General features: G+C 48.8%; 7 protein-coding genes across 23 annotated transcripts; 2 read left to right on the plus strand and 5 right to left on the minus strand.

Annotated features, from left to right (window-relative positions):
• The first annotated feature begins 831 nt into the window (after nt 1-831).
• LOC308488206 (protein AF-17) lies at nt 832-26,555 on the plus strand. Of its 7 annotated transcripts, XM_081027715.1 has the most exons (22): nt 832-1,081; nt 2,269-2,348; nt 2,835-2,889; nt 3,117-3,226; nt 4,128-4,231; nt 4,486-4,579; nt 6,803-6,973; nt 7,657-7,755; nt 10,226-10,439; nt 10,848-11,462; nt 11,935-12,116; nt 12,320-12,428; nt 13,527-13,593; nt 13,779-13,924; nt 14,430-14,627; nt 14,734-14,822; nt 15,934-16,283; nt 16,713-16,803; nt 17,844-18,200; nt 23,635-23,670; nt 24,587-24,706; nt 26,150-26,555. In XM_081027715.1, exons 1-22 carry the CDS (start codon nt 973-975, stop codon nt 26,327-26,329), a joined length of 3,576 nt encoding a protein of 1,191 aa, XP_080883841.1. In that variant the 5' UTR covers nt 832-972; the 3' UTR covers nt 26,330-26,555. The 7 variants fall into 7 exon arrangements, with proteins under 7 accessions (XP_080883841.1, XP_080883835.1, XP_080883837.1 ...); XM_081027709.1 differs by lacking the exons at nt 23,635-23,670; nt 24,587-24,706; nt 26,150-26,555 and adding an exon at nt 18,790-22,605 and having other exon boundaries at nt 17,754-18,200; XM_081027711.1 differs by lacking the exons at nt 23,635-23,670; nt 24,587-24,706; nt 26,150-26,555 and adding an exon at nt 18,790-22,605.
• Nucleotides 26,556-26,769: 214 nt separating this feature from the next.
• Nucleotides 26,770-42,318, minus strand: PCGF2 (polycomb group ring finger 2). 9 transcript variants are annotated; one of them, XM_081027723.1, is made up of 12 exons: nt 41,647-41,872; nt 38,817-38,992; nt 38,130-38,239; nt 31,935-32,086; nt 31,250-31,346; nt 30,936-30,991; nt 30,799-30,849; nt 30,467-30,575; nt 30,251-30,305; nt 30,065-30,160; nt 28,981-29,061; nt 26,770-28,419 (listed from the first exon to the last, which is right to left on the minus strand). In XM_081027723.1, exons 4-12 carry the CDS (start codon nt 32,044-32,046, stop codon nt 28,042-28,044), a joined length of 1,035 nt encoding a protein of 344 aa, XP_080883849.1. In that variant the 5' UTR covers nt 32,047-32,086; nt 38,130-38,239; nt 38,817-38,992; nt 41,647-41,872; the 3' UTR covers nt 26,770-28,041. The 9 variants fall into 9 exon arrangements, with proteins under 9 accessions (XP_080883849.1, XP_080883851.1, XP_080883844.1 ...); XM_081027725.1 differs by lacking the exon at nt 41,647-41,872 and having other exon boundaries at nt 30,065-30,163; nt 38,817-39,027; XM_081027718.1 differs by lacking the exons at nt 38,130-38,239; nt 38,817-38,992 and having other exon boundaries at nt 41,647-42,318.
• Nucleotides 42,319-42,475: 157 nt separating this feature from the next.
• On the plus strand, nt 42,476-50,339 carry PSMB3 (proteasome 20S subunit beta 3). Its single transcript, XM_081027727.1, has 6 exons — nt 42,476-42,604; nt 42,923-43,107; nt 45,255-45,362; nt 47,612-47,789; nt 49,267-49,361; nt 50,241-50,339. Exons 1-6 carry the CDS (start codon nt 42,602-42,604, stop codon nt 50,287-50,289), a joined length of 618 nt encoding a protein of 205 aa, XP_080883853.1. The 5' UTR covers nt 42,476-42,601; the 3' UTR covers nt 50,290-50,339.
• Nucleotides 50,340-51,924: 1,585 nt separating this feature from the next.
• On the minus strand, nt 51,925-77,933 carry PIP4K2B (phosphatidylinositol-5-phosphate 4-kinase type 2 beta). 3 transcript variants are annotated; one of them, XR_013991878.1, is made up of 11 exons: nt 77,584-77,933; nt 67,974-68,071; nt 64,634-64,730; nt 62,018-62,170; nt 60,999-61,145; nt 59,916-59,954; nt 59,291-59,404; nt 57,209-57,467; nt 56,638-56,741; nt 54,482-56,010; nt 51,925-54,397 (listed from the first exon to the last, which is right to left on the minus strand). XR_013991878.1 is itself a non-coding variant. In XM_081027716.1 (10 exons), the coding sequence occupies exons 1-10, from the start codon at nt 77,740-77,742 to the stop codon at nt 55,930-55,932; spliced, it is 1,251 nt and encodes a 416-aa protein (XP_080883842.1). In that variant the 5' UTR covers nt 77,743-77,933; the 3' UTR covers nt 51,925-55,929. The 3 variants fall into 3 exon arrangements, 2 of the variants coding, with proteins under 2 accessions (XP_080883842.1, XP_080883843.1); XM_081027716.1 differs by having other exon boundaries at nt 51,925-56,010; XM_081027717.1 differs by lacking the exon at nt 67,974-68,071 and having other exon boundaries at nt 51,925-56,010; nt 77,584-77,873.
• A 1,528-nt stretch (nt 77,934-79,461) lies between these two features.
• On the minus strand, nt 79,462-98,893 carry CWC25 (CWC25 spliceosome associated protein homolog). The gene is made up of 10 exons (XM_081029975.1): nt 98,694-98,893; nt 96,354-96,526; nt 90,314-90,550; nt 87,795-87,864; nt 86,956-87,083; nt 86,284-86,347; nt 85,444-85,655; nt 84,964-85,062; nt 80,734-80,895; nt 79,462-80,242 (listed from the first exon to the last, which is right to left on the minus strand). The coding sequence occupies exons 1-10, from the start codon at nt 98,709-98,711 to the stop codon at nt 80,128-80,130; spliced, it is 1,278 nt and encodes a 425-aa protein (XP_080886101.1). The 5' UTR covers nt 98,712-98,893; the 3' UTR covers nt 79,462-80,127.
• A 5,003-nt stretch (nt 98,894-103,896) lies between these two features.
• SPMAP1 (sperm microtubule associated protein 1) lies at nt 103,897-108,580 on the minus strand (the record flags this gene model as incomplete). Its single annotated transcript, XM_081029351.1, has 3 exons — nt 106,343-108,580; nt 104,904-105,003; nt 103,897-104,054 (listed from the first exon to the last, which is right to left on the minus strand). The coding sequence occupies exons 1-3, from the start codon at nt 106,547-106,549 to the stop codon at nt 103,897-103,899; spliced, it is 465 nt and encodes a 154-aa protein (XP_080885477.1). The 5' UTR covers nt 106,550-108,580.
• Nucleotides 108,581-108,725: 145 nt separating this feature from the next.
• Nucleotides 108,726-112,803, minus strand: RPL23 (ribosomal protein L23). Its single transcript, XM_081029352.1, has 5 exons — nt 112,732-112,803; nt 112,064-112,147; nt 111,657-111,785; nt 108,981-109,094; nt 108,726-108,867 (listed from the first exon to the last, which is right to left on the minus strand). The coding sequence occupies exons 1-5, from the start codon at nt 112,742-112,744 to the stop codon at nt 108,785-108,787; spliced, it is 423 nt and encodes a 140-aa protein (XP_080885478.1). The 5' UTR covers nt 112,745-112,803; the 3' UTR covers nt 108,726-108,784.
• Nucleotides 112,804-122,271: the final 9,468 nt, after the last annotated feature.

A 122,271-nucleotide genomic window follows, 5' to 3' on the forward strand; every position in this document is an offset into this window, starting at 1 on the left:
CGTCTGTGAGCTGGACCGGAAACTCCCCGAGGGCAGGAATACCTGTTTTGTTCACTGTTGTATCCAGAGGCTGCACATAGTGAGGTCAATAAATACTTGTTGAATGAGCAAACCTCTGCGTGTGAGTGTCCACCCTCCAGAAGGGCCTCCAAGGAAAGAGCCCCTGAGCGACCATCTAAAGAGCCCCCAGACACGGAGGGGCGAGCGGGTCCTCCTGCTCCCGTGCCCCTTTCCCTGCTCTCCACTCCCAAGTTTCCTTGGGGTTGAAAAACAGCCTCAGAGAGGAAGACTTGGCCGGAGGGGGCTGGAGAATCGGAGACCGGGGGCCGAGACAGAAGGGCAAGGCACAAGGAGGGCTCAGGAGCGCCAACCGAGAACCACCGAAAGAAAAAGAAAGGAAAAATTAGCGCGGAGTAAGCGAGCGAAAAGCTCCCTACCAAGCCAGGCTTTGTTCCCTGAACCTAAGACTTTACCCAGCCGCGGGCGGCGGGCGGGCCGGGAGCGAGCGAGCGGAGGCGCGCGGCCATGGCTGCCGCGGCCGGGCAGGGGGGCCAGGGGGGCGGCGCGTGAGCGGGTGGCGCGGGGCGGGCGCCCGCGATGTGCCACTCGGCGCCTCCCCCGCCGGGCCCCGGCTGCGTGGAAGCCGGGCGGCCCTGGTAACTGGGCACGAGGCGCGGAGGGGGCGAGCCCGGCGCGCGGGTCTCATTGTTGGGGGGGGCCCGTCGGGGCATGAGGGCGAGAGCACGGCGGGGGGGGCGGCCAGACAGAGCGTGCGAGGAGGAGGAGGAGGAGGAGGAGGAGGACGCCGAGGAGGAGGAAGGAGGAGGCAAAGAAAAGAAGCGGCGGCGGCGGCGGCGGAGGAGGAGGAGGGAGCGAGGAGGCGCGCGGCCCCCCGCTCCCTCCCTCCCCCCCTGACCCCCGACCCCCGCCGGCCGGCCCCCCGCCCCAGCCCCGGAGGGAGCTCATGGGAGTATGAAGGAGATGGTAGGAGGCTGCTGCGTATGTTCGGACGAGAGGGGCTGGGCCGAAAACCCGCTGGTCTACTGTGATGGGCACGCGTGCAGCGTGGCTGTCCACCAAGGTACGGGGTGGCCCGCGGGGGGCGGCGGGACCGCGGGGGCGGTGTGCGCGGGGCGCCCCGGGCCGCGCCCTCCGGAGACCTCCCGAGGTTTGGGCGCCCCTCCCCCACCCCACCTGAAGGGAAGGGAGGCGTCGGGGGGGCTCCCCCCGCCTGGTCCTGGAGGACCCGGTCAGGCATTGTTTTCTTGCCTATTGTTCCAGTCCCGCGCCCCCCACCCCAAGTTGAGGGAGTTTGGGGACAGTCTAGGGGGCAGTGAGTGCACTCTCCGCGCTCTACACCGCCAATGTCGGGGCCGCTGGCAGAATGTTTACCTTCGAGGTGTCCCCTCCTGCCCGGTTATTTTGGTCCAGGCTCCCAGAGGAGAGGTCAAGGGGGAGTCATCCCCCCTCCCTCTTCCGGATACTGGGAGGAGCGGAATTGAGAAGGGAGGAGAAGGGTCCCAGGGGAGAGGGGACTCCTAAAATCCTCCGGGGAAGAGCTGTAGATGGGAGAGAGGTTGTGCCGGGGGCCGGAATGGAGAAGAGGGAGGTTTGGAGTTTCCCCCAGCAGCACATGGTTCGGGAGTTAACTCCTTGAGGAATCTTGCCGAGGGCGCAGGCTGGTGTCTCCCGCCTGTCGGGCACAGCCAGCTGCCTTCCCCCTTCCCGGGACTGCCCGAATGCTGTCGCTGTAGGCTCTTCCTGCCATTCTGCTATAGGTTACCTGCACTGCACCTGCCCTCAGTTTTGACTTTTGACCTGTTCTTGTTATAGTTAGAGGTAGAAGATGAGGTTCTTGGACCCCCAACTTCCCGTCTCTTCCCTGACTGGCCCTTTAAGAAATGACACCCTCCCCCCCATAACAACAAAACCTGGGTTTCACTATTGTAAATGTTGCCCCTCTGGTTTTCTCTATTCCGGGTGATCTCGGGTAGAGGCTGGGTCCAGAAAGGGCGCAGGGGGAGGGTCTAGAGTTTAAGGTCAAGGACTCAGGCTTCCTGCCCCTGCTTGGGTGCTTGGTTGTGTGGTTGAAGGCTGGCCTTCTGCTGTTGGGCATTGTTTGTGGTCCTGCTGGCTAGCTAGTGGGAGCAGCATCTGCCCCCCACACTGGAACTGTCTTTAGTTAGTCCTTTAGAGTGACCTCCCAATTACTCTGGGAAAAGCCACTGCTGACACATTTGCTCCATGACTCCCCTTCCCCACCCCTAGCTTGCTATGGCATCGTCCAGGTGCCAACAGGACCCTGGTTCTGCCGGAAATGTGAATCTCAGGAGCGGGCAGCCAGGGTGGTAAGTTTGAGACTCCCCTCCCCCCTCCAACCCATATACCTGAGCATCTCCCCGGGTTAAGCTAGGGTACTCTGAGGCTGAGGCTGAGGCTGGGGTGGGACTGTCACACAGGACTTCCTGTTTCCTGCACACCTATCACCAACCCCATCTCTCCCTCAGCTCATCCCTCCTTCTACCCTACCTCTGGCTCAGGACCTTTTATTCTTGTTTGCTTGTTTGTTTGAACTTTTTATTATGGAAAATTTCCAACCTGTACCAAAGGAGAGGGAATACTATGACTAATCTCATGTACCCATCATCCATCTTCAACAATTACCAACTCGTGGCCAATCCTGTTTCCTCTATACCCCTACCCATTCCCGCATAGACAGCTTATCATTTCCTCCTGGGGCCCTTTTAATGTGTTCAGGGGGGTCCAGCTCAGCAGATCACCCACCCTCTTTTGGAAAGGCTCCCCTCAATTCCTATGCCCCTTTGCATTGGCAGAGGTGTGAGCTGTGCCCACACAAAGACGGGGCATTGAAGAGGACTGACAATGGAGGTGAGGGGGGACCTGAGCTCCAGGGCTCATCTGTTGAGGTCAGCGAGGCACCCTGAGCAGGGTCCGGGAAGGCGGGGTGGAGGGGGGTGGGGGGACTCAGCTTCCTGTTTGGCACTGGACTCTGATGGGAAAGCCATGGATGAGGGGACTGTCTCCAGTGTGAGGCTCGGAGTGGTCAGGTTCTCGGGCTTGCCATGGCAGCTGAGGCCAGCCCCGCATTGTCCCAGGTTGGGCCCACGTGGTGTGTGCCCTCTACATCCCTGAGGTGCAGTTTGCCAACGTGCTCACCATGGAGCCCATCGTGCTGCAGTATGTGCCTCATGATCGCTTCAACAAGGTCAGCAGCCCCTATGGTGCCCCCCCCCCCCAATCCCCTCCCTAGCTGGGTGCCTCCACCTTTCTCTTCATCCAGTGTAATTTGATTCTCTCCAGCCGACACTTTCAGGGAACTCGGGAGGTGGGTAGGCACCTTCCATTGACAGACACGCTCATGCTCTGGAGTTAAGTGCTGCCACAGGGTAGACCTTAGCAAGCAGTCCATTCATTCATGCACGAACACATTTACTGAGTGACGACTATGTGCCAAACCTGGGGCAAGGGACCACTAGGTGCAGTTTTCAGTGTTGTTCAAGAGAGATGTGCTCCCTGTCCCATGGAACTCACACTCTTATGTGGGAAGACTAAATATTAATAAAGAAGTGAATAAAGTACATGCAGTTTGTGGTAAGTGCTGTGAAGTAAACAAGGTACCGAAATAAAGAACACCTCGGGGGTGGGGGCTCCCTTTAAATAAAGTGATCAAGGAAAGAGCTATTTAGGCTGAGACCTGGGAGATGAGAAGGAGCCAGCCTTGAGGAGGGTGGGGTTCCGGGTTCCAGGCAGAAGGAACTGAGGGTGGGAATCAGCTCATCAGTGAGCAAGGCAGACACTGCCCCTGGCCTTACAGGGCTCACCATGCAAGGACTGCTTTATCCATTACGGTAGCCACCAGCCACATTGGCCATGTAAGTTAATTAAAATTAAACACTATTCAAAATTCAGTTCCTAAGCTACATTTAAAGTGCTCGGTAGCCAATGTGGTTCATAGTTACTGTATTGGACAGTGCAATATAGAACGTTTCTATCGTCACAGAAGGTTCTGTTGGATAGCACTGACTTAGGATCATGGGGAGAGGACGGAATTGAGGGGTCCCTCAGGTAGAAGGGAAGAGCAGACAGTTACTCTGTGTGTTCTGTAGACGTGTTACATCTGCGAGGAACAGGGCCGGGAGAGCAAGGCAGCCTCAGGAGCCTGTATGACCTGTAACCGCCACGGATGTCGACAAGCTTTCCATGTCACCTGGTGAGACCCCTGCCTGCCCCCACGCCTCCCCTTCCAGGGTTCTCTGGGATCCCAGGCCAGCTGTCCCCACCCCTTCCCATGTTTGCCATGGATTCCCGCCAAATGGGCTCGTCCCAGCTGCTGTCTCTGGTGATCATGGCAGTGCTTTCCCTGGATGATCCTCGCTTTGCCCCAGCTGGGGTCCAAGAGCAGAGAAGGGAGGAGGCCGGTCTGGTTTGTGGCCACACCTTTCTCAATCTGACCTTTCTGGTTAGCGCGCAAATGGCAGGCCTGCTGTGTGAAGAAGAAGTGCTGGAGGTCGACAATGTCAAGTACTGCGGCTACTGCAAATACCACTTCAGCAAGATGGTGAGTTGCCTCTGCCAGGCGTCAGTGGGTCCGTCAGCCATGGTGTGGAGGGCATGGGCTCGGCGCCAGGCTGGAGCCCGGTGCTGGGAGGACAGAGGAAAGGAGCCTCGTCCCTGCCCTTGAGGATCTCTTCTTTGGGTGAAGAAGAAATTGAAGTACAGGCTGAGGGGTGTGAATCAGCTGAACCAAGCGGCCCCTCCCGGAAGACAGAGCTCAGACTCTGCCCGTCAGAGTCTGGGCGGCTTCAAAACAGAGTTCGCATAAAAGCTGGTGGAGGTGGGAACCAGAAGAGCCAACATGCGGGTGGGGGGATCACTGTGCCCTGGCCACTGGACTAAGCTCTCTACGTGTGTTACTTTGTGTCATCCTCCCAACAACCCTAAAAACTAGGTGTACTGTATTTTCCCAGCTTACAGGTGAGTCAGCTAAGAGCCAACGAGGTTATGTCACTTCGCCTTGTACATGGGATTTAGAACAGGCAGTCTGATTTGCAAGCTCCTCAGGAGCTTGCCAGGCAAAGAGAGGAGCGCCAGGCAGAGGGACTGGCAGGGGCCTCGTTCTGAAAGGAGGAGCATTGTGTGAGCAGCAGAACAGGGTGTTGGGTGGGGACAAGGCAGGAGATGAGGTGGAAAAGCTCAGGCAGGGCCACAGCTGGGCTTGCTTCTGTCCCAGGCTTCAGGGACCCAAGGAGAGACTTGAGTAGGGGTCCTGTCTCATATTCGTGGAAAGACCTACGTGTTGTAGAAGCTGTGGGGTGTCCTGGAGAGGTAGGCTGTAGTCTGACTGGGAGCTCAGCTTGGACCTCACCCCCAGGCCACAGGCTTGTAAGGCTGCTTGTAAGTGGGAGGGTAACATGATCAGATTTGTTTTTTAGGAAGATTACCCTGGCAGGCGCTGTGAAGCTGGATCCAAAGGGCCGGAGCTGGCGGCTGGGAGACCGCTGCGAGAAGGGGGGGATGGAGGGATGAGGCTGGACTCAGAACCGTTTCTAGGTAGATTTGCCTACCTGTCGGGACGGCTGAGGAGGAGTTGAGGGTGGCATATAGGAGCCAGGCTCTCCATGCTAGGTGCGTGGGGCGTGAGCCCCTGGGGATGCTGTGACTAGGACGCGACAGGCTGCTGTAGGATTCACATCTGGCCTGGTCTCCCCCGACAGTCCCAGTTTGTGTCTTTTGTCCTCGTGGAATAATTCATAGTTACCCCTTTCATTTTATATTGTGTCCTGGTTTGGATCGTAAGCCATATGGTCACTTTGGTGTCAAGGTTTGATGATGACTCAGGACAAGGTAGGGAACTGTGTGCTTTGTAAGACACGCCATGGGGGAATGTGTAGGTTTGGTGGGTGTCAGGTCTCCAGACAGGGTGGTAGTGCCAGCCCCAGCTGCCCACCAGGGTAGGGTGTGAAGGGCACCATGAAGCGGAGAGTTTAAGGGCTTGGCAGGATAGGAGCGGTGTCCATCGCGTGGAGGGCGATTGGGTCAGACGAGGTCTGAAATGAGTCCTTGGGTTTGGCAATTGGGAGGTAGTGGGTGACCTTAGAGGGAGCAGCTGCAAGTCGGGGACAGGGGAAGCCATCAGACTGGGCAGTGTATTAGCAGTGAAGGGAAGGCGGGGGCAGGCCCTGGCTGGGAGGAGGGGCAGCACAGAGGTCATTGGGTTTTCGTTGTGGATGTTTCCTCCCCTTTTCTTAAGGACAGCAGGTCCTTTGGGACAGAAGGAACTGTGTTTGGTGGAGTCAGAGGGCCAGGAACAAGGGAGCAGGGCTGATAGCTGGAGCAAAGTGTCTGGAGGGGAGGATGGAGTGTGGAGTGCAGGGGTGCAGGGGCTCCCACAAGGGTCCCTCACATCTTCTATCCCTGGGAAAGAGGTGGAGGTGCGTGGGCCATGGCTCAGGCTGCCTGAAATAGGCCAAGAGGGCACCATAGAAAGAGGTAGGTGGAGAGTAAGGACCTGGGCCCCACTCCTACCTCCAGCATGCCTTGCTGCATAAAACACCCCTGGCTCTTCTGGGCCTCAGTTGCCAAAACTGCACTGAACAGGCCAGCTGGGGAAGCTCTAGAGAATGCCCTTCTGTTGAGCAGAATATCGTTGAGGATGCAGGTTCTTCTTAGTGCCAGACAGGGCAGGGGGACTGGCCCCCAGGATCATTTGAGCTTCAGGAACCTTTCCCTAAACTAACAACAGGAGAGGTTGGCAGCTCCTCTCTCTCAATTCTCTCCCCAGAAGACTTCTCGGCACACCAGCGGGGGAGGTGGGGGAGCAGGAGCAGGAGCAGGAGGAGGCAGTACCGGGGGAGGTAGCAGTGGCTTCATCACCGGCCGGAGAAGCCGGTCATCCTCGCCACCCACCCAGCAGGAGAAGCACCCTTCCCACCACGAGAGGGGCCAGAAGAAGGTAAAAGTCTTCTCCCTCTACTGGTCCTGCCCTCACTCATAAACATGCACCTCCTTCAAGAAGCCACCACGAAGTGCCCCCAGGGCCTTGGGACCTGCACCCTTTCTTCCACTGAGGCCCCTGAGAGCTGGGAAGGGACTGAGGAAGGAACATGTGAGGTTTGTAGAGTGAGGCGAGTTCCTGGCTTCCCTGAGGCGCTCTGTGTTTGTGTGGTTCCTCCAGTGTGCTCCCCGTAGCATGACAGTGTCCCCAAAGCTCCTAACACATGGCCCTGCGCGTTCGCACACATCACGACAGTCCACCCTTGTAAATGTACATGCCTGCTTCCCCTCATGCCATACATCCCCGTGTGCCCAGCTCCCGTTACTCTGCACAGCTCCATGTCCTGAGTGGACACCCTTGCAGGTGCGTGCTCACGTGTGTGGTGCTCTGTGTCACTGGTGTGATAATGGGACAGGCTATTTTTAGCAGGCAGGGAGGAGGAGGGGGAGGGCCTTGGGCTCTCAGAGGAACCTGCCTGAGCCACTTCTGTCCAGCCAAAGTCCCCCTGTTTCTCCATAGGGAGAGATGACGGCCACAAAACCCATCTCTGAGAAGAGTCCACTCCCCACATGAACATGTCATGTTTATATTCACCCCCAAATGTCCCCAACACCAATATCTGGTCACCTCTCCTTCCCCAGAGTCGAAAGGACAAGGAACGCCTTAAACAGAAGCACAAGAAGCGGCCTGAGTCACCCCCCAGCATCCTCACCCCTCCCATGGTCCCCAATGCTGACAAGGTACGCTGCTCACACCCAGGAGGGATGGCCATGGTGGGGGCAGGTGGGCCAGGGACCTGGACACTCCTCACAGCTACAGGTTAATGTGCCTCTGTACCCCACCTCGACCCCCGCTACTCTCCTGTTCCAGCCTAGGAGGGGCCTGTGTTCCTCAGCCCCTGGATCCCTGACCAACCAGGAGGGCGGGGGCAGGGTAGGGTACCGCCCTGTCTGCTGGCTGCCAGATGTTCACATCTGCTTCTGTCCAGACACGGCCTCAGCACTGGGCTCTTGTCTGCGGGTACAGTACTCAGGCCAGTTCTCCAAGCTTCTAGGGCCCGTACCCCAGAGTTAGGTAGAGAGGACCCTTCCCCCTCACCCCTCCCCAACATCAGAAAGACCCCCAGAGCCTGTTCCATAACCAAAAGCCCACTCCATGCAGGTTGGAGGGGCTGAAAGTGTGGGACAGACTTTGGGGGACACACCTCTAACAACTGAACTCCCCACTCATTCCACCTTCCCAGTAGGGGCAAGGTATGTGTCAGGCCTGTCTCCAGAAATGGGCAGCAACTGGCATGCCCTACGTGAGGCCAGGGTCACTAATCCAAGCCAGAGCAGCCTTCTCTGCCCCTCCTTCCAGCCAGCCCTCCCCAGGGAAGGAGAACAAGGGCCTGGAGAAACTGCTTCCTTCTGTCACCATTATTGCCCCATTCACCCCCACTGCCTCAGGAGCTTGGCAGAGCTCTGGGCATCTTAGCAGGAGGCTCAGGTATCATGTTTCCAGGGTGATGTTGCTGTGACAACTGTCCCAGTAACCCTCTCCCTGCCTTGCTTCCCAGGACTCACCTGGGAAAGCTTGTCATCTCTGCCCTCTGACCTTTCCCAGGGACCTGCAGGCACATGGAAAGAGGACCAGAGATCTGGGAGTTGCCCCATGGCTGGGTGTCCCCTTGGACGTGTTGGAGCATTCTGCCCTTCCTTCTCCGTCCACCCCAGTATTTCAGCTACCCCTCCCCCGAGTCCCTCTCCTCCCTTGCTCTCAGAACCACATCTGGCTCCCTTCAGAACTCCAGCTGTTGAAAAGAACAAAAAAGGAAGAGGAGACAAGGGCTCCGCCCAGGAGGGCAAAGCAGGGTGGCTCTCATTCTCTCGTCCATCCTCCCTCTGGCATTTGTTGGTTTAGCAAATGTTTGCTAAATACCTGGTCTCTACTAGAAGGAAAAGCGCCATCCCTGGCAGTTAATATGAAGCCCTAACTCACTCACCATATGCCAGCCTTTCTTCTAGAACACGGGATGGAAGGAGAGCGTAGGGATTAGCTCATTTAATCCCCCAAATAGTCCAATGAAGTAGGTATTTCATTAATCCCATTCAATCAGTGAAGAAACTGAGGCACAGAAAAGTTATTTGCCTAAAAGTACACAGCTAGCAAATGGTGGAGTCAAGATTTGAACCCACGCTGTCTGGCTTGAAGGCCTCTACTTAACCACCACAGACACCGTCTCTGCAGTGTATTAATAGCAGCCACAGCCATCAGAATCATCATTAATGACCACACACTATGTATCTGGCATTATGCTCCTCGGAACTCTCAATAGGCATAATTAGCCCTGTAAGGACACTGAAGCTCAGTGAGGTTGAGAGACCATGTAATATAAACACGGCAGTAAATGGCAGAGCCCGCCAGGCTCACAGCCTGTTCTGCCTGACCCCGAGCCCATGCTTCACCAACCCCTGCCGTACCACCCTCAGAGAGGTTACTGGAGGCCTCAGACATGGGGACAATGATTCAGTACAGTGTGGCAGCTATTGACATGGCTGCTGTGGGTACCTGGTGCCCTGGAAATAAGAGGACAGAGTGACTTGTACCACTCGTGGTATCCAGAGTAGCTTCATGAAGAGGGGACTTCCGAGCTGGATTTTGAAGGATGAGACATTTTCCAGGAAGAGTAAGGACAGGCTATGCTGGCAGAGGACTTGGCAGTGCAAGCTTAACATTGTCTAGGAGGGCACGGAGTGGCCAGGGAATGTGGGGTGTTAGTCCCAGGTGGCTGCAGCTTTGGGTGAGCAGAGAGGGAGTGGTGATGACTGGAGGGCCCAAGGTGGGGCCCTTTGCTGCCCACACCACTTCCCAGCACAAGTCCATCCCTCTGGGATCCCTCTAAGTATTTCCTGAACGAATGAACGGATGAGTACATCCGTACAGACTCGGGGACCATTTTCATCTCTCCCCTGCCTGACGTGAAGGATAGATAGCTGCTTGGGTTCAGAGCGCTCCCCTCTCCTCACACCCAGATGTTCCACAGCTGCCTCCCCATCGCCCTGGTCTGTGGGCTCTCACCACCATCTCTCTGCCCCAAAGTCCTTCCTGAAGCTCATTCCGGACTCCCAGTAGAGCCCCAAGTCTTGTGTGCTCCTGCTCCACTCGCAAGTCCAGCTGAGCCTAGGCCCAGGCAGCTGGCGTCAGCCTTCCCCTCTCCTCCTTCCTCAGGTCTCCTCAGCTGCTTCCTCTTCCCACCATGAGGCCGCCACTCAGGAGGCCTCTGAGAGCAGCAGGGACTCGAAGGGGAAAAAGTCTTCCAGCCATAGCCTGAGTCACAAGGGGAAGAAGCTGAGCAGTGGGAAAGGTGTGAGCAGTTTCACCTCCGCCTCCTCCTCCTCCTCCTCTTCCTCCTCCTCCTCTGGGGGGCCCTTCCAGCCTGCAGGTGAGTGTGGGCAGGTGAGCCTCCTGGAGGCAGCCGGGAGTGGGACAGCCTTTGGCCCAGCATTTTTCTAGCCAGGGCCTTTGCATACTGGTTTGCATCTCATTTGCTTCTTAAATTGGTTCGTGTTAAAGATGGGGTATCCCCACCAAGTTACACGTCTCCAAACGCTCCGCTCAACCTTTTCCTCTTGAGCTGGAACTCTCTCCTCCCACTTTGTCATAAGTGGGGAAGCTGGGGGGCAGTGGTAGGGGTCACTCATCCCAGGACACAGAAACAGTGGCACAGCTGGGACAGGAAACCAGGCTTCCCCATCCCCTGACTGGAGCTCTTTCCTACTGTTGCATGTTGGGAGTGGGAGGGAGCGAAGGATTTGGGGTCCAGCTATAATTCCATTTTCCCTCTGTGCAGTTTCATCCCTGCAGAGCTCCCCTGACTTCTCTGCCTTCCCCAAGTTGGAGCAGCCAGAGGAGGACAAGTACTCCAAGCCCACAGCTCCCACCCCTTCAGCACCCCCGTCTCCCTCAGCCCCCGAGCCCCCCAAGGCTGACCTCTTTGAGCAGAAAGTGGTCTTCTCTGGTTTTGGGCCCATCATGCGCTTCTCCACAACCACCTCCAGCTCGGGCCGGGCCCGGGCCCCATCCCCTGGGGACTATAAGTCTCCCCACGTCTCGGGGTCCGGGGCCTCCGCAGGCACCCACAAGCGGATGCCCACACTGAGCGCTGCCCCTGTGCCTGCTGAGGAGACCCTTGAGACAGGACTGAAGGAGAAGAAGCACAAAGCCAGCAAGAGAAGCCGACATGGGCCAGGCCGTCCCAAGGGCAGCCGGAATAAAGAGGGCACTGGGGGCCCAGCTGTTCCTGCCCTGCCTGGTGCCCAGCTGGCTGGCTTCACCGCCACTGCTGCCTCACCCTTCTCCGGAGGTTCCCTGGTTAGCTCCGGCCTGGGGGGTCTGGCCTCCCGCACCTTTGGGCCTTCTGGGAACCTGCCCAGCCTGAGCCTGGAGTCCCCCCTGCTAGGGGCAGGTTAGTGACCCTTGGGGATGGAGGGCATCTCAGGGCCCAGCCAGTTTAGTGATGAGACAGAACATAAACATGCAGTTAGAAGGAACTGTGATAGAAACTGCTCCAAAGGATAGATAAAGGATGGAGGTGACAGTTACCTCCAAGACACTCCCTGTACCTACCTTCTGCATGTTGTGGTGGGAGACATTGGGTTAGATTGTCAGTAGAACTTAGGAAGTTTTGGTTGGTGTATTAGAAAAGCTGGGAATTCCCTAGGCCTGGGAAGGGCAATGTAATCAGCAGTCCTGTCTAGCAAATGTCACGCAGGCAAGAAGTGACATCTCTGCAGCAAGAGGGTTAGACTGGTGTGTATGTGGCCAGATCCAGGGGATTTGTTCTCCTTGGGGAGGGGCTGCCCCAGCCACCTGACTGAGGAGGGATTTGGGAGACTGGTGATAATACGCTTCCCTCTGTGTCCTCCTCGTGCCTTTAGGCATCTACACCAGTAATAAGGACCCCATCTCCCACGGTGGCGGAATGCTGCGGGCTGTCTGCAGCACCCCCCTCTCCTCCAGCCTGCTGGGGCCCCCAGGGACCTCAGCCTTGCCCCGGCTCAGCCGCTCCCCATTCACCAGCACCCTCCCCTCGTCCTCTGCTTCTATTTCCACCACTCAGGTGAGGCCTTATTCCTGGGCTCCTCCATCCCTGGGCAGGTGGGGGACAGGCTGCCAAGGACCCCAGCGCTCCATGGGAACTTGAGAGATTGGGCTTGATCACCACCAGAACTTCTCCCTCTCTCTGATCCTCTCCTCCCCAACACCCCTGTGCCCTAGATCCAAGAATAACCACTAGGCCGGACTCTGCCTCCTTTCCCTCAGGTGTTTTCTCTGGCTGGCTCTACCTTTAGCCTCCCTTCTACCCACATCTTTGGAACCCCCATGGGTGTTGTTAACCCCCTCCTCACCCAAGCAGAGAGCAGCCACACAGGTATGTGAGTCTCTGACCCCATGCCCATATCCTCCCAAAGGCCTGAGGGGCACCCATCACCTGCATGTCACCCCAAAAAGGATGGGAGGGCTTTCGGGCTGCCCCCTCCCTCTGGCCATTGCCCACCCTACCAAAAAAAAAACCCACAAGAAACCAGGGTACAGGGAAGAATTACTACACCGTCTCACAGGAGAAAGGTAGAGCCAGAGCTCAAATTCTGGTCCCCTGACTCCAAGCCCAGTTCTCTTAATGCCACAGCATAGCTCCCTGCTGCCTCTTAGTGAGTCCTTGGGATCAGCGGTTAGGAGATTCAGGAGCTGGGCAACCTGCTCTACAGGTATTTAGATGTTAAAGGGGCGGGTCACAAGCGCCCCACCCTCTCCTGGAGAGTCAACGCCACCAATCCCAGAGAGCAGATTGGTGCAGAGACACCACCTGGCCGTCTAGGGGGCAGAGTCTACCTTCCGTCAACCAATTCAAGTAGGCCTTAAAGGGGCCCGAATCGGATTCCAGAATTAAAGACCTGAGAGAGAGTAGGGTGACTTTTTCCACTGAAACCCAAATCGGAATTCTGTGGTCCAGCCAAAGGTTTTGCCGTCCAACTTGTGAGTTAATGAATGTAAAGTCATACAAAACGCTGTAATAACTATAATAAGGGCTTGTTGCATGCAGGTTAACACTTCACATGTATTACCTTTAATCCACAAAACAGTCACTTCAAAAGTTAGTTTCAAGACGAAGTTCACAGAGCAAGGATCAGGTCTAAGTTCAACCCAGGACTATCCCCAAATTTCTATAACTCTGAAGCTTCCAGGAAAGAATTGGGAGGTGGATCTGAAAGTTGCTAGGCAGCGGGCGTCTTTCTGCCTAGAGAAAGGGATGGAGACCAGATCTATGGCTTTACCTTCCAAGGGACCGGGTTTCCAAACCGGGACTCCCAGCGCCTTCCGGCATATGTAACTGCTAGACGGGGGTTGGGGGATCCTGGGGAAAGGGATCTGTGGCAAGGCCCCAGATCCTGCACCCACTTATAGGCGGGGACACTGAGGCCAACCGCACCCTTTCCCCACTGATCCCTGCCCCCCTTCTCCTTCCAAGAGCCAGACCTGGAGGACTGCAGCTTCCGATGTCGGGGGACCTCCCCCCAGGAGAGTCTGTCTTCCATGTGAGGGAGGGGGCGGCGGCTTGGGGGAGGGGCTGGGAGCGGGGCTGGAGGGACAATGGGAGGAAGGGACGGAAGGGTGGGGTCCAGAAGGGGATGACTGGAGCCCCGGAGGGGGGAGGAGGAAGAGAGGGAGACGAGTGAGGGCGTGAAGAAAGCCTGAGCTCTGTGTTCCCTTCTGGCCCCAGGTCCCCCATCAGCAGCCTTCCTGCACTTTTCGACCAGACAGCGTCCGCACCCTGCGGGGGCGGCCAGTTAGACCCAGCAGCCCCCGGGACGACTAACATGGAGCAGCTGCTGGAGAAGCAGGGCGATGGCGAGGCCGGCGTCAACAGTGAGAAGGGGTGGCGCAGGGCTGGGAGACCTGCTCTGGGACCCCCAAACTTGGTCTCCCTTCTCCCCGAAGTCCCTAAACGTCTTTAAGGTTCCGCCCCTTGGCCCTGCCCCAGCTTTAACTCTTGCCAACCTCAGCCTTACCTTTAATCATTGCTAGGCCCTGCTCCTGGTCCCTACCTCTCTGTCCCCCGCCTTTGGTCCTCGCGGCCTGCTGGTCCCTACCTTACTAAGCACGAATTTCCCCCACCTCTTCCCTGCCAATCAGAAGGCCTCGAAACCGTGCCTCAGGTCCTGCTCCTGGTCCTCGCTCCTCTGGCTCCCCAGGTCCTGCCTCCCCAGCTCACCTGAGTCCTTCGCTTAGCCCGCGCCTTGTCTTGCAGAGGTTTTTAGATATTCTCCGCTAGGCCCCGCCCCTCCAGGCCCCGCCTCCGGTCATCTGGCCCCGCCCTCGCCCCGCCTCCCCAGGCCCGTGGGGCTCAGTAGCTCTCGCCCTTGCTCTGCAGTAGTGGAGATGCTGAAGGCGCTGCACGCTCTGCAGAAGGAAAACCAGCGGCTTCAAGAGCAGATCCTGAGCCTGACGGCCAAGAAGGAGCGGCTGCAGATTCTCAACGTGCAGCTTTCTGTGCCCTTCCCCGCTCTACCTGCCGTCCTGCCTGCCGCCAACGGCCCTGTCCCTGGGCCCTATGGCCTGCCTCCCCAAGGTAGGTGTGATCCTACCCAGCCCCTGAGTGGGGGCCTCTGCCGGAGGTTAGGAAGTAGCCCTGACTTTAGCCCCTGATCTCTTTCTCTGATCCCCCCCCCCCTCAGCCGGCAGCAGCGATTCGTTGAGCACCAGCAAGAGCCCCCCGGGAAAGAACAGTCTTGGCCTGGACAACTCGCTATCCACGTCTTCCGAGGTGGGCACCACAGGGAGGGACACTGGGAACGAGCAGGAGATGGGAGTCACAAGGTTCTCCTGATCCCACCTCACCCTGTATTGGAGCCAATCCCAATGAAGTGATTGGCTGTGCAATGGGTTGACTGATCCATTCATTCATTTTTTAGATAAGTAGTAATTATGAGGTGTTTACTTAGTGCCAGGCACTGGCCAAGCAATCAGTGAGCAAAACGGCCAGAGTCCTGCTCCTGAAGATAGGTTAAATCTCAGAATACAATCAATAATTAGAAACCCGGAAAAGTGCTGAGATGGAAATAATTTGAAGGCTGTGAAGAAAGGCTGGGGGTTCAGGATTCTTCTGTACATATCAGGTGGTTAGTCAAGGCCTCTGTGAGAAGTATTTGTGAAGGGTTTGTTACAGTGCCTCACACAAAAGAATTCCTGTGCAATTGGTGATGGTTGGGGTAGCAGTTGCTATTGTTATGTTGTAGTTATTATTTCTTGTTCACTCTGCCACTTACTGTGACTTGGGCAATAATAACTAACATTAATTACACTCTTGCCCTTTGTCATGTCCTGTGCTGAGATGTTTAAAAGTATTGGTTTGTTCTCCTAGTCTTCACTATGGAATAGGTATTTATGGACTAGGTACTACTGTTACCCCCATGTTTTGAGTGAGTAAACTGAGGCAGAGAAGCCTTCCAGGCCATTGAATTATGGACATAGGATGTGAACCTGAGCCTTTTACTCCAGCTGTCTGCAGAGTGACTTAGCCTCAGAATCAAGGGCTTCACCTATAAAACGGGAATAATAAGACAGTGCAGGTTAGGCACTGAACCCCGGGTCTGGTTTACTAGATGCTCACTATCATCATCGATGTTCAGTATCAAACAAGGATGATGAGGGGTGCTGCGCCCCCAGGAAGTGGCCTGTAGTCATGACTTGTGAAGACAGTCTGGATTCTTAGCCTTAAGCCCTGGGCCTTGCTTCTTCCTCCTGGGTGGCTCTGCCTGGGGGTGAGATGTGGGTGGCTGTGCTCTGTGAATGCTGACGGGTGCTGGGCCGGGGGGCCAGAAAGGTCATGCTGGCCCCCTGCCCCTCTGACCCCTCCCTTCCCCCTCCCTCCCCAGGACCCACACTCAGGCTGCCCCAGCCGCAGCAGCTCGTCGCTGTCCTTCCACAGCACGCCCCCACCGCTGCCCCTGCTCCAGCAGAGCCCTGCTACTCTGCCCCTGGCCCTGCCGGGGGCCCCTGCCCCGCTCCCGCCCCAGCCACAGAACGGGCTGGGCCGGGCACCCGGGGCAGCAGGGCTGGGGGCTATGCCCATGGCTGAGGGGCTGTTGGGGGGGCTGGCGGGCAGCGGGGCCCTGCCCCTCAATGGGCTCCTGGGGGGGTTGAATGGGGCTGCCGCCCCCAACCCTGCGGGCTTGAGCCAGGCTGGCGGGGCCCCCACGCTGCAGCTGCCAGGTTGTCTCAACAGGTGAGGGAGAGCTCAGCCTGGGAAAGGGAACGGGGAGGAGGCTGGCTCTGGGAGGGACTCCCCCTAAACACCCATAGTCCCCCAAAGGAAAAATGTCCTCCAGTCTTACAGGATATAGAATCTAGTCACCACTTGGCCCCAGGTACTCCCAGGTGTAAGTGCCCTATGGATGGCAACTCTGCAGGGACAAAATCGTCTGATTATCTCTTATACCCCAACATAGGTTTTCCTTTTGGGAAAATTCTTCCATCTAACTTGTCTCCTTCCCACTATATTCTCTGAGCTCAGTCTGTTTCTCTTAGGTCACTAAAATCGCACATCCCTGCCTCTCTCCACCTGGGTCTGCGGGAGTATGGGAACTTGTGGGGGGCTAGGGAGGAGTGTTTCCCTGTCCCTTCCCATGGTCTGTATTTTGTCCCTCTACCTCAGCCTAACGGAGCAGCAGAGACACCTCCTGCAGCAGCAAGAGCAGCAGCTCCAACAGCTCCAGCAGCTCCTTGCCTCCCCCCAGCTGACCCCGGTAATACCCTCCCTGCACAGGCCACCTACCTCCCAGAAGGGCCTGTCTCGGGGGCTAGGCCAGCCTGGGGAGGGAGGGCAGCCCCAGGCTGGGCTGAGATTACACCTGTGAGACGGGCTGGGCACCTACGGAGCATTGGCCTCTGGGGCGTCCCTTATGGGACAGCAGGGAGAAGGGTTGCTCTCGGTCCTGGGCATTGGGGAAGGGATGCTGTAGTGGCCCCAGTCACATCCTATTGAGAGCAGGTGTGGAGGGCGGTGAGTCCTCAGTTACTGAGCATTTCCAATCTGCCCCAGGGAGCTTCAGGGGGGTCTAAGCCTTCAGAATCTGTGTGGAGAGGTGGCTGAGCAGGTGACACCCCCTCAATCAGAGCAGTCCCTTTTGGGTCTGTCTTATGTGTTGGGTTCTGCTAAGATTTCCTTTGGAGAAAGGACTTGTGACTTTCAAAAAGGAGGAGTTGAAAAAATAATCATTTTTATATAAAGAAAAATTAGAAAGAGACAGAAAAAAACCAATTCAGCTGGTTGTCTATAGGGGCCAGTTGGGAACAGGGGTAGAAGCCAGATTTTCTAAGATAAACCTTGACATACGGTTTTGGTTTTTGGAACACTGAAAATGCTTTGCCTACTCAAAGCAAAAATAAAAGAATCTTAAATGAAAAGAAACAAACAGGGGCAGCTGAACACTATTGACCTAGTTTAGTGTTTCTCAACTTGAGTTAGTCATACCACCCCTGGGGGCATTTGTGGTCGTAGTCACGGAGGCTGAGGAGCTGCTTTAGTAATGGGGGTGGGGCCAGGGGTGTAAACACCCTGTGCTTGGCCTGTAGTGCCCCAGCTGACATGCTGGCGGTTTGCAACCACGTTCTTGCCCGGATGGGGAGACTGACGCCCAGAGTGGGGAGTTAGAAACAAGAGAACCTTGACTATGTCCCAGGTCTCCCACCTCAGGGTTCCACTGTGACGGGGTGGGACCCCGGCCACGCAGGGCAAGCTGGCCGCGGGGACCACTGGCTGCTGACCCGTCGGGCCCACTTGCAGGAACAGCAGACCGTTGTCTACCAGGTGATCCAGCAGACCCAGCAGAAGCGGGATCTGCAGCGGCTGCACATGGCCGGGGGCCCCCAGCTGCCCGTGGCCAGCCTGCTGGCGGGAAGCCCCGCCCCGCTGCTGGCCGCCGGCACGCCCGGCCTGCTGCCCACAGCATCTGCCCCTCCCCTGCTGCCTGCCGGAGCCCTGGTGGCTCCCTCCCTCGGCAACAGCACAAGTCTCATGGCCGCAGCAGCTGCAGCCGCAGCAGTAGCAGCAGCAGGCGGCCCTCCAGTCCTGACTGCCCAGACCAACCCCTTCCTCAGCCTGTCGGGGGCAGACGGCAGTGGCAGTGGCCCCAAAGGAGGGGTGAGTAAGGGGTCCTGGGCCATTCTGTCCTCCTCCTCCAGGATGGGCAGAGGTGGAACATCAGAAGGTACACCATCAGGAGGAAGGAAGTGACCCCTAGGTCAGCAAAGCACCCTTTCCAGATGCCAGGGCCTCTGCTAGCACGTGGGTGCCCTCCTGTAGATGCAAGAAAGATACACTCTGAACATGGACTAATAGTAAAAGGACCAATTAGAAAACAGCATTCCTCTGGGTACAATTTGAAAAGGCCATTTCCTCTCTGAGTGGACCGATTAGAAAAAGCTGATGCTCTGGGTGGGCCATTCCCCGAAAGGCCCTCCCTCCTTCCTCTGAGGGCAGACTGCAAGAGCTTGGGGTGCTGGCTGGCGTGGGCTGGCACAAGCCTGCTTAGCCAGGCACCCCTGTGCAGGGCAACTTCTCCCTCAACAAGTTGACCCTGGTGTGGACCCACCAGAGCCCAGTCCAAGAGCTTCAGCGGGGCTCCCTTACGGTACCCTACAACAGCTTTCTTAACCCAGGGAGCTATTTTCAACTGGGTTTTGGGACCAAATACCTACCAAACCCCCAGCTTCCCTTTCTCTCTTTCCAGACCGCTGACAAAGGAGCCTCAGCTAACCAGGAAAAAGGCTAAATCCACCCATAGCCCTCCTGACCCCCCCTAAAGTGGAGGGGGCAGTCCTGGCCTCAGGGCCTAACCTGGAGCAGGCACCTGCGCCCAGACACTGGAGAGCCTGGGCCTAGAGCACGTGCTGAGACCTGGGGAGTGTTTGACATGCTGGCTGGCCGCTCAGGACTGAGATGAGAGGGAGGAGCTCCTTCCATCTGGCCCCTCCCCCGTCTGCACTAACCTTTTGTGAGGGGCTCAGAGGGAGGACAGGCTCTCAGTCCTCCTAGGAGCCCCTACTCTCAGCAAATGTTTTGAGGTCCCCCAGAGAGCAAAGCGGGCCACAGCATAAGTGGGGGGTTGGATGGACCTGCCACATAAAATGGATCAGCACTTGAGTGGGGAGAGTGGGGGGACAGGCCCTGGGCCTGCCCCTTCACAGAAATCTTAGAAGAAGGGGTGGTCCTACTGTACCTGCAGTTTCTTCCCAACTTGGGCAGATGGCAGGAGGGATCCCTTGGACTGTTTCTCACCAGTCCCCTTCCGCTGCCCCCCAAAAAGGGTCACAAGCTGAGCTTGTAAAAGCCCATAGACTAGGGGGCTGAGGAAGGGGCCGGATGGCCTCAAACTCTGTCCAAGCCCCCCCCACTCGGTGGGGGTGGGCAGTGATGGGATGGTGGGGGACAGGGAGGAGCTCCAGCGCCCTGGGTGCCCTGCCCCTTGTTTGCACTATTGGATTTAGGAGTGCCGAGGGTGGGGAGATGGAGCTGCCTGACTCAGAGAGCGTGTGTGCGTTTGCGTGTGTGTCTGTCTGTCTATCTCCCCCTGGACCTGGAGCAGCTGAGGCCAGGGGTGGAGTAGTGCTCAAGGCGGGGGAGGCTCCCAGCTCTTGTTTGTACCCTCCCCACCTCACCAACTTTGGTCCCTTTCCGGGGCATGAATGGTTAACAAAAACCAGAACAGTACTCCAATATTGGAGAGTAACTGGGGGCTGAGGGCTTTGAATCAGGGTAATATCCTGCCTTCCCTCCCCCAGACCCCACACGGTCTCAGTGCCCTTTCAGAGCTCCCCTTCGCCCACTGGTAGTTGGTCATGCCTCCTGGCACAGGGGAGCTCCAGGGTTTGGGGGACAGGGCAGGGGTGGGTAAAGTGCCACTTTCTTTAGTGAAGACCTCCCTCCCAGAATTAGCCAGCCTGTTTCCTGCACCCTACCCCCACCCCCACCAACCAGGGGAGACTTAAGCTTAAGCTGACCTAACTGTCCTTTCACCCACCAGCTATTTCCCCCTGCGTATAGTAGGCAACACTTAAATTTTCACCTTGAAGAGTCCACCTGCCCGCAGCCTTTGGTGACAAAGGCCCAAGGGCCGGTGGGACAGCCAGGAGAGGGGCAAGGTTGAAGCCTGTGTCTGTGTTTCAGTTGCACTGGGGTTGGAGCCAGGAGAAGGCATTTCCAGCTTTCCCTGATGCTCATGTCTTGTCAGTTTCTTTGCATGTGTGGATTTTTTGTGTGTGTGTTTCTGTTTGGGTTTTTGTTGTTGTTGGGTTGTTTTTTTTTTAAATAAAGCAAAGAAGATGTGTATATTTTTGGCAATGACAGAAATGTAGTGCAGATATATTTTTGCCTGTGCTGCTCAACTGGTTTTTTTCTGATACTGAAAATAATATTAATATTCCTGTTGATAAGACTTTGTAAGATGTTAGGGAGCTGATAATGGAGGGGGGGTGGGACTCCTTCAGAGGCAATTTCTTAGGCACTTGCAAGGGCTTGTGGGAGGGGAGATGCAGTTGTGATGACCTCAGAAATACTCACTTTTTATTAATGCTAAATATCAGTTAGAAAGAAATTATAGAATTCAGCATTTTATTCATCTTCATCTATTAAGCTCTCTAACTCCCTGCCCCCAAACCACTGAAAAAAAATAATAACCTGAGATTCTTAAAAGAATTATTCCTTCACACCCACGCCCTTGCCCAAGGCCCGCCCACTTAGAGCTGAAGTCAACTTTTCTGCTGGATGGTGATGAAGTAAATCCGCCCAAGATTGCTGTGGTGGAGAGAGAGAGGTCTAAACGATTTAGTGCACTGGAAACAAGGCCCTCCCTCCCAGCCCCCACGAGTCTGGGGTTCTCATCTCCAAGAGTCTGTTTTCTAGCTTTCCCCAGGCTGGGGTGCAGCAGCTGATTGTCAGGTTAGATTTACTGACAGGACCTAGGCTGCATATGGATTGGTGCTGTCCCTCTCCCTCGATTTGGGTTTGGGGGGGGCGGTGTAGGAGAATGGTGGTATCTTTCCACCTTTTAGGGAGCTTTATATTACTAGGAAAGGTCTGGAGATCTTCACGAGGGATCAGGTTCCCAATATGGGGGGGATGGCTATACTCACCTCACCCTCCTCTCCCAGTCTGGTCCCTTTTTCCAGGATGAATTTGGATGCGGAGTGGGAAGGGATGCAGATTTATAGATCTCTGTCTACGGGAGCGGAAGGATGTGGTTTGTGGGGCAGAAGTGGAGTTTGAAAATGCATGAGAGTGGAGCTTCGTGTGTCATCACCCTCAGCTCGGAGGTATGAGTGGGTATGCATGCAGAGCTGCTGTCTGGTCTTGAGGTCACAACTGGTGCATGAGTGTCAGAGCTGGAAGGGACCTGTCTTTAAAGGTTTGAGCCAGCTCCTCACTTCACAGGTGATACCTCCAAGCCTCAAAGGGGTAGGGGACCAGCCCTCAGGACCCTGGCCTCTTGGTCCTCCACTCTCCCTTCCCACTGCACTGCCTCCATGGGCTGTCTGTCTGTCGCTGTGTGTGTGACGTGTGAGTGCAGGGCTGTGCCCAGGGTGGGAGGGTATCTATGTAGCACTGTCTTAGCTCAGAGCTGATGGATCCTCTTCATAGACAATGACACTTTAAAGATTGCTTTTGAAAAGTTTTTCCTGTGTGTGAGTTTTTTTCCCTCAGGCTCCTGGGTCTGCTACTGCCTCCAGGTGCTCTTACCTTGAGGCTGATGAGCACACACCTGCCATCTTTTACTGAGTTCTAGGGAAGTACTCCTAGGAAGGGCCCAGACCAGTGAGGGGAGCCAGAGCCAGGGGCCAGGAAGGGTACCCTCCTTCCTGAGGAAGGGTAATCGCCACACTTCCCTTTCCCAAACTGGAAATGCAGACAAGTTTTCAAAGGCTGTCTCCCCCTGCTAGTTTCCAGCATCTTCCTTGGTGTGTGGTGGGCCTGAGTTAGGGGTAGGCAGCTTGCTCCCAATTCTCCTTTATCTCAACTTATTTTCCTGGGGAGAGGTGCCTGGAGGGATTCAAGTCACTTCCATTGGGAATTTGGAAGAAGGTGGGGCCCAATATGGGGCAGCCTCCAGCCACATCAATCCCATTAAGTGTGTCCAGCTCCCTACCACTTTGACTTGATCTACTGAAAAGTTGGGGACTGTGGGGTGCCTTCCATTGCCCTTTGTTTGTTTCCTCCAGCCCAACTTGGGACTTAGGTGGGGAGACTGGAGAACCAAACCCTGACTCCTACCTCCCCATCCCAGCCTGTCTCAATGTAGCAGACCCTTCCTAGGGGAGCAGGGAGGGAAAGCCACAGTTTGCAAACCCAGGGCTCCTTTTTCATTCTTTCTAAAACCTCCTTTATATCCTCAACCCAAAAGGCAATGCCCCCCCCCCTGCCACCTCCAAGCCTGGAATTGTGCATAACCCGGATCTTGTATCTTTGTATAACGGATGTTATTTGTACGAAGGGCAGTTCGTATACAGCACTTGTTCTTTTAATAAAAGAATGTTTTACAAAAAACAAAAAAGGAAGAGACCCTGCTTTGTCTGGCTTTATTAAAGGGAAAGGGAGGTGGCCTGCCAACTGTAGGAGCCTTGGGAGGGAATGGGGGACAATCTTACATTTCTTCAAGCACTCAGAATAATAGGTCACCAGAATGAACAAAATACCCAGGCTGCATTTTGAGCGCTCGGATACCTGTGCCCCTCCCACAAGGATGTGATGTACAGGCCCGGGCCGACAGGAATCGGTTCAAAAACAAGCTCCCCAGGTGATGAGATGTACTCGCACAGCACTTGTACAAACGCTGCCATAGACTCTGCAGGAGCAAACGGCTCCCAGGGGGGTCCTCACTCACAAGGGTGGTGGGAGGGTGTGTGTGGCCTGAGAGGTGCAGGCAAGGAAACGCGAAGCGATGCTCTGCGGGCGGGTCGTTCCGCAGACACGCCTGTACGAGAGGGGGCTCCCGGAGAGCCCCAGCCACACCCCCAGGGGACCCGAGGAGGCTGCGGGGCTGGCATTTGGTTTAGCTTCCGGCGGCTGGGGCTGGACCGGACAGCGCAGGCCCTCAACCCCCTCCCGAGCGGAACCCCGCGGAGTCTTCCGGGCCGGGGCGGGGCCCGGTTGGCCCGGAGGCGGGGGAAACGTTAAGGTGACCCCGGCGCAGGGCGGAGCCGGCGCGGCGTGGCGGCGGGGACCAGTATGGGCGACGTGGGCGCGCTCCTGCGACGGGTGGCCTGGGTGAGCATCCCCCGCCCCCCTCCTTGCCCAATGCCCCCTCCCATGCCCCGCCCCCCTGCCCTCCGCTGAGCGTCCCCAAGTCCCGCATCGCCTAGTGCTTTGCAGCCGTCCCTGAGCATTTGCTGCGTGCCAGCACCTCCCCAGCGACTCTCCTTCCCCTCTTGTGACCCATTTTCTCACCCTCTCATTTCTCCTACGGCCCTACGTTGTCTATTCCCTCCCAGATGACTTCCCTCTGGAAGTTCTCCGCTTCTTTCTATTGACTTAATTTTTCTGCTTCCAAACCACCGTCTGGTGATGACTGTGTGTCTTGCAGAATCTGAACCAGAGGCGTGATATCTCCTCCTGGCTGGTAAGTACCCCGCCCCCACCCCGTTTCCCCTCCCCCGCGCCGTCCCGGTCCCCGTTAACCAGGCTGAGATCCCAAAGGTAGAGACCAGGGAATGGAACCAGAAAGGGTCAGCCCTGCTTCCGGGACTCTCGCCTGAGAATGCCTTGCCAGTAGCCACCTCCAGATGGCTCAGGGCAGGTAGGCTGGACCAGAGGGCACAGGGCAGGGAGCTACTCTTCTGCGCTGGGAACAGTGGTGCCTGATAAACCAAGCCCCAGGTGCAGTTGGTCTGTTTGGGCTGTCATGCAGGGTGTCAGGCTCCCACACCCCACATAAGAACGCAGAATATGGTGAGGCCAAAAAGAAACACCCACGGAGCCATAGATAGGGGAGTTATACCACTATACTCCATGCCTCCCTGCAATCCACGCTTGCTAGCTCAGCCACCATCTTGTTAGCACCCATTCTCTGCTAGTGTAGCCACGGCAGTTATATTAGTGGCCGATGGCTCACTAGTTACAGCTGACGGCCAACTAGCCACAGCTGATGGCCATCCAATCACAGTTGATGGCCATTTACTACCCGAGTGAGCACCTTTCCACGTGAGGGTGAGAGCCTGGAAACTGCACTCCTACCTCTGTCCCCACAAGCTGTCAGGAGCCTGGCCCTCCCCTCTCTAGCATCCAGGTGGAGCCAGGGTTTGAAGGGAAGGCAACTGGACCCCAAAACCTGAATTCCTTGAAATCCCTTCCCTATCTTGAGCTCAGTGCTCTTATGGTGTCTTGGGAGGAATATCCTTGCTGCGTGGCATCAGATCAGCCTCCGCAGAAGTCATCTGCCACAAGCCAGGGCCAGTGGGAAACTGGACAAGGCCGTAGGCAGGAAAGCACTTCCAGGGTCTGGGCTGACTCCAGGCCCTTCATCTTTCCCGCCACAGGCCAAGTGGTTCCCCAAAACCCCAGCCAAGTCCGTGGTGGCCCTGAAAACACCTATCAAGTTGGAGCTGGTAGCAGGGAAAACCTACAGGTGGTGTGTGTGTGGCCGTAGCAAGAAGCAGGTGAGACCACTACCCCCCCTTCCCACTGACATATAACACCCCTGGTTGGGACAGCAGGCTGTCTCCTGGGAGCTTCCGCTCAAGATGGGTCCTCTTTTCCCCACACATACCTAAAGGGATAAGGGAGGTTGGAGGTAGAAGAATACTTTTAGGCCGGCACCATCCACAGCCTTGAGCTTTGAGATGAGCCTAGAGACAGAAACTCAGTCACACAGCTAAATGGGTGAAGCTCAGGATTCTGGACTTTGTTCTGGTGCTCCCTCCTCCTCAGAGGAACCTTCCAGGCTTCTACTCCAAGCACTGAGAGGCTCACCTCTCTCCCTCCTTGCTCCTTCCGGGAAGCATCTGCGCCAAAGATTCCCAGGCCTAGGACCCCCACATTGGGAACGCTGCCCAGCTCCGCTGCCCCTTCCTGGTTATGTGACTTGCCTGCTTGCTTGCCACAGCCTGTTGTCTTCTCAGCCAGGCTGCCTGCTCCCAGCTGGTTCTCCCTTCTGCCTTAGGAGCCTCTCATCCTGTGGGAACCTGCTACATATTCTTAGCCTCCAGGACGCCTTTCCTTCCTGAGCTGAGCTCTTAACTGTTTTCCTCCAAGAAGTGTGGCATGGTGTCAGCAGCCCTACTTTGCCACTGATTGGACTTTGAGCAAGCCCTCATGAGGATGGAGCAGCTAAGGGAATGCCAGCTGTAGTGTGGCCTCACCTCTCTGCCTCCTGCCCTCTGGGAACTGGTGGCTGATGTTTATTTGCATATATCCCCTCATCTCTCCTGTCCCACCCTGACCCGAAGGTCAAGAAGCCCACTAATAGCAAGAGACTGCACTTCTCTGGGCCTTGGTTTCCATTACCCAGTCTCTGCTTGAACACCTCCCTGCATGGTCGGGGAGTATATGCTGGCACCAGGCAGCCAGTTCACAATCGGATATCCCTGTCTTCTTTAACATCCACTCCCTATAATATGCTCCGTTGTTTCCTGGAGCCAAAAAAATTGATACTCCAGTTTTAAAGTCCTGTGATGCACGCAGGTTCTCCCTATCCAGAGTTTTACCTCAGACTATGGGGATGGAAATGAGTTTCATGAACCAATGGAGACTGAAAGCCATTGGAAAAAAACAAAAAACAACCTATCAGTGTAACATTGCTGATACCCAAGGTCTCATTTCACCTTGAAAATTCTGTCCTTGTGTCCTGGAGACTAATACTGTAATGACTCAGTTACTGAACACTTACTACGTGCAAAGTGCATAATAACCATTATTCATTTCCTTGGGACAACTCGACTCTTATTACCCTCACATTACATACGAGTATGAGAGGTAAACTAATGAACCCTGGCATTGTCACTCGGTAGCCTGAGCCTTGACCGTGGTGTGTAGCTCTTCCCGGACCTGCCCAGCACCAGCAGGTGGGGTTGGGTTTCTAACTTCTTTCTTTCCCTCACCAGCCCTTCTGTGATGGCTCCCACTTCTTCCAACGCACTGGCCTCTCCCCACTCAAGTTCAAGGCCCAGGAGACCCGCATGGTGGCCTTATGTACCTGCAAGGCCACTCAGAAGCCCCCATACTGTGATGGCACGCACAGGAGTGAGCGGGTACAGCAGGCAGAAGTGGGCTCCCCACTCTGAGTGGGTAGCTGCTGCCTAGCCCCAGGCATCTGACAGACACCTCCTTTGTGGGAAAGGAAAGTAAGTGCCAAGCCCAAGAAAGGACCATCCAGGGACCCCAGTACCCACAGTTGGCTTGTAAAAGACTCGCTCCCCATAACCTGAGATTTCCAGTCGGGGGCAGCCAGGAACAGGCCCCTGGTTCAGCACCTACTGGTGGAGATGTCATTAAACATGTCTGGCTGGAGGGGTATTCTTGTGGTCACTGGTGTGAGGCAGAGCCTACTCCTGCTCTGGACCCTAACCTAGGCTGGGGGCACCACAGGGCGGGGGCAGCTCAGGTTCATTCCATATGGGGTCCCCCAAGGCAGGCTGAGCCGAGACAAGAAGCATGCGATGGACGCCAGGGGACCCACCAACCCTTTCCCTGTCCCCTTTACCCCAAAGAACTAGAGGCTCTGGAGAGTATGCAGCATTTATTACAAAGCAGGATACAAATGTCCCAGGATGGGAGGAGGGTACAGCCACAGCACCTCAGACACAGGACAAGGTGCAAACACAAACAAACCTGTTGGCAGGGTCCAACCCCAAACACCTAGCTTATGCCAGAAGCTTGCCTCCTCCCCTCCTCCCCAACTTGATCTATGTACATTGGAAGAAAACAGGTGGGCAGCGATCTATTGGGAGTCGGCCCCTCACGGGGTGGTCCACTGACCTCTTGGGATGGAGTTGAGGACAGAGCTTACAGGTGTCGGTCTTGTGCTTTTAGATGCCCGTGGCTCTTTCCTGACTTGGCCTCAGCTGGGGGTTGAGAGGGGACTAGAGGGGCTGTTTGCCTTTGGCAAAATCTGGGTCTGTGCTTGTCTGAGGTTAACCCGACTCCACCTCTCTACTCCAGGCCCCCAAGTGCGACTTTATCATCAGCCTTGCTAGGGAGTGTTCCTGGGTGGGGGCAGGGGTGCAAGGGGGTGAAACGGTTCACAATACTAGAGCCACAGTGGGATTTCAAGGGCTGAGGCCTCCCAGGGCCTTAATCTTCTCTTCCACAAAGGAAGCGAAGGCCACACATACAGGGAAAAAAAGGCAAAACTATATTCTCTGCACAAAGTTTCCACTGCAAGAGGAGGTAAAGGAGATGCCATCTCCGCCGCCCACTCACTCCTCAGAACCAGGGGATAAACTGCATTTGTAAAAGGCACTGTCTTAGCAATTCTCTGGACATTCAACAATGGGGGAGGGGGAATTGGGGCAGGACAGCAGACAAGATGGGGAGAGAAAGGGTAGACCCCATACACAGCCAGTCAGAGTTGTACCTAAAGCTTTGGGAGCTGGTGGGCCCCTCAACAACCCATCTGCCTTGGGAAACATACAGAGGATGGGGCAGAGCTTTACTGAGCCTCAAGTGGCCCCTCCAGTACACCTCCAGGCACCCCCAAAAAGAGTAGAGCAAATTACACAAGACTCCCTAAAAATGAACACCCCACCCCCCACACATACACACACACATAAAGTTTGTTTCCTGTGGCATTTAAATTAATCTGGTTGGTCCATAGAAAATAAGTATGTATATTTGGTTTTTCCTATGTACATATATATATAGATTTATTTATAAAACCCACCCCCCCACTCCTAAGGTGGGAATAGCTGGAGAAAGTAGAAGTGGAAAATGGGGTCCAGAAAAAATGGAGGGGTGGAGAGGCATGTCTGGAAAAGGAGGGAGAAGGTCCCTTTCCTCAAGTTAAGGGGGGCACAGGAGCGCCATTGACAGTCATCTTGCGCCCCCTGCTGGTGGAAGATGGTGTCTGCAGGCAGTTCGAGGTGCCCCCGTTGGTAGCTGTGGTGACCCCACTTGCTGCTGAAGGGGGAGTGGGGGAGGTAGGGTGGGTGGCCGGGGGCCCATGGGAACTGGGAGAGCCATGAGAAGGGGTGGCTGGGCTGGGCAGGGAGGAGGAGGTGGCTGGAAGGGTGGCAGGGCTGGGAGCCTTGTCGCTGACTGACTCACACTCGGAGGCCCCACTGGTGTTGGTGCCCTCAGATGGGGTGGGCGCTGTGGGCAACGTAAGCCTCTTGCAGGCTGGCTGGACCCGATACTTGAGGGGGAGAGGACCATTCTGCAAGGAGAGCAAGGGGGAGAGAGGCAGGGAAGGGCTGGGTGTCAGGAGAAAGGCCTACCAGGCGGCCAGCCACCTTCACCCCACAGTGCCCAAACAGCAAGGCAAGGTCGGGGCATGGGAGAGAAAGACGCGGCAGAGTAGGAGGATCTAGGCAAAGCATGAGCCAGCAAGGCCGGAGCTACAGGGTCACACAAGACCCAGAGAGAGGCAGAGAGAATGTGTAAGACTAGAGACTGGAGAGAAAAAGAAAGGGAGGCCAAAGAGCAGAAAGCAATATTTAGGCCCCTACAGCCACCTGACCCTCTTTTCTAGCGCCAAATCGGAGCACATAATCTGCCCAAGGATCTTTTCCTCCTTCAAAGTGTGGGAGATCATCAGTGAGAGAGGACTCCAAGGCTAACCTGGTATGGCCAGCTCATGGGATAACAGATGAACTGTCTGTGATTAGAGCAGGGTGGCCCATGTGGTCACTGTGGCCACAGACCAATGCCAGACCTGCAAGGGGCCCCTCCCAGCCCTGCCCCGTCCATCCTGCAGCCCCCGCCCCACCCTGCTCACCCGCCTCCAGGGGTAGATGTAGGCAATATCCATGAGGGTATAGTATTCCTTCAGAGGCTCGTCCTCGTACAGAACCTCCACCTGCAGGAGAGGGAGAACACCGTGACCCAGGCCAGGATTAAGGCTCTGGCCATTTGGCAAAGAGGCTCCAACCTAGGAGTCTTGGGGGTAGGAGGCGCAAAGTGAACTTGCAGGTGGCCCCTCATTACTCTGGGGTTTCATGGTAAATTCGACACCCATATCAGGGTTGTCCCAACATAACTCTTGACTACCAGGTGGGAAGGGATCCAGAGAAGATACCTGTAACACAACCCCTACCCCCAGCCATCCGCACAGCCTTCTGGGTCTCCTGGTATCCCTGCCAGGTCCCCCAGAGAAGCTAATTGGCAAAGAAAAGGCCCAGGTGAGAAGGATCTCGTGGAGCACTGGCTCTCACCCAGAATGCACAGTGGCATCACCCAGGGAACTTTAAAAATACCAATGCTTGGGTCTCATCCCCAGAGTGTTGATTTCGTTGGTATGACTTGAGTGGAGTTTTAAAGCCCCCCATGTGATTCTGACATGCAGCCAGGTTTGGGTTTCACTGTCCTAGACCTTGGATACTCAAAGTGTGCTCTGTGGACCAGCAGCATGGGCAGCACCTGAGAGCTTGCTAGAAATGCAGAATCTACTGAATCTGAATCTGCATTTTTAACAAGATCTCTAGGGGATGACAGACACATCCAAGTTTAAGAAGCAATGTCCTAGAGCTCCGTTGGAATTTCAGACTAGCCTTTCTTCAGCCAGCTGGCCCCAGGTGAGACCCTGTATTTTTGCACATATACCTCTATTGTTCTGAATGGGCAAGCATGCGCGTGCACGCGCACACACACACCCCACCTTGTTCTCATGTACCTCTCTGCACACTGGTTTCAACAAAGACTGCCCCACCTTAACCTTGGTTTCAATTACCCTTTACTTGGGCTCAATTACACAATCAGGTAGGCCCTTGGTGACACCAGCCAGCCCTGAAAAATGGCCAGGATGCAGATTGTCAGACACACCCACCTACAGACACACTTTTCGAAAGGGCCCAGGGAGTCACCTTGTACTTGCTGGGCACATCCATCTTGTTTCGGAGAAACTTGGCCAGATGCATGACGGTCATAGCGGCTGGACATCGCAGGAAGCGCACCCCTGTCTGCTGGGGGAGAGGCACCCAAGGGCTGGGGTTCACCCAGGCAGTCTCTCCCAACCCACATCCCACTCTGCGGCAGGCCCCAGCACTTACCTTCTCTTTATCCCCATCGCCATTCTCCAGCGGGCCCTTCTTCTCCTCCCGGTCCCTGGGGGACGAGAAAGAAGGAATCTAGGAAAACCCTGGTTCAGGCAGGATGCTCTAGTGCACATATCCAGAAGGCCCTCCCTCCTAGAGTCATGGGGCCAGGGCGGAAGAAGGGGGTGACACACCTGGACCCCAAAAGGACCAGATGCGGTTCAGACTTGCCTGACAGTTTCATAGAATTCGATGGAGAGGCTGACAATCTCGTCGTCGCTCAGGGCCCCCTTCTCTTGCTCCAGGACCTCGCCACGGTCTTCATTGGAGCCATTGGGGACTGCAAACGGAGAGAACTCTGAGGGGTTAGCCTCGGATGGGGGAAAGAGCCCCAAGGAGCCAGGACCTTGGGGCTCAGCGGGGTGAGCCCAGTCATCCTCTGGGCCAGGGAGGTGGCATGGTCGTGCGTGGAGGATGGACAGCCCAGAGCATCCAGCCCTCATGCAAGCGGCAGTGCCACTCTCACATGCTCCCAGGCCTGGGAGCACACACACAGAACTCACCTTCTGTCAGGGGGTATGCTGCATAGAAATCCCGTCGCCTTTTCATCTCATCTAGAAGAAGGAAGGAAGCAGGGTAGAGAGGGAGCAACAGACTGGGAAGTGAAGGGCGGCAGGCAAGAGGAAGGGTGTGTGGATACCTTTGAAAAGCCCAGGGACCAATTTGTAAACGATATCTTGGAGGGTTTTGTCAGATCTGGAAAAAAAACCATACGGGGCCTGTCAGCAACCACCTTACCCTGATCTCCCCAGACAGGGACCCCACTTCTCACCTCCTATCCTTAGATTCAGGGCCCGGCACTGGGGTCTTTGTAGACTAGTCTTTACCCACCCATTATTTCTCAGCTGGATATAAGCCAGAGGGAACGGGCCTAGTGCTCTTCCCCCACCTGCCACTTGGGCTACAGGAATAAGGAGGGCTGAGGGACAGAGGGGAGCTGACCCAGAGACCCACCTGATGCTCAGCAGCGGCCGGGTTTTATGAACCTGCACATCACACATGGGGCAGTACTTGTTGGTCTCCAGGTAGCGCACGATGCAGGTTTTGCAGACTTGGGGGTGTGGAGAGAGGGAGGAGAGTGAGAGCTCCCTTTGTAACCAGGCCCAGCCCCCACGCCTCTGCTCAGGTGCAGGTATCCCTGCGTCTTCGCCTTGTCCCTGCAGTTCAGGGCTGTTCGGAGGCCCAACGTGACCCTGTTTTGCACAGATGACAACTGCCCCATATCCATCCTTGGGGGAGGGCAGGTGTGTGTGTGTGGCCAATGTCATCTGCCATGTATAAGATGAGCTCCAAGTCCCAAACTCCTCTTATGGAGCACAAAACAGCCAGCCTGTTAGACATTTCCCGGGGTCCCTGATCCCCTGCCCCCCAGCCCAGAGTGTACACCTGAGACACCTGCCTCTTCATGGGTGACATTTCAGCCACAGAGATTTCAGATCAAGTCCCTGAAATGAACTTCTGGGTTAAAGCCTCTGGTCTCCCCTCCAGACAGCCTCTCTCTGACCCAGGGACCCCCACCAGATACACAGACATGTTCACCCTTCAGGGCGGGGCCTGTGCTCTGCCTCCCCCAGGCAGTGCCCCTCCAACCTGGGCAGAGGCCACCCACCCTGAGAAGTAGCCCCTCCACCCAACTCACAGGAATGCAAGCACTCCACGATGGTAGTGGCATCAATGAAGTACCCCCCACAGAGGGCACACATGAGGTGAGGGTTTAGCTCCGTGATTTTGATCCTTGTGGTCCGATGCATGATGCCAGGGAGGGGGTTGGGGGGGTTGGGGAGCGTCACCCTGGGAAATGAAAGTGGAATTAGAAATCCAGAGATCCAACGTCTCTCCCTGGGCCCAACCGAGGCCCTTCCTCTGTGCCTTCAAGGCCAGTTTAGGTACACGCATGGGCTGGTTCTTTCTGGCCCCCCGTGAGTGTTCAATGGGTGCTGGGGGCTCTGGAAATTCACACAACCTTGAGCAACAAGGTCAGGCTCCACCTCAGGAACAGCAGGAAAGACTGAGGTTAGACCACAGGAAGGACTACCCAATTCTCCAAAGGATGTGGGGAGGCAGGAAAATGGAAGAGAACAGACTTTTAAGAAATCTCCCTAATCCCGACTCATTCACTCAAGTGAGTGCTAGGAGCTCTGTGGAAACTCAGACAAATAAGCCAGTGCCCCGAACCTCAAGAAAATACAAGGGAAAGAATATTGTCCCTGCCCCCCCTCACCACTTCTATATAAGTGTAAGGTCCCTGACTTGGTCTTTCTATTCCATCCTACTCTCCTTTCAACCCATCCACTCTTCCTCCAGGAAGACTTCCCTGGAAACACTGTGGGCACGGGCTGCCCTAAGTTGGAAGGGGCACCTTATCACTTGTCCTCTAGCTCTCCAATCAGTCCTGGGCCCAAAGCTGCAACCTGGAAATCCACTGTATGCTGACCATGCGAGTTCCAGGCCTGGTGCTCAGGCAGGAAATACCGAGGACGGTCCTTACATGCCTGAAGTTGGGACCACGCAGCTCCACTTGTGCCCATGAGCACACCTCCAGGAACCACCCTCCCATGCACACACAGGAATTTCCCCCACATGGGCACTGCCACCTACCCACTGTCTCCCACCTGCTGACACCTTCTCTGCAACCTGTCCACAGGCTGTCCAGCAACAGACCACAGGCTCTCGGAGATGCTGAGCAGAAAGTTTCCTGTCCCCAGCCCACCCAAGCACCCAGCCAAGCCCTGGCAGAGTCCGGGGAGGTCAGGCAAAGCCCAGCTCTGGATTGGTTGATGGGCTTTCTTCTTGGTATAAAAATCAAAGCTGGGGGTAGCCGGGTAGCTCAGTTGGTTAGAGCATGGTGCTGATAACACCCAAGTTGCCGGTTCAGTCCCACATGGGCCACTGTGAGCTGTGCCCTCCTTAAAAAAAAAAAAGAGCTAAAAGAAAAACAGTCAACCCAGAATTCTCTATCAGATGATGAGATCCTTCACAAAAAAAAAAAAAAAAGTGAAATAAAGACATTAAAAAGAAAAACAAAAATCAAAGCTGCACCTAGAAGGGACGGCCCCTCCCTTCTTCCTCTTTCCCAGAGTGAAAGCCCAAGGGGTGGGGCTTGGGATAGTGGCCAAACCCCAACGGCTCCTTTACAACACACACCCGACTATCCTTTCCAGAAACATTTCTAAAGCCACCACATTGGGTTTTCTAGGACCAGAAATTCACAGCCAGGATCAGCAGTTTCTATAGAGACCCCAGGATGAGTTTGGCCAGGACCCAAAGAGCCAACAGAGGCTGGCCAGAGACCGAAAGAGATGGAGAGACACCAAGTTGCAGGGTAAACAGAGGGGAACAAGCAAGTAAGCCCAGAGAGCCAGTGGAGACGCAATGGCCAAGACCTGCAGACCAGGCCGGAGGAAAAGGGTTCAGACCCCACACAGGGTGGCCTCGTTCTGCCTTCCCTACACGGGTCCCCCTTCACAATTATGTAGCAGGCTTGTTGGCCACTCCACTGCTTGGTCGTTTCCATAGTAACCCGGTCCCTGGCAGGATGCCCAAATATTATTACAACCATCCAGAGGAGAGAACAAACTGCAAGTGGACGTCTCATTGAGTGTGTATAATATCCATCGGATGTGTGTACGTGCCGTCTGGGCCCCTAAAGGTACTTCATGTGACTGCTTGTCCCGTGTGTCTGTGTCCAAATGAATCTATATGAGTGTACAGCCAGAAAACAAAACATTTTGGGGTCTGCTAATACTTGGGGGTCCAGGTTGCTATTGGTGAATCTCATACCCCCTTCTCTTTCTCTTCCTCACACATGCACACATGTACGTACACACAAACACGTAGCACTCCACACTGCCTTAACCACCTCATTCGCACACTTGCTGTGTTTTCAAACACTTGCTCTTAAGAACTCCGATCTAGGTCTTATGGCGTCAACACCTAGGAGCTCCTGGGCACACGGCTGTGACCCTTCACCCTCTCTCTCACTTCCTTGAGCATTTGTGAGGATTCAGATCCAGACTATCCCTCAAGCTCCTTTCTAGACGCACTGGCGAAGGAACGAGCTGTGGTGCTTGTTGAAGGAATGAAATGTTCCTCGTCCCCTTTAAGAAATGAGCCCCCATGACACTCCCTGTTCCCCAACCCCATCCCCAGAGCCTCAGACTATTACCTCTGGGGTTGGGGGTGGGGAAAAGTCTTGATTGGTTGGTTCCTCAACTGATTGCCATGGTTACCTGCAGGGCCCTGCCAGCAGGTGCCAAGAACTATAAACAGGAGTTCTATTCCCCCAAGCACCCCTCCCCACCTTTCTCCACCAGGAAGCCTTAGAGCCCTATACCTGATACCCAGTTCCTACCCAGTTGCAGGTCGCTGGTATGTTGTGGGAAGGAGAGGGAAGGGTGATGGGTGGCTGGACTGCCAGCATCATCGCTTTAGGGAAGAGGCTGGGGAGGGAGACAGAGAGGGAAAGACAAATCCAAGAAGCAGAAAGGGGAAACCAAGGGCCTTTTGGAAGTGGCCTCTGAGGAGCTCTGGGAGCTCTAACAGGTCAGTCCCAACCGTATTCCCACAGTGGACCTGAACACCATCTCCCACCCCCAATGCCTTCCGCTAACCAGGGTCCAGTCCTTCAGTATCTTTTGTCCCCAAATGATGGTCCTTTGCAAGGGCACCATAGTTGGGCTGCCCACGCTCCTGGCCCCTGGGGTCCTTGGTCTCAGCTATAGTGACAGGAAAGGAACTTGATCAGCACCCAATTCCAGCTCCTCCTTGCCATTTAAACCTGGCATCTGTCTTTCCCCATCTTCAAAGTCCCTTACTAATAGAGACCACCCCCATCTCTCGTTTTAACCAAGCTCTTTCTGGAAGCTTCCCCAAGATTTAGTCCTCTCTCGCTGTCAGGTTTTATGTGTTTGTTGTTTTTTTTTTTTTCATTTTCCCCTGCAGAAGTAGCCAGTCTCTGATAACCCAGAGGTCCCTCTCCTCCTCTGGACGCCCAGCTACAGTATTCTTTGCTCTACCTTTCCTCCAAATGAAATTAGCCCAACTTCCTCACTAGAATACCACCAGGTCTTGGGAAAAGTCACTCAAGGTCACATCTAGAATTGCAGAGGTAGAAGGAATCTTAGAAAGCATCTTGTCCAATCTTTTCATTTTCCATAAGAAGAAACTAAGAAAGAAGTGACTTGTCTAAGGTCACGCAGCAATGCAGTGGCAGTCCAAGCATTAGAAACTGCCTGACTCCCAGTTCAGTGCTCTTTACACATTGGCACCCGTGCCAGGGTCCCCACTCATCTAAAGAACCATAGGGACTCCAGGTTCCCTAGAAAACCACTCACTGAGGGTTCTGGGAGGGGTCAAAGTCGGGACAAAACATGACCATCAGCACACATTCTGACCTTGAAGTAGGAAGAGGGAGCAGAGGCTAATCACCTCATCCCAATTCCATGGTACAGACAGATAAACTGAGGCTGCCCAGAAGCACACTGAGCCTGGGTGTACTATCAAGACTCAGACCCTGGGTTCCAAGAGTCCATTCCTCTGCCAACTGTGTGGGTGCAAATATGCAGGCCCCGGGCACTTGTGTGTGGGGGAGAAAGGGGCTATGGAGGTCTACTTGGGAGCACTGTCAACCTCTCAATCTCCCCTGAACTTTGACCCTGGGACAAGGATCGGCTCTTCCACCGGCAGCACTGAGAAAGGCTGGGATCACTCTACCTTCCCTCCCTTTCCCACCTCTCAGCTTCCTAAGATCAAACAGATCAAAGAAAGACAAAAACGAAAAACATACAGAGCTACAGTTGCCACACGCACACACACCCAAGGCCAGACACACCCCCTCCATCTCGCTCACACAACACACAAGGCCAGACACCACACACACAGCCAGACAGATACTTGGCCAGACACACACACACAGACACACCCCATCGCACATACAGCCAGACCAGAACCAGGCCCACATTTGCCAGATGCAAAGCCACTCCCACCCACCCCATCCAGAAGCACAGAGTCTGACATCCCTGCCTGAAACCAGAGCTGCAAACACACACTAACCTTTTGTGCAGCCCTGGTCCACCCAGCGTAAATTATAACAGAAGTCTTCTGGCAACAAAGGCAGTACGGCTCCCAACCTCCATTCTGGGGGCCAGAGGCTGGAGGAATGGGGTGGGCATCTGACCTGCACAACCATGTAACCTCTTCCTGTTCAGGCTCTCTATTCCCATGGCAACAGATCCATCCTCCAAGATCTCTCAGGCAAGGAAGGCCAGCGGCAGCAGAAAGCCCCCTTCCTGCCCACCCCCCAAGACTTCAACTTGAACCCCACCCAGCTACACAGTGTCTGGATCTGGAATCCCAGGTCTCACCTGGGGTGTTTCCTGCCTCCTTTCAAAGACAGTTCTAAGACTGAAACCTCCAACTCCAAACCAGGGAACCCCTGGGAAAACCTCCCCACCAAAAACTGCAACAGAGCTGGCTTTATGCTCCTTTTCCAAGTACTAACACCTTGGAACAGAGTGGAAGGGGGAGGAAGAAGAGAAATTAGAGTTTCAGGAACAAATACAAACTACAAGAGGCCCATAGAAGGAGGCATGAGAACGGAGTGGGAGACTACCAAGAGACCTCCCCACCCCCAGAGACAGGAAGTCCTGGAGAGACTGAGGCAGGATGGGGTGGGGGTGGGGGTAACTGCGAGACAAAGACCAGGGGCAAGCGCCGAATAATACTTTCACAACATTTACAGGCAAATTCACCACCCCAGGCCTCCTCCAGCCATCCGGAGCAATTCTGGGCAGATGGGGACCTTGGGGGAGGGGGAGAGGCATGCCTGGGCCCACCGTGGAGACAGGAGGGGCAGGGGTGTCGCATGCCGAGGGGTCCCACCCCCTCAGAACTAGCAGCTGGAGGACCTAGAGAGGGAGGGGGCAGCCCGGCTCCTCCGAGTTAAAGGGGCCCGTCAATCAGACCCCTCCTGCCTCCGCTGGCGTGGGGAAATATCGCGATAAATCTTCCCCATCTCCATTATACCCCCTCCACCCTGGCTCACCCCGGAGCTCGGGTCAGAGGATCGGGGACCCGTTACCGGGTGGCCGCTCCTACCTTCCCTACAGCCAAACTTTCGGCGGGGCCCAAGGAGGGGTGTTCCGGAGGAGGCTCTGCTGAGGTGGTTGGGGAGGGGGCGGGGCGCCCAGTCCTGGGATGGGGGGGGAAAGGACCGGCTGGGGGAGGTGCCCGAGAGGACCCGGACCCCCGCAGGGAAGAGCGCCCTCCCCCGGCCCCGCAGCAATCAAAAATGCCTGTCCCCTTCCTCCGGGCCTCAAGTCCTTGCGCGTCCACGACGCCCGGGTGTTCACGGAAGGAAGGAGCAGAGAGCGACCCCTCCCCAGACCGAGGGGCGCAGGGGGGTAGAGCCAGGGCCGCTCTGGCTCGTGGGGAGGGATAGGGGGACAGAGATCCACCGCACCACGTAGCCCCAAAGCTCTTGTGGCTGCCTCAGACCCTCCCCTTCGCTACCTCGGGAGCAGACCTAGGAGGGGGCTGCGGCACAAAGAGGTGGTGGTCGAGAAGGACGCCAAATCGTTAAAAGGGGGACTCCACATCGGCCATCTTGGAAGGGAAAGAAAGGAAAAGGGAAGAGAAAAAAGGGAGAAAGCAAGGCGGACCGGGAGAGCTAGATAGGGGCTGGCGGAGGTGGGGCGCAGACGCGAGCAGCAGGCCCGGCTCCGAGCCTCCCCCTCCCACAGGGGTGTGTAAAGAGGATGCACGGGTCCCCCATCCCAATCCCCAGATAGTTACGGGGTAGGAGGAGAAAAGGAAAGGGCAGTCTGCGTCCGCTTACCTGGGTTCGGGATCCGGTGGGTCTCGGGGAGGGGGGATGGGAGGGAGGGAGGGAAGGGGGGAGGGGGGCCGCAGCCCTGTCGTTCGCTCCGACAGCTGGAGGGGAGAAACCTACGGTAAGAAAGGAGTTTGTGGAAGCGGTTTGGGGTGGGTGGGAGAGAGGGGAGGGGAGGGGACGGGGGGAGGGGAGGGACCAGGGCCGGGGGGGGACAAAATGGCTTTTTTCCTTCAGACTAGAGTAGGTCCCGCCCACTACTCACCCACGTGACCTCATTCCTTCAGGGTGTTTGCCGAGAGGGGCAGAGGCGGAGGGGGAGAGGCTAACGGGGCTGCCCCCCCACCGGGTATTGGGCCCCCCAAACTAGGACAAGACCTCACCCTTCCCAAACAGCCCGACTCCGGAGGATGAATCCTCTTTTCTGTTACCCTCCGCAACTCACCCCCCTCAATAAAAATACGTGTGCGCCCCCCACCCCCTGACCCTGCGATCTCTACCCCTAGCTGGGGCGCCTAGAAAATGGTGAAATGACGACTGCAGTCCTCCAGCCTCGGCCTCAGCCCAAAGGCTCTAGGCTCCAGCGGGGGACGCGACGCCTCGGCCACGCGTCCGAGTTATTTTCATTCACTCTAAGTGACACTCCCTTAAAATTAATAACTGCATTTGTAAGAGAGAGCGTATCCTCCCCACCCTTCTCGGCGGCGGTATCACCGGCTCAAAAATGCAGCACCCTGGGACCCAGCCCGGCGCCTCGGGGTAGCAACCAGAGTTCGAGGCGGTGGGGGAGATGTCTCGTGGCGGGGTCTCCGTCGCTGTGGTGCAGGCTGGCGCCCCCGGCGCGGAGAAAAATGGAACACAACCTGGACCTGGAGATGAAGACCGGGACTCAGGCCCCGGGCCCAGGACACAATAACCCGCCAGAATGCAAGAGGCCCAAATAAACTAGAAAACCAGGTGCGGGGGCTGGAAAGTGGGCCCGCGCTTTTTTCCCTGCCTCGCGCTGCTGCCCGCATTTTTCGCCCGGGTGCCGATTCGCGCTCTGCGTTCCGCGTGGTTGGTGCGCCTGCCTCGCAGCGACGGCGGGAGGAGCCCGACCCCGGCAGTCGGTCCTGCGCGCAGCGGCTCCCGCCCGGGGCAGAGGAACCAAGGGGAGGCTTGTACGAGCCCAGAAGAGCGGCTGAGGCCGGCGCCGGGGGAGCTAATCAATACTACGTTCAGACGGCCTCCGTGGGCCTGCCTCATTAGGACGGTCGATTCGCTTATTCGTTACTCAAGATTTATTAGGGATGGTCACTGTGTCCGTCTCTCCAAATAGCTCGAGCATCCGGCCAGAAGCGCCATTAGCGCACTGGCGGTGGCTGGCTCGAGTTAGGAAATTAGGAGACGAATCTTCGGCAAGCTTCTGAGCGCCTGCCTCCTCCTCCTCCTTCCCTCCTCGCTCGCAGCCCAGGCTGACCCGAAGCTGGGGCCGGCAGACTGCATGCTTTCACCCTCTGGCCGGCAACCAGGAGATCTTCGGACACTGGCCGCCGAGTGACCCCAGCTTCAGCCTTCAGCCCACACCGGCCGAATGGGGGCGGGGAGGAAGAGGAGGGAGTAGAGAGATTTCCGCGCAGAGGGGGTGGTCCGAGAACCTGAAGGAGAAGAGCTGGGGGAGGATCCGGTCACCTGCTCCCCTGTCTTTGCACGCGGAGACCAGGAGATCGCTGCCCTTCAGGGAAAGGGGGCTCTAGGCGTGGACACGCCCACTGTCCCTAAGGCAAGTGTGTCGCCTGAGTCTCGGGCTCTGCCAAGAAAGAACCGTGCATCTTCCTCTGTCCCACAATCGCCTTACAGAGAAGAAAGCACAACACAAACTTCTGCCACTCCTTTACGTTCTGCCACTCCTTTCAGGCTAGAAGATCCTGGGCAAGAGAAATCTATAGATTTGCAAAGATCTCCATCCCACCAACGACCCATATGGGCATCCTTGGGTGTGTGTGTGGGGGGGGGGCGGGTATCTGCTGCTAGGAAGAGGGCTGACATCCCTCTGAGTCCCCACTGTGCCCTTTAATCCTGGAGTTCTGCACCGGGGTGCCACCGTGCTCACAGGGGGTCCATTCACTTGTTCCTCAGTTATTAAGCACCAGTCACAAGCAAACCGCAAGACAGAAGGGACATGCTGAAGACCTGCTACCCAATAGAACTTTAATCATTTCTGTCCTGGGCGACAGGTCCCCACATCCTTGGTTTAGCAGGGGAGCCTTCTAACCCAACCCTTCCCACATCTAAACTCTGGTTTCCCGACAAAGCAGCACGTGTATGTATCAATGTTAAATACTGCATCAGGCACAGGGCACATAAAGCTGATGAGCTGGGCGTTTCCCTACAGGCTGCTCGCAGGTCGGTGGGGGCAAACTAGAGGGTCACATAGCCTGTTCCGATAGCTCTCATGGCACTGTGTACCCTCCGGTTTGCCGCCACCTGGCAGGTAAGTCCTGGGGAGGGCTTTCAGAAGAGGCCTCCTTTGAGCCCAATCTTAAGAAGAGCAGATATGGAAGACAACTGCTTGAGTGCAAGATCTTTGCTTAGCTCCTTCATAAAAGTGAAGACTCCGACCATGCCCTCAGATGCACCCCTGGCAGACGTTAGTTGCCAATGCTTCCCCTCAGTTCTGTTAGTTGTAGTATCTCACATGGTCCTCTACCTGACAACTATTCAGCAGAAGAGTCAATGTAACTGTGACAGACTTGAAGTTTCTAGAGAGCAGGAACCCGGGAAACCTGGGTAATTATTTCCAGCGCATACCAAGAGCTACTGCTAGGACAAGATCACACTGAAAATGACAATGGTAAGGAGAGGGAGTCTCCTGTCCTTTACTCCTGTCGTCCAAATAATGTCCTTTGTCAGTTTCTGCTTCTATTTCCCCATCCTCACTTATGTGTATTTCTAGAAAAAAATTTGTTTTGTTGTTGCTTTCCTTTCTCTGATGCTTCTCATATTAACTGCTTCTTTTTTCCTTCTCTCCATTTCTCCGTTTTCCACTCTCCGCGCCTCTTTCCTCTGTCATGCCCCCCCTTTCTGTCTCTCTGTATATCACAGCTATGTTCTCCCCTTCTCACCTTTCTCTTCATCCCTCAGTTTGTCATTGCCTTTGTCTATCGCACTTTTTCCCCTTCCAAATGTATTTCGAGAATGTAACATCGGTGAGGACAACAATGGAATACTGTCCAACCTGCGCTGCAAATTCATTCTTAATCCTACGAAAAATGCAACCTGAAACGTATTTTGCACAAACACCTCTGTCTTCCTCTTTCCTGCAATCCAGTTTGAGGGCGGAGGGGTAGGGAGGCGGTGGAGGAAATGCCGGACAAATTACCCCATTAACTGAACAACAAATGTTCAATCACAATTGCTCTCTGATTTGCTATAGAAAAAAATGTTGTGTCTGCCATTTCCACACCAAATTTGGCTTTTCAGCGGTTGGGATAATGCTTGGGGTGGGGGGAAGAGCGTCCCTGGGTGGGGTTGAACCACCAACCTTTCGGTTAACAGCCGACGCGCTAACCGACTGCTCCACAGAGACCACAATAACTGCTCCATCCGTGGCGAGCCGAGTCGATCATAGAGAGCCTGCGACGGCGCAGGAATCGGAACAGAAACCCGGCAATGGGGCGAAAGAAGTCGGATCCCGGGGAGAAAAAGAAGGGTTCCCGATCCGGGGAGGGAAGGAGGCAGGACGCGCACGCCTCTCCTCCACTGGCTCCGGAGAGGTTGGCGCCGGCTTCCTCCGGATATTAGATAAGGCAAGCTTGGAAGGTCCCTTTTTAGGGTGACCCGAGACTTGGGGATATGTGAAGTCGACCTACTGAGATCCCCCAAAGCAGAACAACCTTCGCCCTCAAACCTCCCCTTTGCAGATGAATCCCTGCAGCCGCAGAATACCCGCGACGCCCTCCTTCTACCGGTCCTCTTCGTATTATTAAATATGCGCTGCATGGGCGCCTCCTAAATATCAGGCACCGTTCTAGGCCAGTTAATGTCAGAGCCTAGCATAGTGCCAAGCACACAATAGATGTGAGGATTTCTGGAATAATAAATGAAAGAAGTTAACATGAGTAATAAGGTTGACCCATACAGCGTGTTGATAAAGCAACACTGTAGCCCTTCAGCAGCCCACGTGCAAGCAGGTCCGGTCCCTAGTCCCCTGAGTATTGAGACTGGCTCCTCCACAATCCCAGCCTGCATTGCGACGCCAGATTCTTCCGCACTCACAGTGACTTTTCATTTTCCTCTTTCCGCTTTTCGTTTTGACTTCTCAACGAAACATCCCGTGTTAGTGACTGGCAGGGTGAAGAGCCAATAAGAAAGCCAAAGTATCCCGGAAAGGTCGTCTTTCAGCCAATAGAGAGAAAGTAGCGAGAGTGATTGCGCTGTGAGAGCCCGGGCTGGTTTGCTGGAGTAGTGGCGATTGGAGGTCCTCATACACTGCAATCATGGTGAGATGGGGAGCAAGGAGAAGGGACACGGGGGAGGGCTTGAGAAACGGGGAGGGGGTCATGGGAGGTTTGGGAAGCGGAGGGGTCTGTGATCGACTGAAGGACGCGGCTCCAGTTTCAAGGGGAGCGCACTGCAGTGAGGACCAAGGGGGCTCCTCGCAGCCCCATGCGGCCAATCTCAGAGCTGGAGTTCGGGACGTTCAGGCGCCTCCAGAGTGGAGGACAGTGTGTACAGGAGCCTCCGGATCAGGGGCTGGGCCAGGGGCCACGGCCGCGTTTGGCCCCTCGCGCTGAGCCCCTCCGCTCTGTCTGCCCCAGTCTATTATGTCCTATAACGGAGGGGCCGTCATGGCCATGAAGGGGAAGGACTGTGTGGCCATCGCTGCCGACAGGCGCTTCGGGATCCAGGCCCAGATGGTGACCACGGACTTCCAGAAGATCTTTCCCATGGGCGACCGGCTGTACATCGGCCTGGCCGGACTAGCCACGGACGTCCAGACCGTGTAAGTGTCGGGGTACCCAGCCCACACCCAGGCCTCTTCTTGGACCAGCCTTGCCAGGTGTCGTGAGTGGCCTGGGTGTCAGTCACGTACCAAACAGCACCAGTGAGTCTGAGTCTTTGCCGGTCACCGTAAGTATCCCAACCAATTTATACCAGTATTTACTCTGTGCCAGACTGTGGAACGGACCTTACCTGCATGGACTTATTTAATCCTTTTAACGACATTACCATGGTGCTGCCCTATTTTGCAGATGAGGAAACCGAGGGTCTCAGTGTCTTGACTAAGATGCAAGCTAATGAAATGTCAGCTAAGATCCCATGCAGGCCTCTATGAAGCCAAAGCCTGCGCTCAGTCCCGGAAGAACTTCAGGTCTAGTTGGGAGACAAGACAGACATACAGAAAGATAACTGACCCATGATGAGCTGGTGCATAGTAACTGCTAGATTCGACATCTAATTGGCAACGGTTCTGTGATTTGAGAGGAGGGAGGGTTTGGGAGATTAAATAGGTAGCTATTGAGCTGGTCCAGGTGTGAGGGTTATGGTCCTAACAGGGCGTGGTGATAGGAAAAGAAAGGAAGATACTTCTGAGAGTTGTTGCTGACCAGCCTTAGTGGCTACTTGGATACTCTGAAGCTAAGGTACCATTCATTGAGGTCAGGGTCATGTCTTACCTCTTACTAGTGTCTAGACTAGTTACCTGACATGTAGGCAACCCAGAAATGTTTTAAAGGTAGTTTCTATTTTGAGTATGTTGACTAATATAGGAATTGGGAGGACTAGTTTTAGAGGAAGATGACCTTGATTTTGACACCAATTTTGAGAGGACAAGGCAAGCCAAGTAGAAACGTCTTGCGAGCAGTTGAGGTATGAAATTTTATCTCAAGAGCCAGAGAGGCATTGGTAAGCTGTTAAATCTATGGAAACAGATTCTGCAGAGACACAGTAAAGGGAATGAATAAGTTGCAGTTCAAGAGCTGAATGTGTAATTAACAGTGGGGAATAGAAGAGAAGCCAGAGAAAAAGAGAAAAGAATCAAGACAGGGTTTCAAGAGGGAAGATGCGATCACAGGTGGCAGGGCCTGCAGGAAGCTGGTAGCCTAAGAAGCAGCAGTTCCTGGACTAAGTTCCTACAAGATTGAGAGACCAGTTCACTAATGTGGGCGAAAGCTTGATAGAAAAATTTCTCATTTCCCTTAAAGCTCTGTTTCAAGAACATACAATTTGGAAATTATTCCTGAGATCTAACCCAACCAGCCATTTTTTCCCGGTCCTGGTACCATCAGAGAATCCCATCAGGGTGAAGGCCCCCATCAGCCTTCCTCTGTGCAGTCACTGCTGCTCTCCTCAAGCCATTTCCTTTTCTTCAGGAGGCTTTTCTCACCAAGTGTGCTTGCTTGTGGGCATAATTGCTAATTTTGCGAGGCCACAGTTTCCTCACTTGTAAGATGAAGCTAAGGTCATGTCTGAGGCTTTTTGTTCTGGTGGACTGTGACTCTGCCTCCAGCAGGTATGACATTAGTCTGCTCCCTGCAGGGGCATATTCCTGAGCTCTCAGATGGCACTGGAGTTGTGGCCTTTTTCTTAGGCAACTTCCAGTCCTTGAGTGCCACAGCTGCTGCTTAAAACACATAAGACTTTGTAGTTTTCCAAGGCCCTTGTCATATACCCATACATTATTTCACCACCAGGTGGTTATTTTGTCCTCATCTTATAGATGGAAAAATTAAGTTGGAGGATGAAGGTGTAGCCCAGGTCAGCTCTCGCAGTCCTCTTTTCTGCTGTGAGCGGCCATGACTGTCTGCAGCCGGCGCCTGCCAAGAGTGTAGAGGAGCTGTTCATTTTACTGTATATAAATTATTCCTCAGAAAAAGGGGGAAAATCTACTTCTTTACTCCCCTCTTCTCTCAAAAGAAGTATGGGGAAAAAGGTTAGTAGAGTGGTGTGTTTGCAGGTGTTAAGTGTTAGACGAGTTCTGAAACATGGACGTGAGGGTGGATTCTGGTGAGGGAATCACTGGGAGGGGAAGAGGCGAGTCTTGGCGAGGGCTAAAACTGTGTGTCGTCCAATGCACCTCCTGGCCTTCACAGGGGGGACTCTAGGGGACATTCAGCAGTGACTTACTAACTCACTTTTCTTCTTTGATAGTGCCCAGCGCCTCAAGTTCCGACTGAACCTGTATGAACTGAAGGAAGGTCGGCAGATCAAGCCTTACACCCTCATGAGCATGGTGGCCAATCTCTTGTATGAGAAACGGTGAGTGGAAATAGAGCAGGTCCTCAAATAACATTTTGTTCAACATCGTTTTGTTACAATGTTGATGAGATGCCATAGGAACTTCAGTCTTGTTTATATCAATTAGCCAGTGATACAGTTGGTTTTGTTACACATCGTTTCGCTTAAAGTCACAGAACCTATGGTTAAGTGAGGACTTGCTGTGTCGCCTGGGACTCGGGGAATGCAGAACCTTTGACTGGCCAAGTGGGCATGTAGTATGGAGGGGTGCCCAGGAAGGGGATCCCCTTTTGTGCTCCCATTTCTTATTTGCAGGACAATACCTTTATTTTATGGGTCTTCTTTCATAAAATACCTTTATTTTACGGTTTTCTATGAGACTGACAACCAAATAGAAAAGAAAAGGCTCCTTCAGAAGGCAGGGAATAGAGCAGCCCTTACTCTACAATGAATTCTGTGACATAGATTCTCTGGAATAGCAGGGAATCTAAGCAGTGGGTATGTTGATTTTTGTAAGTTCTCTTTGAGGACTTTATGATGAGAAAAGAAGGGGGCCAACCTGTAGAATTCGGTGCAGAAGCTGGCATGGAATTGCAGGGAGAAGCCCAGAGGTACTTTCCCCACCTACCTCTGGGCAAAACTGTCAAGAAGACATGTTGAGCTCTTTTTTATTTTTTTTTAACTTTTTATTTTGGGGTAATTTTAGACTTTTTAGAAAAGTTGTGTAAGTACTGTTTAGCTTTCAAAACTAAGTCTTTGCTCTTTCCCTTCCTGGAGCAATATTATTGCTTTTTTAATATTAAAAAGTTAAAAACAAAAAAAGGGTTACTTTTTTCTTTTTAAATAGAAGTTAATATCCTCAGCTGTGAATTGTGTGTAGTAACCATGTTTATCAAAAGCCAAAACTGAGAAAGGCTTAACAAAAGATTTTTTAAATTGATTTATATGGGGGTGAGGGGGGGGTCCTCTAAAGTTGTAAAAATTAACTCACATTAAGGTATATATTCAATGGCTCATGTTTATTGAAAACAATAAAAATATAGGGCATTGACGCTCACCTGGAAAATTCTGGATTCTAACCTGCTATAGCCAGGAGCTTTCTCTACAAGCCCAACTAAAATTGATTTTCCAGTAGGATAGGCTAATACAGTGACTTGCAAAGTTGAACAGACCCTTTTTAAAGGAACAGCTTCTCGTGGAACCCAGAGAATCCATCCAGGCACCTCTGTTTGTGAAAGACTGCAGGAAAAGTTAAACACTGACCTTTGGGTGATACCTTGGCAGCCACATAATTGGAAGTACAAATGCAGGCCCTGAACTGGGTTATTGTATTTAGTTTTAAGACTGTTACCCAGATAATCCAGGATATTCCTATATGAACTTTATTTTCAGTTTATTGAGAGGAAATACAAAAATTCCAATTTCTTATAGAAATTGATACCCAGGGATCTGTTTGAAAAACACCAGATCATAATACCTTACCCCACCCCATTCCTTTACCTTCAACTTATTTGTTTAGAATTCTCTTTTACAGAGCTGTAACTTAAGGTCATGCCCTCAGAAAACTGATGGCCAATATAAGACATAAATAAGACATAAATATAAGACATGTACCTCTTTATGTACAGTTTCTAGTGAGAATAGTGGCCAATAGTTTTCAAGTATTTCTATATTAAGATCCCTAAGATTGATTGTCCTCAAAGCTCAGGGTCTAGAACAAGTTTCTGATGAGCTGCTACTTTGTGTTGGCAGACGATGAGAATGAGCCAGCCCGCTGAACATCCCTCTTTGCCTTGCCTTCTAAGAGGCTGACATCAAAACTTTGTGTTTAGTCTGAGTGTCTTGTATTCTGTCTTAGTGGTTTTACTTCATTTTTCAGTGTTTTTCTTATAAATTGCCTCAAATCCATTTTTGAAAGGAATAAAGGTATAGATGTATAAATAGAGGAATTGAATGATGCTAGGACCTGGATTAAAATAGGGAAGATTAGAAGAAAGCAGAATTCCCAAAGAAAGGAGGAGGAAGGGAGGGTCAGAGGTGAGAAGGATATGAAGGTAAATGCCAGAGAAAAGAAGAAAAATCTTAAAGCATTGCCAGATGCCAGGAGAGGGGGAAAGAGTTCATCAAAGCTGGCTACGGGGAAAGGGGATCCTTCCAAGCAGGCCCTCCGTTTTCCTCCCAGGGCCTGGGCCAGGGGCCTTGTCTGAACAGGCCTGAACAGGAAAGTGAGTGTTAAGTTCTGGTTTCTCTCTCTGCTCCTGGCCCCCCAGGTTTGGCCCCTACTACACCGAGCCAGTCATTGCTGGGTTGGACCCGAAGACCTTTAAGCCCTTCATTTGCTCTCTAGACCTCATCGGCTGCCCCATGGTGACTGATGACTTTGTGGTCAGTGGCACCTGCGCGGAGCAGATGTACGGGATGTGCGAGTCCCTCTGGGAGCCCAATATGGTGAGTTCGTGGTGTGGAGTGGGGCTGGGCTCTGAGAGGTACACCCCTCCTTGGCCATCAGGGAAAAATGTGTTTACCTGGCAGGTAGTGGGGAGAAGGGTGCAGGTCGGAGAGAAAGCCACAGTTGCTGAGCCAGACACTCCATCCGTCAGGGCCTTGGTGTGAGCTGGCTGGCTGCGGGGGAGAGTACCTTCTGTTAGGACACTCTAGTCATGTATTAGCTAGAACAACAAATAATTCCTCACAGTGGGTTTTCAAGATTCTCACATTCATTCACTGAACAAACATTTAACAAAGTGCCGGGTTAGAGGCAGCTCAACAGAATGGGCTCTGGAGCCAAGTTGTCTGGGTTGGAAAACGAGCTGCACCCACCACTTCATTAGTTGTGTTCTTGGGTAAGTCAGTTTACTTCTCTGCCTCCATTTTATCGGCTGTAAAATGGGGGTGATAATAGAACCTACCTTATGAATGGAAGTGTGAGGAAAACACATGAAAAGATTGGAACAATGCCTGACAGTGGGTTGTCTGCTGTGCCGGATCTGTCAGGCTCTGGGGAAACCAGATAGTCTGTCTGCAAGGGCTTACTGCCGCCTAACGAAGCAAGGCAGACACTCAAATACCTGGTAAAATGTCATCTGCGAGGAAGAGGAGGAAAGGGCCTGATTGGCAGAAGGAACAGCCTGTGCCCAGGTCCAGGTGGGGCCCAGTGTGTTCAGAGACTGGGGAGAGCTCTCTGTGGCGGCTGGAATGTGGGCAGGAAGTGGGGTGAGATGACGACGGAAAGTGAGGTTGGGATGAGATTTCAAAGTGCCCTGAATGCCGTGCCAAGGAGTTTGAATTTCTTTTGGCCTAGTGTCAAAGGCAATTAGGAACCCAAGGAACCAGAGGCCTGTAGGTAGATGGGAGAGCTATTGTAGTCCCCAGCAGGCGGGAGGCACTGAGGTCCTGAGCAGAGACAGTGGCGGTGGCAGGGGGCAGCCAGAGTATAGAGGAGTTGGTCACTTAAAACAGAAGTGAGGGAAGTGGAGATACGAAAACCCCTGAGTTTTCTAGCTATGCCAAGCTAGAGCATGTAGGAGAAGGAACAGGTTTAGGGGGAAATGTGCTGTCATGCCTACAGATTGACTATTGAGGTACCTATGGGACAACCATAGGGAGAGTCCATCAGACATCTGACAGAGCACATGGGAGCCAGATAGGGAATCTTCTTTCCATTTTACAGAAGAGGAATCGAGGCTCAGTGATGGGACATGTGACTTGCCCAAGGTCACATTTCCGGTTAGTGGAGGAAATTCTGGGCTTGAACTTTACCTTGCATAACTCTGCTTCCTTCTGAGGGGGAGCTGAGGGGGGCTTCTCACTTCAGGCACAGGAGGGGCCACAGCTGGGGACCTTGAGCCTAGAGAAAAAGAGTTTAGGAGCCAGGCCAAGTTAGGGTCCAAGGCTCTGGGGATTGAAAGGCTTCTGCTATTGTCAGGATCCAGAACACCTGTTTGAAACCATCTCACAAGCCATGTTAAATGCTGTGGACCGGGATGCGGTGTCAGGCATGGGCGTCGTCGTCCATATCATGTGAGTATGAGTTGAAAGTCTAGAAACTTCGCAGACACTTCCCTCTCCCTCCCCCACAAACACCCCATTTTCCCAGCCCCCTGGTCAGGTGTGAGATAAGAAAGGCATTTGTGACAGACATGCAGGATACCAGAAACCTATGCTTCCCTAAGTGTGGCAGCTACCTAGATTCTCCTGCCCTATAGCAGGTGAAGCTCCATGACCCTGAGTCTCCCTCTTTGCTCACAATAGATATTTCTTTCCTTCCTTACATGCCCCCAGAGTCTCAGGGACCTATGTGGTGATGAGCCACAGAAGAACTGCAGATTGATTAAAATTCTAGCAGCTCCCCTCCTTTCTCTCAATTCCCACCAGTCGTAGAAACAACTGTGTGAAGCACTGAACTCGGGGAACTATCTCCAATCTCCAGCCCGCTCCCTAATTGCTATCCCCTTTTCGTCTTAACTGTTTGGGGCTGTCACCAGGAACCTGATGGGATGAAGTAGGAGGTACCTTCCCAGCTGCTTTCCTTGGGTGCATCGCAGAATAAGCATTTGGACTCTTGTTAGGGGATAGCCTGCTTAAGGACCATGAAACACAGATTGGTTCTTTTATGTTCTTGAGGTGAAAGCCAGCATACTTCCTTCCTAAATTGTTCTCTAGGCCTGGAGGAGTTCCTTCCCTTCTTTGGAGGGCTTCCAGCTCTGAATCTCCTCAACTCTTGATGGTTGAAGTCTTCACCAATCTTCCCATCTCTCCATTCTCCTGTTCCTCACCACAGGCTGAGGAGACAAGCTATTATTAATGTAACATGAGCAAAACAGTTAAACCTAGTTAGGATAGCCTTTTGTTCTGCAGTCTAGATGGGTGTTGATGTTTTATGACTTTCTCCCTCCGCAGTGAGAAGGACAAAATCACCACCAGGACACTGAAGGCCCGAATGGACTAACCTTGTTCCCAGAGCCCACTTTTTTTTTTAAAATAAAAGTTTTTCTTTCACTCCTGCTTCTTTGTATTTGAGTCTTTCACCACAGATCTCTGTCCCCTGCTGGGCAGTTACAAATAGCTACTCAGGGTATTGCTCAGCGCTCACGTGTGTGGGGACAGTATCCCCACACCACTTCAGTGCCTGCTCTGTTAGGCCCTGCACAAAGTGCTGTGCACATTCTGGAATGTAATCATCATCACGACTTAAGGTCGCTGATGTTATCCTTAAACATAGTTAAATAATTTGCTCAGGGCCACTTTACTGAGTGGTTCCATTTAACCTCAAAGCCTAGAATCCTTTTCACTCAACTACTGGAAGACCCTTAAATCTTTCAGTTTCAGGTAGACATTTGGCTGAGTACTCACAAGTAATACCCCTGTAGATCAGTGTTTCTTAACCTTGGCTGCACATTAGCCACTTGGGGAGGTATTTTGATCCCATTCCTCAAGATTCCGATTTAATTGGCCTTTTCTTTTTTTAAAGATTTTTTATTGGGGAAGGGGAACAGGACTTTATTGGGGAACAGTGTGTACTTCCAGGACATTTTTTTTTTTTCCAAGTCAAGTTGTCCTTTCAATCTTAGTTGTGGAGGGTGCCATTCAGCTTCAAATTGTTGTCCTTTCAGTCTTAGTTGTGGAGGGCGCAGCTCAGCTCCAGGTCCAGTTGCCGTTGCTAGTTGCAGGGGGCGGGGGAGGGGGGGGCACAGCCCACCATCCCTTCCGGGAGTCGAACCAGCAACCTTGTGGTTGAGAGGACACGCTCCAACCAACTGAGCCATCCGGGAGCTCAGAGGCAGCTCAGCTCCAGGTACAGTGTTCAATCTTAGTTGCAGGGGGTGCTGCCCACCGTCCCTTGCGGGGAGGGATTGAACTGGCAACCTTGTGGTTGAGAGCCCACTGGCCCATGTGGGAATCGAACCGGCAGCCTTCGGAGTTAGGAGCATGGAGCTCTAACCGCCTGAGCCACCAGGCCGGCCCCTTATTGGCCTTTTAAAGGGGCCCAGACCACCTGTCTTTTCTAAAAGTTCCCCAAGTGATTCCACTTGGCAACCTGTAGTAGATTCCCTACTAAGCAAGCGGGAAGTTTGTATAGCACAGTGGTTCCCAAATTTTAGCCTCTATGAGAATCACTTGGAGGGCTTGTTAGAACGTTTGATTCAGACCAGAGGGACCCGAGAATTTATGTTTGATTCACAGGTGCTGCTGACACTGCTGGTCTGGGACCCCACTTCGAGAACCACTAGATTTTAAGCTCAGAAGTCTAGATGGAGAACCTGAAGTGTGGAGATGACATGGTCAAAGTCAGCCACTGTTAGGAGAGCGGTTGTGGCAGGTGTGGTCCCTGGTCAGTGTTGGTTCTCCACAGCTGGAGAAGTGAGGGCTGGGTGGTTTGTCCATATCTCAGCGTGCATGGTAATGACAGCTGACACACCGGCTCCAGTGCCTTGCTCTTAACCACTGCTTATTAACATCTGAAAGTGGGTGACCAGTCATTGTCTTTCTCCAAACTCAAGCCATACACTGATTTAGCAGCCTCTAAAACTTGGACCAAAACTTTTTAGTTCTGAAAAAAATAAAAGGCTCATTTCCAAAGGACTCAATGTGTACACAAAGCTTTTTAAGTTTTATTTTCCTTGGGTTGGAGATTCATCTTAACACGCATGCATTTTAAAACAGTAACAGGGTCTCGAATTGTTCGGAGCAGACATTAGACAAGCACGGGGGGCTGAAAATTCCTATTTAAAAAATGGAAACTGCAGTGGGAAATGGAGAAGTCACACACATATGGTGGGGTGGTAGTTTATCCTGCTCCCCCCAAGAATTGAATCTAAACTTAATTCACATTTTTTTATTACAATGATCTGACCTGATGCTTGGGTGCGCTGAGCAGCATCGGGCCTTCTCTCAAAGGTTGTTGGTTCCCACTTCCTTACAAAATGGCTCTGAGCAAGGGGAAGGGGGTCCTCTGGAAGATTCTTCTCCAGCCTCCAAAGGATCTCAGCACAACCTGCTGGGAGAGCTGACTCTCCTCTTCCCTTGGAGGCACTCTCGTAAGTGGCACCTTTCAGAGGAAGGCTAGGGCCATGTCAATGACCCCTGCAGATGGCTGGTAAATTTGGGGGCAGTTAGTTGTTTTCCCTTTGATTCCTGTGCTCAGAGTGGACCCCTGTCTCCATTTTTACAAGAGGTGAGGTTCTAGACTTGGAGGAGCCACAGGTCTAAGGCCAGAGCTCTAAGGGTTTGTTTCAACACTCCGTTCGGCCCCTAACACTTGAGTAGCTCAAATGCTGGGGAGTGCTGAAGTTTCTTCTCTCTCCCAACTTGAACTGGTAAAAAGACAATTGGGGGATGGCATTGGCTACTGAGAAAAGTCCTGGGTCTTTGGTCCATCTCCCCAGGGTAGGCCCCGGCAGACCGTGAAGAGGAGCTCACTAGGGCAGGAGTCTGTAATCCCAAGCCCTGAGTACTACCAGCGGCCTGTTTGAGACCTAAAGCACAGGCAAGAGAAACAAGTGAAGTAGGAAGAGGGAGGCGAGGAAGAGCTGCCTGTGGTGGGAATTTAGGGAGCGCCACTGAGAACAGCCACAGGGGCGACTCGCGGTAACCCCTGAGCTAGGTAAGGGGAGAGAACACGGCTTCAGCCTGTGCTCCTGGAACTGCTGGCTTCCCAGCCCTGTTCCCTAGCCCCTCCTGGGGGGAAGGGAAGGAGCTTGCACTGGGGGGACGAGACTCAGTGATTCAGTAACAGGAGCAAGGGCCAGAGGCCTTATCTAGTGGTCTAAGTGGGGTTTTCAGATAGCCCTGCACTTTGGCTAGGAGACCTGGGAGCCTATAGCTTCTTAGGTGTAGACTTTCAGAAGAGGGGGGAATGGGAGAAGCCATGACTGGTTAGGGGGTAGATGGAGGGAATGGGAGAGGAATCCTGCCCTCATTCACCTCCAGACCTCACCCATCAGCCATGTCCTATTATACCTTTGTTCTTAGGAGACCCAAAATTATTCGGGGATATTGGAAGGCTGTTGACCTTCCTGGCTCCAAAGATTTTAGATTGAGGGCAGTTACTTCCCCTTAGATACTTTCCACTGCCCAGAAAGGAAATGATGGGATTTGGGGGGAAAAAGTCGGGGCAGACAGAAGTTTGGGGATCAATTCACTTTCTCTACATTCAGACTGCACACCAAATATAGTATCTTCATCATTATAAAAAGAGGAGAAAGAAAACTTGTATAAACCAAGATAAATAGCTTTTAAACACTTGAATGCTAAAAAGAATTTGAGGGTAAAACCCAAGGCTTTGAAGATAGCACAGAGAATGACCTTTTAAAAAAAATCTAAAATCCACCAAACCACAGCTCGAATGTTCAGACCCAATCAACAATACTGTCAGAAACACAAAAAGAGCATTTGAAACAGGTTCTACCTCTCAAAATGTAAACAATATACAAAAAAGAAAAAAGAAAAAGAAAACTCCACAAAAACTCAATGTTAAAGAAGTTAGATACCTGATAGCTCATCTTTAACTGGTAGGATTGTGTTACATGGTGCATACACATTATGGCAACATGATCAGACCAAATGCAGGAAGCCGGTAGGAGCCTGAGGCTGTGGAGCTGCCGGAGGGCTGCCCGCCAAGCTCTGGAGTTGCTGGGCCTAACCAGGAGCAGATCCAAATTTTCATTCTTGATTAGGAGGTGGGGAAATAAACTCCAAACATTATTCCTATATAATCCCTTCCTAAGTCAAAATTGTTTTCCTCCATGAGCCATTTGGTTCCAAATTCTTCCCCAAGTCACTTCATGGTCTTACTGCTGCTGTTCAGAGCAACCTATGGCCCCTTGCTGGGGCCAGGGCAGTTGTTTAACCCCTGTCTGCCTCTTGCAGAAGGGTCCTGGCAGCCCCAGAGAAGTTCAAGAATGCTGTCTCCATTCCTTCTTGACGTAAATGCTGCAGATAGGGCACAGAGACGGTGCTGATTCCTACTCCAGAAGCCCAGCTTGGTCAGGTTTGGAGGGAGCCACAGGAAACCAATCCATCCATATTCAAGACGCTTCCACAAACTTTCTTCGCATCTGTGGGGTTATCTACATGTTTTACCAGCTCTCATTCCGAATCCCCAGTTCCTGGGGAGGGGGTAAGAAGATATAGGAACGTACCTCCCCCAGCGCAGGGCTGTTTTCTTTCCTAGCCAGATAAGATTGCACTGATGTCATCACAGAAGAACACACAGCTCCATTCTGAGGCCTGGATAGCAAGGCTCAGAAGGTGGGTGGAGATTCTGAAGGAAGCTGCAGGGTGCCACTCCTGAGGAAGCCTGTGGGTGGCAGATCTGCTAAGTCTAGAGAGGGGTATCAAGGAAAAACAGCTCCAAGGCGGGGGCTAGGTCCAACCCCACATCAAGCCTCCAAATTGGATTTCCTGGGTCACATCCTCAAGTGACAAACTCAGGCTTACGAGCCACTCTCCAAGGTGAGGGTCATCAATCACTCCCTGCTGGCCATAACATCCAGGTGACAAATCATAGGCACAGGGAGTCCGATTACCTACATGGTAACCCTGGGGCTAGAAGAGGAATCTCTGTAAGGAGCACCCAGGTGCCTGGGATCTACCCCCAATTAAAGGCTCACCTACAAGTGATGGTACCTGGGAGAAAGTCAGAAGGAAGTAAATGGATGGAGGTCACAAACCGTCATTTGATACTCATCAGCCTCTGGGGTTTCTTTAAGAGGGAAATAACCATTTAAGCACAGGGTCCCTTCTGGTTTCTCTTGACACAGGACATCTGATCTTCAGGGGCCGAGGGAGCCCAGGGCCTTGAGTGATGACTGGAGGGTTCTCTGAGAACCAGCTGTCCGAGAGCCCATCAGCAACCCCGACCCCTTACCATCCCATGAGGACGAATGTACTCCCTCTAAGATCTTTGTTTTTGATGCAAGATGACTGATGTTGGTCTGGAGTGTTCCTTCAGGAGGACAGCATTCAGATGGTAGAATCATTGGGATCCAAGGAGGAAAGGTGAAGGAAGTTGTGCACAGTACTTCATAACATTAAACAGTTAATCCAGACAAGGTCAAACGCAGCAGGGCTGAGGCGTCTGACCTCCTCTCCTCTGGCACCAGAGCACCTGGCTCTAGATGGCTCTGGCTGGGTCTATGGGGTGCCTCTTTCATTGAAGGGAACTCAGGGCAGGGATGTGGAAGGTGGACAGGGTGATGATATACATCGTTATAAATAACAAACCTGGAGCAATGAAATTTCAGAAAACAAAACCCAAATAAACCCACAATCACCTCTAGCCCCAAGGTATCTTAAAAGGTTAAAAGGTAACACAGGAAACCCCCTTTTAACCTGGGTTAAATGGGGGATAAAAATCAAGGATAAACAGGAGGTGAGGCTACATCCTGTGAACACGTACACACACAGCACATCCCTTCCTCCCCCGCGAGTCCCTTTCAGTGTCACAGGCTGCAGTCTCACTGCTGAAGCCCTCCCCGACCCCCAACTCCGCTCCCACCCCTCCCATCTAGCCCAAATACACCCTCTCCCCCTTCCGATCCCCGACCCCACATCTTGCTCTCTGGCTCCGGCTGAAGGTAGAAGGTCACTACGTCAGGATGTTGGACATGAATTCGTTGAAACGTTTAGAGTACTGCTCAGGGTTCACAGTCGAGATCTCAGCCCCCGCCTATAATACAACATAGAGGCCAATTCAGGTCCAGCTCCTCGGCCCTCATCAGGAGGCTGCACCTGCGAGGGGCCTGGATATTCAGGAGCCTCTGGATCTACACTAGATCTGGGTATGACCCCCGAGACTGGGAAGGCCACCTCAAGAAGTGGTGGCCATGCCTCAGAATTGCCCTGGCCCTCTCCTCTGACTCACAACCCCAGGGCTGCACCCGCTAACGTAGGGACAAGCTGTGGGGAGTAGCCACGAGACTCCTATCTGTGGGGACCGCTGTATGGAGAACAGCAGCTTTAAGCCCATGGGGACATGGGCCTCTGGGGAGCAGTGTGAGCATGTAAGCAAAGCTATTACTGGAGGTCAACAAGATGCACACCATGCCCAGCAGGCTCGGAGTCCTGAGGGCCAGAGAACAAAGGGAAAAACAAGTTGGGCGTTATTACCCGGGGGTGGGGTGTAGATGGCAGAGAGAGAACACCAAGCAAAGAGGCAAACAGGCTGCTCTTCCCATTCCCTGCCCTGGGAGAGGGAGCGGGAGAATGTCTCCTTCAAGCAGGAGGCCAGAGACCACCCTCCCTGGGGGTCTGAGGGCCCACCCACTGGGTCTGGACAGAGAGAGTGAGAACTCACCCCATGTTTCACCGTTTTGGCAGCATGCGCAGCTTTCTTCTTAGCATCATACGGAGTAAGGATATCAATGATGGCCATGAAATAGACCTCCTTCTTGGGGGCATCTGAACGGGGAGGGGAAGCAGGAAAGGAAGAAGAGGTGAAAGGGAGAAGAGCAGAAAGCAGCTAGGTCCATAACCCTTCAGGTGTAAGATCCAGAACCATCCTTATCATCTCGAATCTGACAAAAGGAATGACTAATAGAGTCCTTCTTAGAAGCTTTCATAGCTCTTCTTTGATCTTCACAGTTCCCCTGTGGGGATGACATCACAGTATTCCTAAGGTTTTGTCCCTCCCATGAATCAGAGGACCATGCCTCAGGTACCCAGGACAAGCAGAGAGGTGAAGAAAGGCCTAAAGGAGAAGGACCACGGGGCCCAGGAGGCAGAGTTACTGGTGGTGCCCCAGCATGAGAGCTTAGAGGGAGAAAGAGGCCAAAGCCAGCAACTAACGAGATGGAGGTCCAGACACCCACTGGGACATCTAAATAATGGGCCAGAGGTGGGCAGGGCAGGCACCGGCTCCCACTTACTTTCATGACTTTTCATGGCATAGACATCAACAGAGGGATCAAATTCCCCGGGACCGAAGAACCGGGGAAAGCTGAGGAGGTTGCCAGGGCTGTCCGGAGGCGTGCCGTAGGAGCAGAGCAGGTTTCCGCCCAGCCCGTCATTCTCACACTCCTCGTCCTCGGCCCGCTCCTCCACCTCCATCTCCTCCTGCTCGGCCCGGTCCACGTCATGAATGCCCACCAGCAGGCTGTAGTCCATGATCCTTAGCTGGGCCAGGAACTAGCGGGGGTGGGGAAGGAGAGATGGAAGGAAGAGGTTAGACGGGACACCCCAGTGGCATATAGGAAAGGACAGAAAAGCTCTTCCTTTCAACTCAATTCTCCAATTCTGAAACACAACAGAGAATAAGATATCAGAGTTGTTGCCCTAAATGAGCTCAGCGTCTAATGGCGAAGAAAGTCATTCTACAAAGGCAAGGGGCTGCGGGAGTCCGGAGCAGTGGCCTCCCTGAGGAAACGGTTGAGACTGCGCCTGATGGGTGAAGAGGAGTCAGGCCTGCAGAGGCTGCAGGAGGAAAGGTAGAACGAGCACTGCAGAAAGCGGGAACGGCCATACAGTCTGTGCCCAGACGTTTGGTCAAATACTATTCTGAGTGTGTCTGTGAGGGTGTTTATGGATGAAATTAAGCTTTGAATAGGTAAAGTGAGTAACGCAGATGGCCCTGCCTAGTGTGGTTGAGCCTCAAACAATCAGTTCCAATCAGCCTGAGTAGAAGAATAAGGCTGATGCTCCTTGTGAGGAAAAGGGAACTCACCCTGCCGGCCCTCCTCTGAGCTGGAACATCAGTTTTTTCCTGTCTTCGGATGCGGACTGGAACATCTGTTCTTTCTGGGTCTCGAGCCTACCATCTCCGGACTGAAACGCTACCATTAGCTCTCCTGGGTCTACAGCTTGCCAACTGCAGATCTTGGGACTTGTCAGCCGCCATAACGGTGTGAGCCAATTCCTTATAATAAACAACTATCTATCTATCAACCAATTTATCCATCTACACCTTATTGGTTCTGTTTCTCTGGAGAATCTTAACTAAAACACCAAGTGTCCATTGGAGGATGAATGGGTTAACAAAACATAGTATACATACACAATGGAATATTATTCAGCCTTAAAAAGGCCATTTTGACACATGCTACAACATGGACGAACCTTCAAGACATTACAGTAAGTTAAATAAGCCAGACACAAAGGACAAATACTGTATGCTTCCACTCATATGAGGGTCCTAGAGTAGTCCATTTCATCGAGACAGAAAGAATGGTGGTTGTCAGGGGTAGCGAGAAGTGGGAATGGGGAATTTGTGTTTAATGGGTACAGAGTTTAGGAAGACGAAAAAGTTCTGAAGAAGGATGGTGGTGATGGCTGCACAACAACGTGAATGTACTCAATGCCACTGAAATGTACACTAAAGAATGGTTTAAGACGGTAAATTTTGTTACGCATTATTTTACCACAAAAATATAAAACTTCAAAAAGTTTATAGGGTTTGGTTTTAATGAGCAGGCTCCTAATCTATTTAAATAGAAGGAGGCACTGAGTTATCAAGTGGCCCAGATATCACATTCACTATTTAGCACGTGTCCTCCCTGGAGGAGCTTCTCCACAGGAAGTCCCATTCCAAACGGAAGGTTACTAGGTAAGTGGAGAATCAGAGCCAGTAAATGGGCATGTAGGTAGAGCTCACTAGCTGTTTCCTGTTGCTCTGATGGCCAGATGCCCCCTCCACCATGGGGAGCACCAGAAAGGAAGTTTGAAGGGGAGTTTAGAAAAGGTATTGGAGCAGATTAGTGAAAAGATGAGAGAAAATATTCAATACTGAGTTACCAAGGTTCTACTGGGACAAACTGTGTCCTCCCAAATAGAAGGTTCATATGTACTAGCTTTAGATGCAAATAACTACCCACACTGCTCAAATCTCCACCCTTTCTTTTGTCTACACTCTTGGAAAGCAGTGAATCTAATTTTTCTCAAGGTTAAAGAGGCTCCTGATCTGGGAACAAGAAGGGGCTTGCTGAACCAAGGTGAAAATGAGCATTCGTAAGTACCTCTACATCCCGTTTCAGTTTTTCCAGGAAGTTCTTTTTACTCTCCTCTCCCACATGCAGCTTCTGCCCTTCGTTGAGGAAGTCATTGTCTTTAAACGTTGGCAAGTCCTTGGCCTGGGAGAGCAATAGCAGTGTTAGGCTGGGTGGCCTGATTCATTCACCACAAGGAGTCCCTGCTGGGGGTGATGGCACAGAAACGGGAAGGGCTTTAGAGCACAGATGATCAATCTGCCAAATCCACAGCTCAGCACAGGAGGCTAACAGTCCCGGGCTTCGGGCAGGCAGTGACTGCAAATGTCAGTAAGGACTGACCAAAGCATGCCTTCCCGCAGAGCCTGGACTACCTCAGGGCTCAGGCAGCTGCTCGCCGATTTCAGGCTGGACCATGAGATGGAAACTAGCAGTCCTCCAGGGCTGTGAGGGACCCAGCAAGGGCAAGGGTAAAAGGCTGGAGACCAAGGCCAAGGCTGTGGCCGAGGACAGGCTTAGTGACAGGGTACTGACAGACAACATGTCTGGGAAGTGGGCTCGGGGCTGTGATGGAAGAAGGGACAGGATGGCCGATAGGTGTTTCACAGTCCAAGCGACCCATTCCATTATTTGATCAGCACTGGTGCCAGCATACCTTCTCCTTGTCACTCGCTTCTCTGGCAACAGTAGAACCCTGCAAGGATAAGAGCCATCAGGAGAAGTCCATCTGAGGTAAATTCCGTTGAGTGAGAAAACATGCACCGGTCTTTGGGGAGAGGCAGCAGGTGAACGGAAGGAGGCTGGTTAGAATCCTAGAGGGGCCAGGAGGCAGCAACTTGTTCACTTCCTCTGTCACAGACCGTTTACGGAGCCCTGACTATGGACACACACATGCTCAGGAAACAGGACTGTACCAAGAGACGCAGTCCCTGCCCTTAGGGAACTTTCCTTCTAACAGGGGAGACAGGCATTAAGCAGCAGTTATGCAATTAATTAATCCATTAATCACAACAATGCTAAGTGGTACAGGGGAGGAGACAGGACATTCTGGGGCATGTGGCACAGGGGAGGGGCCTGGATTGGAAAGGGGCAGTGGCCCAGGCCTGCTTCCTGGAAGAAGTGATATTTGAGCTGAGCTCAGAAGGGTAAGTAGGAAGTAATTAGGTATGGGAAAGTGGACGTGGAGAAAAGGGCAGGGAGGGAAGAGTCTAGGCAGCCTATGTGAGAGCTTGAGGAGAGCACAGCACTGCAGGAATGGATGGACAATCAAGGAGCTGCAGCAGAGAGGGACAGTGGCGTGAAGTGACAGAAGTCAGGAAGTCAGCTTAAGACTAACAGAATGCAGTGGTTCACAGGCACAAGTGTGTTCTTTTCGGTGTCTAGAAAACCACTGTGCTCAGTCCACGGGGCCTGGCCAGATGCCAGAGTGTGTGCACCAGCACGGCCTGGCCTGTCCCCCTACTGCTGCCCTTGGTGTGTATATCCCACTGACAGGAGTTGAACAGCAATTGTTACATAAATATGGTACATTTGGGGCTTAAATAACCTCGTCACTGACGCCTGGACTTCAAACAGCCTTTGGCCCACAGGAATTAGACCTATCAACTCCAGAGTCAGCTGTCCATGCCAAACATATGCTCTGGCTTTCTCACTATGTGGCAATGGCAGTTGGAGTCACGGCCCCTCCAAGCCTCAGGGAGAGGACAGCCACAGACCTGGGAAACACAGAGCCCTTTACCTTAAGGTCATACTTGCGGTGTACAGTGAGCCGATGGCTGAACACGTTCCTGGTGACCACCATGTAGGTTTCTACGCCATCCACGGTCAGGCGGTACATGCCCAAGAACTGGGGCAAAAGGGTGTTGCCATGACACTCCACTATGAACTGCAAAAGAGGGAAGACTAAGGAGCATATGAAGGTGCCAGGATGGACAGGACTCTCCCCAGGCTGAAACACTCCCTGCCTGGGATTCTAAATTGGGTTCTGTGAAGTCACGGGGTTTCTTAGACTTACAACAAACAACTACCACCCCTGCCCTCAACTGGCACAGTTGCAGGCAGTGCAGAGGAGCCCCTGTGGTTTCCTACTGTTGGGATTCCATCACAGGAGAAGCACTGATCTGGGCCTTGCAGCTGTCTCCTGTGGCCTGAAATGGGAGAGCCGCAGGGCGGAGAGGGGCTGCAGAGGCAGAGTGGTGATCCAGTTGCCTGGGAAAACAGAACGGCTCCACACCGAAAGCTTTACCCACGTCGTGCCCCAGGGTTTTCTGCTGGGGTAACTCCCCAAAAGACCAGAAGTCCCTTTCACCATTTCTCAGGTGCCCTAGAGAGAAGCCAGCTTTCCTTGAAGACCCAAAAGGCTTGGGGCAGGCACTCAGATGGTGCCACTGCACTCCCGGTTCTCTCTCCTGGACAGGTTCCATATGAGTGGGGAGTAGGAATGGGAACAGAAGCTGACTGGACCTCTTTTAGAAGAAATGAGGCAGGTGTCAGAGTGTGAAAACTTCCTAACTCTGACAAGAAACAGCTGTTCAACTAGGACTGAGTTAGTAACATGCCTTCGTTTATCCTTTTCATTTTTTCAAGTAGGCATTTCTCCTCACAGAAACACAGTACCGGGGAAGGGCCAAGTGCTTAGTTATCAGGAGGCTTTGGCCATTGCCAAAGGACCAGTGCCTCTCCAGGAAACTCCGCCAGGGGCTCCCTTCTCCCTTGTCCAATCCACCCTCTACTGTCCAGGCTCCGGACTCACCATACCTGGTGGTACTTCTTTAAGATGTTGTGCATTTCAGCCACATCCTCACTTGACACAGTCTTGATGACAAAACGCCGGTCATAGGTAGTGAGGAAACGTGTGCCACATCGGCCCTGGCTGTCACTGTTGATAGGGGCGCTGCGTGTCACTGAATTCTGATGGACCAAGACAAAAGCGGGCTGGTCTCGGGAGGGGAACAAGACTCTTTTGCTCGGAGTCTTTGGTTATGGGCCAGAATGATCTAAAGCCAATAACGCTGAGATAGATGGGACCTTACCCACCCCTTTCTCATGGGAAGTTCACATCTCTCCCAAAAGTCTTCCTTAAGAGTGACAAGAGTTGTTCCTAATCCTTGACTGGGATGGAAAGAGGATTTACTGTGAAACATTTCCTTTCCTTCTGATCCCAGGCAGCTACCTCAGATGTTAGGGAACTGGGTTCTAATCCTGCCACTCACATGTCATATGACCTTTGGGTGAGCCATTTAACTTCTCTACTCCTGAGTTTCCTCACCTGGAACAAAAGGAGGCAGACTAAGATGACTTTCCCAATTTCTTGGGGTGACAAAGACAAAGCTGAAGTAATATTCACGAAGTCTAGCATAAAGAAGCAATGGCACAGTCATCTCTTTTACCTGTATGTATGCTGACGCTGGAAAACCCTTCCCGAAGCAGGAAGTTGGTCCTCACCTCTCTGTCCAACACCTCACCCCTCACCTCAAACTCCTGCTTATCTGTGCAGGGCTCTGAGGCAGTTCTGGGAGCCTTTCTGGTTCTATCCCTGCTCTTCCTCAAGGCCCCATTCCCATTAGGATCAGAGAGCAGCAGAAGCCTCAAGAGGAGGGGCAGGGGAAGGTGTGAGTCAACCAAAGAGATGTGTTCATCAAGCTGATGCCCAGAGAAGACCTTTGGGAGGCAAGGCAGAGAGGGAGATCCCAGCTGTCCCTATTGCCAAGAAAACACATGTGGCGATCTGCTCTCAGAAACACCTCCTCTCCAAGCCTTTTTCTCATCTCTTACCTAGGACCCTACTGTTTACCTTCACCTAATGCCTCCTCATGAGATGCTGAGGGAGGAGGAGCACCACCTTCATGGAGAAACTGAAGTCTGAAGTGGTGAGGGACTTTCTGCACTAAAGAAGCACCCCCTAAAACAGGGTGTCCCAATGCAGAAATGCTGTGTAGGCTGCATGACTGAGGGCCTCTCTCGCCCAGTCTGGTCCTTCTATCAGGAAGATTTATAGGCCTCAAGCTTCGTTGGGAGGCCTAGTTCTATCCCTGCCTTATTTCCAGGCAGCATTTTCTGATTCTCTAAATCATGGACAATCCCTGAGTACTGAGTCTCCTCCCTGAACATCATCCTCCCTGCCCGTATTTCAGTCTTGAGCACAATCATTTGCCCACAGGACTATTAGAGCAAAAATGCAGACGCTGAGAGGATGTGGTTAGATGGCCACGGGGAGTGAAGGAGCTGCAGTGGAAGGAAGATGTCTGAGCAACTGGGGTTGGAATAATGAAAAGTGTTCAGAATGCCCCAGGCTCCAATCAGGTCACAATGTGGTTTGGGATTCAGTCCTAACAGAGGGGCTGGAGGGACCTCCCAGCACCTCTTACATAGACATTCTTGATGTCTAAGTTCCTGGCATCTCCTCTTCTCACACACCTCACCGTCCTCTGCAGGACACACATCTTTGCAGGAGGTCCTCCAGAGTGGAGGAGAGCGAGGAGGGCCACTCACCCGAGTCCTATCTGCTTCTTGTGAAAGGCTTACTGGGAGTGGGCTGGAGGAATTCGTGTTTTAAAAGATGGGGCATCCATTTTAGATTTCACTAGACTATACATTCCTTTTTTCCCCATAGACAAGTGAAAGTCAGCTGTATTTTTTTTTTTTTAATTTATTTATTAGTTTCAGGTGTACAAAACAAGGTAATACTTAGACGTTCATCATTTATATCCCTCATACTGTGAACCCCCCTCCCCCCAGAGCTGTATTTCTTACTGCTACAAAAATGAAGTGGAAGATTCTGTCGCCTTCACCACCAGGTGGAGAAGTAACAGAAACTATAGACTGAGTCAGACTATAATGTCCCTGATATTGGGATTGATTCCTCCCAATAGGCCAAAGGCCTCTGTGACAATATCACCCCCTGAAGCGGGTAACCTCAGGATAGGGGACAAGTTAGGAGGTGGAACTCACACCTGGCAAGAGGTTACACTACCCTTTGAAGTCTTCCTTTTCTAATCTGTCTTATCTGCTTTAAGAGGCCTCATCTCCTGCTGGCAACAATTCTCTTAAGTCAAACTATGAAGAAGAAGGGTTCTTCAGCCTAGACTGGAAATGTCAGATTAAAATGAAGCAGCTTCCATAGACCCCTCTCCCTCCCACTGCTCTCCCTTCCCAGGGCTAGGAGCCTGAGCCTCTAAGGAAAGCACCATCAGAAGCACTTATAAGAGCCCCTCCGAGAGCCCACCACCACGAGAAAAGACTGCCTGGACTAGAGAGAAATGTAACAGGAAGACACAGTACAAGGAACAGTGGACACTTTTTTCTCTGCTCGTCCTGTGGCTTTCAACCCCACTCCACTCCCTAACCCATCTGATTTTGCAAAGACAGCCGTACCTGGTAATCCTGATCATCAATCCCAAACCTCTCCCGAAGATTTCGGAACACCATGGGGCAGTACTCTTTAAACTTAAAGCGGCTGGGGAGGTTCTCCCTAGGGAAAAACACAAGCAATGTCTTTGTGAGGGTCTCTTGCTCATCTTAATTCTTACATCAGAACTTCTCAAACTGTGGTCCACAGATCACTGGGATCTGAACCATCCGCGGTGCTTAAAATGTAAGTTTTTAGGCCCCAGAAATTCTGGAGGTGAATCTGGAAATCTTCATTTTTAACAAACTGACCAGGTGATTCTGACCATGTAAAAAATTAAAACCTTTACATCCTTTGTGTTCACTTTGTAAAAATTACTCTAGCTGTATACTCATGATTTGTGTACTTTTTCTGACTGTATGTTATCTTTCAATAACATTTACACTAAAGGGAAAACCTCACCTGCCGAGAAGTGAGCCTGAGTGTAGGCCCCACTCCACAAGCACTGTCCTGACTACAGTTGGTGGCTGCTTGTGAACAGTTGCTGTGAGGTGAATGTCAGTATGACTGCTAAAGGGAAAAGCCTTTTTCATCAAAGGGACCCTCTCCTCTGGGGATGTTCCCATCAAAACATCCTGGTTACATCCAGGAAGCCCTGCCCTTGGCTTCCACTGGAATGGAGGAAGAGGGCACTTTATTTTTTTATAAATTTCATTGGGGAATATTGGGGAACAGTGTGTTTCTCCAGGGCCCATCAGCTCCAAGTCATTGTCCTTCAATCTAGCCGTGGATAGCTGTGGAGGACGCAGCTCAGCTCCAAATCCAGTTGCCATTTTCAATCTTTAGTTGCAGGGGGCGCAGTCCACCATCCCATGCGGGGAATTGAACCGGCAACCTTGTTGAGAGCTCACGCTCTAACCAACTGAGCCATCCGGACACTCCTCTGGCAGCTCAGTGGCAGCTCGCTGTCTTCAATCTAGTTGTGGAGGGTGCAGCTCACTGGCCCATGTGGGAATGGAACCAGCAACCCTGTTGGTTCAGAGCTCATGCTCTAATCAACTGAGCCATCCAGCCGCCCAGGAGGAGGGCACTTTACATTTAAGAGATCCTTAGTCAATTGACTGGGATCCCATTTTACATGAAGCCTTGTTTGTTGGCACCAATCTCCACCCTTCCCACTCCTTACTCAATCCACAGGCTCCCCGGAAGGGAGAGAATCCTTGAAGTGATGCCTCTTCCAAATCACCCTGTTTCGGAACTCCCTTTCAGAAATATGTCCCTGACTCCTCCAGGATGATCGATTTCAAGGAAATAAAAAACAGTGGCTTCCGTGGGTCAAATCTGGCCAGCCACCTGTTTTTGTAAACAAAGTCTTATTGGAAAACTTAAAAAATAGATAGATAGTAGTGGCTTCTCATGAAGGCAGGGGCCTAGTATGCTTTTTGTATCCTCTGTTCTAGTAAATAGTACTGTAGTCTAATAACTAGCACGTAGACAGTCGTTGATAGGACAAAAGGAATAAGATAAAAGAAAATAAGAGACTGAATGAGCTGCTATAGGTCCAGATGTCAAGGCGGTGGAACTTCAGAGGCCATGGACCCTGAAATGGGCAGTGGTGCAATGCCTACTTCCAAAGCCCTGACCTCTGGGACAGAACAAACTCCCTTCCTGCCTCTGAGCCAAGGGCTGCCTCTCCCTCCTCAGGTGGTGAGACACTGTGATGTAATAAGAAATGTATATTTGGTTTTCACCCTGTTTCTGGCACAGAGTTCCTCAAACCCTTGAGTTTCCTAAGTGATAACAGCAATAATGGTATCTTTTGTTATTCATAACAAGTCCCTTCCAACACCTGAGTTTCCATTAATGAGATGACTTTTGGAAAGCCTCTAAGGATGGGTGCTGGTTGTCAGGGGAACCAACCAGGATTACAAGTGTTGGAACTTTCAGTCCCACGCCCCAGGGAGGGAAGAGGGACCAGAGGGTGAATCAATCACCAACGGCCAATTATTTAATCAATTACGCCTTCATAATGAAGCCTCCATAAAAATCCAAAAGGCCTGGGTTCGGGAGCTCCCAGGTTGAGGACAGGGGTGCACCCGGAGAGGGCATGGAAGCTCCACACCTTTTCCTGATACCTTGCCCTATGCATGTCTTCCGTCTGATTACTCCCGAGTTGTAATCTTTCATAATAAACCAGTAATCTAGTAAGTAAACTGTTTTCCTGAGTCCTGTGAGCCACTGGAACAAATGAATTGAAACCAAGGGTCACGGGAACCTCTGATCTATGTAGCAGGTCAGTCAGAAGCACAGGGGACAACCTGGACTGGCACCTGGCACCTGAAGTTGGGAGGGACCGTGGGGGGGGGGGCTGAGCCCCTCGTCAGCGGGACCTGACGCTAATGTAACACACCAGCTGGTACCCTACAAGGTTGTTTGATGTATGGAAAACCCACACATCTGGTGTCAGAAATGAAGGGAAACAGGGCAGTAATGTGAAAGTAAAGAAGAAACACAGGAGAGTTTTTCTTCTATACAGGTGGCCACTTTAGTAGCCAGCAGCTATGAAAACAGAAGGCTTCTAGAATAAGATGTTATTACTTACTACAGCAGAGAGAGACCACCAAGGGACATTTTCAAATCAAACGTCTCCCAGCTAACAGTCTGGGATTGGTGGGGTGACAGAGCCCAGCTGGTGACGTGGTGGGGACAATGGAGAGGAGAGTCAGGATTCAAATGCAGAAAGGAAGAGAGTGTGAGCAACGAAGAGTTCCTGGGGGGACTCATAAACTCAAGGCCTCCACAGGGCTTAGAGAAAGCCCCAAACTATGTCAGGTGAGATGGCTGCGACAACCTTCAAACACCAGTGTTAATCCAAGAAGCCACAATGAACAAAAGTGGGAAGAACTACTACGGACAGCGCCCTCGGGCGCCATGCTCAGCCTCCTGTTCACACACCAGCTGGAGAGAAAAGAGCTTGGCTGCATCCCAGGCCAGGAACATGGCTGGCATCTTCTTGCCTCAAACTAAGATCAAGATAGGGACACTGCTGTCAGCTTCATACTAGATATCTCAGCTCCTGAGCAGCTCACTTCTTCCTAAACTGGCCACAGATCAATCACCTGGGCCAAGCCACATGCCCCAGGGGACACTGGAGGTAGGCTGATAAAGGAGTGAGATGACAAGACAACAGGGAGACACACAATGAATGTATTTTTCTAGCAAGTTTTTCAGCTCTGTGATCCAGGTGTTGCTATTACACCCTGCCAGGTGCTGGCTTGGCCCCACCTTGCACAGGGTTTCTGAAGCTCTCTGCCTTGAGGGAAACGACTGCCCACAAAACCTGAGCCCACTCAATAGGCAACTTACTTATTGAAGAGATGATTGTCCACCTTGATCTTGCTGTATGCTTTGAAGTCATCTGGCATTAGCATGACAGGAACAGGGACATTGCTCAACTCATTGATCTGCAAAGCAAGGGAAAGTGAGGTTCTCAGCCAGGAGGCCACTTGCCTCAGAGAAACAATATGCTACAATGTGGACGCCACTGTCTCACCAAAAACACATCCATGGATTCCTTTCTGTCTTAATTTCTGCTCTTCTCTTAAAATAAGTTCCCAACCTCATCTCCACCTTTTGAGATTCTCCCTGCTTGATAAGGTCCAGCTCAGAAAGGCACCTCCTCCATGAAGCTTCCCAATGCTCTTTTCCATCTTAGAATTCCCAAAACACGGTTTGTGTCCATCTTTTGGCCATTTCACAGACTCCCACATACTGTAGTTAATGCTTAGGCAAGACCATATTACTGATGTTTGTAAGCAAAGATCATCTAAGTGATCTCCGGGGGCTCCCTGGTACTTGGCCCCATGATTTGCATATGGCAGTACTATATAACTACTTGTCAAATGCAATGATAAATGGAGCAAATGAATAAATGTCTCCAACCTACATGGATATTGAGAGCTTTGAACATCTTTATACAAATTGTGGGTCATGCAAGAAATCAGCCTGGGGCAGGAAAAGAGCTGGGTATGTAACTCATCTCCAAAGTAAAGGATTAAATTTAAAGTGAGCAGAAGAGGTAGACATCTGGCAACCAGCTCACTCTTATTACTCTCCTGATTAATGCAGGGCCAGTTCCTAAAGCTGTGTCCTGCCTTAATGCTGACCTGGGGGAGATGGGGTAGGGTGCTTTGCCCTCACTGCAAACAAACATCATTGTCTTTCATCCCCCTTCAGGGAGCAGGAGCCTGGACAGGGGGCGGGCTTCCCATTGGTGCAGTGCTGAAAAGGCAATTCCTGTGCTTCCCCACCCCGTTTGCCAATTAGTGGTCTAATTAGCCACAGATGTCCTCTCCCATCACAGCAGAGTATTTGACATTTGACCCTCAACCCAGTTACCATTAGTGCATTCAGGATTTACAGAGGAAACCTTAGTCTTGCCTTAATGGATGGGGGGAGGGAGGGCACAGCCTTGTGTCTCCCAGATAGTTTCCTTGCAAATCCTATTATCTCAATGAGGCCCCATGTGGCAGCAGGGAATAACCTAGAGTCATTAGGACTCCTCTAGGAGCATAAATGGGGGAAAATGGCATTTAATTTACTGCCCCTTTTATGTTCCAAACCTTTTTTATTTAGAAATGTCAGAAGATGGAGGAAGTACAAGTTAATGCAGTAACTGGGCTGGGGAATACCTTCCTAGAGTTGGTGAAGAACCCAGCTGACTCACGGGGAAATTAAGGAAGGCACAGAAGTATATGGGGAGTGGGAAAGGCAGTACTATCAGTGGGCAGTAGAGCAGAGACTCAATAAATTGGTGGGGAAAACTGAGTGGTATAGGTACAAGAATACATCCTGTATGATTCCATTTATATGAAATTCTAGAACGAGAATCTATAGTGACAGAAATCCACTAGGTTGTGCATTCACAACCTAGTGGGTTGGGTTGGGGAGAGTTAACTGCAAAGGGACATGAGAGGTGTGATTCTAGGATGATAGAAATGTTCTATGTTGTGTGAGGTGATAATTACACGGGAAGATAGATATGTTTGTCTAAATGCAAACTGTACACTTAAAATTCCCAGCATCCAGGTCTGTGATGCCTGCCACTGGCTACAACACACCACACACACACACACGCCACGCCAGTTCCCATTCCAGGGGGTGCTCACAAGGGAACCTGATTGTTAAGTGTGTGCCTATGGAGGAAACCATTCCACTTCCTTGTTTTTCTGCCAACAGAAACAATTCATGGTAGCTGTCCCACTTCCTTTTTCCTGGCATTTAAACTTGGCTCTGAGAGTTAAAGAAGAAGTTCATGGCTCTTATGTAATTCTGCATTTTCTAGCTCATACCATCATGCTAGAAAGAACATACAACTGACTCAAAGAGTATGGTTTTACACCAAAACGTTCTAGTATCTGCTACTAACTGATTCTGGGTTAGTCTAATATCCAAACTCGGTGCCAAGGCCAGGGGTACTGGCAGAACTACAAAAGACTAACACATGTGCTTGAGAGGGGTCAATTGCCCCTTAGCCAGGATGAAGTATTCTAACAGGAGTGATTCAGGAATGCTCTATTCATTAATCCCGTGTAACTCTTAGTGGAGCATAGTTTGAATGGTGATAAGTTGGTTGGTTTTCAGTTCTCACTTTCTCTCCGTTCTTGACTATACAACCCAAGAGCAGGACATTTCTAACTGAGATGATATATTGGTGAGCATTCCATAGATCTGAACTATGTACACTCACCCCTCATTCCACTGGACCACATGGAGATGATTCACTCCAGGGATTAACTGTACCTTTTTTTTTTAGTTGTGCTAAATTTTATATCCACAGAGAGTCCTATTCAATTTCAATTGAAGAAGCACTTGCTGAAATACCTACTACATGCTTCATTTCATGTTAGGGAGGAGGGGGCATGCACACAAAAGTAGGAGGCTTATCCTCTGAACAGGAAGATGAGACAAACCCATGAGACAGTGAAACTTGAAGTCAAGTGGCTACAAGTAAGTGAGAACATAAGGACAGGAACATCCAGAAGAGCCGGGCTTCAGAGAAGGGTGAGTTTCGTATGGTCAGAGCATCAGACTGCCGTCCCCACACAGGGTAGAAACAGGGCACCTGATGCCCCTCCTGGTATTGCCAAGAGCATCTGACACTGGAAGAATCTACAAGATCATGTTACACCCTTGCTTAAAAATCTACCATGGTTCCTCATAAACCTCAGGGTAAAGTTTTAATTCCTTAGCCTCACATTTAAGATCATTCCTGATCTGACTCAGACTCTGCCAAACTTCTATTCAGTTTGCTTCTCCTCAAAGTACTGAGTAGTATTGTGCCAGAAGCTGGGGATACAAAAAATGAAAAGACATGATCTCTGTTTAGCTGGGAAGACAAACAAATAACTAATACAATGCAATGAGTGCTAGAGTTATGAATAAAGGGAGATTAAGAAATGATTGATTCTGACTGGGAGTGGGAGTGAGACAATTGGTTGCTAGACGAAGCCACAGAGAAATAATGTGAGGAAGGCCTAGGAGGGTAGTTCTAAATAGATAGATAGATTAGATAGATAGATAGATAGATAGATAGATAGATAGATAGATAGATAAAATAAAAAAGAGGAAGGCAATCCCAGGCCATGGGAAGAGTCAGAACCACGACTCAGAGTTGTGAAAGTACTGCCCATTTTAGGTATTGGGAGAGGGGAGTCTGTAAGGTGGCAGAGTAGGACAGAGGTACTAAGAAGTAGAGGGAGATAATACAAGAAAGACAGGTAAACAGCCTAACACACTATCAATTAAGAAACAATAGCTATTTCTATTTACTGAATGCCTATAAATGGCTGGTGCTTTATGTCATTATGTTATACATCACATATATCACAATATCATATATTCTGTTCTCTGCTGTTATTTCTAATACTTAATAGTCACATAAAGTATTATTAATCTGATTTTGCAAAAGAGGTTCAGGGTACCTTGCTCAAGGTCACACAGACAGTATGTGCAGAGTCAGGATTTGCTCCCAGGTCTGTCTGGTGCCATCACTTGGGTTCTTTATACTGTTCTTCTTACGGCTAGCTACCTTGACTAAGGTAGTGTTTTCCTTTCCTTGCCTGTATCCTAATAATCTGCAAGGAAAGTGTTGTGCACATTTGATGAAAAAGGAAAATGAAGCTCAGGGAGAAAAATCAGTACTCCGAAGCTATTCTAATAATGAGGGGCCGAGCCTGGATTTGAACTTAAGTTTGATCACTATATGTTAAATTTGGACTCGACTATGAAGGCAATGGGAAGTCCTCTCAGGTTCAAGTCTGGGAATTCACATGATCAGACGGGTGATACAGATGGTAATTCTGGAAACAAAATCAAGTAAGGATCAGAAAAGGCAAGACCATTTATGGGGCCATTACAATAGTTCAGGTTATTACTGTAGCAGCAAGAATAGAAGAAGGAACAGCAAGAATAGAAGAAGGAACTGACTCTGGGTAGCGAACACATAATGGGATTTACAGATGATGTGATACAGAATGTACACCTGAAATCTACATAACTTTACTAACAACTGTCACCCCAATAAACTTTAATTAAAAAAAAAAAGAATAGAAGAAGGGATAAAGCTAAGAGAATCATCCAAGATCTGGCTGACACTTCCTCTGCAAGAGTGTTTCTGTTTTCCCCAGGATGAATTACTCATTCCTCTGTGCACCTTTATATCCTAAATATCACACTCACTTGGTAATTATTTGTTTACATGTTTAATTTGTCCACTAGGTTGCGAGCCCCTATAAAGGAAGACAATATTTTGCCCATTTTTTATGTCCCTAGCACAACCAGCACATAGTAGTTGTACAACAAATGTTGAATGGAGGGATTAATGACTAGAAAAGGGGACTGAAGATTGGCTAACATTAGGATAAAGAAAAAAGGGGGCGGACAGATGGCTCAGTTGGTGCTGGTTCGATTCCCACATGGGCCAGTGAGCTGCGCCCTCCACAACTAGATTGAAGACAACAAGCTGCCACTGAGCTGCAGGAGGGGCAGCCGGATGGCTCAGCTGGTTAGAGTGGGAGCTCTCAACAACAAGATTGCCGGTTCAATTCCCGCATGGGATGGTGGGCTGTGCCCCCTGCAACTAAAGATTAAAAAATGGCAACTGGACTTGGAGCTAAGCTGTGCCCTTCACAGCTAGATTGAAGGACAACGACTTGGAGCTGATGGGCCCTGGAGAAACACACTGTTACCCAATACTCCCCAATTAAAAAAAAAAAAAAAACCAAAGGAGAACTTAAATGTGAAAAAAAAAGAAAAAGTAAAAGAGACAGCAAAGCTAGGGTGACCATGGTTTGCTAGGGTGACCATGGCAAAGTTTCACAGTCTAGAGGATGGGAAAGGAGATTAAGGTTAACTATGGAGGTTATAATCAGACTGTAAAGAATCTTAAATACCAATGAGAGGAGGATAAACTTTATTTGGGAGACAAAGAGGACTGACTAAAAATCTTGGAGCATGGAAGGTCATGCCTAAAGCAATGCTTCAGGAAAATATGCTATCTCCTTTACTATCTATCACATTTCTGGACCAACCTTTCACCTTCAGCAGAAGTGCACTTGTGGAATGCAAACTCATTTGAATATTATGCTAAATACAACATATTACGATGGTAAGTCTGTTGTATCTCATGTCATCTAAGTGGTTTTGGATTATCCACATGATTAACTCCATAAGCCATTAGCATATATAATGAGGAAGCTAACCAAGCTGAATGAGGAACAACTTAGAAGCAGAGTTCATTCCATGCTGATCCTACTGGAGATGAAAATTCAGCCACCAGTTCTAGTCTAGTGAACTTCTGATTCCAGAAGCCTCCACTTCCCTGTGTGACCTTCATTGGAATTGTTATCTAGGAGGCATGGGTTGGGCACGCAGGCTTCCTGACATGTCCCAGGGTTGTGTGGGTGACTCTGCAATGGATGGGATGGACCACTACTGACAATCATTGGTTACCTACCACCATCAGAAAACATGCTGTGCTGGGAACCATATTCTCAATACCAAGGAGTTCCAAGCAAGACCTGAAACTCCAGAGAAGGAAAGGCAAGACCAGAGAGCCACAGATTCATCCCTGGATTTATTCCTCCGTTTTTTATCTTGGTTTTTCTTCTCCTCCTGTTTGAGTCCCACTGTTCTCTATGAGGTGGGAAGACCTGCTAAAGGACAAATTCATCAAAGGCCTCACTAGAGCAGAAAAATTTACGAATGGTTTATAAAGAAGCAGGGCAAGAGAAAAAACTCAGGTAAAAGAGGTTCTGGGTCTGCATTAAGCAAAGAAAATACATGGACAGAATGGGGTTGGAATGTGGCAGAGAAATGAACAGATTTAAGAAGGAATCTGTTTCTCGCACCATACACAAAAATTAACTCAAAATGGATTACAAACCTAAATGTAAGAGCTAAAACTATTAAGTTTTTTTTAGAAGAAAATATAGGAAAAAGATCTTCACGACCTTGGGGTTAGGCAAAGCCTTCTTAGATATGACACCAAAAGCACAAATAACCAAAGAAAACAGATAAATTGGACTTTATCAAAATTAAAAATTTGAGCTTCAGAAGAAACTATCAAGTGAAAAAGACAAAACAAAGAATGAGATTAAAAAATTTGCAAATCCTAGATCAAATAAGGCACTTGTATCCAGAATATATAAGGTACTCTTACAACTCAATAATAAAGAGAAATAACCCAATTAAAAAAACAGGCAAAAAAAATTTTTAAATGGGCAAATTATATTAATACACATTTCTTCAATGAAAATACGGAAATGGCCAATAAATATATGAAAAGATGCTCACCATCATTAGTTACCAAGGAAACACGAATCAAAATCACAATGAGAGAACACTTCACACCCACTAAGATGGCCATAATAAATAAGACAGATAATAACAAGTGTTGCCAAGGATGTGGAGAAACTGGAACCCCCACACATGGCTGGTGGAAATGTAAAAGGTGCAGTTGCTTTGAAGAACAAGTCTGGCAGCTTCCCAAATGGTTAACCACAGTTGCCATCAGCCGCTCCTATTCCTCCTGATTACCTGGGTGAAGCTTCACACATACTTGGGTGCTAAAACGGCCAACTGGTTATCAAACCAAGTCTGCCTCCTCTGGTCTGCACTCTGGTCTGCCACTCTCTGAAGCCATCTCTCCCCTCACTCCAGACCCTCTGAAATGTTTTCACCCACTAAGACACTGGTTTCTTCTCTTCATGAGTTCTCCCCTGACAGATCCAAAGTCTTCGATTTTTCTCCCTGTTTCCTACACAGTCTTCCTCCACCAAGTCCATGGGTTGCACCCCTGTCCAGGACAGCAGTCATGTTACAACACCGAGCTCCAAGGCCTCTCTTTTTCCACCTAGAAGTAACCAACCACCTCCTGAGAGAGTCACTAATTTTACTATAAAGACATATCCATCCTTTATAGCTCATACACCATCAGCCATAGACCATCATGGCCTAAATGCCTAAATGGGTGAGAAACTAAAGAAAAAAAGAAAAGGTAGTATCCGAAACCTTAGATTGCAAAAAGTTGCAAAAGTGGGTTTCTGAAGTAAGGTAATCTCCAAGAAAGGCTAGCAATCCACCAAGAACAATGTGGTCCTGTCCCTCTAGAGAGAGAGAATTGCACGATTTTACGTACTTCTTCAGGGGAGATGCCTCCATTTCCCAGATGGGGACCTTTAAACACTAGACTTACTGCAGGCTGAGTTGAAGCAATAAAACTTGGGAATAACTGACCTCTGAAGCTTGGCCTGTCCAGAGCATTTCCCCTGAAGTGCTCACTCATTATGTTCACCCATTAAGTTCTTAAAATCAGTGCCTTTCCAGCTAGCCCTCAAGCAAATTTTCTTAAAGTTAGCAAAGAAAGAGACTGATTGCCTAGTCCAACACAGTAGGAATCACAGATAACTATTCATCTGCCATCCAGAGGCTCCCACCTGATGCCCACATCTGGGCAGCCTGATAACCCGCCTAGCAGAAAACCAAGTACCACACACACTCCCATGAACTGGCATGCACAGGCACACACACTTGAGCATACATCGAGGTAGGTTCTAACAAAATTATCATTCCCACTGTCCTGGCACTTGATTGAGAGATAGGACAAAGAACAGGAGGCAAAGAAAATGAGACCTGCCACTCAAGCACCACGAATGGCCAACAAAGCACATAGTGCTGGACAATGAGCTGCATCTTTTGATGTGACCATAGGCGAGCTAATCTTCCACCCGGGGCCTCCATTTCTTCATGTATAAAATAAGGGACCCAAGTTCCCCTATTGCTAGCTGTAATATTCCTGATTCTCAGACTTCTACCAGTTCTCTGCAGAGACAGGATGCTTTCCAGTGAGAAGCAGGATGCAGAACAAAATCAAGGGCTGACTTCTAGGCAGGGACACAGGGTTCACATTTTGATGACCCAGTTTCCCTTGTAATGTTGTCAAATGACCCCTGAGGCAGCAGGAACCAGGAGGAACAAACTCTGCTGAACTATTGACCAGAAGCAGCTCCCAGAGATCTGGGCATTAAACCAGTGTACTCCCTACCCTGGCCAGGACCCTCACCACAGTACTGAAAACAGTAACCTGCCCAAGTCCAAAAAACATCAACAATAACAACAAAAACCAACAACAAAGACCTCACCATTCACCAGTGCTTTTCTGTGTTAGATGTGAAGATCTAAAACCGTGGCTCAGACTACAGTTCATCAATCTCCAGCCAAAGGCTCCTCCATCAAAGCAAAGCAAAAACCCTTGCTGGCTCTAAGGTCCTCTGTCATCATTTGGTCTTACGGGCAATTTCAAGTGCTCAGAAAAGTCAGGGAAACTAAACAACCGAAATCCAGGGGAAATCCACGCCATTAGCTTCACCTTCCTCATTTCAAACTTTTAGTTGGTGAAGTTGGGTGTTTCGAGTCCTTTTACTTCCTATGTTCATTCCTGGCGTAGGGACTTAACAATGAAAGGGTCAGAATGCAAGGAGTAGGTGGCTGCAAGAGGAAGAAGAAAGACCCTAAGCAAACAGGACATAAACCGAGTGAACAGCTCAAACACTGTCCAAACACTGTCCAGCTCCAACTTCCTGACGGGGGCTACTGGACAATCTCAAAGCACCCTAAGGATCCAGGGGATCTCTCTCATCTTAATCACCACCCATTATCACACCCTTCATGACCATACAATAGGAAGTTCAACAAATGAGAAGTCAATGTCTGTGACACAGGAGAATGCAGGAAAACACATTATTTCTACTAAGAATAGTCTTTACAATCAGGCCTCACCTTCTCTCAAATGGTTACATTCTCTAGTCTCCCTAACCCAGGAAGACCTTGTTGGTAAAATGTCTGTGGTTCAAGCAAGCCTGTGCCTCTCCAGGTGATACATCTTGTTTTAAGAAGGAAAAAAAAGGAACCCAGGGATGATTTCCATAGTCGGGGTAAGCAAGTCTGGAGGGTGGTAAACTTTGAGCAGTCACACCAACCAAATGACCAGACAGAGGGGCATAATCAGGCAGGCCACCGCTTGCCCTGTCAACTGGTCAGTTAGCTGGCAGTGGGTTCCAAGGAACAAGGGGGAAAACACATGCTACAAACAGGGTGAGGTGAGAAGAGAAGGGGAGAGGATGAAAGCGGTTCCAGGGCACCCAGGCCTTGCCTCCGAGTTCCAGGGGCGGCCCGACGCGAGCATGGCAGACGCGGGAAGCCAGAGGGGCTGCAGGGAAGGGGAGGCGGCGACAGCATACCACGGAGACACCAGGCCTCGCGGGGCGCTGAGGCTGCACACCGGCCAGGACGGCGTGCAAGGGGCGGGTGGGCGTGCAAGTGGCTTGGAGACGTGTTGCAGGCATCCCTGGCAGGGCCCGTGCGGCGAGGGCCGGGGGCGGCGGGGGGCGTGGGAGCGCGCGGGGGAGCTGGTTACCGTGTGGTTCACCCCCCACATCAGGACGCTGAGGATCGGCTCGCTGGCCCGGAATAGCTTCACTTTCTGGCACACGAAATGCTTCTTCTTGGTCTTGGTCTTGCTGGCGCTCAGCGGCGCCACCGCCACCGCCGTGGTGCTGGTGCAGTTGGACGACATGCCCGGGGCGGCGGCGGCGGCGGCGGCGAAAGGGGGGGCGGCCGAGAAGGCGCACAAGCCAGCGGCCCCAGGCCTCCCCGGGACCGATCCCCACCTCCGCTCCCTCACCGCGCCATGGTCGCGCCCGTCCCGTTACCTCCCCACCCCGCCCCGGTGGTTCCGTCCGCCCAACGCCCCGCCCTCCCCGCCCCGCCCCCAGGGAGCTGGCCGGCCCGCTCCGTACCCCGCCCCTGAGCTGTGCCACCGCCCTGCAGTCACCAGGACCTATCCTCCCTGCCGGGGTGGTACGGCCGATCCCGGGGAGGCAGCGGCTGCCCCGCCCGCCCCTCCTCCCCGGGCCTAACAAGAACCGGGCCGGCCTCCGCGCGCTTCGAAGCGCCGCACCGGAGCAGGGAGGGTAGGAGGGTTGGGTGGGTCTCGCTGTCTACCACGGGAGGGGCTCCCTGTCCGGACCCCTCAAAGCCAGAGTTTGGCTCTTTCCCTCAACCTGACATGCAAAGATGGCGGCGGCGCCGCTGCTCGGGAGGGGAGAAGGGGCGGGAATGCGAGGAGGGTGGGACGTACCATCCCCACCCCGGGGGAGAGAGAAGGAACACAGCAAGGGAAAAAGGAAGTCCTGCCGGGAAAACCAAGGAACGCCCCCTCGCCCCACCCAAGCGTGGATCTTCCCACTCCCCTGGGCCTAACGCGCGCTCTACCCGAGGGACACGCCCCTTTCCCCCAGGGCCAATGAGAACAGCCGGCTGAGAACCCTGAGTTTTATGAATGGGTCCCACACCCACCCACCTGCTGCCAGCCTCCTCCCGCCAAAGGGTCGAGTTAAGAGACCGCTGGCACCTTAACCCACCTGTCCTACAGCGGAGAGTCATAATCCTCTTATTCTCCGATTCACTTCATGAAATCTTTGAGTAAACTACCCACACTTTATTACATAATTCCTCTCGGACCAAGGATCTCCAGATATTCGATACAAATTATGGGGCAATAGTGTTCTGTATAGAAATTCGTAAATTCGGTTCTCAGTACATGGTTGCTCTTTAAACAGTTACAAAAATAAATGTAGCCTTTATTACCAAGTAATATAATAAAAGACATAACCCTAGCATAGGGGAGCAGGACTGGGGTAATTAAATGAATAACAAGTGTATATTACACTCTGGGGAAAGACTGGGTTTTAAGTATTACAATGCCTGGCATCATAAGTGCTCAAAAATGTAAATCCAAATTTGTTTCAAGCAGAATTAGGAATTAGCAGAAAAGGACATAGCGCAGCTAACGAGTGGCTCAAGAGAGCCCAGGGGTTCATGTGTCAAATAAGGGTTTCTGGTGAAAGAACAGAGAAGGGAAAGGAGAAAGACAAGAGATTGGTCCCATCAGTTTTGGGGTTTTCTTTTAATACCTGACTAAAAAATACTAGCAAACAACTCCTGAAAACCTAGAATTGCAATAAGATTACTACATGATAAAAGGGAAGCCATGAAAGAAACAGCTTCCATTTTATTTGCTTTTAAGAGCCAGAGAGCATACCGGCAATTTGGTCCTGATTCCTAAAATCATTTGACTTCATCACTGCACTGCCTACATGAAAACTCTAAGAAATGGAAATTTCTTATTTTATTAGTAAACCCAGGCCCCCCCCTAAACTAGCTGGATTCACAGATGAAAAACAAGCCTTACTATGTCACTCGATTACAAAATACAATGTGGTTCATTTCATAGTAAAGTCACTTACCAAGCAATATATTCTCACAAAGCTAAGTTTTTTAAAAGCATGTAAAAATTATACATTTATACATATGCACACTATATACTTTTACAGTTTTAAAGATACTCCAATGGTTCAACAGTTCATTTATGGATTTTTTAATATTGTTTTCCCTTTCAGATTCTTTGTCATTCCCTAGGCTCATTCTGTCACATATCTACTAAATGGGAGTAAATGTTCATTTACCCCAGTAAACACAATCTATCTGGGTAACTGACTCTGGAGATGGAGGTTTCTAAAAGGTCTGGTCTATACTGAAGTGGTGGGGTAGGTCTGTTCACACAGGTGGGAGGGAAGTGGCATGATAAGAATCACGACCACAGGAAACGGCTTTCCAGAGCAGGAGGAGGGCTCACATCTAGATGGTCCAGTGTCCACCCACTGAAAACAGTTAAAACACAGTGCACCCAGCAAAAGTTAACTGAGAGTCCCATAAAGTAAGTCACACTGGTTCTCAAAGGAAGTAGCTGTTTCTGGAATCGATGTAGGAGAGTCACTTTGAACAGTGGTGGTTTGACATCTGTGGAAGAAGTCACTTGAACTCTTATAAAGAGAATTTTTAAGAGGATCAGCAGTTTCCCTGGAAAATTCAGGAAAGGCAGCAAGAGAGGGCATGGTTTTCATCTTTTCATAAAGTTCTTCTCCAGAGCTACTGAGGTTCTCTGTAGAGAGTAGATATTCCGCTTCACCCGATCCTCTAGGGAGGAAGTACACGTGCTTTCTAGCTTCATGCGGCTGGAGAGAGAAGACAGGCAAACGTAACAAATGTGTCAAGTGGTCAAAGAAACAGGTTAGAAGAAACAGGTTATTAGCCACAAAGCAGCTGTAGAAACACAAGTTCTTTTAAGCCCACAGAGATAACTTTCCAGTAATTCCATCTGGAACTCAATTTTTTAAACCAGTTCCATTAAGGGAAAATTTATCTGTTTTGGAAAATAAGTCAAAGCCTCATTGGAAAAAGGATTCCTGAGCCACGAATTCTTATTTAAAAGGAAGGCCAAAGAGAGTTGATGAAAATACCAATTCACTTCTCCCCTCAAGTAAAAAATACTCCACTGTCTGGCCAGGAGGTGGGAACAGTACAAAGGTGGTCTGGAGGTTGAGCAGCCCGTGTTCTCTCTGCACAGACACAGAAACACTGGGAACACAATGAATGAACCAGATGCCCACTGCCTCCTTGGGACCATAGCCATGAAAGCCGTTAGGTAGGAAGAAGGTGCACTCACTGGATAAACTTCCCATCCCGGGAGTCCAGCTTCTCCAGCCTCTGCTCCCGCTCGTCATCCTTAGCATGCCTCTTGAGGATGTTCAGTCTCTCTTCCTCCCGCCACTTAGCGTTTTCCATCATCTCTTGCCGTTTTCGCTCTAATTCCTCTGAGGAGAGCTTTCTGTTGAACACAAAAACCATCCTATCAGGTCTACTTCTCTCCTAGCAAAAAATAGAACCACCTCAGGGAGTACAGAAATCAGGTAGGACCCCAGGTTCTCTAGCTCACTGCTCTCTTTCCACGTACATGCCCAGCCCGGTGCCAACCAAACTCAGCATGACATCTTGGTCAGGTGGTTTCATCCAAATTTCAAACACTTTTAGTGAAGGATTCTAAAACATTAAATATAAAATACTCCAATTATTTGCTCAACAACTTTATAGAACAGAAGACTAAGTTATCCACATGACTGCTGACATCTACCATCTACCCACTGGAGATAAGAAATGCATGGACACAGCCCATAAGCATAATAAGCATAACACTTTAGGACCAAACTAGAAACCAGATGCCTGAAGAATTCAATTTCACCTCAGAAATAAGATGGGTCTTCTTTCCTAGCACTCAGTGCAAAGGAAGTGAGAGCAAGAAGCAGAGGAGATGAACCAGCTCAATCACTATTTAACAATGTCAGACATCCAAATCCATTACTTCTCAAATGAGTGTGACATAAGATCCCCCTTTAAAAGGAAAAATAATTATTGGAGCCCCATGAGGGAGACCCCAATTTTGAGAAACAAACTTAAGATACAAAAACCTGACATTGTTATTTACAGTGAAATGATATGCTCCCTTTCCAAAACCCCACTAAATAAAATATATAAAACCACAAAGAGAATGGCAGAGAAGATAACACTGGGTAAGAGATGTCAACAAAATGTTGGAAAGCAGAAGTAGATGAAGGAGTGGTTAACTACTTTAACAGATTGGAGGAAACAATCCCAAGTGCCTGATGCTAATCAGAAGCTAGATCCAAGAAAGGCTCAGAAGGGGCCGGCACAGTGGCTCAGGTTAGAGCTCCGTGCTCCTAACTGCGAAGGCTGCTGGTTCGATTCCCACATGAACCCGTGGGCTCTCAACTACAAGGTTGCCAGTTCAATTCCTCCCGTCCTACAAGGGATGGCAGGCAGCGCCCCTGAAACTAAAATTGAACATGGCACCTTGACCTGAGCTACTGCTGAGTTCCCGAATGGCTCAGTTGGGTAAAGTGCATCCTCTCAACCACAAGGTTTCCGGTTCGACTCCCGCAAGGGATGGTGGGCTGTGCCCCCCACAACTAAGACTGAAAGGACAACAACTTGAAGCTGAACAGCACCCTCCACAACTAAGACTGAAAGGACAACAACTTGACTTGGAAAAAAGTCCTGGAAGTACACACTGTTCCCCAATAAACTCCTGTACTCCTTCCCCAATAAAATCTTCACACAAAAAAAATTTACAATGAAAATAATCTCACTCTGAGATAACAAATGAAATATATTATTACATCACTGAAATGAAAATAGGAGGCTTTTTTAAAGGAACATTCAGAACATGAATGAACACTTAGAAATTAGGGAGAACAAAGAAATAATACCAGAAAATTTCCCAGAACTGAAAGCCATGGGTCAGATTAAAAGAGGCACATACTGACCCTAGAAAAAAAAATGTAAAGAAAGGAAATGTAACCTCAGTATTCCACTTGGCAATAAAAAGTATCAGTGAACAATATTTATATAGCACAGTAACACATATCCACATATTGATTAAAACAAAAATTGTGATATAACTATAATGGAAAGATGGGGAGAGAAAAAAACATGGGACTCAGAGTGTGTAAGAGCTCATTTACTCTACGACCTCATTTACTCTAACAGTAAGAAAATACCTAATATCTATAACTGATTAATTAAGAGATGGCAACATATGTATATTTTTAGAAAACGATAGCTGCCAAAGGAAACAGCTCAAAAAGCTGAAAGTGGGGCGGCCAGATGGCTCAGTTGGTTAGAAGAGGAGCTCTGAACAACAGGGTTGCCAGTTTGATTCCCACATGGGCCAGTGAGCTGCGCCCTCCACAACTAGATTGAAGGCAATGAGCTGCAGCTGAGCTGCCAGAGGGGCAGCCGAATGGCTCAGATGGTTAGAGCGGGAGCTCTTAACAAAAAAGTTGCCAGTTCAATTCTCACATGGGATGGTGGGCTGTGCCCCCTGCAACTAAGATTGAAAAAGGTAACTGGATTTGGAGCTGAGCTGAGCCCTCTACAACTAGATTGAAGGACAACGTCTTGGAGCTGATGGGCCCTGGATAAATACATTGTTCCCCAATAAAAAATTTTAAAACAATAGAATTAAAGAAAATTTGAAAGTGGTTGCTACCAGGCAGGATGACTGGAAATAAAGTCAGGCAGGGCAAAGGAACTGGTGGTTTTATTATAAAATTTTAAATACTTTTTAAAAATATGTATACCTATGAAAAATATGCACCTCCATAGTAATTGTAATTAATACAAGAATAATAACTCCATTTTCTATTTCCTATCGTCACTTTTGTTCTGGGTAATTTATAAGCCCAACAGAAGGAATTTTAGCCCCTTCTGGAATGTGACCTTATGGTAGTGTTTTTTATTTGTTTTAAGCGTACATATTTTTTAAATTGAAAAAGTGTGTTGCCTGTAAGAAATTTAGAAAGCACTGAAAGCAGTGAAAAATAATATAAGTTAAATGGCAATCCCACAAGACCCCAAAAATTTTTAAAAGAAAAAAATTGTCTAAGTCTATATAAAAATTGCTTTAGATTGGGATTCTCACTGAAAAAGAGAAGCTTCATCTTTTCAGCTGGTAAGAAAGCTGTTTCAGATGACCAGTGAAAAGAAAGCACACACACAAAACACAAAAATTTAAAGTACTCACAGAACTCTCCTTGAGGAACTATCCAGTGTCTCTCAATCTGAGAAGCACTGATTAAATAGTGCTAAGAAAGGGTTTACAGCCATAATTTTTCTCTTTTTGTCTTTAGCATCATCTTACTTACATAAAGCAACCTCAACTAACCTGAAACACCAAATCAAAATAAAGAGATATCACCAAATCCATGCATTAAAGTTTCTGTGTTTTTACCCCTGGAAAAGAGAGGTCTTGAGGGCTCCAACTCCCTTTCAATCACAAAATTCAACAAAAATTCTAAGGGCAATAAAAAAGACTCACAAAGTAAGGCAAATTCAAGTGATGACCGATGGCAAGAGAGACAAAACCAAAATACACACAGTCATGCGCATCCCTCTCTAAGAGGAGCATGAATTATAGCACAGCCGAAGAACTAACCCAGTGTCACCAATAAGAGATTAAATGTATTCTGTCTGGGAAGGCAGAGAAATATGTAAAATATTTTGGAAAGTTGCCAGTCAAATTTAAACCTCTTAAAAAAGTTTCTGTTCCCTGGAAACTTAGGGAGTCAGGCAATTAAGAGTTAAAAGGGACCTTAGGGCCCACCTCTCTTCTAACAACATAATGAATACAAGAGGTTGTAGACTCAGTGGTTCTCAATGATGGCTACACATTGGCATCACTGGGGAAGTTTAAAAATACTGTTGTCTGCGCCCACCCCCAGAGATTACGATGTAACGGGGCTGGGGTGTAGTTGGGTAATGGGAATGATTCCAATGTGCAGCCAATTTGGGCAGTAAAAGGAAGTTCACAAAAGTTGTCCACCTCATCTAAACTTTTACTAAGAGCAACCAAGACTCCTAGGGACAACCTTTCATGGGCACAGCCTCAGGTGCCAGGGCTGCACATCTGTACTCTGTCTCACCCACTCCACAAGCAACTTAAACACAGAATCCATCTTAGGATGTCTGCCCTCAATGAGAGCAACCTGCTTTCCTTTCAGCTGATGCCTCAACAAAGGAATACTCTCTCAAGAAAAGCTGCTCTGAGGAAATCTCTATGAGAATTTACATGTTTACACATGTTGAGAGATGGTCAACTAATTGTTCACTAAATCAAAACTACTCACTTTGTCCTTTCAAAGTGAGGACAGGCGAGAAGGTGAGAAGGCAAAGCAGACTGTTAAAAGTTCACAAGAATGAAAAAAGTTGGTTGGGTAAAAAGGTGATGTATTGGACAATAGATTGTCCACTTGCCCTGGTGTGCGCCACTCTTAGACTCAGGCCTGCAGTTTGAAGTTAATCTCCTGGGCTCTTGACTAACCTCGTATATCCAGGCGCATGCCGCCTTTGGTAGACTTCTTTTTTAGGAGACGGGCTCTTAGTTCGGCCTCTCTCTTTCCTGTTTACCTTAGAGTTATGCCTGTAACAGACACAGAGGGCAGAGAGGAGAAAAGCTTTTACAATACAGGGGCTTTTATCATGTTTCTCAAACGGTGTAAGAAAAGCTAACTATCTAAGAATGTAATCCAAATTGAAAAGAAGACAGAAGTAGAAGAAAAACTAAGGCATAAAGATATATAAGATTTGATATTAAACTCACTCTAAAGATTCCACATATGTAAATATGTAGTTTTAGGGGCCTGAGTTGGGAAAAAAAGCTAAGGTGGGAGAAAAAAATGATGTAAAGGGAATAACAAAGACATCTGGAAAAATTCATGAATAGACATCACCAAAAGCAAATACCTGCTGTGACCAGGCCGCCACATACACAGGTAATTTCCCAATAAATTCCCACACTCACGGTTTGCTTGGTCTTGGGGACCGTGACCTTCTGCCTGGGGATCGAGACCTCCTGTCTCGGGACCCTGCTTCTCTGGTGCTCTTCCTGCTGGCATGTCTGGGAGGTGAGTGGGAAGAGCTTCTGGACCTGGAGTGATGTTTCCACCCATGCACTCCCTTTGGCTCAGCCATCAGAGGACCCTGCAGTCCCTGGCTATGGTCGGAGCCCCTGATCTATATCACCAAGGAAAGGAAGAAAGGCTAGTCATAGGAAAATCCAGCAGCTCAGGAGAAAATGCAGTGAAACAGGAAAATGAATGAGCACTGAGGTTCTGTAAGGAGCCAACTGGATAAATCAATCCCCTCACAGAGAACCACACAAACTTAGGAAAGTTATCTTCAGAATTTCCTTAAAGAATGTACCCACTCAACCACCTAACTGCCTTGGCTCTTCACTGCATCTAACAAGGAGCAACCGGCACACCATGAAGGACAGGACCTCAGGTTAAACATACTGAGGGAAAAGAAGAAATCCAGAGGGGTGCACATTTGTCAAAAGGCATCTATCTGTATATTTAAATGTATACATTTCATGTAAATTATTTGCAGAGGGATGGGCAGAATGCCTAAATGCTCCACTGGTGGTTTAGCCTCTCTGCTCAGAGGGCCCTCAGCCACAGTCAGAGGCTCAGGAATAGGAAACGGGCCTGTTCCCCGGCAGCCCGGTCTTTGTTACCCAAACTCTCCTCTCCCCACATGATGTTTGATTGGCTGCTAAAAACACTCTATATCCAAAAAGGCTGTCAAGTTGGCACATTCCACAGTCCCATCGTCACTCCCTTTGAGAAGGCCACATCCTTACCTGTAAGCCATATCCAGGAACTTTGGACAAAACAGAGGAAGAATTTGCCATCTTCTTTTGAGATCTAAGAGATTAGAAATACACACTCATTGAAAAAGGAAACGCGCGAGAAGGTCCAGTTTAAATCTCTTGTGCTGAAACGTGCTTCCTGCTCCAAATGTGGCCTTTCCCACCTCCCACCTTTTACTGGGGAATGTGTCTCTCTATTTGGACTGTCTGTGCTGGGAGATGCATCAGCACACTCATGTTTTTCCTGTGAAAAACCGTGGGCCTAGCTTTTCAGCCCCAACGCCCGAACATTCTCCTCTCACCTCGTGCTGCTATTCCAGGGATTAAGAGTGAGTCAGAAGCAACAATGCTGACTGTTCCCACAGAGAAGACACAGAATGGGCCCAGATGGGCCCATTAATGCATTAAAAAAAAAAAAAGCCTACATAAAATTCGCTTTAGTCTTGGCGAAATCACCATCTTAGATGAAAGTCATAACCAGGATGTCTGACCAAAGACCTACGAGGCTACAGTCAGCTCAGTTGTGGAGCCATGCCAAGATCTCCAAGGAGCTCTGTGGGTACAGGGCCGTGTACGAGTTCACCACTGAAACCACAGTGAGTGTCTATGGAATGAATGAGTGAATGAATCAGTGATGAGGGAGGCCCGCCTCCACATGCTCACCTCCCCCGGCTGCGCTCCTCCTCACTGCTGCCATGATCACTACTTGAGCTCCTGTGCTTATGTTTCTTGTGCTTCTTTTTCTTCTCCTTCTTTTTCTTCTTCTCCTTTTTTTCCAGACTCATTTGCAACTAGAAAATGCCCAGGTCATAACCACACGAGATTACTGAGACTCTGGTCAGTCCTTCTGGGTTATGGATTATGCACAGACTACAGTACTTGACTCCTAGCCTGTGGGTCTATGCGGGGCCCGGACATTATCAGAGGTTCCCTATCAACAACAGGGAGGGTCTTAACCTTGGGTGTGCACAAAGAGGCCTTAGACTAGTGAACAGAATCTCTGGTGGGTGGGGCTAGGAACTTGTGTTTTTTAACAGTCCCTGGAACCACTGGCTAGCAGTTTTCACCTGCCAAAAGAACTTCAGCTCCACCAAAAGCAATCAGGGCCTACAAGATTAATCTTTCAATTTTCCTTACCAACTGATCCAAGGAACAATCACATAATATGTCACGTGAATGACGAAGACGCCCTGGAGGCTCTACCACCTGATCTCCTGAAAACACTGTAGGCTCATGCTTTCCACAGGCATATCCCATACCATTCTTTTTCGGGAAAAATTACATCATGTGGTGCTTTTCCAACCAAAAGACATAAAAGGAAATCAAGCTTAATTCAACTTGATAAATTAAATCTATATAAAATCACCAAGAAAAGATCTCCAAAACACAAAAATTTTTTAAACCGTTTTGTTTTAACATATTGTTAAGGTAAGAGTAAATGGAGAGTTCTCACGTGTAGTAGATAAAAGATACTCCTAGTGCTTATTTGATGCATTACTTACCAATTCTTTGATTTTCTTCATTTTCACAGGATTATTCAATACTTCTCTTTTTTTCTCCTCCTCCTTCTTCCTAAAGAAAGGGAAGAAATTATAAAAATCATGACTATTTCTTTTGGAAAAGAGATTAAGTCATTCGTTCTACTCTCCACAATTCTATGTAGCAATCTTTTTTCAAATGCATGAAGACAGGCCCTATGTTAAAATCTACATGATGGTGTGGAAGCCAGAAATCTTCCTCAAATGTGCATAAGGGATTAAATATCGTGGGGAAAGTCCACACTGGTTCCGTGTAGTGCAAGAAAGTGAGTTTGTTGTTTCTCCTTAGGCTGCATGCTCCGGGCTTCCCAACAACTGGTCAAGTAAATGGGTGTCATCCTGTGTGTCAACTGGTTGCTGTGTATCAACTGGCTGCAATATTCCAATACTACCTCCACTGTTCAGCATGATAATCACCTGGGAAATAAAGAGAATGGATTCCTCTTTCAAGAAGTATCACTTTCTTATGTTGTTAATAGGAGGGTAAATTGGTCAACCTTCCTGGAGGACAATTTGGCAACACCTATCACAGTCTGCACTTACTCTTTGGTCTCAAACATTCTTTCTCAAGACTTTATTGTTGTAAGGAAATATCAAGGAAGATCACTGTAAAGGTGTTTATATTATAACAATGAAAATTTGGAGGGAGGCCAGATGGCTCAGTTGGGTAGAGCACGAGCTCTCAACAACAAGGTTGCTGGTTCCATTCCGGCATGGGATGGTGGGCTGTGCCCCCTGCAACTAAGATTGAAAATGGTGCTGATAGGCCCTGGAAAAACACACTGTTCCCCAATATTCCCCAATAAAAAAAGGGAAAAAAGAAAAAAGAAAATTTGGAAATAAGTTAGGGACCCAACCAGAAAGTACTAATAAAATAAATTATGGTACATCCATACAATATTTTCATAAAAATGATGTTATAGAAGCATAATTAGTGACATAGAAAGATTTTCAATATAAATGATTAGGTGAAAAACAAGTAGATTATAAAATAAGATGCACAATATTGGTACACCAATATTCACAGCAGAGTTATTCACCATAGCCCAAAGGTGGAACTAACCCAAATGTCCATCCACAGTTGAATGAATAAACAAAATGTATGCAATGAAATATTATTCACCCTTTAAAAGGAAGGAAATTCTGATACATGCTACAACATGGATGGACTTTGAAGACATTATGCTATGTGAAATAAACTAGTCACAAAAAGTCAAATATTGTATGCTTTCACTTATATGAAGTTCCTAGAATAGTCAAACTCATAATACTGGAGCAGAATGGTGGTTCCCAGGAGCTGCAGCGAAGGGGAAATAGAGAGCTGTGTTTAACTGGCATAGAGCTTCAGTTTTACAAGATGAAAAACTTACAGAGATTGACTGGTTGCACAAGGTGGATACCTTTAATACTACTGAACTGTTCACTCAGAATGGTTAAAATGTAAATTTAATGTTATGTGTATTCCACCACAATTTTTTTAAAAAGGGTATCCTGATACCCGTGTTAACCTAGGATGAACCTTGAAGACATTGTACTGAGTAAAATAAGCCAGTTGCAAAAGGATAACTACTGTATGATTCAATTCCACTTACATGAAGTAACTAGAGGAGTTAAATTCACAGAGACAGAAAGTAGAATGGTGGTTGCCAGGTGCTGTGAGGAGGAGGGAATGAGGAGTCGTTGTTTAATGAGTATAGGGTTTCAGTTTGGGATGATGGAAAAATTCTGTTGATGGTGGTGATGGTTGCACAACAATGTGAATGTACTTAATACCACTGAATGTAAACTTAAAAATGGTTAAAATGATAAATTTTATGTTATGCATATCTTACCACAATTAAGACGCTAACAAAACAGGAGAAAATATTTGCATATACATACTGTACAATATCTTTACATATACATATGCAATATCTTTAACATATAACTTCAAAAGAATTTTCAAAAGAAGAAATGTAAATAACAAATAACCATTTCTGAATGTTTAACCTTACATACTTTAAATAAAATATTGCAAATTAAACCCCCCAAAAATATACACGGCATGATCTTATTTAGCACCCAAAATGCAGCTCTATTTTGATCTGTTATATACTAGGGTTTCAAATAAGATTCCAGAATTTCTTTTTAAAGGGTTCTGCTGCAGAAAAAAAGGGGAGGGAACTCTGCACATATCCCCAAATTTCCAAGAAGCTGCCAGCCTTTCTCTCCTTGTTTCTACCTCCTATTTTTGTTTAAGGGACAACAGTAAATGAATAAATCTGGTCTGGTCCATTTGCCAATCTCTTTCCCGATGGCCTAGATCAGGCACCCTTAATGGAGCCTCCTTGCCAACATTGTGAAGCCCAAACGGAAACAAATCCTTTACATGACAGATAAAAGCTGAGAGGATGAGAGGAAACCAACTATGAAGTGAAAGGCTATCTAACATCTCTACTAAGTATCTCTGTAACAAAGCCCCCTTTCCAGCCCCTCATCAGTACCTGATGATGAAGAGCGGGTCCTCCCGGATTTTGCTAGCCATGTCAAGAAGGGAATTGGCACCCGACGGGGCAAAGATAGAGCCTGGGAGGAGTCCTGTCTCAGAAGAACAGCCTGTCTCCTTCTCCTCCATCTTTTCGAAAACGTATTTGTCAATGGGGCGCCCCAGCAAGTACTCATCACGGTTCACCATCCCACCAGGACCCTGGTACATCCAATCCAATTTTTCTTCTTTTTTCCTAGTTCAAAAAAAAAAATTAAAAATAAATAAATAAATAAATATATAAAATCAAAGGAAATGTAGACCACTGCAAACCTACACACAAAACCTGAACACAAAGGATAGGTAACCACAGCTGGTCAGAGCAGGACTCATTCCACAGGCACATAGCACAGGTAAACACGGTACTCCACGTGGCACAAGGGAAGAAATGCTGCTTGCCAGCAGGAAGCTTACCATTCAATGGAGAGATCGTTTCCACACACATAAAGCAATTGACGAGAAAAAATAGAGTTCCTCAACCTGGGACATGGATCTTTGATCAGGGCTTCTCAAGTCTCCTGTACAAATTCTTTACACTAGCCTTTCACTTCAAGGGTAACATGACACACTAATTATATCCTGGATCGTCTCATTACCAAGAACAATTTCAGTAGCCACGTATATAGTTATGTTGATTGTATGTTTTGGTGCTTAGTGTCATGCTGGCACAAGTGGTAAAACTACATTTGAGGGGATAATGAGAAAAGACCAGAGGTAACCTAATAAGCAAACTATGCTTTCAAGCCAAAAGAGGGCAGCCAAATTATGTCACAGTATCATGCCAAACAAATATTTTCCTGCGTTTCTGAGAAAAAAGCGGTGAGAAAATTGACCCTCATACAACAGAGAGTAAAGGCATGGTGAATTCATAAGAGCATGGGTTGAAGCAGCCAATGCCACATTCACACTACAAGCAGTGAAGTAGTTTCATCAAAACAGTATTATCTATAACATTAAATAAAAGGTTTTCGAATGACTTTTTTTTGTTTAATTTGTATATTTATTTTTCTCTTAGATAATGTAACAACTATAAGCATAAAGAATGTCCTCCTACCATGTTTCCCCAAAAATAAGACCTAACTGGAAAATAAGCTGTTGCATGATTTTTCAGGATGTTCGTAATATAAAATAAGCCCTAATGCGTCTTTTGGAGCAAAAAATTAATATAAGACCCAGTCTTATTTTGGGGGAAATACGACGGTGCCCTGGCCAACTGTGGAAGACTGTGGCGTCTTGCAAGCTATGAGAGGGTTTTTCCCTTCTCCAGTGGGAGTAAACCAGAGACTACAAGGGGGGTTGACGACTATTAAAACCAGGCTTCCACAGTTGGGAGGTAGCTTTGTAGTTTGAGGAGGTCTGTTTTCTATGATTGACTGCGGTATGGTTCAAGTTAGAGGGAAAGAAGACCCCTGGAGTTCCATCACAAGTGTTGCCCTAACAGGAGCCAATACTGCCAAGCAAGAAATGGAACAGTGGCCATGGTTGTGGGGTCAGCTGTAATGGGTGGCATTTTCCTAGTTTTGATTGGAGGAGCTGGTATCTTACTGATAAGATTTGCCTTTGTGCAGTTTCCCAACGGTCCTTAATTTACTGAGGATCCCCCCACACACACACACAGTTGCCTTCAATCCAGTTACCACCCTCACCTTTTGGAGAACATGGACAATATCAACAGGAGTTCTTGCCCAGGATTTCTTTAACATAATGAGCTATATAGTTCAAGAATGATTTTGGAAGACCCAGATACAGTCTGTTTTTAAACCACAGAACAACTATGGTTAAATAGGTTATGAAGACATTAGGCACTTTTTTCTATTTAAAGGAACATGGGGGAGGGGAGGTATAAAAAGTTAATATATTTATTTATTCACACTTGGATTATATTTGTGATCAAAATAAATGTCTAACAGCATTAAAAGATAATATAACAAGGTCTTAGAAGATGGAGGACCAAAAGACAAATAATAGTGAAACATGACCATCATTTCTTTTGGGACTTTTCTGCCTGGTTTTGTGTGTTCTGTTTTTCAAACAAAAAAAGTTCTAAGAAGGGGCAGCCGGATGGCTCAGTTGGTTAGAGCGTGAGCTCTTAACAAGGTTGCCAGTTCAATTCCCACATGGAAAGGTGGGCTGCATCCCTTGCAACTAAGATTAAAGAGGGTGACTGGACTTGGAGCTGAGCTATGCCCTCCACAGACAGACTGAAGGACAATGACTTGACTTGGAGCTGATGGGCCCTGGAAAAACACTGTTCCCAGTATTCCCCAATAAAAAATTAAAAAAAAAATAAAGAATTCAAGCATCATATAAATTACCACCAACATGAAAAAAAAAGAAGTTCTGGAGAGGGGAAAAAGGACTGATTATGAAAGGAAGACTATATCAGATGTTATCTAAAGAGGTATGAGCAGAAAGATCAGTGGAAGAATATTCTAGGAAGCTCATTTTCTTGAAAGACAGTATAACATAATAGTTCAGAGCAACCTCTGGAATCAAGAAACATGGAATCTTGAGTCTAACTCCAAGAAACTTCTCTAAGCCTTGATGTCCTCACATGTAAAATGGTATTAGGTTGGTGCAAAAGTAATTGAAGTTTTTGCAATTTTTTTAACCTTTTAAACCGTAATTATTTTTGCACCAATCTAATACCTACCTCACAAGGTTGTTGGGGCTTAAATAAGTCAATGGACTTTTTTGTTTGTTTTTAAATTATTGGGGAATATTGGGCAACAGTGTGTTTCTCCAGGGCCCATCAGCTCCAAGTCATTGTCCTTCAATCTAGTTGTGGAGGGCGCAGCTCAGCTCCAAGTCCAGTCGCCGTTTTCAATCTTAGTTGCAGGGGCGCAGCCCACCACCCCATGCGGGAATTTAACTGGGAATCTTGTTCTTAAGAGCTTGCAGGGTCATCCCGGTGCCTCAGGCAGTTGGAGCTCCATGCTCCTAATGCCCAAGGCTGCCGGTTCAATTCCTACACGTGCCAGTGGGCTCTCAATCACAAGGTTGCTGGTTTGACTCCGGCAAGGGATGGTGGGCTGCGCCCCCTGCAACTAACAATGGCAACTGGACCTGGAGCTGAGCTGCGCCCTCCACAACTAAGATTGAAAGGACAACAACTTGACTTGGAAAAAAAGTCCTGGAAGTACAAAATTTCCCCCCAATAAAGTCCTGTTTCCCTTCTCCAATAAAAAATCTTTAAAAAAAAAAAAAAAAGAGCTCCAACTGAGCCTTCCGGCCTGCCCATTCAATGGATTTTTAAGGCATTCAGAAAAGTGCACAGCACAAAGCAAGTACTGAATAAACACTAGCTAGTCTTTTATTTTATCTATATGTGTTTCTTTCTCCCACTAGGTTTTCTTAAACTCCTAGCTACCGTGTTTCCCAGAAAATAGACCTAACCGGACAATCTAGCTCTAATGCGTCTTTTGGAGCAAAAATTAATATAAGACCCGGTCTTATTTTATTATAACATAAGACCTAGTATAACATAATTAATATAATATAATATATAAAAATATAATATAATATAATATATAATATAATACAATACAATACAATACCAGGTCTTATATTAATTTTTGTTCCAAAAGACGCATTAGAGCTGATTGTCTGGCTAGGTCTTATTTTCAGGGAAACAGGGTTGTAAGAGAACATGTGGCCCTGAGTTCCAGGGCCACAGCACTTGCTCTGGTTCCACCACTAACCAGTTAGGTAACCGTGCAAGCGACTTCTGTGCATGTCCGTATCCTCACGTCTATCCTCACGTCTATCCTCACGTCTAAAATGAAGCTACTAACTGCCATCTCTCATTGTTACTCTTTTTACTTATTGAAATGTATTTAAGTTTTTGTATTTTGTATTTTCTTTAGTTGTTTTGTTATTGTTGTCACTACTCTGACTTTATCAATGAGAAAATATTTAGAGGAAAAGCCATACAAAAGCGAAATAATCTAGAGATTTTTCTTGTTGCTATCATTAGGGATACAGGCCAGGTTCTCAGTCAAGGATGCCCTGCAGACTACCCAGGGAGCTCTTAACCCCCACACTCCCTGGTATTCTTAGGCAATCTGTTTGGGCGGGAATCACTCCCATCTTTATTTAATCTTCCAGGAATACCCTACAGTATAAAGGTTAAGAAACACTTGTATAGACCACTGTCGAAGACAACATAATTTTCTAACATTATCAGTAAATACTAAAGCAACACTATTGCAAAGAGGGATTTGGAGACCCAGGATAATACGTGAATTAAGGCTTTTATTTGTTCTGAGAGATGCATTTCAAACATAGAAAATGATTATATCTGAACCATAGAGGTGAATCATTAGTCAAAGGTTTTTAATGGTATTTTATAGGATAAATTAAAAGCCTGACAGTATGCAAAGAACTATACAAAACAGCCAGATGGACAAGCAGATCTTCTAAATATATCTGCAAGGAAAGACAAAAAGACCTACATGCTGACCTTTGTGTTGTATACTGTGGGAGGATATGTGAGGGGGCGAAAAAAATCAAAACAATAAAAAATCAACTTCTTCCCATTTGCAGAGACAAGCAGGCATGAGGGCCAGCAACAGGGTAAACGTGTGCCTCCCAGCTCTGAGGCTATTCGTCTATATTCCGACCTCATTAATTCGACTCTGTAAACGCCAAATTTCTGACATATCAGGCATATGACGTGTAACACTTTGTTGAACCAAAACTTCAAAATAATTTTTTACCTTTGGCTAGTGGAAAAGTGAACTTTTATGACTCATAAGTATTGTCTAAAATTGATATCTGTTTTAAAATCAAAGTGTCACAAATCTGAAACTTCACATATCACAATGTGTGTTCATCTTATATGCTGCCCAGGAATTAATTTGAATGTTTGATACTGATTTACATTAAATTATAATGTAAAGTATATAATTTATATAAAGTACATAAAGTAAAATAATTTAATGTGTGTCGATGGTAAAAACAAAAACAAAAACATAAAATTTCCCTCTCGTCGCATTTTACGTATTAACGCCCTAAATATATTTTAAAATTCTAAAACTGCATTTATTTTAAAACATTTCAAATTTCATTCTTAAATCAGAATGGTCTTCTCCCCAATCCATGATCCTGAAAGAATGTAATTGTTGTCCTGCCATAAGTTTCATAACACCATTTCTATGAACTGAAACTAAGTCTCACACGCGCACACGTCACAAATCCTCCTGTCATAAAATTATTAAGAAAAAGCCCTGTAAAAAAGAGGGACACATGGCACACACCACCCTGGAGACCTGCCCGCAAGGACATAAACAAGGGCAGTGACAGTACAGATTACTTAATTTTAAGTCTATCTATAGTTTTTATTCGATTCTGATTTAGGAATGCACTGCATATTTTATGCTTTTTATTTTTCTTAGAACACATTTCACTCCCACCTCCTTTTATGAAATCAGTAGCATAATTATTATCCTAGTCTTATCCTATATTATATAAGAGGAAACTAAAGTAGGGTAAAATCGAGCGGGACTTTCCAGTTACACAGCTTTCACTGACAGACACACATCCACCTCCTTCCAGGGGACCTCACTGCCCCCTTGAACTGAGCCTGCAATACGTAAACAAACAAAAAAAGGACTGAGGCCTTGACACATCCTGAGAGGCAGGTTGAGGCAATCATCCTCAGTCACTTTTATTTGTCGATAATCTACCATGAGCTTGGCCTATACTAAGCCCTTTACATGATCGCATTTGATCCTCAACAAACCTTAGGCACTAGGTACTCTCACTCTCCTGGGTCTACTGAGGTACTCATGGCTCCCAAACTTGTCCCCAGTTACATGGCTAGGCTAGTACATGCAAAGCCAGCCTCAGCACCAAGGTCAGTCGGACTCTAAAACCCACGTTCTCAAGCCTCTATTATGCAACAACTGAATGAAGCACCTGCAGACCGGTCCTTCAGTTTCCTACATACCTGGACACTCCCAACCCAACTGCCCCACCATCCCTCAGCTCTGGCTTACTTGACCGCCCCGACATCCTCAGCATAGCGCTGCATCTCTTCCCGGGCCCTCTCCTCTCGCAGCTCCCGCTGAAGCTCCTCAATCTTCTTCCGCTCAGCCTCATGCTTCTGCTCAGCCTTCCACACTTTCTCCACATTGCGGAGGGTCTGTGGGTGCCAGCTCTTCTTCAGATTCTGTGGTAAATGAAAGGAGTGAGAAAACAATTCAGGGACTGTGCGAGTGGTGAGTATAACTGGCCCTGCCCCACCCACCCCTCTATATTCATGCTAAGGCAGACATCTGGAAAGGCAAGACGTCTTTAACAATGGCAAGGTTGGCACCCAATAATCTCTCACACACGGGGGTGGGGTTTGTTCAAGTACATAAAGCTTCAGGATAGAAAGGCCCTTCCTGGATTCCCTTCAAATACTTTCAACCTGAAATGCATATGAGTCTGACTTCCATTGGCCATGGCTGAAGCGAGAGAGTTGGTGATGACAACACAGGAGGAATGGGGCACGGAGGTGGGCATGTATAGACTCTACAGAAAGGCAACAGAACTAAAGTGCTTTTGGCACTGGACATTTATTGTTATGAACACAACCTTCTTTTCCTTGAGTCCACTTAACTTGCATGGTTTACAACCCCATCTAGAACCTGTTTCAACCTTCCTTCCCAGGAATCTCCCCTTAGTTCTGATCTCCCCTTCACCTTCAAGGAATGCTTCTTTCCCTCCTCCCCAGGAGCCACTGCTCTGGTTTAGCTTTCCAGTGAAGGAAGGTTTCCTGGAGGAAGCGACATCAAAGGACAATTATAAACTAGCACAGTGATGTAGGAAAGGGGAGGAGGGGGAAAGATTTCCAAACAGAGGGAACAGCACACACAGGTACAGGCCCAAAGTGAAGAAGGAACACAGCACAAATAATTCAGTGTGGCTGGACATGGGGTAAGCTGATGGGGAGGGGACTCAAGATGAAGCCAGCTAAGAAAGGAACAGATTAAGGGCCTTAGAAACCACGATATGGGGCTGGACTTTATTCTGTTGACAGCAGAAAACACTAAATAGTCACATGCAGGTGAGATGCATGACTAGCTATCACATGAAGAATGGACTGGAGAGGACCAAGGTTGGGGCCCAGGAGACCAGTTAAGAAGTCTAAATGAGAAAATGTATGCAAGGTACCTGGCACGTGGAAGGTGTTCAGTCAATGAGGTCTCCCTTTTCTGTCTTCTTATCCTTCCTTCCCCCTCATCAGGTCACCCAGTCAGTCCTTCCTTCCTTCCTGCCCACCATGCCCCACCTCCTGCCAACCTTGACCTCCTGGTCTTCTCTCCCTCCTCTAACATGATTGACTTTGCCCCTGAGGGAACATATGGCAAGGCTTGGAGACACTTTGAGTTGTCACAACTGGGGGAGAAGGGTGTTAATGGCATCTAGTGGCTAGAGGCCGGTGATGCTGCTAAACATCCTACAATGCAAAGGACCATACACAGAAACAAAGACTTATCCATCCCAAAATGTCAATAGCACTGAGGTTGGCACACCCTGGATTAGAGCGTTCCTGTCCCTACATGCAGTTACCTGAAGAATACACTAAATCAGGAAATCTGATGGAGTCTTGGAACTCATTTTAATTGATAACACCAACAAACTCTAAAACAGCTACTGGATAGGTGGCTAAATTGATCTATTTGCTAATTCAATTGGCTACACTTTCCAGACCTTAGCGTTTTTCTGACCTTGCCCCATACTCTTATGGGTCATCTGCCCTACTTGGGGCCTTAGACACCTAAGAATGAACCATACAGGTTAAGAGAAATTGCCACATAACTTGTATTAAGTGCTGTAGATTCAGAAGACAGCGCTGTCACTATAGATCAGAATGCAGCACTTAAGGAGAAGCGTAAGTCACAACGGGGGACTGTGAAGACCCTTTCAGGCTTAAAATGGACCCCAGGACCTGGCTCAGGGGAGAGGAGACTGGGGCAAAAAAAAAACCCCACTGCAGCCCAGGACAAGAAGTCCTAGCTGACGAAGAGAGATGTGTCCTAAGACAAGACATACAAAATAACGCCCGCGTGACCCATCCTCGATATCCGCCTTCTTTCCTAGCCATGGTTCGAACCCCCGCCCCCCAGGCCTTCCCAGAATTTCCAGCCAGGAGGGTCCCCGCTAACAAACACCACTTGCCACCCTTGGCGACACAGAGTGATCCGTCCCCTCTCCGGAACGACGGCTCCCTCCCCCACGAAAGGAAGGCTGCGCGGCCAGTTACCCACTGCCACCGCCACCAATTTCCGTCCTCAGCCCCCGCCGGTCTCCCGCCTCAGCGCTCCCCAGACCAGGCCTCCCTCACTTACCAGGTCTCCGCCCCCCATGGCGGTGGAGACGTCTCCTCACGGCCTAGACCTGGGAGATTCAGGAAGGATCGAGAGGAAACGTAGAGAAACAGTGGCGATGCGACCACCCCAGATGCGCTCTCGGCGGACACCGGCTGCCGCTTTCACGGCCCGATCGGGAGCCCACTTCCGGGAGGACGTCCTATTAGCGCGACAGCGTCGCGGGAAGATGACGTTTAGTGCTCTGCGTAGCTCTTCGTGGCAGTAGCGTCACGTGAAGTTTCGCAGTTTGAGGCGCTGTTCTCGCGGCATCTTGGTCTCGCTGTGGACGCCTCGGGTTGGCATCGCACCTGCTATCCCTAAGGGTGTGTTAAAACGCCGCGGCTCTGGTCAGTTCAAGTTGCCAGTGGGCCCAACCCCACGGTTCTATTGCCATGGCAGCGCCCCGCGGCGTCCCCCTCGGGGCTCCACGCCGTGTGTCGCGGAGAAGCCCCAGCGTGGACCAGCCTTAGCCGCCTCGCCCCTGTACACCCGGGTTTTCCAAACGGCTTTTCAGACCCGGACTCTCCTTAAACCTCAACACAAGGCTGACTCCCTTACTCCAGGCCAACTTTACAAAGATAAGTAACCATCAAACCGAAAGTCCCTTGGCTGCCCTGCACCAAGCCTTTAGAATCTGCACCAAACCTTTCTTCATCCTGCCTCTTAGGTTCTGCCTAAGGTCTTTTCACACGACGTGCTCTCCCTGGGTGAGCTCATCTACTCACAGGGCTTCAGTTATCATCTACATGCTGATGAATCCCAAGTTCATTATCTCTAGTCATATCCCTCTTTCAAGCTCCAGGGTTTTAAGCCTGGCTACTAGGCATTTTCAGCTGAACATCTGGAAGGCACTTAAATTGAACTCATTTACTCCCTACCCCTACGCCCCCACAATCCAGCTCTTTTCTCCCGTTAACACCAGTTCTCCATCTAGACAGTCGAGACTCTCTCTAAACATATGTGAATTATATCAAAGCTTTTATTTAAAAAAAGATAAGCAGCATCACTTGCCATAAATTGAATGGTAAATCAAATAGAATATTATTAAACATTACCTAGATATCTATGTCTGCTCTCTTTGACTTAAAAAAAAAAAAAGGAATCTGGGGGCCGGCCCGGTGGCTCAGGCGGTTAGAGTTCCATGCTCCTAACTCCAAAGGCTGCTGGTTGGATTCCCACATGGGCCAGTGGGCTCTCAACCACAAGGTTGCCAGTTCAACTCCCTCAAGGGATGGTGGGCTATGCCCCCTGCAACTAGCAACTGCAACTGGACCTGAAGCTGAGCTGCACCCTCCACAACTAAGACAAAGGACAACAATTTGACTTGGAAAAAAGTCCTGGAAGTACACACTGTTCTCCAATAAAGTCCTGTTCCCCTTCCCCAATAAAATCTTAAAGAAAAAAAGAAAAATAATCCTAAGACTTATCAAGAGAATCAAGAAGACAATGGAGATTTGCAAACCTCTGAAAAATATTTTCAAGAATTCTATTCCCAGATACACTACCTCTCAAGCATTCAGGGAAAATAGATATTTTCAGACATACAAGGCACTCAAACATTTTACTTCCCATATATTCTTTCTCAGGAAGCTCCTGGGGTTATTTCCCACATATAAAGGAGGAAACCAAGAAAAAAGAGGACATGATCCAAGAAACAAAAAGAATCCAACACAGAAGAGAGGGAATGGGAATTCCCAAGGCACCAGCTGGGTGCCAGGTCTAAACAGCCTGAAGCGGAAGAATGGGAAGTGTCAGGAAGACTAGCTTGAAAAAATTAGTTTGATCGGTTTGGACCAGGTGAATAATTGTACTGTGAGGCTGCTGAAGAAGTTGAAAATAATTGTCAACAGGCACAAAGAAAAATACATAAAAAATGAAGTATTATCTTCAGAAAAAATTTTCCAAAAAGGAAATGCTATCATAGTAGATATTATAGATTGACTCAATAGTAAATAGTATTTATATGTTCATGATAATGTGAACATAATTGATTTAATACAAAATTTTGACCTAATTTGACTGCTGGAACTGGAAACTGATAAATTATCACTGTAGTCGCACAACAGCCTAGCCAATTGTCCCTCCATGTCTTTCCTTAAGGAAAGAAGAGTTTGTGACATTGTGCCTTTCTGGGACTCTGTTTACATCCTTGTGTTTACACCTTATGTCTCTCTGTCTGGTCCCCAAAAGATGGTTTGCAGTCAAAGATGGGTAAGATACCTCACGGGAGATACAACCTAAGCCAGGTGGAACGAGTGGGGACCCCCAGTGAGCTGCCTTAGACAGGTGTGGGAAAGGGCCTTGCCTCCCCTTCCCCCTGCTTGGGAAAGTCTATTGCCGGCTCTTGCTTTTCCCTTGCACCTGTTTCCACTTATCTCAACGGAGTTGTTACAATGTGAAAGACTTGATCCTGAAAAGGTACATACTTTAGGTAAAAACATCCTGGGACCTTGTGCTTGGCTGTTTACAGACAAAGGGTGATTGGAATAAACATTTTTCTGTTATGAAGTCTGAGCCTCAGACTGTGTAAGAAACAATGTTACTTTCTTGTATACCTATCAATAAAAACCTCCAGCCGGCTTTATTCTGGGCTCCAGTCCTCTGAGACTGAGAGACCCCTGGCCTTCTGAGAGATTTAACTGCATTAAGTCTCTGTTTGTTTCTTTCTTAAAAACTTAACCCAAACCGCCCCTTCTCACATCCTCACTGCCCTTGCGTGGGACACGGGAAGGCGACATATCACACTCTCTCCTTACAATGGTTTCTTCTAGGAGAAACAAAAGGGTTTGTGGTGATATATCCATTTTTGCATCCAAATGCTCCTTCAGTTCTGGGGAAATATACATGTTGTCAAACTTGGTGAGGTAACTTCTTCCCCTATCTGGTGTAAATAGGCACATGAGTCAGACCATGGCTCAGCCAAGTAAATGCTTCCACTTGGCATTTTGAAACTCAAGGAATTGTGGTGAAGATGCAGGTGCAGCTAGAACAATATCCATGGTGTAGTGATGAGTGCCAGAGTTGGTGGCACCAGTAGTAGACACTTCCAGGGACAGGACGTGAGCTGAATTTCCTCTTGGCAGCCACTCATAGTTAACTGCTTTCTGAATTAGGTTTTCCAGCTTTCCATCTACTCTGTATCTACCATTCCTCCAGTAGCTTTTCTGCTTAAAGTGGCCAGAGTAGATATCCATTCAAATGAACAACTAAGAAGAAAGTGCCCCTACCCCTGAAGACAGGGGATTACACAGTGATACAAGCAACAGGTTAATAATATTCTTCAGGGGGGTGGGGGGGTTGACCAAGTGTGAGGGATATAAATGATAAACACCTAAGTATTACTTTGTTTTGTGCACCTGAAACTAATAAAAAAAAAGTATACTAAAATAAAATAATTACTCTTTGGGGAAAAAAATTCTTCAGATCAGGTAGAAATATCCCTTCAAATTGTGGGAAAGCTTCCATTAGAAATTACGTCTGGAAAAAAATGGGTAGGTATTTTCAAAAGATATTTGTGAGGTACATTCTTCCCCTGACAGCTGTGTGTGAATGGTGTCAACTACCAGTGGACTGAAAGCTCCCTGAGGACAAGGACCCTCTTTTCTCTTTTAATTCACAGCAGCCTTGAATGTACTAAACTCTCAAAAACACCATTTGTATGAACGCCATTATCTTTACTATCATACATCAGATAGTTTGTATTCACAGATCTGACTTAGATTTAGAATTTCCTACGGACTTGTCTTAACTGAAGCCCAGCATGGTGCTCCAGGGCCCTCTCCTAAGTGATCATTTGTAATGTGGAGGTAATTTGTTTTTCCAGTCAAGAATGAATTGTGAGAGTTCCTTGTCTTCTCTAGTATTTACTTCTATTTCATGGATGTGGAAAATGGAAGGAAGGGGGCACCCGGATTTGAACCGGGGACCTCTTGATCTGCAGTCAAATGCTCTACCCCTGAGCTATACCCCCACAACCTGTTGCCCTACTCCTGCTTGTCCACTTATGGTGACTCAATACAATCAGGTTCCACCCACACTAGAGCTCTGGCAAGCTTTGTGTTCTTAAGCTCCACCTTCTTTTGTATCCATCAGCTGTTTTGGCTTTTCTCCTGACCCCCAATACACTGGGTGGGGCACTTGAAAACTACAGGCTGGAAACTAGCTGAAAAGGAAACTGACATAGCAGTAGTAGGAAAAGTGTCCACAAGCACAGTATTACTGTGCCAGAATCCTTAGGCTAAAAAGCAACCCAGATATCACCTTGTTCATGCCCTGCCTCTTGATGAATTGAGGATGGAATGGAGAAGAAAAATGTCAGTTCTTTTGGATGGGATGACTCTTTCATGAAAATCCGGAAATCTGGGCTAGCCCAGTGGCTCAGGCAGTTAAAGCTCCATGCTCCTAACTCCGAGGCTGACGGTTAGATTCCCACATGGGCCAGTGGGATCTCAACCACAAAGTTGCCAGTTCGATTCCTTGACTCCCCCAAGGGATGGTGGGCAGTGCCCCCTGCAACTAAGATTGAACACAGCACCTTGAGCTGAGCTGCTGCTCTGTTGGTTGGAATGCATCCTCTCAACCACAAGGTTGCCAGGTTCGACTCCGCAAGGGATGGTGGGCTGTGCCCCCTGCAACTGGAAAACGGCAACTGGACCTGGAGCTGAACAACTTGACAACAACTTGAAGCTGAACAGCACCCTCCACAACTAAGATTGAAAGGACAACAACTTGACTTGGAAAAAAGGCCTGGAAGTACACGCTGTTCCCCAATAAAGTCCTGTTCCCCTTCCCTCCTTGCCTGCTCTGTTCCTGCTCTGTTCTTGATGGAAACAGCCACCTGGCTAATACCTGGTAATACCTGGGAAAGAGCTTTGTTGAGGTCTAGGTGGTATAGTTCCTCCTTATCACACCAGCAGAACTAAGGCTTCTCAAACCTGAGGCTTCTCAAACCTGGCACTCATTGTCATGAAGTGTAAGGGCACAGGCCTGAGACTCACTTTCTCCTCTCACCACCTCTCCATTGAGTAGAGAAGCTGAGGGTGGAGAAACTAGCTTGTCCCCTTTTCCCACCTCAAGAAAGAAACAGCACACATGGAGGCACAAACAAAAATTGTTTTTATATAAAATAATATTGAGTGTTCATCTAAACATCTGTCATAGAAATTCAAGGGAAGAGCTGCTGTTAGAAGAGAGGGAATTGGGTGACCTCTCCAAAGACAGATGTGTGCTGGCGGAGGGCTGGGGTGTTCCTGCGATAGCCAAACGGACCATTGAACCCTCTGTTCTTTTTCACATTGGCATTGTAGTAGTCATGCCCCATCACCTGCTGGAGGGAATACCCTTGGGGGTAGACAAAGAGACCTGAGCCTGCATTCAGCCCCCTCTTTGCTTTCCCCACCCCCATAGGGCTGGTATTAGGATGCCAACCCAGCTACAGTCACCGTGCTCCCCATGTCCAGCTGAACCCTCAGTCCTCAAATGTCTTGAGCTAAGGGTTGGTGAAGTCAAGGAGATAGATGGCTTCCAGAAACCCAACCTCATACCAGGAATAGTGTGCAGGAGGAGTGTGAATATAGTACAGGAGGGTCAGAAACTTCTGGGCTTGGCTGAACTTGCCTTGCTCCCAGGAGAACTGAGAAAATTTCACCGTTGCCTCTGAACCATCTGGAGAAAATAGATAAGTTCAGTTTGGCTAAACAGTGTGAAGGTCACGGAACCAGAACCCAGCCAAAGAGTGGTGGAGTTGGGTTCACCCCGTCAGAAAAACATCTCTCAACTCTCTCTTTCCCGTTGCCACTTAATTGGGCCTGGAAAATGAGCAGGACACAGCCTGCTCAGGAGCAATGAGAGCAATGCAGCCTTTAGAGTTGGAAAGAGTGGAATTCCAATCCTAGCTCAGCCCTTCTCAGCAAATCACTTTAACTTCCTAAATCTCAGCTTCCAAGGCTGTAACATGGGGATAGTGTGAGGGTAAAAAGCAGCTGACATACAGCAGGTGCTCATTAACTAAATAGAGCACTGTGACACCATCTGCTCATGTATGAGAATAAAAGCTGGATGATGCAGTCCCTGGTGCTCTTACCCCCAACTAGGTCTCTCTAAGGCCCAATTTTCCTCTCGGAACTATGGGGTGCACACCGCTCTTCCTAGGTGGAGACCGTGGGGAGGCTGAAAAAAAGTGGCACTTGCCTGCCCCTGCCCAGTTTCTCCTGTTGAGGTATCTCTGTCCTTGCCCGAAGATGTGGAAATAATCCACTATCCAGCCATCCCTTCCTGTACCGCCATGATCCTGAGAGTGAGAGAGAATACAGAAGACTGTCAGCCACCATGCTCAGAGATGAATGGTGCAAACTCCCCTGAGTCTTGTTGAGGGGAGGGGGCAGAGGTCACAGCCAGGCCTAACAGGGCCAGAGAGATTAAATATACTTATTGACCTATTGCCTCTCTGGAGAGGCAGTTTAGCTTCATACTTAAGTGCTCAGTGTCTGCTGCCAGACAGTCAAGTTCCAATTCCAGCTCTGTCACTAACAAGCTGTGTGACTTACGCCAATGACACACCTTTTCTGGACCTCCATTTCCTCATCAGTAAAAAGAGGGTTGCTATGAGATTTAAATGAGATAGTTCAAATAAAGGGCCTGGCATAGTAAAGCTTTGATAAACTTTATTTAAATGAAAATAATACCTACTACAAATGGTGGTTGTGACCATTAATACTTATAAAATGGAATATACGACAGTTTCAAAAGTGTACACCATACTATTTTCAAGCTTCTAAATACTCAAATTTTTCTGTTTTTTCCTCCTCCAGACTCTGGCTCCTTCTGTTATAAAAGTTACATGAGTAGACAGCAAGTTCACACTTAAGCATGGCACACACAAATGTGTTCATATATCGTATATGTATTGAACATACGTGCACACACACAAACAGCCAGGACCACAAAACCCCTTAAGATTTGTTCATAGAAGAACTCCTAGGACGTCATACCGATACAATTGTGACATATGTAGACACCAATATTGGAGGCAAAAGTGGTGAAAACAATTGGAGCCCTCAGCAAATAACCCTAGAATCTTGGATCCCAGCGAAGAACTCTGCTGGGGAGGGGCAACACCCCCAAGCGAAAGAGCTGGGGAGAAGGAAGGTCCTCAGAGGTTTGGGAGGTTTCTCTTGTGTCAGCTCGCTGGTCCAAGCGAGGGAACCCACCCAGCAACTATCGGGTCACCACTGGACATAGGCGGCTGCTGGTGGGTCTAGGCAGTTCACGGAGGTCACACGGATTTTCGAGCTTTTAGAGAATTTGCAGTGTGAGGTCATCCCACAATGCATGTTCGTGACATCAAAAAGGACAATGAAACCGATTTGTTTGGCAGAAGCGGGCTTTAAGCCTGGTCCCCTAAGCTTGCAGAAACCCAAAGAGATCATTCTCAAGTTCTCGCGCTCAACACCGTTATCACCCCTGCCAGTTCTGGGGTTTCATTAAGAAAACACGATGTAAGTGGGGGAAGCCTCCCTGGTGCTGAGGACCCAGGACTGAGACTTCCTGGTTTGGGATGTTGTCCTCGACACCAAAGCCAACCTCTGAGGGCATCGACAGTGGGATGATACTCTGGTGTACTCCTATACCTGATTAGTTTTTCTCAAAATTGGCGGAACGACGTGGCTCTTGAAGTACCGGCAGGCGTGGTAGTCCTGCTGAGCGTTGTAAGGTGGGATCGCCGACCAGAGCTTGGGCCTCAAATGCTCATAGGTGCGGGCTATGGTGCTCACGGCCACCCCATCCAAGATGAAACTCTTCTCCAACCGCAGAGGACACTTGCAGCAGTGTGCCATCCCATAGCAGCCGCGGAGAGCCTCTGATGCCAGTGAAGAGTCCTAGGTGGGGGCTCCCCTGCGCATTGTTACGTATTGTGACGTTGTCAGGACCCTTGCGACACAAACCCTATTGTCCCTATTCAATGGGGTAGGCTTTTAGAAAAGGCTGTGAGGGAAGGTGCTTGCATGGCCCTGAGAGGAGGGATTAACAGGAGACTAGGCAAGAGGAATAGGAGATTGAAGGGGGTGTTAACTGAATGTAGGCCTTTCGAGTGCAGTCAGGCCCAACTTCCCAGTTTTTAAGAGCCAGGTTCTCCGCTCCCATTGTATCATACACATTTTCCCGCCTTAGTTGGGTTGAAAAAGCTTCTATGTACCCAGAATGGATCAGAAAGAGGTCAGACAGCGTCTACTTCCAACTCTTAACATATTGGAAGTGGGAGCTTAGAGACGTTGGCATATTCCTTCAATCCATTTAGTAGCAGATCCAGAACCAGAATTCAGGCCTCCTGACTTCCAGTCAAGTTCACTTAAAGCACCTTTCCCCCCTCCCCACCCAATTCTTTTCCTCAGCCAGTATTCCTCCTCCTGTTAAGAAATTTGTAACACTCCAAAAACCAGGTTGATACATCACCGTATTTTTTCGCTGGCTAATCTTATGTACTCATATACTGGGACACAGCAAACGTCAACAATTTTTCTCTACTTGCTGTGACTACAGATGATTTATTTCCTTCTTTAAACTTTTTACTTCTCCAATTTCCCCCTTGAATAATAAACCCTTATATAGATGCTTTACATACCAAAACACCTTATACAAACTGCTCCTCACACTAACTGAGGTGCAATTATCACTTTACAAGCTCAAGGAAGGACTTTTATATTCACTATTAGTATTACATAAAGGCGCATGTATTAATTAGAAAAACGTGTATAAACCTATACACAAAAATCACTAATCCTGGCAATTCAATATTCAGGCTATTTAATATTTCTACACTATGACAGGAGACCCAAATCTGAAATCACACGTACTTAAGTCTAAAATAGTTTAATTCCATTCTATTAAACCTTGGAAAGAATCAGGAAAAAACCTGGACACAAGAGAATGGGGAAAGATGACAGGCCTGGCCCTCACACCTCACATTTGAAGCAGAAAGGTGAGAAAATTTAACACAGGAGTATGCCTCACACAACAGGATAAAACTGATTTTCAATGGAGGACCTGGAGGCTTCACGTCACATTATATTTTAAACTCACCAGGCTGGAGGATGCCGTAGTAGAGGGAGCCAAGTCTCTCTTTTAGATTTCCTGACTTGTTTATTCCTAAAATCAAGACCAGCTCACTCTAGCATACTACTTCTCAATCTCCTCTGCATCTTGGAAATCTGGGCAGCTTTAAGTACTGATGCGAGTCCTACCTTCATAATCTGACTTAATTGGTCTAGGATATGGCCTAGACTCATTTTTTAACTCCTCAGGTTTAGAGCCACTGTTCTCTAGTTTCGGTCCATTCCATTCCTAATCTTGGACAAAAGGGTAGTAGTCATCTCACCAAATGACTGTACTAGTGTCATCACATATACTAATCTTCACCCTTGCATTATGTCCAACTTACAGGTAACATTTCAGGCTGAGTATTTTCAGATACTAGACACACGAACACAAACTTTCTCAAATCAGGGTTTAGGCAGGTATTAAAACATTATGATGGCAAAAAACCTGCAGATATTAACTCAATTATCTTCCTTCCACAAGAGCAAATTTACATGTTAGGTTTTACATAAACTCATTTATGCATAAATTCACCCAAAGAAAACCTGTAACTGCAAGTGTGTACATATACACGTGTACCTGGTTTTTACTCACATCACTTGTTGGGATTCCATGAGTATGTCTAGGATCTGACCACTCGACCTTTTATCTTGAATACCTGCAGGGCAGTTACCTGGGGTAAATTGTCATCAAGCAGTACTTGCAATTGATTTTTAAGGACTTCAAACCCAAATAACTATAGTTTTCATAGTAGAAATTATAAAGTCCCCAAAGTCCTGTACGATCGATCACTTAAGTGCAAAGACTGTCTCTTTTTTCATACATGCCCACAGAAAATCTGCACTGACTAGTTTCATTTTATAAAAGAGGCAAGGGTTAGATGGTTTAGTGACATGTAGAAATAAACAGGAAGGCAAGTACTGACACCAAATAATTTTAATATTTGTGTTTTTATTTTTTACAAATACACTGAAGAATCATGCAATGCTACCAGCATTGGATGCAATCCTGGGCCACAAATCTGCACACTCCTTTGCAACTGGTCCTGTGATGGCAGAACCTGTATAAAAAAAGAGGCGATCGATAAGATCAGCAGGTCCTTTGCACGCCGCGACTCAAGAGGTAAATCATCCAATCTCAAGGATCTAACAAACAATGTGTACCCTTTCTTACCTTTCATCTCGCCTTTATTGTTTACTATGACCCCTGCATTATCTTCAAAATAAAGAAACACGCCATCTTTTCTCCGATACGACTTTCGTTGTCGAATTACCACGGCTGGATGTACTAAGAGGGAAAAAAGTGTAGCGGTCATCAATCAGTTAGGTCCCAGTGTCACAAGAAAGCTTACATGTCATCTAGCTTCCCAGCATTTCCCACTTGGCAAGCAAGTATGCAGAAACTTGCTAAGCGCTTCCTATACTTTTTTCCACTTTACTCTCAACAGGTGAGTATTGTTAAGATCCTAGTATCACAGAACAGGGAATGGGTCCCCCTCCTCAGAATGAATGAGTGCAGAGGCCAAGCTGTTAAACTCATTAAGTAATAGTCCACCCCAGTATATAGAGGGCACCAAAAAATGTATACACATTTTAAGACATGAAAAAACTGCATTAAAATTGTAATTCTCAATATATACTGATAACAAAAGAATACAAGTCGTGTGCATACATGTTTTTGGCACCTCGAGTACATCAAAACATTCAAGTTCATACCTTGATCTGAAAATTATTGCTTCTAAGGATGTTGTAATTATGTCCCATACCTTAGGTTTTACAAGTATAAACTCATTTACACACCAATTTACCCAAAGAAAACCTGCAACTGCTAGTGTGCATATGTACACACACACACTCCCCAAGTCCGTCCAGAATCTTAACCATACACCACCTTATCTCATATGCATTTCTAATTGCAGGGCATACAAGCTTTTAGAGCAAAAACTTGGAATTAACCCAAACAATTATGTGGGTCTGTAATTTTTTTTATATAGGACAATCATGTACAGCAAGAACGGGTTATGGAAAGGTAACGGTCCCATTTACATAGGAAAGTTCACAAGCAATTTTTTTTTGCATACAAGTCAGGAAAGGACAACAAAATATTATCAATGATCATCTCTTGGAGGTCTAAGAGATGGGTAATGGAAATTCAACTTGTATTTTTCTTCTTTTTTTTTTTTATTGGGGAAGGGAAACAGGACTTTATTGGGGGACAGCGTGAACTTCCAGGGCTTTTTCCAAGTCAAGTTGTTGTCCTTTTAATCTTAGTTGTGTAGGGCACAGCTCAGCTTCAGGTCAAATTGCTGTTGCTAGTTGTCTGGGGCACAGCCCACCATCCCTTGCAGGAGTCGAACAGGCAACCGGCAACCCTGTGGTATAGAGGACTCGCTCCAACCAACTGAGCCGTCCAGGAGCTCAGTGGCAGCTCAGCTCAACGTGCCATGCTCAGTCTTAGTTGCGGGGGGGGGGGGGGGGGAGGAAGCTCACCATCCCTTGAGGGAGTCGGGCAACCTTGTGCTTGAGAGCCCACTGGCCCATGTGGGAATCGAACCAGCAGCCTCCGGCATTAGGAGCACGGAGTTCCAACCACCTGAGCCACCAGGCTGGCCCTCAACTTGTATTTCTTGTGTAATTAACTATTCAACTTAAAAAAAAAAAAAAAACACTTTCATTTATTTTAAGTGTGTTTTTCCAGGACCCATCAGCTGCAAGGCAAGTAGTTGTTTCAATCTAGTTGTGAAAGACGCAGCTCACACTGGCCCACGCGGGGATCGAACTGGCAACCCTGGTGTTACAAGCATTGCACTCTTACCAACTGAACTTACTGGCTGCCCCTATTTAATTTTTTGAGGAACCATTTCCCAATATTTTAAGTTAAGTTTTTAAACCCTACCCACACTAAAGTGAACGCGTCCAGACCTTCAAAATGAAGCATCCACTGCACTTGAAAGAACTAGTCAAACAAACCTGGATTTAAATTTTGACCGATACAAGGTAATCTTTTGCAGTTTAAATATTCCTCTTGTAAAATCGGGGTAACAGTTACCATTTCCATAGTCAAGATCAGACACTGTAAACACAGGATTTCTTTAAAGGACAGGGAGGCTGGCTACCCTGGAGTCAAGTACTATCTATGTACGTAGACAGCCTCTGATCAAGTTTTTAACAAGGACACAAACAAATGTTTACTGAAAACCTCCTATGTTGGACCCTCATCTACTTAAAAACCATTGAAATGTTCACAAATGAATCTAGCAGATAAACAAGTCCACACAAATCCAGGACTCTGTGCCCCTTTCCACATTTCCGTGTGTTACATATACGCTGTGTTTCCCCGAAAATAAGACCTGGCCGGACCATCAGCTCTAATGCGACTTCTGGAGCAAGAAGTAATACAAGACCCGGTCTTATATCATATTATGTTAGATAAGACCCGGTCTTGTATTAAAATAAGATCAGGTCTTATATTTTTTGCTCCAAAAGACACATGAGATGATGGCCTGGCTAGGTCTTATTTTCTGGGAAACACGGTAGTTAAGTGACAAGACTTACATTTTTAAAAGATGAACCCTGGCTTCAGAACGGCAACTACATTTGAGCAAGGGGGCAAGAAGGAATACAGTAAAACCAGATAGGGTAGAGAATGGTCTCTAAGATAGCAAGAGCAGAACTTCAATTGCAGTTATTACTTCACACTGATTCTCAAAGGAAATCAAACTTCAAGAGGTCAAAAAAAAAAAAAAAAAGAGGTCTCGAGAATGGTAAAATTATTGTTCCATTTTTCAATAAAGGGAGGAGTCTGCAATTGTCCACCAAGAGATGAGGAGGGTTCAGCTTATCTTCTTACCCTTCTTTCGGAGCTCTGGTTTGCCTTTCTTGACTGTGGCCATCACCATGTCACCCACACCAGCAGCAGGAAGTCTGTTCAGTCGTCCCTTGATCCCTTTCACAGAGATGATATACAGATTTTTGGCTCCTATGGAAGGACGTAAACAAATTTTTTTTTTTTGAGGGCCCATCAGGCAGTTCTGCCGGTGTAACATTTCCCCAACACCTGCAAAGCCTCTCCTTCCCCCAGGGTGGAACACCTTGTCACACCACCGATTGAAACAAAACAACACAACATGTTGCCGCTTCACCCAAAAGTGGTGTTTTCACTTTGCCCTTTCTTGACGGCTCGGTGGGTCATCAGCAAAAGGCCCAACGAGTGCTTTTAAAAGGGCGAGTCTGGCAGGGTACCGGCGCAGATCTCACCTGTGTTGTCCGCACAATTGATCACGGCTCCTACTGGAAGACCCAAGGAAATCCGGAATTTCGCACCGGAGGACCCACCACGTCCTGAGTACGAAGGAAAACAGGAGACGTCATTGTGCAGTCGTGGTTCGGAGCTCCCTCTACATTTTCAAGGTATAAATTCATTCGCATACGCTTCGGGAAGCGGTACATTCTAGATTCGCTCTAGGACTCTACTACTCCCTCCACATGTGCCACCCAATTCTCTTGGCAAACCCCCAATTCCTCCCTATTACCACCCTTACGTTCAGAGCAAGGGACCCGGACGGCTCAATCCTCGCTCCAACTTTTGCAGCGCGGAGCTCTTCCTGCGAGGCGTTAGAAGGCGCCACGTCCCCCACTCAGAGACCTAAGGCTGTCCAGCTTCACCCCCTTAACTGCAGCGCGAGGCGCAGAGCGACCCTGCGGGGTTCGTTCTAGAATCACGTCCGGATTCTGCTAGCTCAACTCTCCAGACCTCCCCACCGCCACTTTCGAGGGCCCTTCCAGTGCGCTCGCGGTGTCCCTCCTCACTCTCTCCGGCCCGGAGGAGAGGAAAGCGCCCCAGCTGCCCATGGCCGCCGATCCCGGCGATGCCGGCAGCCACCGCGCGGCAGATGGTGGAGGATCCCCCAAAGCCAAAACCTCACCTCGCTTAGACATCTTGAACGCCGGAAAAGGCCAGAAAGGAAGTAGTTACAGAGGATGCTGGGATATGAACTTTGCCGCCCCGCCCGCTCTCGTCACGTGACACGGAGCTTTCGCTCAACCCGCCTCTTCCCCGGGGGGCGCGGTTTTATGACGTGGTAAATCCTCAAAGCGGGCGGTGGTTCGGGTGAAGGCTGCCCCAGCGAGTGAAACCTTGAGTCTCCTCTTTACGAGCTCGAAAGTCGTTGGCAACACAGAAGCCTTGGTTTGTTAATTTACCCAACAATATCGTTTGAGCACTTAATGTCAGGGACCTCGCTGGGTCCTAGAGGTTCATCAATGAGTAACATCTGTGTTGTCTAAGGCCCCCCCCCCCCAAGGACACAAGGCGTGGGAGGGCGAGGGAGAAAGAGCGCCAAAGGGTCTCGTTAGGATGTGATATAATTAAGAAGTGCCATTCTAGCACTACAGATAATTCCACATATGTGTGTGTCTGTTCCCATATCCATCTGTATTTTACATATCTTGATTTATTAATTACCCCTTTCACAGGTTCAACCTCCCTCATTCTTCTCGATTCTTTCCTTGTGTCTGTATATTCATTTAAATATAAATTGAGTGCCCACTTTGTGCCAGATACTGTCCTGGGAATACTTAGACTACATCAGGGACTCAACAGATCAACATTCTTGCCCTGGGGCAGCTCACATTCTGCGGGCGTGCCAGTGAAAGTGGACATTAGACACTGAACAAGAGATCTAATAATTGAAGTATATAGTATGTTAGACGGTGATTAGTATTACGGAAAAATAAAAGTAAGACAAGGTAAGAGGGATCAGGAAGTGGAAGGCAAGGCAGGTTGCAATTTAGAATAGAATGGTCAGTGTGGGCTTCATGGAAGAAGTTGACATTAGCTATTTGAAGGTGAGGAAGTTAGCAATACCAAAGTCTAGGAAATAAGCAGTCCAGATAGAGCCATCAGCTAATAAAAGGCCCTAAGGCAGGAGTATGCCTGAACGATATGAGGACCAGCAAGCAAGACAGGTGTGACTGGGCAGCGATAAGTGAAGGGAAGAGTAGTAGGACACAAGGTCGGAAGTAATGGAATCATATCATGTAGGGCTTTGGACACCATTATGGACTTTGGCATTTGTGGACTGAAATGGGGAATCATTTCCCTGTTTTAAGCAGAGGGACATGATCTGACATATGTCAGAAGGATCACTCTAATTGAGACTAAACTGTGGAAGGGGACACAAAGATACAAGTAAGGAGATCTGTTAGGAAGCTCTTCCGGTAACCCTGAGAAAAATGATGGTGATTCGCACTCGAGTGGTAGCAGTAGCAGAAATGACTGAAATTATACTCAAAATTATATAAACTGCAAATATATGGTGATGGAAGGAGAACTGACTCTGGGTGGTGAACACACAATGGGATTTATAGATGATGTAAGACAGAATTGTACACCTGAAATCTATGTAAATTTACTAACAATTGTCACCCCAATAAATTTAATTAAAAAATAAAAATAAAATATAAAAAATAAAAATTATATAAACTGAAATTATACTAGAAAGGTCAGCATACCTAGCATTTCACACTGGGACTATTTCTACCTTTTCATTTTTTTCTGAAAACAAGTTTTATTTAAATAAGGGTTTAAATACCTTACATAACATTAAAACTGAAAGGGGGGGAATCAGTTTACTTCACATGGCATTAGGCAACTGTTACTAGAAAGTTGTAAGCTATATAGCTAGGTACATGACTGACACATCCGTTTGAAATTTGTGCCCTTGTGAAAAGTTTTACTCTGATAGAAAGTTGGCCTCACATTCCGGTGTTTGGGCATCGATTAGCTAGGATTTGTCTGGTGGAAAAGACCTCGGTGACAAGCCAGATGTCCTATCACCTCACTAGAGGGAAGATGGCTGCTTTAAGCTCCACCCACCCAGTCATGTTGGAGACACCAAGGGATCTTTGACCACCGGAGGCTGCAGTTGCTGTCTTGCCCCATCCTCTCTCCTCTCTGCTTCACCGAAGGCTGTTCAGGTGGTGACATTCTCTTAGGGCCGGGAACTCTGCAGAGGGAGAGCCAATGAGCTTCTGGCCAGACAGAGCCGCTGTGACCTTGGGGCTCTGGGCTTGGCTGAAACATTGTGTTACTGCTTTGTTTCAGGCTGGACACTGACAGGCACCTACTGCTTGACCTCTGTTTAAATGAGGGACTTGAAGACCAGACAGCATAGCTCTTTTCAGTTTATTGCATAAAGGAGTTAAACACGAGTCCAAGTTAACAGCAGACCCCAAATGGTTACATTATACAAACTCTGAGGTTTTTAAACTTGTGACAAGGGACAGAAGGGAATCCTCACTTAAGCTCCAGTGAGCCAAAAGCACTGAAAATCCACGAACCTTCAGGTGGTTGTCCTTAGCCAGTTCAATCTCGATGAGAACCTGGCATAGGAGGCGTTATCAAAAACTACGGCTAATATTTAAATTAAAAATGTTATTATAGTAAAAGACACATTACCATTAATCCCCCTCCAAATACTCCCCCTCGCTCCAAACACACTTATCCCCTCATTCTTGTCACTTTCTGAAGCAGTTCCGGAAGTCGTCTTTCATGAGTGTCTTTAATTGCGTCACTGTGCTATACTGCTATCTCCTCCTTCCTCGTGGTCCCTTCTCATTGTATTTCCCTGGGTGGTCACACCCACCCAACAGCTTTAATGACTGTCTGTATGCTGATCACTCTCCAGTTTGTATCTCTAGCCCAGACATTTCTGCTTAACTGTAGCCAATACAGATGGTCCCACATTTACGACAGTTCGACTGATGATTTTTTGACTTTATAATGGTGCAAAAGCAAAATGCATTCAGTAGAAATTGTACTTCGAATTTTGATCTTTTCCTGGACTAGTGATGTGCCGTATGGTTCCCTAGTGATGCTGGGTAGCGGCAGCAAGCGGCAGCTTCCAGTAAGCCATGCGATCACGGGGTAAACAACCATACCCTCCAATGTAGTATTACACGCAGTTTGGACTTATGATATTTTTAACTTGTGATGGGTTTATCAGAACATAACCCCATCATAAGCTGAGGAGCATCTGCATATGAAACTGGGGATTGGGACACCTCTATCCCACAGGCACTTCAAACCCAAAATGTCCAAAAGAGAAATCATAATTGTCTCAGAAAATCTGCTCTTCTGCCTGTATTAGTTTTCTTGGTTGGTGCTACAACCAATGTCTGAAACAGAAAGCAGGGGCACAATTGTTTCTCCTCTTCCTCCAGGCTCCTAGACCTAATCACCAAGGTCTACTGCCCTGACTCTACTTTCTAAATTTTTCTGCCCAAAGGTCTACCTTTCAGGGGCTATTGTAACAGCCTCTAAATGGTCTAACCATACCGCCCATGGATTAAAACTCCGTGTTGGCACTCTAGTGCTTATAGAATAAAGTCCAGGTTCCTTAGCATTAGAGCTTTTCCTGAAAGCACTTACCTTCTCCCTGGCCTCATCTCCTGTCACCTTGCTTTTACACTTCACACTCCAAAAACTCCAAACTGCTTAGGATTTCTGGACTCTTCCTTGCTTTATCCACTACCCATTCTTCAAAACTCTCCTCAAATGCCATCTTTTCCCTGTGCCATCCCACAACCCCAGCATTCTCCCTCTGAGCCACCTCTTTACATAGAGCAGTGGTTCTCAAATATTTTCATCTGAAGATAATTTACATTCTTAAATTATTGAGTATCCCAAAAAGTTTTGTTTTATATGGGTTACATCTATTGACATTTATCAGATTAGAAATTAAAATTGTGAATGTTTAATTATTTGTTAATTCATTTAAGATAATAAGTCTGAAAAATAACTGCATTTTCCTACTCAAAAATAATTTAATGCGAAGAGTTGTTTTGCTTTACACGCTTTTGGAAATCCCTTTACTATCTGGTTTAATGTATGACAGCTGGATTTTCATGTTTCCATATTTAATCTGTTGTGATACCACACATCATGTAGCCTCTGGAAAGCTCCACTGTATACTCTTGAAAGAACAGAAGTGAAACAGGTAAATAATGCACTATTACAATAGAAAACAATTTTATTTTCCTATCAGAAAGGATCTCAAGGATATCCCAGCAATTCCCCCACTACACTGTGAGAACCTGACCTAAGACACATTTGAAATGTTGCAGACATCACTTGGTACAGTAATCCCTTTGTTTACACGTTGACCCAGATACTGAAATCCATGAGGCTGAGGTTTATTCATTTCTTGATCTTCAGAACACATCGCAGAATGGGCAATACTTGCTTCATTAATAATGCTACCTTCCCTTTGCTACCATGTTGGTAAGGCTTAAAACGGAAGCCGCCAGGGGGCACCCGGATTTGAACCGGGGACCTCTTGATCTGCAGTCAAATGCTCTACCCCTGAGCTATACCCCCTCTAGCGGAAAGGGGAAGAATACAGCTTAATTATAGTGCTCACTTGCCAGCCATCGTTTGTGTTGATTAACAATAGTTTGGTATTTATGATCAATTGCTTCAGGTTTTCCGAAGTAGTAGTAAAGAACTAAAAGAAGATTGCAGAGGCAATCCAGACCCAAGTGGTGGGAGAAAAGAGCGAAGTCCGCTTTGACTCAGGCTTGAAGGACTTGTGGGTGTGTGTGATGGGATTGTCTCCTACATTAACTACATACAACCTTTTCTACCTCTGGCATCTGGTGATTCTTCAAGTCTAATGTCCATCTTTCCTGCCTCCAACCTGAGCTGCATTGAATCCCCAGCCCAGTGCTTTGCACACGAGAGGAAGTGCTTCCCTCTTTGCTCTTGTACCAGAAGTGCTCTCATTGTCTCCATTCTCTCCAGTATCTTCAGTCACTTCCTCCTCTTCCTTGACTCCTTCAAATATCAACAGGCTTCCCCTGGATTAAAAAATCCTTCCTGTCTCAAACCTTCCACACCTTGAATCTCCTCCTCACTCTCTTAGTGGAAGAGCTCGCCTCTTCCTTTTTGGAGAAAATTAGAATCAGTTATAGGCAGTAATGTGCTGGTAAATGACTAATAACATTCTCCAGGGGGCCTGATTTCCCAAGGTGCAAATACTCCTACCTGCTGATTTTAAGCTACCAAAGAGAAGTCATCTGGCTTTTTAAAATCCTGAAAATTTAACCATCGGTTATCACAAGCTGGTATGAACCAAATTAGCACACTTCTGAAATCAACCATCTCCTTCATCAGCTACCAACTATACACTGACAACTCCAAAAATCTTATTTCCAACCTGGACCTCTCCCTGAATTCCAGAATTAACTGGGTCTCCAATTGCATACTTAACATTTCCTCTTAAATGTCTGCGGGGCACTTCAAACTTAACATGTTGACCCCATCCTAGAATGTGAAGTCCATGAGGATAGGAAGCTATACTTTATTACTTTCTGTGTAAGAGTTTTAAAAAGAAACTCTTGAATTTCTGGCCCCCCCCCCAAAAAAAAAATTTACTCCTTTCCCAGTGTTCTTTATCTCAGGAAACTACACCACTATCCACCCAGATAGTGAAGACAAAAAAAAAAAAAAAGTCATTCTTGATTTTCTCTTTCCTTCATTTCCCCCAAGCCATCCACGGTACAGGAAGAGTGTGGCTCTCCTGCTATGTTCAGTCTGGATGCCAGCACTCCCCTCCAGCTCTGCTGATGCACTGTGGTAAGCTAAACAGTGGCCCTCAAACATGTCCACATCCCAATCCCCTTGTGAATATGCTACCTTACATGACAAAAAGGACGTTGCAGGCAGATATAATTAAGTTAAGGATCTTGAGACGGGGAGATTATCCTGGATTATCCTAGTGTGTTTAATGTAATCACAAGGGTCATAATAAGAGGGAGGCTGGAGGATCACAGTCAGAGACAGAGCGAAGATGTAAGAGTAGAAGCTGAGTTCAGAGAGTGAGGAGATACTACCCTGCTGGCTTTGAAGATGAAGAAAGGGACCAGGAGTCAAAAAGTTCAGGAGACCTCTAGAAAGTACAAAAGTCAAGGAAACTGATTCTCCCCTAAAGACTCCAGAAGCAATGCAGGCCTGCCAACACCTTGATTTTAGCCCAGTGAAACTGATTTTGGAATTCTGACCTCCAGAACTGTAAGCTAATATGTTTGTGTTGTTTTAAGTAAATAAGTTTATGGTAATTTATTACAGCAGTGATAGGAAACTAATGTACCACTGTAATCTAAGATATCACCACCATCTCTCACCAGCACTATTGCAATAGAATCCTAACCTGTCTCTACGTGTCCACTCTTTTTTCTTTTACTGTGATAAGAACACTCAACGTGAGATTTACCCTCTTAACAGATTTTTAAATGTACAATACAATATTGTTAACCATAGGCACAGTGTTGTACAGCAGAGCTCTAGAATTTATTCATCTCACATAACTGCAACTTTATACCCAGTCATTAGCTACTCCCCATTTCTCTTTCTTCATTCCCTGGCAACCACCATTCTACTCTCTGCTTCTGTGAGTTTGACTGTTTTAGGTATCTCATACAAGTGGAATAATGCAGTATTTGCCCTTTAATGATTGGTTTATTTAACTTAGCCTAATGTGACATGTTGTCACAGATTTCCTTCTTTTTAAGGCTGAATAATATTCCATTATATGCATTCTATGTCTAGTTTTGACCTCCTATAAATCTTTCCCATAGGAGTATGGGTGATGATTTCAAATTCCTCTGCTCAAAACTATCCAATGCTGGCTTTTCATCCATTTGGAGTAAAATCCAAACTCCTTACCTTGGCCTACAAGGCCCTCTACAGCCCTGGCTACTTCTCCAGCTCTCTTGAATTGCTTTCCCCTTGTCCATCTTCCTCCAGCCACTTTGGCCCTAGAGCCTTTGCAGAAGCCATTTCCTCTACCTGGTATGCCCCTCTCCACCCCATGGCCAAATGGCTGTCTCTTTCACGTCACTCAGGTCTGAACTCCAAAATCACCTCCTCAGAAAAGTCTTTTTCCATGGTTCTCAAACTTGAAATAGCCCCTCTCATCATTCCTGGGTATTTCCTTGTTTATTCATTTGTGCTTTTGTTTCTAGTCTGTCTCCATTAGATTTGAAATTCAATGAGAGTGAGGATCTTTGTGTCTTTCTATTGAAAGTATTTTCTGCACCTAGAGTGGGACACATACGGTGTTTCCCCGAAAATAAGATTGTAAATAAGACCAGATTGTATATTAAGGTTTGCTCCAAAAAGCTCATTAGGGCTTATGTTCAGGGGATGTCATCCTGAAAAATCATGCTAGGGCTTATTTTCCTGTTAGGTTTTATTTTCAGGGAAACACAAGAGATACTACTAGAGAGTATAGCCAGGGAAGGTCTCTCAGTGGAGATGTCTTTTTAGCTGGTGTTTGTATTCTTTTGAGAAAGACGAGGGAAAAGGATTCCGTATTCAGGTTTGCAAGAGATTGTTCTCTGACTTCTTAGGGTAAACTGATGGGTGAGATTGTGAATAAAGAGTTGAGCCTAGGAAAGGCAGATTGGTACCTAAATTCACGTTTTCAAAAGGACTTATCTTCAGTTGGTCTTTTAATTTTGTTCCTCATTATTAATAAGTTCAATATCACCTAGCAAGAATTAAATAATTTTGAACAAATAATTTTCAGTACAAAAAAAAAAATGTGGGATTGGTGTAAAAAGAATTTACCAAACAACTGTCAGCCAGCAGAGGGGGTATAGCTCAGTGGTAGAGCATTTGACTGCAGATCAAGAGGTCCCCGGTTCAAATCCGGGTGCCCCCTAACCTATCCTTCACGTTTTCTCACTCAGTTATATCCCAGAATAACCGGAAAGTCCGTGGCTCCTGAAAATTCCCGGTACTCCTGGGATACTCTCAGCTCAGCCTTATTCCTTTCCACGATTCCCCCTTCAAATTTCTCCCGCTCCTGAAATATCTGAGAAGTAGAGAGCACCCCGGAGGTATCACGTTACCACCTCTAAGATGTTTGCCTCCACTCAGAGGCGAGAAGGACCATGTCTATTCCCACCAGGTACCGGTAGGAAGAAGGCACAATACATCTTCATGTAAACTGTTAACTTCTTTTAGGGTAAAAATGGAGTTCAGTGCAGGGCAATACTATTTTGCCTAGTTCATACTCTGACCTGGAAGAAGACTAGAAGAACAAATCCAAGTTCAAAAGGTTTATATAATCACAAAACTAAACAAGACATACGCAGATACAAGAAGGTGGAAAGTGGACAGTTTTCTTCTTCATATTAGCTCAGAGGCAAGCCTTTAGCCTGATAACCTCCAGGTTGTTAAGTTTGAGGCCTGGTGTCCAAGAAAGGGGTAAAAAGTTGGTTATACCTCGGGTCTGGGCTTTGCGCTGGACAGCAGGCAGCTCTGCTCAGTCTCCATGTCTAAGCTTGCTACGCATTTCACAGTACTGGGAGCCATGGGGGGAAAAATGTGCCTGGGGTATTCCCCTGGGGCCCCGAGGGATGACACAACCAGATTCCGGGTTTAAAATATCGCAGCTGCCCCCTGACCCAGGCAGCATGCCTTTCCCTTTCTCCTTTATTTTTCCTTTTTTGGGGCAAAATCGAAGGGGACGCTCGTACTCTCTTCACACTGTTTTCTTCTGGCCCAACGTGATACTATCAGTGAGGCAGCCAATAGATATCTGTCTTCACCTTTAGGTTATGAAACTCGATAGCCTTGTATTACTGGTTTAATGGTTCTCACAGTGTGGTCCCCTGGCTAGCAGCATAAGCATCACCTGGGAACTTGTTAGAAATTCATATTCTCAGGGTTTCACTCTAGGCCTACAGAATCAGAAACTGGGGGGTGTTTCAACAAGCCCTCCAGGTAATTGGGATGCACTCTCAAGTTTGAGAACCACTGCATTAGTTTATGTCAGTTTGCATTAGGATGTAACTTTATTTCTGCAAATTAAAATGAGCTTATGGGTGTACAGTGGCCAAAATAATGTTCTCAAAGTGCATTGACTCTACGCGTGCCACGAAGAGTGAACACAGCGTGTCCACGTCACTGGTAATAAAGTTGAAGTTGGAGGAAGGTTGTGTCTGTGGGTTTCCCCCTCGCCCCACCCACAGCCCCATAAGAAACTAGGCGCGCACCCCGGACCCCGCAGCCCTCCCCGCAACGCCAATTTGGGGAGTCATTTTGTCCTCGGAATCCGTGTTCGCGGAAATCCCCACACCTCTGGCGCCAGCAATCGTGACGCGCCGTTTTTGTACCTGATTTGTGCGCATATCCACCCTTCCTCCTTCTGCTGGACACAAAACAAAACCGAAATCTCTCCGCTAGGGTTGGAAAATGAGGAAGGAACTTTTGAAAACGGTTTTTGTTTTATGTAAATCTAGGACCCAATTTTAAAATAGAAGGATAAAGAAGGAACTATGCTAGTTGTGGAGGGAAGAAAAGCTACCAAGGGGGCACCCGGATTTGAACCAGGGACCTCTTGATCTGCAGTCAAATGCTCTACCACTGAGCTATACCCCCGCGCCGCAGTTGCGCC

The sequence above is a fragment of the Rhinolophus hipposideros genome (genome assembly GCF_964194185.1).
Source record: "Rhinolophus hipposideros genome assembly, chromosome: 20".
In the NCBI taxonomy this organism is placed as follows: Eukaryota; Metazoa; Chordata; class Mammalia; order Chiroptera; family Rhinolophidae; genus Rhinolophus; species Rhinolophus hipposideros.

What these genes read in the sequence shown, in the direction of transcription:
- PCGF2 (XM_081027718.1), bottom strand. Translation starts at nt 42,104, where the DNA reads ATGCAGCGCATATTTAATAATACGAAGAGGACCGGTAGAAGGAGGGCG. An exon ending in AGCATACCCCCTGACAGAAG is followed by an intron (nt 30,576 to 30,798) that starts GTGAGTTCTGTG and finishes CTCCGTTTGCAG; the next exon opens with TCCCCAATGGCTCCAATGAA. An exon ending in ATGTGCCCAGCAAGTACAAG is followed by an intron (nt 29,062 to 30,064) that starts GTGACTCCCTGG and finishes CCTCTCCTGCAG; the next exon opens with GTGGAGGTTCTGTACGAGGA.
- RPL23 (XM_081029352.1), bottom strand. An exon ending in CAATTGTGCGGACAACACAG is followed by an intron (nt 111,786 to 112,063) that starts GTGAGATCTGCG and finishes GTCCTTCCATAG; the next exon opens with GAGCCAAAAATCTGTATATC. An exon ending in ACCAGAGCTCCGAAAGAAGG is followed by an intron (nt 109,095 to 111,656) that starts GTAAGAAGATAA and finishes TTTCCCTCTTAG; the next exon opens with TACATCCAGCCGTGGTAATT.
- LOC308488206 (XM_081027715.1), top strand. Translation starts at nt 973, where the DNA reads ATGAAGGAGATGGTAGGAGGCTGCTGCGTATGTTCGGACGAGAGGGGC. An exon ending in CTCATGATCGCTTCAACAAG is followed by an intron (nt 3,227 to 4,127) that starts GTCAGCAGCCCC and finishes TGTGTTCTGTAG; the next exon opens with ACGTGTTACATCTGCGAGGA. An exon ending in CTGCCAGGTTGTCTCAACAG is followed by an intron (nt 16,284 to 16,712) that starts GTGAGGGAGAGC and finishes CCTCTACCTCAG; the next exon opens with CCTAACGGAGCAGCAGAGAC.
- PSMB3 (XM_081027727.1), top strand. An exon ending in AATCTCTTGTATGAGAAACG is followed by an intron (nt 45,363 to 47,611) that starts GTGAGTGGAAAT and finishes CTGGCCCCCCAG; the next exon opens with GTTTGGCCCCTACTACACCG. An exon ending in GGCGTCGTCGTCCATATCAT is followed by an intron (nt 49,362 to 50,240) that starts GTGAGTATGAGT and finishes CTCCCTCCGCAG; the next exon opens with TGAGAAGGACAAAATCACCA.
- PIP4K2B (XM_081027716.1), bottom strand. Translation starts at nt 77,742, where the DNA reads ATGTCGTCCAACTGCACCAGCACCACGGCGGTGGCGGTGGCGCCGCTG. An exon ending in TGTGGGGGGTGAACCACACG is followed by an intron (nt 68,072 to 77,583) that starts GTAACCAGCTCC and finishes CTTGCTTTGCAG; the next exon opens with ATCAATGAGTTGAGCAATGT. An exon ending in ACCGCAAGTATGACCTTAAG is followed by an intron (nt 59,955 to 60,998) that starts GTAAAGGGCTCT and finishes TTATCCTTGCAG; the next exon opens with GGTTCTACTGTTGCCAGAGA.
- CWC25 (XM_081029975.1), bottom strand. An exon ending in CATGCGCCTGGATATACGAG is followed by an intron (nt 80,896 to 84,963) that starts GTTAGTCAAGAG and finishes TGTGTTCAACAG; the next exon opens with AAAGCTCTCCTCAGAGGAAT. An exon ending in CGGGATGGGAAGTTTATCCA is followed by an intron (nt 80,243 to 80,733) that starts GTGAGTGCACCT and finishes TTCTCTCTCCAG; the next exon opens with CCGCATGAAGCTAGAAAGCA.